Genomic DNA, 144,179 nt, shown 5'->3' on the forward strand with positions numbered 1-144,179 from the left:
ATTGTATAATAAAATTTAAAAAGAAAGAGTTTTGTTAATCATTATGAATTGAACTTTCTTCTTCTGACTGTAGCTAGAGGTAGCTATCTAGCTAGCTAGCTAATGATTCGTTTAAAGGATGACAGCAAAAATAATTTTCCATGATGGCCACAGGCACCAAAAAGTAATTTAGTTAGCTATCTACATCAAACCAAGGAAAAAACGTAAATATAACTTTCAAATCATCCATACCTTCGCAACTCACATTTCTTCTGCTGTATGAAAAGGATGCCACAAACATGGCAATTTAAGCTGATAATTTGGTACTTTAAAATCTTCTTTTTAATGAAGCCATAAATAGAACACGTTTTTGCGCATTATAAACGTTCAAATTAATATAATGTGCCTTCAAAAGGTATATACAAGCTTTCCAAGTCCAAATATTTAGAGAAATAGCATGCCAGCTAAGCCAATTAATATCAAGACTTAGTATAAACTATGTATTTGTGTTAGGTTTGTAAAATACACGATAATTCAAATTAGCCGATAGCCGTTTTCTAATTGCTTGAGTGTACTTCCCAGTCTTTCGCTTCCGGCAAACGGAAAATCGGGAAATAACGGGGAGGGGGGGGGGGGGGGACGAAAGACGGGATATGGGGTACAAGGCCTATTTATTGGCATTTTTAGGTAACATTTATAAGAGCTGCTTGGTCCAAACTTATTTGTTTTATTAGACAAAAAAATAACCTATCTTTTCTTGAAAAAATATTAGTCATATCTCCTTAAGCTGATTTTATATGATTTTTTTTCTATCGAAATTTTGAGAATCTCAATAATTCTATGGGTATACTTTGCGTAGCAAACGTGCTCCACAATTTCGCTTCGCTTGCTTCGCTTGCTTCGCTTGCTTCGCTTGCTTCGCTCGCAAAGCTCAATTGCTTCGCAATAAATGCTAATAGTAGTAATAGTAAATAATCTTGTTTTCACACAAAAAAAATTTAAAATAAATCTGGGTCAGGACCAATACAAAATCGTTGAACTACAATCCCGGTCAAAATATATTGACAGTAAGCTACAAAAAGTGCAGTGTAATCCTTTTCTACCCCCTCTCCCCCATTATCAATGTTTGGAAACGTGTTAGCACAACTTTTGAACATTGGTACTGGGGGAAAGGGGGATTTGTACTTATCTTGCTCTTGCTACACGTGTAAAAGGATTTACTGCCATTATTTTTGACCGGGATTGTAGCTATGTCTATTGATTTGTGCAGCTTACTTTTTTGTTTAAAAAATTTTATTAAGCCTAGCTTAACAAATGAAACCTAAACATGCGATCTTATATATTTTTCTAATTCTTGTATCTTCTTTAGATAAAATTTGTCTCGGTGATTCAATCAATGTGTTCATCTTGTATGAGCATGTTATGTTTTATAACGTGCTAAAGTATATGAAACACAGAAAGCAAGTCTTCCAATTATTGTCGGCGCGATACATGAAGACAATCCTGGAAAATACAACTTCTAGTTCCCCACCAGACAAAGTCATAGCGATTTTGTGTTATACTCAGAATCGACATTTCAATCAAAGCTTCGAAAGCAGGATGGGTATTCCTTAAATAGACCTATGTACTATCATAGACACGACTTGTTATGGCATATTCAAAGTGCAATTAGAGATGACTTAACCGAGGATTATAACTCATTGCCCAAAATCAAAGTATTATTGATCCCGCACCTAAACAAATTACAGAAAAGACCATTATAGTTAATTTTGCTATAAGTTACAGGATGATATGAACCAGGAGAAGTTTATTATAAACAAAACATTGGAAATTTATCAGTATGGTTTTTATCAAGTTAACAAATTTATTCGTTTGCTGAACGAAAAAAGGAAGAAAATTTCTGTGTGCTGAAGTTACAAACAACTAGAGTTATGTCATTAATGTAAGAAATAATGTTAGTTAAATAATGCTGAGACAGCGAATTGTGTAATTATAGCCCTTCTGTTCCCTACCACCTGTAGAGTGTGTGGTCTTGCTTATTATTTTGGAGAAGATATATCTTTAAATCTATTGACTTTTTAGACACTCCAGAAAGTAGATTAAATCTCCTACAAGATGAAAGAGTTGCAGGGTCGCCGACGCACGACCTTCCCGGACAAAACGAGTTAATAACAAGAAAATGTTTGAAGTTGCCTTTTTTCCAGTATGAATTTTACATTTTACAATTTCTTTTAATTATCTTGATGGTTGTAAAAGTGCAGCGACATCACGGCGTACAACATGCGTTGACAAGTATATGTGAAAACATACGATCACGTTAAGTTAAACATGGTGATAAGGAGCGGGACAAGAACTGTAAATTATTTCTTTCCTTTGAAAAATTAAAGGCCATTAGAGTCTGAAAAGCAAGATAAAGGGAGAGAAGAGAAATTCAAGGAATAATGCTGGTTAAATAAAGATTTTGTTTTACAGGATGAAACAGACGTGGTATATGGGTTTGCTTTGTAAGAGAGTCTACAATCACGAACAAAATAGAACGAGACAGCACGGCTAATTTCAAATTTAGCCGGCACTAGTGATCACATTGGTTGTTTCTATAATAGATTCGGGCATTTTAAATTTTTCAAAGTTTAATTGTTAATTTTTACAGCGGACTCAAAACGTTATTTAAGAAAATCAAGCTATTTTATTTCTTACGAATTTTGCGACCTTCGTGGACCGCGATGTAGATTATTTTGAGGGCGTTGTGAGGACGCGCTAAAGAATGCTACTAGCGAATTTCAGACATTTTCTACCTGCCCTACGCGTGCTCAAAAGTAGAGATTTTGAGGTGATGATAAGTTAGATGAAAATTTTTTAACATAGTGTCACCTAACTTTTGTTAGTATCAAGTAAGTAGAAAGCGTCTCGAATGAAAACGTTTGCACATATAATCACAATGCTAGCAACAATTTTTAAAAAATCTTTTTTAAGGTATTCATTACCTTTTCAACACATTAATTAAAAACAAAACAAATAACGCTTGTGTTACTCCCACCTCTAGAGTTACTTTTACTAGTATGCATATAATACTAACCTACAAATTAAATACTGCATATGTGATAATTTCTTTTGCCTTGATCTCTTTTTTTTGTTTTAGTTTGTCTTAGTTGTTAGTCTCTTAGTTTGTTTCGTACTCCCTTTAAGCTGCATTTCTATCAATAATGCACATTTTTGTTGCTCAATATTAAATCGATGGTTGAATCAGAAGTTTCGGGGATGAATTTTTATAAACTTGTTACTTTTAAATGTCTTACTGAGAGCAAACGTATTTAAAAATTTAGCACGCGAAATAGTGCAAAATTGAACATCAAGAAAAGAAAAACACGCATATTTTTATTCACAGTACATTTTGAAATCAAATTTGTCTTACATAAAAAACAGCAATTAAACTATGTCCTATAAAGCAGTGTAAAAAAAGCGTGACCTAAAAAAAAGGGAAACTGTAATCGAAAGTCAATCTAGACCACGGTCGAATCCGTCTGGGAAAATTTCAACTTTTGAAATACAGTCACAGCTTGCAAATTGATGAAAATGTATGATTAAATTTTGGAGTTTTTCTGATTTTTCCCTGATAAATATATATGTCTACTACTTTTAAAATTGTTCTCAATCAAGAGACATAAAACTTGTAAAAATGTAAACAGTGCAAAAAATAATCAAAAATACACTTAAGTCAATTGTATCTCTAAAAAGAATTTTTGTGAATTGCAGTTTACAAAATGATGCAATAATGTTTGTTATTCCTTATTTGTTTTATTTTTCTTTTAGACAAAAAAATCATTCTAATTATCGCTTAAAATAAGTCATGTCCTTCTAAAGATCTTTCTTGTTTAATCTGTATAGCCCTTGTTTACTAATGAGCCACTCTTCCCAGCTGCGCCAATAGATACTTTAGCATTGGCTTCTGAGTTATAAACGACAGACGCTTGAGAATTTGATTTGATATCTACTGATTTTCTGTATTTCTTTCTGTAAATACAGACAGTAACACCAAAAATCGTCAAAATTAATACCACCACACCAATAACAACAGCTATGATAACCATGGAGATCCCGTCACTCGACGAAGAAGATCGGCCAGGCGTTTCTAAAAACAACTTGTGTTTTGATAGCTGAAAGGCTAGGTCTTTGTACTCCTAACCAAGGAGGTATACAGAGAGAAGTAAATTCATCTCAGGAGTTTCTATTGAAACCATCCGTTGCCAATCAGAACGTTTCTGCATTGTTTTCAAAGCCTCGCGCGAAAATTATAAAAGTAGCCGTTGCACATTGTTATTTCTGCATAAATTTAAATTATCTTTCTAGTGTCACACATTCGTTTATTTTGTTTTGTTTACAATCAGTAATTAAAAATAAAAAGCTAAGAAATAAAAGCAAATCGTCACCCAACGAACAACGCATAATAAAAGATAAGAAGAAATAATTAATATCTTCATTTGTTCTATGAAGAAACAATAGGCCACGGATAACCGATTCTTTACCGAAAATTCATTGACTTTAGTGAAAAAATATGTACTAATATGCAACCCCTTCTGCAGTAATATTTTTTCACAACACTGTGCTAGGAGGGAACATACAGAAATGTCTACAAGATACAAAATTATATATCTCCGGGCAACAGTTTACACAATACAAGCTCTAAACAATAGCTGTTTCTTTTTGCAAGTAGAAAAATAAACTTCACCAGCATTATTTTTTTATACCTCAATGGAGCTACGTATTTTCTTTATCTTAGGCATATTTCATATTATGTTTTTTCAAAGTTCTGTTGTCATTATGTAAAAACACAGCAAAAGCGGCGCAACTGTTGGGTTTCAAAGGAGCACGTAAATAACAATTGAAAAATGAATAGAGCTTAAATGATCATCGCTTAAATGTAGCTCTTCTTTTTAAACAATCTCGATATAACGAAATTAGGTTAAAAAATGATCTCAAGCATGCTTTATTTTAACGGTAACGCCCTAAAAAGATAAAAGCAATATTGCGGCGTTAATTGAATGAACTTGATTGACCTCATCTCAGTGGATTTCCTTTCCTTTCGAATCTGGTCTGCATTTTATTGCAACACCAAGGTGGCAACACCTTGAGGATTACTAGTTAGTCCGAATACATACATATATGTGAATTCTTTTGGAGTCAGTTGTTTATAAAAAGCATTATATATTATCCCACTTCCAAAAAAATGCAATACCTTCTCCTTCCCCACGTAAAGGGCAAAATTTTTCAAAGTATTTTTTTCACATATTTTATCTCATGTCCAAAACACATGTCAATAAGATCGTCGACGGTTTATGTCATCCCTTCTCCTCTCCTCCTTTTCTGTGCTGACGGGCTTAATTTTTTATTGCTATCTTACAATATGTGAATCTTAAAAAGTAATGTTTAAGATAAACTTACTTTTAATCTCGCAAAGCTTTCCCTCAACAGCTTCATCACACCTAAAATGTGTCATACGTATATTTAAAATAATATAATATACTTGTTGCTAAGTTGTAACAAATTTCCAGCAAATCCTCACCTTGAATTTTACCTCAAAAAAAAAGATTCAAATATTTTATTAATTAGAAATCCTGGAATCTGACTGCTTCTAGAGTTGACTACTTACTCGACTAGGCGTTAAGTAAAAATAAAGAAACTAATACACACTTTTCCCCTTTACATCCATCAGGACACTTGCAAATACTTTGACTATTCTTCCAGATACATATGCCACCATTCTGTCCTTCACATGCGCATATCTCTACTTTAACAGCGAAGTTTTGTGTGGCGCCTAAACCACATGGATCAATAGCTTTAACTTTAAATTCATATCTTCCAGCTTCAGTAGGATCCCACGTAAGTACACCATGTGAAGAGATTGTCATGCCATGACTGTCACCAACAAGCTCATATCGCAGCGTCTGCTTCTCCGGGTCAGACGCAGAAACCACATAACGCCACTTTTGTAATCTGAACGTCTTTAAGTTGTTCACAGGAGCTTTAATTATTGGCGGTTTGTTTACTAAACCAATACAGATAGTGCTTTAGAGGAAGTTACATTCTCAATATTCATGCCAAAGACAGATACTGTAGATGCTTTTTAGCAATAACATGTCTAATATTACCCTGCATATACTATGTTTATACAGCAAAAGCTCATAAAATAAAGTAGTTTTACGCGGGTATCCTACAGGATCGCTTGAAATAAATGATAGGTTTACACGCGATAACATGGCTGCTTTTTATGTAAAGAATGTTTAGCATGAGCGCCATCTTTTAAAATATAGGGCCTTCGACCATGAACGCTTTAACAAAAACCGTCCTTTAGTTTATTGCATACCTGTTCTTTTAACAAAACCAGATCCGTTTTTCTTTGGATCACAAATTTGACACCAGTTATTTGGATTTGTATCACCTGGTGTAAAACAGTAGTTGTTGACTTTGCAGGTGTTTCTCTACAAAAAGAATTTGTTTTTAGCAAAAATATGTGTTTGGACATTATCAACGCATTCTATGAAGTTTTGATCACCTTCCAAAAGCAACTTTTATAGTCTTTGCTGCAATTCATACACTTTGAATCATAAACCAGAAACAATGTCTTCTTTTTACTAAATTTTTCTCCATCGTTTGAAACTGCTATTAAAAAACCACCAGTCGGTTTGCCGGTTGATTTACTAGGATTTCCATCAATCTCAACGGGAACGTAAGGTAAAAGACAAGTTATTTCACCAAAACTAAGTAACTGACCAACACCATCGGTTTTTTGAGTTGTTTCAACATATGACCTTTCATGAATCTACAACAAAAGCAAGATTAGTCTTATATCAGTGTCTCACAATTGGCCACTATAACTCATAAAAGTTTAAAATAAAAATCTAGTATCAGGAAAGTATATAATGGAGTAGGAGACATACGATCACTTCTGTCATTTGACAAGTCAAGTTCTCTGATTCCATAAAATCCTTTCCCATCACTCTAGTTCGGATGCAGTCTCGTTTTCTAATATCACAAAGACCATGCATAGGAATGCCAATCAAAACAGGAGCTTGCCCTAATTTAATACATTTTAGTAAATACGTCAAATGTTCAAGCCGCACATTTAGCAGCTTTAACATTTTTCAAAATTGAAAAATGACAAACCTTTCTTCAATGAACAATCTGCAGAAACATATTCTGAATCACAAATGCAAGTTGCATTTTGACAGGTTCCATGGCCACTACACTCATTTGGACAAAGACTGTTTCCAATCTCCTCCGGAGGGGCAATTGCACCTGTTGAATCGTTTTTCCAGTATTTTAGATCAGTTAAAGTTTTTTCCTTGCAGTCACTCTTCATTGCATCCAAAGCAGAAGCAATACCTATTTGGTAAACATCGGTTGCCTGCAATGATATAAAAACAAATTTATCCCGAAAAAAATTTGACTGAAATATGAGAAAATTAACCGTGTTAAAAGTACTACATTTCCGTTTTCTTAAACGGAAGACTTCGTCGGTTGTGTGGTTACTGATAATTCTATTAATAGTTGTAAGTCCTGTGACTACGTAGGGTGGGAATTCAAATGTTAGATAAAAACAAACATAACAATAATGTAAACAAAAAGTAAATACGTAATATTTTTGTACCTATTATCAAAAACCATTTTGGTTATTTCAATGAAAAATGAATACTGAATGAACTCATTTAATTTATTTAAAACGTCGAGAAATAAAAAGTACGTAAAAGAATGAGGAATAATAATAGCGATTTTGCGTATAAAGAGGATCCTGCATAATTTCTATTTTTCCCTAAGAATAAAACCTAACTGTTTCCATTACTTCTCCCAACAAATCGTCGAGCTAAAGGCCGGTTCACACTTCACTCGCCGTAGTCGCACGAAAAAGCGACCATGCATCTACACATGCGCAAAATCTATTTTATTATACTACGTAATTTTCGCTCATTCGCTAGCATTTGTCGCACTCGTTGAATCTTGTCAGCTACCACGGCGAATGAGTATTATCGACCAATCAGATGTCGTATTTTTGCTAGTTGCAGCTAAAAATAAAAACACACGGGGACAAAAACCGACCACAGCGAATGACTGTGAACCAGCATTAACGTTTAAAAATATTACTGTGGCCTAGAAAGAAGTACGAGTATAGTTTAGTTTAAGTTTTGCAACGAAAATAAATTACAGGTTTAGATTTTTAAGACTGTGAAGCATTACAGAAGCTTCCCACTGGTTTATGCCGCTCAGATTTGTGCCCAGTCTAAAAATAATATTTCTGAAGCTCTAAAAACACCTTTTGCCTTTTACCGTTCCTCACAACATAAAATTTGTTTCCTAAGGGCAGACCACATCATCGAAGCGCGCTAATATTTTTGACACTAAACAATCTGCTTCATGAAACAATGCAGGAATTGGAGTGTGCTCATTCCAGATAGTACTGGCGTAAAGCAGTAACAAGTCTCCATGGATTTTAATGACAGGAGGAACCCCGTGGATGTTTTTAGGTACTGGCGTGAAGCAGTAACAAATCTCCATGGATTTTAATGACAGGAGGAACCCCTTATATACTTAGATATATAATCCGTAATAATTGTTGGAAGTCTCGGAAAGACAAATATGTGTCATGGGACAGTAGCAAACCAAAAGAAAAGAGGTGATTTGACATCACAAATATAATCCTGGCGTCATTAATTTTATATATGTCCAACGTGACAATGACAAGTACAATAAGATAAGGGGAGAAAATTCGTTACAAATAATCTATATTAAAAAGTGAATAAGAAAAATCTTTTTTTAATTTTTAACTACTTTCTAACTCCTACTAAATGTTGTTTTAGGAATGTAAATAAAACTTTCCACAACTCCTCTCAATTGTGAAAAAATTAAAGTCATAAAATGCAGTTCTTATGATCTAGAACAAATTTATTAAAATTAAACTGATTGGGTGGTAAAATTATCATCCACATCGAATCCCCTCCCCCAAATAAAAAATGGAGAAATTTTTTTAATTCGTTTATATTTATTTATTTACCTTTACCTATCTATATAATTTACAGTCAAAAATGTATAGCTCAACTGGAAGTATATCACGTATCACTAAACAATGTTCCACGGTTACTAGAATGCTCAAAGAAAACTTTTTTTCTAATCTTTATGATCACATGATACTGGACAAGTTTAATCAATAGCATCTTGTTTTCATGAACTAATGAGATCCAACTCTCGAATCGTCCATTTAAATTCTATTTAAACTTCTATTGAAAACGGAGTTCTTTGAAGCTATACGAGATGCAAAGTTCATTGGATATACACTGATTTAAAGCATACTTGCGTTTGTTTATGTTTTTGAAAGTGCATTAAAATACATATTTCCTGAAGGGCCTACGTCGCTTTTGAATTTTATTAGCCAATCATCTTTGGATCACATGTAACCATTAAAAGCACGAGAGAAATATTTGTTGTGAAAACTGCCTTAAACATAAGATATACATGACTTCTTCTAAAAATTATTATCAACCATTGATACTTGCACAGTTTATGGGCTTATTTCTGACATACTCTTAAGCAACATTTTTGTAAAAAACGCGGGCCCGAGCCATTATGATTCTTTTGTTTTTTGTTTTATTTCTGTATGCTAAAGTTTTGCTTATTTGAGATCTCTTATCGCAAGAAAAGGAACACATAAAGTGAAGGACGAAACGTCTTTATAGAATGATGTACTTGTAGAAGAATTCTAGATCTATTACATCTTAATTTTCCAGTCGTTCTCAAAAATGTTTTTATCTGGAATTAAAGAATTTTTGTTTACAAAGTAATTTTTTTTTAAATTTATCTACAAACACCGGCACACAACACTTGGCAATTCTTTGCATGAATTAAATTGATTGACAATTGGTCCGAATTGGCCAACCACAATTCCTTTCTTAAATCACTCTAACTTTCTGCAAATTAAAGACGAGTTCGTTCTCTTTGAATGCAGCACCTTTTTCTGCATCACGCATGATTTCAATAGCTCTAAAGAAGATGTATCTCCTCTTCTTTTATACCTCTATGTTATACATAAGGCTTATTGAGACACATTTCGTTCTTAATAGGACTAACTTTGTATTTAATTTCAACAAATGTAACAACAAGGGTTAAGAGTGAATTCAGCAAAATCTAAAGTCATGATTAGTAACATCGAAGCCAACTGTGACCTTGTAGTTGGAAAGTGGCCTTGTGGAGTTTGTATGAGAAGGGCTGTTCGTAACTGAATTTTATGTCAGACTTGCAAGCATTAGGTGAATAATAATTTAAGTGGTATTGGAGAAAGGTATAGGGCTCACATTTAGCTTGTAAAAGGTGAGATTCTATACTATGAAGGACTTCTTGCTTTGATGTACAACAGTGGTTCGTTAGAGATAGTAGAGAACTTCTATTATTTGGGTGATATTTTGGGTAATGAAGGTTCTGCTCAGAAAAACTTCAGAGAGTTTCTTCCTTTGGCAGAGTCTTATTGATTGAGGTAAAATGTAGGTTTTATGAGGCCTGTATAAGAAGTGTTATGTTGTATGGTAGAGACACATGGTCAGTAAGGCAGGAAGATCTTGACCGTTTGAAAAAAAAAATTTATGAGAATGGTATGGTGGATGTGCCACGCCAGTATGAGAGACAGAAAGAGTTCGAATGAGCTGAGAAGCAAGCTATGTATCTGTAGCATTAACGATGTTATCGATACAAGAAAATTGAGTTGGTTGGGAGACTTGGAAAGAATAGAAGAGGGTTCAGTAAGAAACTGTTGAGATTTGACAGCTCCTGGGGCAAAACCCGGATGTAGACCGACAAAAACTTGTCAGGAGGTAATAAGGGCAGACCTGATGCAGAGGAATTAAGGATTGTGGCTGGGCGCCCGCAGTGCAATTCCGATTTTATGAATAAAATCGACGCCAACGATCTAATACTTGATTAGGCTTTCTGGCTTAAAGCTCGAGTACATTCCTTCAACGACCTCTCTTTAAAGCTTTTCTAATACAGCCTTTTGAAACTATGTCCAATGTTTCTCGGAAATTACTTGTTCAGAAAGATAAACTCGTTTCACCAGTGAACTCTCCTTAAAATTTCTAAAATAAACAATAAACAAAAAAAGTCAGCATCTTATTTCATTATCCTTACTAAATTGTGATAAATAAGTCAGCACTGTTTCCACATCCCGAATAAAATTATGTTTTGGTTGAAAAGTGTTTTTATTAAATATCCCTGTTATAAGAGCTGAAACTCTTGGATTTTGACCAACAGTGACACTATTAACCAAATCATGATATGCAGAGACTACAAATGTGTGCCTTGCAATGGTGTTATACTCTATACCCTGATTAAATGAATCTGCCATTTAATCCAGTACAGAATTTGGGATCAATTATTCTATAGAACAGCCTTTCTCCGTTTCTTATTCTTAAAGAGTTTGGGTACTTGTTCGTCTGGAATTTGAGATAAGGTTTGGAGCTTTGATTGATACCCCTTCTGTTGTCAAACGTTGCCTGAAACTGTCCAGACCACCATTTAAAGTGACCCGTTAAACAAAAGTGGATGTAGCGTCCCTTAAGGACCCTTTAACAAATCTATTTGTTCAGGCAACAGGATAGGACTTTTGTGATTGACAGGCCGAAGTGATCACTGGTACTGTTGCTCTATCGTCATGTACTTTTTGCATAACTTGACCAATCATTATAAACGGTAAAGAGACATTGCTTTCGACACTTGAAAAGCCTCCTATAGCTAACTGTATGGCTACAGTTTTCACGAGCTGCATTAAAGCACCTCATCAGACAGGCTGGAGGAAAATAGATCTATCTCTTAGGCGCCTCTAGATTTGCATATTTTTGGAACACTGCTTAGCTTAGCTTCCATTCACTCTGATATCGTACTGATCCGGATTCGTGTCCCGCCTGATGATTTAACACTCCAGGCAAGTATTCTGCTGTAATCGTGATCCTATGTTTCAACAGGTATTACCTGATCTCTTTGACCAGATCTGACAACACTTTTTTGTACGTATCTCCCATTTTTAATATATAAGAAAGTGACATCATTTTTGTCCATCTGAATATGAACAAATTGGAAATTTGATAGAATGAACAAAAGGTTTTTAGGGCGAATTTATATGCTCTGAGTTCTAGTACTTTGATATGATGTTTCTGCTCTACTGCTGACCATGCCCCCTGTCTTCTGAACACGCAAGCTCCCCCCACCTTAGCCCTGTAGGGATGCATCCGAGCTTATTATCAGCTGGGTGGAATAAAAGACAATAATTTTCTTCATTTATTCGAGATTTTTTATTCACCATTTTAATTCTAAAATTGACTCTTGTTAAAGTTTTACAATTGAATTCCATGTCCCTTTTGTCACTACTTTCCAACTACCCATTGTATGTCCCTTTTGTCACTAGTTTTTTTATTTTATTTTGGTCAATTCCCTTCATGACGCTACATGTTTTTTCAGTAATGATACAAAAAAATAAGGCATATTTTAGGTCTGTAAAATATACGTGTCTAAAATGCCGACTACCGTTTCTTGTTCACGGCATATTCCTCTTTGTGTGTTCAAGTTCGGCGGACGTATAATCCGGACCAAAAGACGGGGGAGGGGTCAAAATCCGGGGGTGGGGGGGGGGGTACGAGACGTACTTATTGCATTTTTTACTAGACTTATACTTTAGCCTCTCGATCCAAACTTATTGTTTTATTAGAAAAAAAAATACCCTAGCTTTATGTGCAAAAATATCAGTCCTACTTCTTCACGCTGATTTTATATGATTTTTTTTCTATCGAAATTATAAGAATCTCAATAATTCTCCTGGTATACCTCGCGTGTAGCAAACGTGCTCCACAATTTCGCTTCGCTCGCAAAGCTCAATTGCTTCGCAAAAATTTGACCTTAGATCTAGCACAGTCTATATCAGGTTGGAAGAGGGTAAATAATATACCCTGTCTAGCCCATGCTAGCATGGAAAACGCTGATAAACTACTGGTGTCGCATAATCAAAGTAGTTTGGATAAAAGTTCACTTCCTTTTTTGCTTTTACTTTACATATTTAAAAGCTATTATTTGTACAAACTCTTGCAAGGTGAGAGGTGATACAACACACAGCCTGCCTTTTGTAATCATGGAAAATACCCCTTTTAATTACAGTGCCGTAAAGCATTGATGACGTAAAATATTTATTTTTAAAAATGTTATTGTATTTGCATATTATACATATAGCACGCTATCCGAAGTTGAAACGAGACCCAGTATTGTCAGTAGACGTAAACAACGAAACCAAGCGTATTCGCTTCAAGTGTGAATTTGATCCACAAGAAACTGGTGCTAATATTTATCATATTGTGGCATGGTATCAAGGTCTACCTGAGGAGAGAATACAGCAAACAAATCGTTTTGTAGATGTAGGCAAGACCGAAGCGTACTTAGAAAACAACAACACGTATGGAATAAATGGAGGAAAGCCTTTGTTCTGTCTTGGTCACAAAGTATGGATGAAATTTTCTCATATACTTTTTGCTTTAGTAAATTACCTTTGAAAGACATTTTTACGCAAGTTTTAACAATACCCATTAACTTTATTCAAAAAACAAGTTTAGAAATAGTACCTTAGAAACTTAACATACTAGAATATGAATCCTTTGGAAAACGAAGCAACTTGTAAACTACCACCAATCTAAAATTAATAAGTAAAAAAAAAGAAAGAAGAGCAGCAGGGATTATCTAAACAGCTATATTTCCGACGTTTTTTAACTTCTAAAAGTCATGTAAGTTTGCTGCATCATCCTACGCAAGAAAATACGTCAATTTGGCAGATTGTTTGCAGTAAGCAATAATCCAGCCTGTAAAATGTAGAAACTTAAGCAACATTAAATCTAAATGGAAATTTTGCTTATAAAAAAGCGTTTATTGCACCTTTGGAATCCTTTTCACAATCATAAGTATTTTCTTACAGATTTCCTGCAAAGTTAGATCCTACTATTCTGACGCTCCTGAGATAAAAAGTTCTGCAAGAAAAAGTAATGAATTCTATGCTGGCTTTGAGGTAAGTACGGTGATTGTTTTCGTTTATAGGGGAAAGGGCTGGTTTCTTGTGCAGTTGTTTAATTGAATTTCCGCGCCAGAAGGCGTAGGAAATTCTTTAAAACCGTCGTTTTTTTCTTTTGGAGCATTTTTTGAGAAAAAATCGACCCTGGGATTACACGTTCCTCCGTCAAAGATGTAAACTTCGTACCCAAGCTCCCTAACTACTGGGAGGTCATCTAAATGACTTTTCAGGACAAAATTGGTATTTGTTTTCGACAAAATTTGGCACAGTTAACAAAAAAAGTATGCTGAACATAATGGTTACATAATAATTTTGATTTTTGTCACCTAAATGTCATTTTAGGCCAAAATTGGTCCAAAAATTAGAACTACTTTTTTTTTAACAAAATATGGCACAGTAAACAAAAAAGTATGCTGAATATGATGGTGGCATCAAAATTTTGGTTTTTTGCCACCTTAAATGTCATTTTAGGACAAAATTGGTCCAAAAATTAAAACTACTTCATTTTCAACAAAAATTGGCAAAGTTAACAAAAAAAGTATGCTGAACATAATGGTGACATCAAAATTTTGATTTTTGTCACCTAAATGCCATTAGGCCAAAATTGATCCAAAAATTAAAACCACTTCATTTTCGGTTAAATCTGGCACAGTTAACAAATAAAGTATGCTGAAAATGATGATGGTACAAAAGTTTGATTTTTTGTCACCTTAATGTCATTTTAGGCCAAAATTTATTCAAAAATTAGAACTACTTTATTTTTAACAAAATTTGGCACAGTAAACAAAAAAGTATGCTGAATATGATGGTGGCATCAAAATTTTGGTTTTTTGCCACCTTAAATGTCATTTTAGGACAAAATTGGTCCAAAAATTAAAACTACTTCATTTTCAACAAAAATTGGCAAAGTTAACAAAAAAAGTATGCTGAACATAATGGTGACATCAAAATTTTGATTTTTGTCACCTAAATGCCATTAGGCCAAAATTGATCCAAAAATTAAAACCACTTCATTTTCGGTTAAATCTGGCACAGTTAACAAATAAAGTATGCTGAAAATGATGATGGTACAAAAGTTTGATTTTTTGTCATCTTAATGTCATTTTAGGCCAAAAATTATTCAAAAATTAGAACTACTTTATTTTTAACAAAATTTGGCACAGTAAACAAAAAAAGTATGCTGAAAATGATGGTCACATCAAAATTTTAATTCTTTGTAAACTAAATGCCGTTTAAGACCATAAACGTTTCAATCGCAAGACTTTCAACCATGAATGATAGGCTGTATTTTTTGTTAGCAATTTCTTTTAAAATGTAAGTTTATTATGACACGTTTCGTTTTGTTTGCGTTTGTTGTAAGATATAATGTCACTTGTGTGCTTTACCTTCAGAGCTTCATGCACCAAACCTCTTCGAATGTTTGGCACAACAACACAAAGAATTAGCAGGTTTTCATCAAAAATTTTGGTAGCGAGCTGAAATTCTTAGAGCCCCCAGGGCTTCTTGTTCCCTTTAAACGCATATTTTTTTGCATTGGTAGAACAATTTAAGCAGCACTACTATTGTATTATCGACTTACCTACATATCTTTGTAAACGATATATTCTTCCTCAAATCTCATATACTAACGTTACCGATTAAAAGTTTTTTCAATGTGACATGCAGATCAGATTTAACCTCCTACAAGAAGTTGTCGTTCTCCCTTCGAATCGGAAAGAACCATCCTAGGGTTGTGTGTAAAATGCCTGCTTAGGTGGGGTTAAAATGTCATCTGAAAATACTACTAATAAAAACACACAGAAAAAGCAAGAGTTATTATTTTTGAAAGCTTGTGTGTGTTTTTAATGACTTTTTGTCTGTTTTTTTTTCTATCTTGCGACTATTTAAAAAAAGTTTTGTAAATGTATGTGCATTCTGAAATATTTAAGCATTTTCAACCGTAGATTAATCCAAAGAAATTAGAGCTGCGAGAAGGTAAAGATCGTAAACATATAATTGTTACAACAACAATACCTGTGGTATGTGAAGGGCATTGTGCTGTAAGGTTGGAATATGGTCAAAACAGTACAGATCTTTCTTCCAGTAATTGCGAATTAAACTTTACGAACGGTGTAGCTGGAAGATCAAAGAATATCACAGTTTTTGCTAAGACTGATTGGCACAATGGTGGAAACAAATACATACATCTCCGATTTAATGTTGCAGAACACGCCAATCCTGTTGATTGGAATTGTTATAAAAGTATATCAAATGTGGTGGTAAGTTGCATTTTTATATTTGCAGGTAGATACATATCCTCAGCCAACAATAACGACTCAAGGTTCAGAAAGCTAATTATTTTTTAACAAAAAGGGTCTTTAAGAAGACGGTGCGTACTCCTGGGTTAATAAGGAGTATTTTATGAGCTGAATTTCATTATCCATTGAAACCAAAAAACTATGGCAGTTTTTAATTGTGCGTTATCCGTAATTTTTCCTGTTGAGGATTTTTATTATGCTATGTAATTCTAACAAAGATGGATAGTTTATCTCCAATATATATACAATAACGTTGGCTTAAAAAACTTGCAATGGATGTAAAACCTCATGCTTGTTTTTTGTTTCTTTTCATTTTATACGAGGTAAAAACAAAAAAAAATAATTACAATGTTTTCATGCTGTGGAACAAGTTGAAATGAAGTTTTTGTTTTAAAACACGTTTTTTAAGGGGATGGTGCAACACTACAAAATTTAAAGTAGTCTGCATGTATTAATGTAAAAAGTATACATCTTTTTTTCTTTGTGATTATAATACAATATAAAGGCACATAAATGTACACTAACAGCATGATGATGTATAAAAATATTGTTATGTATAAAAATATGTTTAGGTTAAAGTAAAAGATGAACCTTCCGGAATTTGCCAAACGTCTGGCGAGCCTCATGTAAATACCTTTGACGGAATGGGATATCATTATAATTATGTTGGAGATCTCGTTCTTACAAACAGTACAGCGCGCTTGTTCCAGGTAAACATGTGAAGCCTTATCGTTCTTGTGCAAAATGTTCGAAATGTCACATTACAAAAAAGCAGATATACTACTTTTTGCATCTCTGGTAGTAGACCCATATATCTTACTTCTGTCGGCTATCTCAAATGCTAAGGAATTAGGATAGGTATTTTTTTCATTTATAAAATAAAAAAATTTGATTTCATGGCGTCATAATTTACGTTTCTTAGTTTTAACGATAAAGGTAAACGATTTGTTCTTCAGAAATTTTGATTTTATGTCATTAAACCGGACGTGTTTAGAACATAGCATTTAAAGATGTTCAAGGTCTGGAAAAAAAATTCAATGACGTCATAAATGACTTAATTCCGCTGGATCGATATTTCTTTTTAATCTGGTCTGTGTTTCATACTTGGGAGCCATATATCTCATTAGCAAGACCTTATCTATATAATAATACGCCAGTTCCGTGTGTCTGTAACAGGCAAAATGAATGTGTTGTTTTTTCTAGAGAAATAACCGCGATAACATGTCACTTTTGCGATAACATGTCACTTTTGCTAAACTTTTTACTAAAATTTTTATTCTGTCTTTTGAGTGCTTTTTGAAATTGATTTAAAACTATTTTTATTTTTAAAAAGTTGCAGGTAATTTATTTCATTGCTCTCATAAAAACCTTTCTGTAATTATGTAAACTTTTTTACACCAAAGTCACGGGTAATTAATTTTTATTATTCCCTTAAGCACGTGTCTATTGTTTACTGTTATATGAAAAACATATTAGTTTTATTTATTCCCGCTTGAATGGAATTAACAACAAAACGTTTTGACAAAAAGAAAAATAAAATTTATGGTTAATTTCGCTATTTCTTTCGCTATTTTTTTATCCGGTATCTTTAGTGGATTTTTCCACGGGCCTAAATACTAGTTATTTAATAATTCTATAATCAATACAGTTATTTAATAATTCTTTAATCAATACAGCAATCGCTTATAACCACTTTTTAAAATTTAGAAAAATTACCACTATCGAAGAATTGCAACTTCCCCTGCAAAATATAATTTTTTATAAAAATAAACTTTTTCACAAGCTTCAATAGAATTTAGAAAAAGGCACAAATGTTTAGCACTAATTACATGCCCAAAACTTATGTCCAGTCAACTCCAGGTGCTAATAGGGTTCAGGTGATGTAAATGATATGTTTAGTAGCAATACAGCAGGATACACGCCTCTTTAACACATAAAGCTTTAAACACGAAGAAAAAGGAAAAGCATTATGAAAAAGGTTCTTGTAATCTTTCTTTAGGTACACGTGAGAACTCATTACTGTAATGCTACTTACCCGTGTAACTGTGCTGTCGCAGCAAGAGAAGGGGATGATGTCGTTGTTATTGATTTGTGCCGTCCTCCATACACTGTGGGTGTTAAGTTTCTCAGTACTGTTCAACCGCGTCTGACAACTGTGGAAAGAAGCAATGACGGAAAAAACACTTGAAGTAAGTATACTTTTCTGCACTTTTTGTTATTCTTAAATCTTGTATACTGGGTTGTTTCCGTCAGGCCTGGTTGGAATTTTGATAGCTGTTTTTGTTTTTACTTATTTCTTCTGTGAGAAAAGGGACATTTTTTCACATCATAAAATATAATTTACACTTTTTATTTTTGTGCATGACACACGGTACTCGTTTTCCTGCCTCTTTTTATCCTTCATTGCTAGATAGCTACTGAGTTTATATGTTAAACCTTCCACCCATTACAACTATGGACAAATAATAAAACGGCTGCAAACCTCCTTTTTTACGAACTCTAATGTTGCTTTCAGTAGTCTAAAAGATGTTACTTTGACTTGAATAATTTTTACTGGGCGATATCAACCTTGGCAAGGAGCAGAGGGCAGGATATCGATCTACATGAGATATGATCGTTTTATTTCTTAAAAAGACATACTAGTTTGCATTTTTTCGCTCAAATAACCATTTTGCATCATAGATCAGTTGCTTAACACAGAGTACGATATACATACTTTTCTTTAGTTATAGAGAAAAGCAAATGGAGTGCAGAAGTCTGACATACGTTGCATTGTGAATTGTTGTACGGCAGAAATGTTTTTCTCATAAACAACTATGTTGGAAATATTTATTCCTAAAGCTGTTGCTATTTGTGGCATCTAAAACAACACTTTCAGTGACCCTAAAAAACATATTGCAATTGGTTTTGTTGTGTATACCGTGACACAAATGATATAGGGATATGACTGAAAGGCTAATCTCAAAGCGTTATAAACGTTTCTTAACACTTCTTAACGACCATTTACTGATCTGAAACAGTTAACATGTGTCCTGAGTTAATTTGGATGTTGTGTGCGTAAAACGTTATTTTTTTGTAACATTAGTTGACTGCATTATATATATAAAAAATCTTCTACAGGTATTGTTAAAACAGGAGTTTTGGATTTCAAAACGTATTTTTATCGATTTAAAATATTAAAACTTTAATTTTATATGAAATGTGACTGTTTTAGCTGGAAAGGGTAACAACGGGCTGCTTCCTGTGTTTTCACATAAATCGAAGTTATGATATAGCTTTTTGGAAAAGGATATTACGCCTATGCGGTTGTGCGGTTATTTCAGGTATACTATATACCTGAAATAACCGCTCAACCGTGTGTTAAAGAAGAGGCGAACAGCCGTGACACGGCTGCTGATTGAAAATTCATGATGCCTGAGATAGTTTAAAAGACCAGATCCGCTGGTCTGGAATATCTCGCAAAATCTTGACAATTGTTTAGTTTTTGTAATATTTAGTTAGCATCAAATCAGGTAAAAAATGATTTTGCTGAAATATTTGCTGTTTTTATATTAAGGGGTAATAATTTAAATTTGCTTCTTTAAAAAAGGTGAATTTGTGGCTTAAAACTTTGCAGCACAACAACACGTTATTATACTCACATTATATCCAGAAAATCTCTTCATTAGAAGTTTATTACAAAATAACAGTTTTTACATTTATCCTTGAATGCTGAATCATTCATTTTATGGTTCGGTATTTTTACACATTTGCCAAACTGGTGATTGTTCAGAACAAATATTAGATTTTTCTCTACATTGATGGCCACGATTCGATGATCACACTGTTTTTTAAAAATAATATTCAAGTTAAAGATCAAAATAGCAAATATGCTATTAATTGAATAACACGACGAAAATATTTTTATTTTTATTACTGAACTTAGTAAACTAATTCACGAATAAAGTTAAAGAAAATAAAGATTTGTAAACAAAGCTTTAACCGCCATATCGCACGTTTGATTTGTTGTTGTAAGTTTCCGGTCTGTGTATTTATCAAATTTGGCGCCATCTCACCACAACAAACTTCATCGTTCGAAGTTGGATGTATGTTGTGAAAAAGCGAACCAAATTACGAAAAAAATATAATTATTGGCTGTGACAGATGTTTATAAAATTTCAAGAAGTATTAACGAAGGCTATAAAATGCTGGTACTACGATTGTATGTAAAATATTTGTGGTTATCTTGAGTTAAAATCTTATTTTTATTGTTTATTGGTAAGTACATCTCAAACTTGATTCTTTTTACCCACACAGACATAAAAAACTTTGTAAAAATGTTGCTAGGAAGGAATATGGATATTTACTTACAAAACATAGTTTTTGTGTGTCGTTATGGTAGGTATTTTATTACATTTTAGGATTTATACGTTCCCTTGCTACCTCCCTTAATTATTATTTTGTGGATGCCACAAAAACGTTTTCCAGATCTAAAATTGGCGGTATAATAAAGTAGCCCTGATAGCACACGTATTTTCTATTCAAAACAAACACAATATCTTCCGACAGCACAAACAATAAATAAATAGACACTAAGTACAAATACTAACAAGGTAGTAAACATCTTTTTCGTATCCAATGTTGTTCTGAGTTTAAGAGTACATTGTGCGACTTCGGGCACGCAACTCTAAATGGGGGAAAACATCACGACATGTGAGAATTATACCAACATGATCAGCGCTTTCGGACAAAAATTTCAACATAATTTCATTTTTACATCCACCTCAGCCAGTTTGCAAGAAACCAACATCATCTGTCGTTTAATCTATCGTAACTTGTACATTTTCAACTTAATGAGCTCAGCTCGCAGAAGTTTTGAACATGATAAAAAAGTGTTACTCCTCCAATTGTTTTATCAAGAGCATCTCCTTGTTCTAAAATGCATTGAAGATTGTTCGATGTCCAATTTTTAAAAACATAACCCCAAAATGACAAACATACGAATACGGAGTACGGAATACTCTTTGTAGCATCAAACTAACCATCACCTTGATGCAGACTGGCTAAAATAGCTTTATGTGCATTTTTCTATTTTTTTTAAAAAAAAAAAAATTGTCTTTTTTCCTGAAGGTGAATTTTCTTATGCGGGCCTGCTGAAAAGTGCGAATAACGCATTTTAAACCCCGTATTTCGCATGCTCATGTTGTATCCTCCGGTCTTCAAACTATTGATACTTGGACACTATCGTCTACATTTGAAAAATAGCGAAAAAGCAGCTGTGGTCTCGAGAAATTTGTCCAAGGTTGTAGGCGATTTTAAATCTTGATAGCTAGCAGGTTAAGCTTTAGTTGTAAAGGGGCTTTTAAAAGTTGTGGAATTTTTAGTACTGAACTGAAAAGTTTAACTCTGCTTAACACTGTTAAACGTTTTCTCAATATAGGTGAAAAATACACTACAATGTGCGACAATAGCATACCCATACAAGCACTTTTGTTTTGATTTCACATACACAACGTACTGAGTCTATGATTTTGATTGTTATGTTTTAATAAATCATATGAAAAATGTTTTAGCATGTTTATCTAATAATGAAGTTAAAATTTCAAACTGCGTCCAGATTAGCTGCCAGCAAATTCATTTATAAATTCGAAATTTCATACTGTGTGCAGATTAGCTGTTAATTTAGTCAATTTAATATTCAATTCAGCAGTGACCGGATTAGTTGCCAGTAGATGTAATAATAAAGTCAGCAGTGGGTGACATGTGAATATCTAAAACCTTTAAACGTCCTGCAATGTAACCTGAGTCATTTGAAAACAGTCTATCAAATAGATTGAAATCTCTCTAATAATAAAACCTCTTTGTAAAAACAACTGTGGTTTGTTCAAAATGACAGACAAACCACAACCTCATGTTAAGGATGCATCATATAGGGAAATATGTACGACAATAAAAGTTGCCAGAATTGCCCTCTAAGTTACTGCTAAATATTCCCGTTTCCTGAATCCGCTTTTTGCAACACATATTTTAATGTTTTCTTACTTTCCCTCAAGAATACAGAAGATTCCTCGTGCTTTCAATGTTAACATATACTTTAAAGTTGATTGGGCTAATGAAAATCTGAAGCAATTTAGACCTCAGCCTTCAGGGATTATGTATTTGAATGTCTTTTGAAAAACGTAAATAAACGCTAGTGTGCTTCATACTTGTCAACATCCAGTGAACTTGTGTCCTTCGAAAGTTATTTTTAAAGGACACCGCTTTTAATAAAATTTTTAATAGAAATTAAGTAACTTTAAAAATATCTCTTCAGTCATTGGACAAGTCACACAACCAATTTAATTATTGAATCGGATTCATTAAAGGGACTACGAAACGGCTGTTGGTATTCGACTTTAGTGACTTACATAAAAGTTGAACTAATGGCGGTGGAAAAGTTTATAGTCACTGAGAACAAAAGCGACATCTTAAATCATCTTGAATATAATATTGGATATCTAAAATTAACTGAAAATGACAGAAAAGTTTGGATATCTATAATTTGCTCGATATAGTTTTTTAATGAAATAAACTTTAGACCTTTTGAACTAGCTAGCTAGCTATATCCTTCAAATTTTTGTATAAAACATACAGATTTATTGCACATAATCAACGCCACAACAATGACTTGAAAATTTTCTTAGAGGTATTAATTACCTTCTTTTAATAAATACAGCTCCTTGTGTTGTGTCTGTTCCCTTGTCAAAACGAACTTTCGATTTACTGATATTTATTATATTTTACAGAGAATACTGAAGGAAATTTTATTTTTTTAGGAATTAAAAATAGAAAAGTTTCAAATTCATCATAAAAAAGTAGTTATTCGTAAACAGGTTGTCTAGACGTCTATGTGGTTCTAAACTGTGTATAATTTCTTCCACCTTGACCCGTTTACACCATGATTCGGAATGTGCAGGGATTGAGCTTATTGAATCGTTTCGTAGCCACTTTAATCAATATATATCTTATGAATTTAAATGATTGTGGTGCATACGTCACTAATGTAATAATGAATCTAAAAATAACTAAACTGTGTCTTCAGTGTCATGAAAGCTGTTATATCTTTCTTAATAAGCAAAATTCAGTAGCTATGTTTTTAAATTGATTTAAACATGGACGTGAATTTTGTGAAGACAATACTACGCTGGAATATTTTATAACGCACACATGAAAACGATGAATTTTTTGAAAACTTTTGCTCTAAAATGACCATAAAAGCGCTGGATAGATTCACTAGAATCGAGAAAAAAATACTTTTTTCTTCTAAATTCCAATTTTGGTTGTTTACTTTCGCGATCTTTACCCTCTTCTAAAACTTCATACATTAACTTAAAAGCATGGAGGTACATCCATGCTTTAGTAAAAAATATATGCTCAGGTATTTTCTTGCTACATGCAAATTCAATAAAAAATTCATATTAATTACATCAGGTCATAAATCTTTTTGATTCATGTGATAAAGTTTAGGTATTTGAAAATTATCGTGCTCATACTACAGATTAATTCATTAAACACTTTAATAGAGTAAACGAGAATAAACAATTAATTCGGTGTGACTTAGGCTATCGTCATTAAATAATACAGCTATTATCATGTCATGAAAAAGCGAGTATTAAACTCGCTTGTCCATGCCATGATATTATCTAAATAAATAATCTTAATAAACAATTTGTGAATCCCCTGTTTTTTTATAACTCTATAAATACGATATTTGTCGCAGCATATTTTAGTTCAGTGAAAGAATTAGGAGGAAAAAGGAAGTCAAGAGATCAAATTAAAATGATGGTATATTTGATTTTCATGTTGTATGCTTTTGGTTGGTCTAAAGCAGATAATATAGGTAAAATACGTTTTCATTTAAGACCTAATAAATGTATACAATCTAACTAGTACAACCCTCCAAAAAATATATTGGCAAAACTTACAAGTTGAGTAGACGGATCCCCCACCCAAATTTATTGTTGCTTATTTTGAAAGCCTACGGGGTGTTTTTGAAGTGACGAAAAGCATCTGGGATGGAGGGCTAGCAGCACTTCATACAACATTGAACAAGAAGGTTTTTTGATGTGTTTTTTAGACGTCTATGTAACGTCAGACATTAACGTATCTTCAACGTTGTAACAACGTCTCGCAACGTGTAATCAACGTCCTTTCCATGTTGTTGAGAAATATTCTCGTAACGATTATTCAACTTCTTTTCAACGGTTAAGCAACAGACTTAAAGATTTTGATAAATCAAAAAAAATACGCTCACGTATACTTTTTCCAGCACGATTCCGACGTCGTTGTTACATTCCTTGTACATGACTATCCTGAATAGAAAACATCAGCAACACAAACAACTTCTCAAATAAAATCATGCTGAATAAAACTTAATGGTACTGTAAAGATTTAGGCACATCTTCAGTATATTCATTATTTCTCTTTTTTTTATAAATATTTTGATTTTGATCTCACACAATATGCCATGGCAAGAACTATCTTATATGAGCACATAAAAGGGCATAATTAAGATAAAATGTAAGAAATTTATAACGTTTGTATAGCAAAAACATGTATTATATTTTTAGAACCATGCGATGCATATGTTCAAGTGATCAACTCTCAAAGAAGCACTGGCTTCAGGATTTCGTTTTCAAGTCATGCTGTCGCGTGTGATCGCAGTTGGACACGAAACTGGTATCGCTTTATGGGCGGAGCTGGAGGAGAAATGCCAACTACCTGCCCGGCACCCTTTTCTTGCGGTAATTAAAGTCGCAAACTTTAAAATATGTTTTGTATAAAGCCATATTTTTTATGTAACGAAAAATAATGATTTGTTTAATTTTATTCAAAGGGACGTTGGGACCAGTTTGGCTAAATGGCACTTACCCAACACGTGTCGGAGAAAATAAAACAATGACGGCATGTTTGCGATTCGGGTCTCATTGTTGTGCAAGGGAGTGGACAGTAAGAGTAAGGAAATGTATCAAAGGTGCAACCGAGTATTACGTTTATGATCTTCCACGGACTCCAGGATGTCCCATGAGATATTGTGCTGGTAAGGAGATATTGCATTGCGTTTACTGTTGGGTGGATGGCAAAAGAAAAGAGGAAACGTGTTACAAGTGCTCTGGAAGGCGTGGTGCTACTAGAGTCGCCTGTGTTTTAATAAATTCTGTGTTTTTTTATATCTGATTTTATCAGGTCCGTTTTTAACTAAAGTTTGATATTTAATTAAACATTTTTTTAATTACCCAAGTCTACTTGCCCTATGTCATGTTGTGCCGATTTTTACATTCTTTCGACATGAAACTAAGTAACTATGGAAAATTTAAGATGTAATGTTGGAAGACGCTGTGTATGCTAGTCCAATATTTTTATCTCATCTAATTATTAGTCTTTTTTTTAAAAAAAGCTTGCATTTATGTCAGCAAATAAATGTGATTAAAAAGGAGTACTTTTTCAGGAAAGGAAGTCCGATGTAAATCAAATGAAGTTTCAACAAATGGATTTACTCCTGGTTGTACAAGTATGTCACAATGATTTAAATGTTATTTTAGCGTAACGCGTTATGTTTTAAAAATGGCCCTAGTCCCTTTTGTAGTGGTTGTGTCAAAAATAATTAAGTCATTCTATGCACAATTATGTCACGAGGTGAAACGATATTTGTTTTTGAAATTTATTATTTATGAAAAACTACAACCCTATATAATATTTGTGGAAAATGTAGTTTTTGGGCTTTTTCTCTAAAATGGCCACCATTACCTGGCCTGTACTCTGCAGTTGGTAGATTGCAAAATTTTATTTTTGTAGCGGTGTGGGTTAGTAAACAACATCCGAAGCGCGCTAATGTTTTTGACACTAAACAATCTGCTTCATGAAACAATGCAGGAATTGGAGTGTGCTCATTCCAGATAGTACTGGCGTGAAGCAGTAACAAATCTCCATGGATTTTAATGACAGGAGGAACCCCGTGGATGTTTTTAGGTAAATTGCTGAACCTAATTAGTTGGACAATTAGATATATAATCCGTAATAATTGTTGGAAGTCTCGGAAAGACAAATATGTGTCATGGGACAGTAGCAAACCAAAAGAAAAGAGGTGATTTGACATCACAAATATAATCCTGGCGTCATTAATTTTATATATGTCCAACGTGACAATGACAAGTACAATAAGATAAGGGGAGAAAATTCGTTACAAATAATCTATATTAAAAAGTGAATAAGAAAAATCTTTTTTTAATTTTTAACTACTTTCTAACTCCTACTAAATGTTGTTTTAGGAATGTAAATAAAACTTTCCACAACTCCTCTCAATTGTGAAAAAATTAAAGTCATAAAATGCAGTTCTTATGATCTAGAACAAATTTATTAAAATTAAACTGATTGGGTGGTAAAATTATCATCCACATCGAACCCCCTCCCCCCAAATAAAAGATGGAGAAATTTATTTATTTCGTTTATAATTACTTATTTCTATACCTATATCTATCTACACAATCTACAGTAAAAAAATTGAATTGATTGGGTGGTAAAATTATCATCCACATCGAACCCCCTCCCCCAAATAAAAAATGGAGAAATTTTTTTAATTCGTTTATATTTATTTATTTACCTATACCTATCTATATAATTTACAGTCAAAAATGTATAGCTCAACTGGAAGTATATCACGTATCACTAAAGCAATGTTCCACGGTTACTAGAATGCTCAAAGAAAACTTTTTTTCTAATCTTTATGATCACATGATACTGGACAAGTTTAATCAATAGCATCTTGTTTTCATCAACTAATGAGATCCAACTCTCGAATCGTCCATTTAAATTCTATTTAAACTTCTATTGAAAACGGCGTCCTTTGAAGCTATACGAGATGCAAAGTTCATTGGATATACACTGATTTAAAGCATACTTGCGTTTGTTTATGTTTTTGAAAGTGCATTAAAATACATATTTCCTGAAGGGCCTACGTCGCTTTTGAATTTTATTAGCCAATCATCTTTGGATCACATGTAACCATTAAAAGCACGAGAGAAATATTTCTTGTGAAAACTGCCTTAAACATATACATGCGTCGTTTTAACACCGTTATAACCATCGCACAATTAATGTTTCAGAAAACTTCTCTAAAAATTATTATCAACCATTGATACTTGCACAGTATCAATGGGCTTATTTCTGACATACTTTTAAGCAACATTTTTGTAAAAAACGCGGGCCCGAGCCATTATGAATGTTCTGATTTGCTGAATGATTCTTTTGTTTTTTGTTTTATTTCTGTATGCTAAAGTTTTGCTTATTTGAGATCTCTTATCGCAAGAAAAGGAACACATAAAGTGAAGGACGAAACGTCTTTATAGAATGATGTACTTGAGATTTTGTAGAAAATTTCTAGACCTATTACATCTTAATTTTCCAGTCGTTCTCAAAAATGTTTTTATCTGGAATTAAAGAATTTTTGTTTACAAAGTAATTTTTTTTAAATTTATTTACAAACACCGGCACACAACACTTGGCAATTCTTTGCATGAATTCAATTGATTGACAATTGGTCCGAATTGGCCAACCACAATTCGTTTCTTAAATCACTCTAACTTTCTGCAAATTAAAGACGAGTTCGTTCTCTTTGAATGCAGCACCTTTTTCTGCATCACGCATGATTTCAATAGCTCTAAAGAAGATGTATCTCCTCTTCTTTTATACCTCTATGTTATACATAAGGCTTATTGAGACACATTTCGTTCTTAATAGGACTAACTTTGTATTTAATTTCAACAAATGTAACAACAAGGGTTAAGAGTGAATTCAGCAAAATCTAAAGTCATGATTAGTAACATTGAAGCCAACTGTGACCTTGTGGTTGGAAAGTGGCCTTGTGGAGTTTGTATGAGAAGGGCTGTTTGTAACTGAATTTTATGTCAGACTTGCAAGCATTAGGTGAATAATAATTTAAGTGGTATTGGAGAAAGGTTAAGGGCTCACATTTAGCTTGTAAAAGGTGAGATTCTATACTATGAAGGATTTCTTACTTTGATGTACAACAGTGGTTCGTTAGAGATAGTAGAGAACTTCTGTTAGTTGGGTGATATTTTGGGTAGTGAAGGTTCTGCTCAGAAAAACTTCAGAGAGTTTCTTCCTTTGGCAGAGTCTTATTGATTGAGGTAAAATGTAGGTTTTATGAGGCCTGTATAAGAAGTGTTATGTTGTATGGTAGAGACACATGGTCAGTAAGGCAGGAAGATCTTGACCGTTTGAAAAAAAATTTTTATGAGAATGGTATGGTGGATGTGCTACGCCAGTGTGAGAGACAGAGAGATTTCGAATGAGCTGAGAAGCAAGCTATGTATCTGTAGCATTAACGATGTTATCGATACAAGAAAATTGAGTTGGTTGGGAGACTTGGAAAGAATAGAAGAGGGTTCAGTAAAAAACTGTAGAGATTTGGCAGCTCCTGGGGCAAAACCCAGATGTAGACCGACAAAAACTTGTCAGGAGGTAATAAGGGCAGACCTGATGCAGAGGAATTAAGGATTGTGGCTGGGCGCCCGCAGTGCAATTCCAATTTTATGAATAAAATCGACGCCAACGATCTAATACTTGATTAGGCTTTCTGGCTTAAAGCTTGAGTACATTCCTTCAACGACCTCTCTTTAAAGCTTTTCTAATACAGCCTTTTGAAACTATGTCCAATGTTTCTCGGAAATTACTTGTTCAGAAAGATAAACTCGTTTCACCAGTGAACTCTCCTTAAAATTTCTAAAATAAACAATAAACAAAAAAAAGTCAGCATCTTATTTCATTATCCTTACTAAATTGTGATAAATAAGTCAGCACTGTTTCCACATCCCGAATAAAATTATGTTTTGGTTGAAAAGTGTTTTTATTAAATATCCCTGTTATAAGAGCTGAAACTCTTGGATTTTGACCAACAGTGACACTATTAACCAAATCATGATATGCAGAGACTACAAATGTGTGCCTTGCAATGGTGTTATACTCTATACCCTGATTAAATAAATCTGCCATTTAATCCAGTACAGAATTTGGGATCAATTATTCTATAGAACAGCCTTTCTCCGTTTCTTATTCTTAAAGACTTTGGGTACTTGTTCGTCTGGAATTTGAGATAAGGTCTGCAGCTTTGATTGATACCCCTTCTGTTGTCAAACGTTGCCTGAAACTGTCCAGACCACCATTTAAAGTGACCCGTTAAACAAAAGTGGATGTAGCGTCCCTTAAGGACCCTTTAACAAATCTATTTGTTCTGGCAACAGGATAGGACTTTTGTGATTGACAGGCCGAAGTGATCACTGGTACTGTTGCTCTATCGTCATGTACTTTTTGCAGAACTTGACCAATCATTATAAACGGTGGAGAGACATTGCTTTCGACACTTGAAAAGCCTCCTATAGCTAACTGTATGGCTACAGTTTTCACGAGCTGCATTAAAGCACCTCATCAGACAGGCTGGAGGAAAATAGATCTATCTCTTAGGCGCCTCTAGATTTGCATATTTTTGGAACACTGCTTATCTTAGCTTCCATTCGCTCTGATATCGTACTGATCCGGATTCGTGTCCCGCCTGATGATTTAACACTCCAGGAAAGTATTCTGCTGTAATCGTGATCCTATGTTTCAACAGGTATTCCCTGATCTCTTTGACCAGATCTGACAACACCTTTTTGTACGTATCTCCCATTTTTAATATATAAGAAAGTGACATCATTTTTGTCTATCTGAATATGAACAAATTGGAAATTTGATAAAATGAACAAAAGGTTTTTAGGGCGAATTTATATGCTCTGAGTTCTAGTACTTTGATATGATGTTTCTGCTCCACTAATGACCATGCCCCCTGTCTTCTGAACACGCAAGCTCCCCCCACCTTAGCCCTGTAGGGATGCATCGAGCTTATTATCAGCCGGGTGGAATAAAAGACAATAATTTTCTTCACTTATTCGAGATTTTTTATTCACCATTTTAATTCTAAAATTGACTCTTGTTAAAGTTTCACAATTGAATTCCATGTCCCTTTTGTCACTACTTTCCAACTACCAATTGTATGTCCCTTTTGTCACTAGTTTTTTTATTTTATTTTGGTCAGTTTCCTTCATGCGCTACATGTTTTTTCAGTAATGATACAAAGAAATAAGGCATATTTTAGGTCTGTAAAATATACGTGTCTAAAATGCCGACTACCGTTTCTTGTTCACAGCATATTCCTCTTTGTGTGGTCAAGTTCGGCGGACGTATAATCCGGACCAAAAGACAGGGGGGTCAAAATCCGGGGGTGGGGGGGGGGGTACAAGACGTACTTATAGCATTTTTTACTAGACTTATACTTTAACCTCTCGATCCAAACTTATTTGTTTTATTAGAAAAAAAAATACCCTAGCTTTATGTGCAAAAATATCAGTCCTACTTCTTCACGCTGATTTTATATGATTTTTTTTCTATCGAAATTTCGAGAATCTCAATAATTCTCCTGGTATACCTCGCGTGTAGCAAACGTGCTCCACAATTTCGCTTCGCTCGCAAAGCTCAATTGCTTCGCAAAAATTTGACCTTAGATCTAGCACAGTCTATATCAGGTTGGAAGAGGGTAAATAATATACCCTGTCTAACCCATGCTAGCATGGAAAACGCTGATAAACTACTAGTGTCGCATAATCAAAGTAATTTGGATAAAAGTTCACTTCCTTTTTTGCTTTTACTTTACATACTTAAAAGCTATTATTTGTACAAACTCTTGCAAGGTGAGAGGTGATACAACACACAGCCTGCCTTTTGTAATCATGGAAAATACCCCTTTTAATTACAGTGCCGTAAAGCATTGATGACGTAAAATATTTATTTTTAAAAATGTTATTGTATTTGCATATTATACATATAGCACGCTATCCGAAGTTGAAACGAGACCCAGTATTGTCAGTAGACATAAACAACGAAACCAAGCGTATTCGCTTCAAGTGTGAATTTGATCCACAAGAAACTGGTGCTAATATTTATCATATTGTGGCATGGTATCAAGGTCTACCTGAGGAGAGAATACAGCAAACAAATCGTTTTGTAGATGTAGGCAAGACCGAAGCGTACTTAGAAAACAACAACACGTATGGAATAAATGGAGGAAAGCCTTTGTTCTGTCTTGGTCACAAAGTATGGATGAAATTTTCTCATATACTTTTTGCTTTAGTAAATTACCTTTGAAAGACATTTTTACGCAAGTTTCAACAATACCCATTAACTTTATTCAAAAAACAAGTTTAGAAATAGTACCTTAGCAACTTAACATACTAGAATATGAATCCTTTGGAAAACGAAGCAACTTGTAAACTACCACCAATCTAAAGTTAATAAGTAAAAAAAAAGAAAGAAGAGCAGCAGGGATTATCAAAACAGCTATATTTCCGACGTTTTTTAACTTCTAAAAGTCATGTAAGTTTGCTGCATCATCCTACGCAAGAAAATACGTCAATTTGGCAGATTGTCTGCAGTAAGCAATAATCCGGCCTGTAAAATGTAGAAACTTAAGCAACATTAAATCTAAATGGAAATTTTGCTTAAAAAAAGCGTTTATTGCACCTTCAGAATCATTCTCACAATCATAACTATTTTTTTACAGATTTCCTGCAAAGTTAGATCCTACTATTCTGACGCTCCTGAGATAAAAAGTTCTGCAAGAAAAAGTAATGAATTCTATGCTGGCTTTGAGGTAAGTACGGTGACTGTTTTCGTTTATAGGGAAAAGGGATGGTTTCTTGTGCAGTTGTTTAATTACCTTTAAACGCATATTTTTTTGCATTGGTAGAACAATTTAAGCAGCACTAGTATTGTATTCTCGACTTACCTGCATATCTTTGTAAACGATATATTCTTCCTTAAATCTCATATACTAACGTTACCGATTAAAAGTTTTTTCAATGTGATATGCAGATCAGATTTAAACCTCCTACAAGAAGTTGTCGTTCTCCCTTCGAATTGAAAAGAACCATCCTAGGGTTGTGTGTAAAATGCCTGCTTAGGTGGGGTTAAAATGTCATCTAAAAATACTACTAATGAAAACACACAGAAAAAACAAGAGTTAGTATTTTTGAAAGCTTGTGTGTGTTTTTAATGACTTTTTTTCAGTTTTTCTTTTCTATCTTGCGACTATTTAAAAAAAAGTTTTGTAAATGTACGTGCATCTTGACGATTTCCTACTTCTATAATTTTAGTGGATAAAGAATTCTGAAATATTTAAGCATTTTCAACCGTAGATTAATCCAAAGAAATTAGAGCTGCGAGAAGGTAAAGATCGTAAACATATTATTGTTACAACAACAATACCTGTGGTATGTGAAGGACATTGTGCTGTAAGGTTGGAATATGGTCAAAACGGTACAGATCTTTCTTCCAGTAATTGCGAATTAAACTTTACGAACGGTGTAGCTGGAAGATCAAAGAATATCACAGTTTTTGCTAAGACTGATTGGGTCAATGGTGGAAACAAATACATACATCTCCGATTTAATGTTGCAGAACACGCCAATCCTGTTGATTGGAATTGTTATAAAAGTATATCAAATGTGGTGGTAAGTTGCATTTTTATATTTGCAGGTAGATACATATCCTCAGCCAACAATAACGACTCAAGGTTCAGAAAGCTAATTATTTTTTAACAAAAAGGGTCTTTAAGAAGACGGTGCGTACTCCTGGGTTAATAAGGAGTATTTTATGAGCTGAATTTCATTATCCATTGAAACCAAAAAACTATGGCAGTTTTTAATTGTGCGTTATCCGTTATTTTTATTATGCTATGTAATTCTAACAAAGATGGATAGTTTATCTCCAATATATATACAATAACGTTGGCTTAAAAAGCTTGCAATGGATGTAAAACCTCATGCTTGTTTTTTGTTTCTTTTCATTTTATACGAGGTAAAAACAAAAAAAAATAATTACAATGTTTTCATGCTGTGGAAGAAGTTGAAATGAAGTTTTTGTTTTAAAACACGTTTTTAAGGGGATGGTGCAACACTACAAATTTTAAAATAGTCTGCATGTATTAATGTAAAAAGTATACATCTTTTTTTCTTTGTGATTATACTACAATATAAAGGCACATAAATGTACACTAACAGCATGATGATGTATAAAAATATTGTTATGTATAAAAATATGTTTAGGTTAAAGTAAAAGATGAACCTTCCGGAAGTTGCCAAACGTCTGGCGAGCCTCATGTAATTACCTTTGACGGAATGCGATATTATTATGATTATGTTGGAGATCTCGTTCTTACAAACAGTACAGCGCGCTTGTTCCAGGTAAACATGTGAAGCCTTATCGTTCTTGTGCAAAATGTTTGAAATGTCACATTACAAAAAAAGCAAATATACTACTTTTTGCATCTCTGGTAGTAGACCCCTATATCTTACTTCTGTCGGCCATCTTAAATGCTAAGGAATTAGGATAGGTATTTTTTTCATTTTTTTAATTGTAATGAATCTTTTCAAACATTTTTGGTAGACTTTTTAACTGAATAAAAAAATTTGATTTCATGGCGTCATAATTTACGTTTCTTAGTTTTAACGATAAAGGTAAACGATTTGTTCTTCAGAAATTTTGATTTTATGTCATTAATTCGGACGTGTTTAGAACATAGCATTTAAAGATGTTCAAGGTCTGGAAAAAAATACAATGACGTCATAAATGACTTAATTCCGCTGGATCGATATTTCTTTTTAATCTGGTCTGTGTTTCATACTTGGGAGCCATATATCTCATTAGCAAGACCTTATCTATATAATAATACGCCAGTTCCGTGTGTCTGTAACAGGCAAAATGGATGTGTTGTTTTTTCTAGAGAAATAACCGCGATAACATGTCACTTTTGCTAAACTTTTATTTTTATTCTGTCTTTTGAGTGCTTTTTGAAATTGATTTAAAACTATTTTTATTTTTAAAAAGTTGCAGGTAATTTATTTCATTGCTCTCATAAAAACCTTTCTGTAATTATGTAAACTTTTTTACATCAAATTCACGGGTAATTAATTTTTATTATTCCCTTAAGCACGTGTCTATTGTCTACTGTTATATGAAAAACATATTAGTTTTATTTATTCCCGCTTGAATGGAATTAACAACAAAACGTTTTGACAAAAAGAAAAATAAATTTTATGGTTAATTTCGCTAACTATTTCGCTATTTTTTTATTCGGTATCTTTAGTGGATTTTTCCACGGCCTAAATACTAGTTATTTAATAATTCTATAATCAATACAGCATCTGCTTATAAACCACTTTTTAAAATTTAGAAAAATTACCACTATCGAAGAATTGCAACTTCCCCTGCAAAATATAATTTTTTATAAAAATAAATTTTTTCACAAGCTTCAATAGAATTTAGAAAAAGGCACAAATGTTTAGCATTAACTACATGCCCAAAACTTATGTCCAGTCAACTCCAGGTGCTAATAGGGTTCAGGTGATGTAAATGATATGTTTAGTAGCAATACAGCAGGATACACGCCTCTTTAACACATAAAGCTATAAACACGAAGAAAAAGGAAAAGCATTATGAAAAAGGTTCTTGTAATCCTTTTTAGGTACACGTGAGAACTCATTACTGTAATGCTACTTACCCGTGTAACTGTGCTGTCGCAGCAAGAGAAGGGGATGATGTCGTTGTTATTGATATGTGCCTTCCTCCATACACTGTGGGTGTTAAGTTTCTCAGTACTGTTCAACCGCGTCTGACAACTGTGGGAAGAAGCAATGACGGAAGAACACTTGAAGTAAGTATACTTTTCTGCACTTTTTGTTATTCTTAAATCTTTTATACTGGGTTGTTTCCGTCAGGCCTGGTTGGATTTTTGATAGCTGTTTTTGTTTTTACTTATTTCTTCTGTGAGAAAAGGGACATTTTTTCACATCATAAAATATAATTTACACTTTTTATTTTTATGCATGACACACGGTACTCGTTTTCCTGCCTCTTTTTATTCTTCATTGCTAGATAGCTACTGAGTTTATATGTTAAACCTTCCACCCATTACAACTATGAACAAATAATAAAACGGCTGCTAACCTCCTTTTTTACGAACTCTAATGTTGCTTTGAGTAGTCTAAAAGATGTTACTTTGACTAATTTTTACTGGGCGATATCAACCTTGGCAAGGAGCAGAGGGCGGGATATCGATCTACATGAGATATGATCGTTTTATTTCTTAAAACGACATACTAGTTTGCATTTTTTCGCTCAAATAACCGTTTTGCATCATAGATCAGTTGCTTAGCACAGAGTACGATGTACATACTTTTCTTTAGTCATAGAGAAAAGCAAATGGAGTGCAGAAGTCTGACATACGTTGCATTGTGAATTGTTGTACGGCAGAAATGTTTTTCTCATAAACAACTATGTTGGAAATTTTCATTCCTAAATCTGTTGCTATTTGTGGCATCTAAAACAACACTTTCAGTGACCCTAAAAAACATATTGCAATTGGTTTTGTTGTGTATACTGTGACACAAATTATATAGGGATATGACTGAAAGGCTAATCTCAAAGCGTTATAAACGTTTCTTAACACTTCTTAACGACCATTTACTGATCTGAAACAGTTAACATGTGTCCTGAGTTAATTTGGATGTTGTGTGCATAAAACGTTATTTTTTTGTAACATTAGTTGACTGCATTATATATATAAAAAATCTTCTACAGGTATTTTTAAGACAGAAGTTTTGGATTTCAAAACGTATTTTTATCGATTTAAAATATTAAAACTTTAATTTTATATGAAATGTGACTGTCTTAGCTGGAAAGGGTAACAACGGGCTGCTTTCTGTGTTTTCACATAAATCGAAGTTATGATATAGCTTTTTGGAAAAGGATATTACGCCTATGCGGATGTGCGGTTATTTCAGGTATACTATATACCTGAAATAACCGCTCAACCGTGTGTTAAAGAAGAGGCGAACAGCCGTGACACGGATGCTGATTGAAAATTCATGATGCCTGAGATAGTTTCAAAGACCAGATCCGCTGGTCTGGAATATCTCGCAAAATCTTGACAATTGTTTAGTTTTTGTAATATTTAGTTAGCATCAAATCAGGTAAAAAATGATTTTGCTGAAATATTTGCTGTTTTTATATTAAGGGGTAATAATTTAAATTTGCTTCTTTAAAAAAAGTGAATTTGTGGTTTAAAACTTTGCAGCGCAGCAACACGTTATTATACTCACATTATATCCAGAAAATCTCTTCATTAGAAGTTTATTACAAAATAACAGTTTTTACTTTTATCCTTGAATGCTGAATCATTCATTTTATGGTTCGGTATTTTTACACATTTGCCAAACTGGTGATTATTCAGAACCAATATTAGATTTTTCTCTACATTGATGGCCACGATTCGATGATCACACTGTTTTTTAAAAATAATATTCAAGCTAAAGATCAAAATAGCAAATATGCTATTAATTGAATAACACGACGAAAATATATTTATTTTTATTACTGAACTTAGTAAACTAATTCATGAGTAAAGATAAAGAAAATAAAGATTTGTAAACAAAGCTGGAACCGCCATATTGCGCGTTCGATTTTTTGTTGAAAGCCCCCGGTCTGTGTATTTATCAAATTTGGCACTATCTCATCACAACAAACTTCATTGTTCAAAGTTGGATGTATGTTGTATAAAAGCGAACCAAATTACGAAAATAATATTATTATTGGCTGTAAAATATGTTTATAAAATTTCAAGAAGTATTACCGAAGTTTATAAAATGGCTGGAACTACGATTGTATGTAAAATATTCTTGGTTATCTTGAGCTAAAGGACTTATTTTTATGTTTATTGGTAAATACATCTCAAACTTGCCTCTTTTTTACCCACACAGCCATAAAAACTTTGTAAAAATGTTGCTTGGAAGGAATATGAATATTTATTTATGAAACATAGTTTTTTTGTGTGTCGTTATAGTAGTTATTTTATTAGATTTTTGGATTAAGACGTTCCTTAATTTTTGCTACCTCGCCTAAAATTTATTTTGTGGCTGCCACAAAAAACGATATTTAACGATAGACTGTTTTTTGTGTTTCTATTAAACCCAAGTTACGATAAATTTTTTTAGGAAAAGGGTGTTACATCTATATGGGTGTGCGACATTGTTTATCTTTACTATGCGCTCAGCCCATACTAAGAATTTTTTTTGAACTTTTACTGGGAACATTTTCCGACAACGTTCTACGCCGTGTCACACAGTAACTTGGGGGTTTTGCACGGCGTCTTGATGCCTATTTAATAGTAGCCGTATTCTAAAATCATAAAAGTTGCGGAATAATTCACATCAGGTGCCAAAAAGTATCGGAAAAAGTGGATTTGGTTGACTATGTTGATTAGGATTTGTTGTTTAAGAATTTAGATTATATTAAATAATGAACATTGACAAGTGAATTTCGACAAGTCCAAAGTGCGTAAATCTAATATAGAAATACATTACAATAAAAATATACAAGTTATAAATAAAAAATGAAACAAAAGTCTCGAAAATTGATTTAAATAGTTGTTTTATATTTTACTAAATTCGGGTCTGCGACATATAGCACTGATTTTTTAACTGAATGATAAGTGTTATCACCTTTATTCCTATGATCAACTAAAATTGTAATAATTTTTGTTTCTAGATAAATTTTCCTTCTGGTGCTTCGGTCGAATTCGTAGTAAGTTTACACAACGCAATAGCTGCTGCAACCATAACGGTTAAAGTACCACCTGATGACAATAATAGAACGACTGGATTATGTGGAAATTTTGACGGAAACGTACACGATGATACACACGTTCCTAAACAATGGATGTAATTGTTCTTTTTTTTACGTTTCATTTACAGGTTTAAATAGCTATGCGCAATGTCGAATATACATTGATTTGCGACACACTTCCGTTTTTACATATTCCGTTTTTACATATTATTTTATACATATTTACATAAAAACATCTAAAATAAACGGGTCTTAGTCCCCGTAGAAAAATAAAATAATAAATGTGAAATGTCTAATATAAACATAGAGTGAATGAAGAAACGTTATTATAGAATGTTGTGCTTGAGATCCTCTAAAGCATTTCTCGAAACAAATACATGAGGCTGCAATGAATATCCAAAATATGTGTATTTATAAACATTTTTTAATTTTTATTTGTTTGTTTAATTTTTTTACAGACTGCGATGGTATTTTTTTCAGCTACTGCACCTTAATCTTCCAGTAGTTCTCACAATCGGTTTTATGTGACATTAAAAAAATTTTGTTCATGATGTCATTTTTTGAAATTTAGCTACAAACATTAGCACAACAATTAGCACCTCTGTGCATGAACTAAATGCATGATTTAAACTTCCTACGAGGAAATTTAAAGATGCATTTTTTTCCTTTAAATACAGCACCTTACAGGAAAGGAATAATGTTAGGATAGAAAATACACAGTAAAATTTAACTTTTAACCAATTGTAGCTAACTTATTGTTTCTTTATCTGAGATTCAACCTTACATAGGGAAAAGCCACTTATTCGTGATTAAATGTTCCCCGACTATTAAATCTTTCCCCACTATTAGTTTTCCTGGACTGGTGATTTTTCCTACTAACGTAATCGCCGGTTTCTAGTTACCAATGAGGTATAAATCTGCTTGATTTTGATTAAATATTTTATTTGTGACATTAAAAAGTGATGTTTTTAAAAATTTCTTTGGTGTTCTTTCTTTTACAGAACAATATTGTATTTGTAGAATACCGGTTGGTGAAAGTTTATTTTCCTACAAAGACGATGGATCTAAAAAATGTCTGCAAACCCGTGCTAGAGAATACTGCATATGTAAAAGAGATGCAGAAAACAAGAAAGAAGTAAGCTGTGCGCAAACGAAACGTAGACCTAGATACCATCAAGACTCCGAAGGTTATAGAAGAGTTATTTCCGCAGGTACATGATTAAATAAAAAAATAGTAGGAGTTGTAACGTTGCTGTCGGAGAAATTAGGAATATAATACATAATATATATCTTCTTTGTAGACCCTAAGAATTGTGGTCGTCGCAAAAAACGAGATATTGTTGATGCCAATGTTATCATATTGCCAGATGACGATGAGGACGAATGGAGATATATTTACGATCCAGTGCAAATCAATGGTACTTTACCGGATTTTCCAACTGAAACTGGAAAGACCAGAGCTAGTGCAAAGTACCACTGTACTAAAGCTCTTAAAGACTCGTTTGCAGGAAGGGCATGCTTTAATATCATAGTTAATTATAACATAAGTGCATTCGTCGAGCAATGCATATTTGATGTCAAGGTAAACTTTTATAAAAGTTGACATTTTTGTTTGAGTAACTTCAAATAATATAACAGCAAATAAGCAAAGACAAAGTAATAACAAAAAAAAACAAAAAAAAACAACATATTCTAGGAAGGTTCAGTCCCTTTGTATTGATGTAGTCTGTCCTTCGAAAAGAAAAGTTTTCAATGGGCATTTTACATAAGATTGTGGGTGGCATTGAAAGATGAAAGTTGTTTTATAGCCTTAGAAATAGTGTGTAGTGGCATAAAGGTGTGAGAAGCTTCCGTAATGTCCCTAACAACGTTTTACCAAAAACCTAAACCTCTAACTTATTTACGTTGCAAAAACTAAACTAAAATATACTCGTATCAGGCGAAATTCTAAGCACACAATAACCCTAAAACTAACCAATGGAGTCTTAGGTTAAAAAACGGAACAGTAGTACTTCTATCAAGGTTAATGTTGTTATTTTTTAAGTATAATTTTTTTTCTTTTATCATTGCAGGCAACTGATGTTTACCAAATAGGTATCGCTTCAGCTTTGGATGCCATGAAGAGTGACTGCAAGGAAAAAACTTTAACTGATCTAAAATACTGGAAAAACGATTCAACAGGTGCAATTGCCCCTCCGGAGGAGATTGGAAACAGTCTTTGTCCAAATGAGTGTAGTGGCCATGGAACCTGTCAAAATGCAACTTGCATTTGTGATTCAGAATATGTTTCTGCAGATTGTTCATTGAAGAAAGGTTTGTCATTTTGTAATTTAAATAAATACTACATAACATGGCATTTTTCCTAGGAAAGTGTTAAAGCTGCTAAATGTGCGGCTTGAACATTTGACGTATTTACTAAATTGTATTAAATTAGGGCAAGCTCCTGTTTTGATTGGCATTCCTACGCATGGTCTTTGTGATGTCAGAAAACGAGACTGCATCCGAACTAGAGTGATAGGAATGGATTTCATGGAATCAGAGAACTTGACTTGTCAAATGACAGAAGTGATCGTATGTATAGTACTCCATGATATACTTTCCTGATACTAGATTTCATTATTAAAAAAAACTTTCATGAGGTATAGTCATCAATTTTGAGGCACAGATATCAGACTACTCTTGCCTTTGTTGTAGATTGGTGAAATGTCATATGTTGAGACAACTCGAAAAACCGATGGCGTTGGCCAGTTGCTTAGTTTTGGTGAAATAACTTGTCTTTTGCCTTACATTCCTGTTGAGATTGATGGAAATCCTAGCAAATCATCCGGCAAACCGACTGGTGGATTTTTAATAGCAGTTTCAAACGATGGAGAAAAATTTAGCAAAAAGAAGACATTGTTTCTGGTTTATGATTCAAAGTGTATGAATTGCAGCAAAGATTTTAAAAGTTGCTTTTGGAAGGTGATCAAAACTTCATAGAATGGCTTGATCATGTTCAAACACATTTTCTTGCTGTAAAATACATTTTATATTTTTATTTTTTGTAGAGAAACACCTGCAAAGTTAAAAACTACTGTTTTGCACCAGGTGATACAAATCCAAATAACTGGTGTCAAATTTGTGATCCAAAGAAAAACGGATCTGGTTTTGTTAAAAGAACAGGTACGCAATAAACGAAAGGACGGTTTTTGTTAAAGCGTTCATGGTCGAAGCCTCTATATTTTGAAAGACGGTACTCATGCTAAACATTTGTTACATAAAAAGCAACCATGTTATCGCGTGTAGGCTTATGATATTTCAAACGCTTCTGTAGGCTAGCCGCGTAGAACTTCACAACATTTGTAGGTCCTTATAAGAAAAAAGGTGAAGTTTTCTAAAGTGCTGTTACTTTTTTCTTTTATATATATTTTGTTATGTTATTTCTATGAACGTTTACTGAAAAAAATAGTATATGTAGGGTAGTTTAACATAAATATGGGCGATATCAGACATATTGCCTGTTTTTTCCATTAATATTCAAAATGTAACTCCCCAAAACATTGTCTGTATTGATTTAGCAAACAAACCGCCAATAATCAAAGCTCCTGTAAACAACTTAAGGACGTTCAGATTACAAAAGTGGCATTATGTGGTTTCTGCGTCTGATCCAGAGAAGCAGACGCTGCGATATGAGGTTGTTGGTGACAATCATGGTATCACAATCTCTTCACATGGTGTACTTACGTGGGATCCTACTAAAGCTGGAATATATGAATTTAAAGTTAAAGCTATTGATCCATGTGGTTTAGGCGCCACACAAAACTTCGTAGTTGAAGTAGAGATATGCGCATGTGAAGAACCGAATGGTGGTATGTGTATCTGGAAGAATGGTCAAAGTACTTGCAAGTGTCCTGATGGATGTAAAGGAGAAAGGTGTGTTTTTTTTTCCTTAAAGCCTAGGTTGCTACTAAAATTGCTAATTTTTTTATTGATGCAGTGGATATTTCTGCTCCCTGTTCACCGTGAAAGCGTAATGAAACTAATGAAGCGATAATTTCTGCAGTACTAACATGGAGTCAATTCTAAAGGCAGTCAGATTTCAGGATTTTAAATTAATGAAAAATATTTATCTAGTTTTTGAGGCGAAATTCAAGTTAAGGATTTGCTAGAAAATTGTTACAACAAGCAACAATTACATGATCTTAAATGTACGAAACATTTTAGGTGTGATGAAGCTGTTGAGGGAAAGCTTTGCGAGATTAAAAGTAAGTTTATCATAAAACATCGCTTTTTAAGATTCACATATTGTAAGATAGCAATGGAAATTTAAGCCCGTCAGCACAGAAAGGAAGGGGAGAGGATGGGAGGACATAAAGAGTCAACGACTATCTTAACATATGATTTTGGATATGTTCTTTAATTCTTGGAGATTACTTGGAAACATTTTGCCCTTCCATGGGCAGAGGGAATGTATTGCATTTTTTGGGAATGGGATAAATTATTATGCACTTTTTGGACAGCTGAATCCAAAAAAATCATGTATTAATTATATACATATTTAATTAATGTATTCGGACTTTTACATACCGAGAGTGGTACGAGTGTTTTAAAGGAGAACTAACGGGAAAAACTACATGTATGTGTTCCGTAATAAAAACATTCTTACATCTCACGAAAACAGCATGGCATAATTTTTTTTATATTTTCGCATTTTGTATGTCCAAATTTCGTCCCCAAACAGCCATAATTACATTAACGGTCGCCGCCATTATCGAACAAAAGCGAGGGTGGTTCGTACATAATTTGTTTATTTGTGACGTCACACGACGTACATAGCTCAGCAGGATTTCTGAGGATGCTCATACTTCTTGGTTATTTACCGCGATGTTCGAACGATAAAGAAGACAAGTTAATCTCCAGTAGATCAACATCATCGTAAAAAAATAATTCTTAACAATTTAAAACATGTGAAAGTAGATAAACGAGGAAAAACTTTGAGACTGTTTTGTTTTGTTTTGCTATCACAAAATTACTTTTTTGCGCATAATCATTGGTAATTTCATTTTCAAGTCCAACAAATTAAATGGAACACTTGATGTCTTTCAAGAGGTTTTGATACAAAAATAACACAAGAAAAACTTCCTAATAATTTAAAATACACGTAACCTATATGTATATTTAGAACGATGAAACATTTTTTTATTCTCATAGAGACAATTATTTCAACATATGATATATAAAATTATTCTTAAACAAACACAGAAGACACAGGTTACCATTCCCTCGATTCGTTTATTCCAAATGCGTTTGTTTACATCCCTGCGCACTTACGTCAAACAAGTTAGTATTTTACCGAAAAGAAATTCCTAACCGACACTGTCATTGCGGTGGCCGTAGGACTACTTTGCCTTAAATTTCTCGAGAACCAAAGCTCACAAATATAAAAAAAAATAAGACAGTTTGTATTTACATTATAATTAAGCACAACTTGTTATCAACCGTTAGCTCTCTTTTAATGTCAAAGCCAAACTTTCAAAAAACACATTAATAACTATGCGGAAGATAAAAAAACACCTAGCTCCGTTGAAGTATAAAAATTATTGCTGGTGAAGTTTATTTTCCTACTTACAAAACGATCCAGCTAGTGTTTACAGTTTGTATTGTGTAAATTGTTGCCCTGAGATATGATATATTTTCATATCTTATATTTCTGTATGTCCCCTCCTAGCGCAGAATTCGTTAGAAGGTTGATGAATTTTTTACACAGTATTGCTGCAGGAGGAGTTGCATATTAGCACATATTTTTTTCTCCAAAGGAAATGGTGGCTATTGTTTTTTTTGATAGAACAAAAGAAAGTATGATTTATTTGATCCTATCTCTAATTTTTTTTGTTCGTTGGGTGATGGTTTACTTTTACTTCTTTGCAATTTTATTTTTTGACATGTTTTGTTTTTCATCTTCATTTTACCATAATATCCCAACAATTTCCCTCAACTTTGCTGAATTTCCTTTTTTTCTTCATATATCAAGAAATGTTTAAAAATTGATTTTGAACTATCAAATTACAAAATAAACGTATGTTTGACGGTAGAAAAATAATCTAAATTTACGCAGAAATAAGCAACGGTTACATTTATAATTTACAAGCGAGACTTTGAAAACAAGGCAGAAACATGCAGATCGGCAACGGATGTTTTAAATAGAAACTCCTGAGATGAACCTAAATTGATTTGCCAAATTCAGGATATCAAAAAAAATCCATCTGATCAGCTCTTAACGTAAATAGATCTGGCATTTCAGCCATCAAAACAAAAGTTGTTTTTAGAAACGCCGGACCGATCTTCTTCCTCGAGTGACGGGATCACCATGGTTATCGTAGCTGTTGTTGCTGGTGTGGTCGTATTAATTTTGGCGATTTTTGGTGTTACTGTCTGGATTTACAGAAAGAAGTACAGACAATCAGTAGATATCAAATCAAATGGTCAAGCGTCTGTCGTTTATAACTCAAAAGTCAATCCTAAAGCATCTATTGGCGAAGTTGGGAAGAGTGGTTCGTTAGTAAACAAGGGCTATGCAAATTAAACAGGTCTTTAGACGGACATGACTCATTTTAATGATCGTTTCTCTGATTGATTATATTATACTGAAATTTCTGATATTTTTCTGATATTTCTTAAAACGTAAAGTGAAGGAAATAAGGATTAACAAACTTTGTTGCAACTTTCTTGAAACAAGAATTCACAAGAATTCATTTTAGGGAAACATATAACTAGATTGTAATTTTAATAATTTTTTTGCACCATTACGGTTCCTTTTTTTTAAAACTATTTTAAAACTAGTAGTGAAATATATTTATCCGGGTAAAAGCAAAAAAATCCTAAATTTAATTCATGCATTTTTAAGAATACCTTTAAGACGTAAGCAACAATGGGGACTTACAATGTGTGACTGTATTTCAAAGGTTGAAATTTTCCCAGACAGATTCGCCGTGATGTCTAGATTGACTATCGATTCCAATGTTGCTTTGCTTTGCATATTTATTTACTCTGGTTTAAAACGGATTGTTTAATTGCTTTATTTTTTTCATGTAAGATAAATTTGTTTCCAATATGTACTGGGAATAAAGATAAACGTGTTTTTCTTTTCTTGCTGTACTATTTTGCAATACATTGGGTGCTAAATCCATTCGTTTGCCCTCAGTCAGTATTTAAAAATAAACAATCTTATAAAAATTCATCCCCAGAAATTTCTCATTCAACCATCGATTTGACAATTAAATTTGAGTTTGCTGCTAATTTTGCAAATAAAATTACGCATTATTAATAGAAATGCGGCTTAAAGGGTTGCGAAACAAACTACGAGATCAAGACAAAAGAAATTAACATATACTACAACTATGCATTTTACTTTCAGTATGACTAATGTGCTACTTTTTTAAAAATAAAAACACCCTTCTGGTACGTAATTTGTTTAGTGGTAAAATAAACTGCAGTCTGTGCAGTACACACATATCAGTAAAAGTGACTTTTGGGTGGGAGTAACATAAGAGTTAATTGTTTTCTTTAACCAATGTGTGGAAAAGGTAATAAATAGCTTGGAAAAGATTTTAAAACCATTGTTGAGAGCATGGTGGTTCTATGTGAAATCCTTTTGTTTGAAGCGCTTAAAATGACACTATGTTAAATAGTTTTTATCTTCTAACATATTATTACCTCAAAATCATCTTGAAAGAAAGAAGTAATTTACAATTTTTGTCCCGCTTCTTTTCACCATGTTTATCTTAACCTGTGTAGGGTTGTGATCATGTGATTGTATATTTTCAATATATATTCGTTGACGCTATTTTACGCCTTAAAGTCGAAAAAGACTGAATATAAAACATGCTTGTCGTAAATTTTAAAACATTTTCTTGCTACTAACTCTTTCTATCCCGAAAAGGAGTGCATTTTTTTTAAAAAGAAAGTAAAAAACTTCGCTGCATGGCCCTGTGCATTTGGATAGGGCGCCCCGCAACTCCTATATCTTGTAGGAGATTCAATCTACTTTCTGGAGGGTCCAAAAAGTCAATAGATTTAGAGATATAACTTTTCTAAAATGATAACTAAGGCCACTCACTCTACAGGTGGTAGGAAGAAAAGGGTTAAAAATCCACAATTTGGTGTCATAGCATAATTTAACTACCCTTTTTTTTTTACATTAGTCATATAACCTTAGTTGTTCGTAACTTCAGCACACGGAAATTCTCTTCCTTTTTTCGTTCAGCAAACGAATAAATTTGTAAACTTGATAGAAACCATACCGATAAACTTCCAATGTTTTGTTCATGATAAACTTATCTTTGTTCATATCATCCGTGTAACTTATAGCAAAATTAACTATAATAATTTTTTCTTTGTAAAACGGCACGATCTTTTCTATGACTTGTCTAGGAATGGGGTTTAAAGTTATGACTAATAACACTTTGATTTTGGACAATGAGTTATAGTCTTCGGTTAAGTCATCTCTGATTGCACTTTGAATACGCCATAACAAGTCGTGTCTATGATAATCCATAGGTCTATTTAAGGAATACCCATCCTGCTTTCGAAGCTCCGATTGAAATATCGATTTTGAGTATAACACAAAATCGCCACGACTTTGTCTGGTGGGAAACTGAAAGTTGTATTTTCCAGGATTGTCTTCATGTATCGCAGACAATAATTGGAAGACTTGCTTTCTGTGTTTTATATACTTTAGCACGTTATAATACATAACATGCTCATACAAGATGGACACATCGATTGAATCACCGAGACAAACTTTATCTAAAAAAGATACAAGAATTAGAAAAACATATAAGATCAAGTGTTTAGGCATCATAGATAGGCTAGGCTTAATAGCATCTTTTAAACAAAAAGTAACCTGCACTAATAGGAATAGTAGACATGTTACAATTTGATATTTCATATTGGTCCTTATCCGGATTTTGGATTTTCTTGTATAAAAACAAATAAGATTATTTGCTATTACTACTATTAGAATTTATTTATTTATTACTAAGGAATACAACTACAGTAGACTCCCGGTTATTCGAAGCCTCAAGGGGGATAAGAATTTACTTCGAATAACCGGGAGTTCGAATAACTGAAAAATTCGTTTTCCCGCCAGATTTTCAACTTAACCTTAATGGGATGGACTTTTCTTAAGTAATTGAGGCATTGTGGTTCAGTTGAGCGTGTAAACACAAAGAATTTTTACTTTTTGAAGAAAGAATAAATTTGAACAAATTGTTAACAGGTTTTAAAATATGAATGGAACCAACAAACGACATAGACAAATATGCAGTGGCGGTCTGCAAAAAAGGAGATATTGTTGGTCATTTGCCTAAAGGAAAAACAGGAAAATTTGCCAAAACGATATTTTACTTTCTGAAGTCAGAGATGTTGTGTACTTGCAAAGTAAAAGTGACAGGGAAAAGAACTAACTTTGGAGATGATAAGGGATTGAGGATCCCCTGTTTGCTTCAATTCTCTGGACCGAAGGAGAATATTGAACTTTTGAAGAAATTGATTGAAGAGTGTAAATAGCCATGAATATTGAAACCTGATTTTTTGAAGAAAAAAAGTGTTTTAATCGCAGAAAATCAAAGTTCTCACTCGACGTTCTCCCAATAAGAAAAATTCGAATAACTGAGGGTGACTTAGCCTATAATTGGCCCCAAGGGGAATAAAAATCACTTCGAATAACCGAATTATTCGAATAACTGAAGTTCGAATAACCGAGAGTGTTTTTGCCTGAATTGGGTAAGCAGATCCAAGGGGAACGCCATCTCACTTCGAATAACCGAATTATTCGAATAAGTGCAGGTTCGAATAACCGGGAGTCTACTGTATATTTAAACTATGAAAACAGCGCATGGTTATTTTATTTAAAGAACGGTTGTTATTATTTGCTTTTAATCGGATACTGACCGGTTTTGATTTTGCATTGTAAAATACATTGCCCTCGGTGAGACATCGCAAAGCTCGGTCTGTACTTTTGACCTCAGGCTTTGTATTTTACAGTATAACATAAAAACCGGTCAGTATCCATTTTAAAAAAAGCAAATAATAAATTTTTGTAATAAGTTTTTTAATCCCCTTTTCTGTGACGTTGTTTGGAGGTTAAAATCTAGTTCAATTTAATTCTAAAACAACTTTTGTTTGGAAATTTAAGCCCGTCAGCACAGAAAGGAAGGGGAGAGGATGGGAGGACATAAAGAGTCAACGACTATCTTAACATATGATTTTGGATATGTTCTTTAATTCTTGGAGATTACTTGGAAACATTTTGCCCTTCCATGGGCAGAGGGAATGTATTGCATTTTTTGGGAATGGGATAAATTATTATGCACTTTTTGGACAGCTGAATCCAAAAAAATCATGTATTAATTATATACATATTTAATTAATGTATTCGGACTTTTACATACCGAGAGTGGTACGAGTGTTTTAAAGGAGAACTAACGGGAAAAACTACATGTATGTGTTCCGTAATAAAAACATTCTTACATCTCACGAAAACAGCATGGCATAATTTTTTTTATATTTTCGCATTTTGTATGTCCAAATTTCGTCCCCAAACAGCCATAATTACATTAACGGTCGCCGCCATTATCGAACAAAAGCGAGGGTGGTTCGTACATAATTTGTTTATTTGTGACGTCACACGACGTACATAGCTCAGCAGGATTTCTGAGGATGCTCATACTTCTTGGTTATTTACCGCGATGTTCGAACGATAAAGAAGACAAGTTAATCTCCAGTAGATCAACATCATCGTAAAAAAATAATTCTTAACAATTTAAAACATGTGAAAGTAGATAAACGAGGAAAAACTTTGAGACTGTTTTGTTTTGTTTTGCTATCACAAAATTACTTTTTTGCGCATAATCATTGGTAATTTCATTTTCAAGTCCAACAAATTAAATGGAACACTTGATGTCTTTCAAGAGGTTTTGATACAAAAATAACACAAGAAAAACTTCCTAATAATTTAAAATACACGTAACCTATATGTATATTTAGAACGATGAAACATTTTTTTATTCTCATAGAGACAATTATTTCAACATATGATATATAAAATTATTCTTAAACAAACACAGAAGACACAGGTTACCATTCCCTCGATTCGTTTATTCCAAATGCGTTTGTTTACATCCCTGCGCACTTACGTCAAACAAGTTAGTATTTTACCGAAAAGAAATTCCTAACCGACACTGTCATTGCGGTGGCCGTAGGACTACTTTGCCTTAAATTTCTCGAGAACCAAAGCTCACAAATATAAAAAAAAATAAGACAGTTTGTATTTACATTATAATTAAGCACAACTTGTTATCAACCGTTAGCTCTCTTTTAATGTCAAAGCCAAACTTTCAAAAAACACATTAATAACTATGCGGAAGATAAAAAAACACCTAGCTCCGTTGAAGTATAAAAATTATTGCTGGTGAAGTTTATTTTCCTACTTACAAAACGATCCAGCTAGTGTTTACAGTTTGTATTGTGTAAATTGTTGCCCTGAGATATGATATATTTTCATATCTTATATTTCTGTATGTCCCCTCCTAGCGCAGAATTCGTTAGAAGGTTGATGAATTTTTTACACAGTATTGCTGCAGGAGGAGTTGCATATTAGCACATATTTTTTTCTCCAAAGGAAATGGTGGCTATTGTTTTTTTTGATAGAACAAAAGAAAGTATGATTTATTTGATCCTATCTCTAATTTTTTTTGTTCGTTGGGTGATGGTTTACTTTTACTTCTTTGCAATTTTATTTTTTGACATGTTTTGTTTTTCATCTTCATTTTACCATAATATCCCAACAATTTCCCTCAACTTTGCTGAATTTCCTTTTTTTCTTCATATATCAAGAAATGTTTAAAAATTGATTTTGAACTATCAAATTACAAAATAAACGTATGTTTGACGGTAGAAAAATAATCTAAATTTACGCAGAAATAAGCAACGGTTACATTTATAATTTACAAGCGAGACTTTGAAAACAAGGCAGAAACATGCAGATCGGCAACGGATGTTTTAAATAGAAACTCCTGAGATGAACCTAAATTGATTTGCCAAATTCAGGATATCAAAAAAAATCCATCTGATCAGCTCTTAACGTAAATAGATCTGGCATTTCAGCCATCAAAACAAAAGTTGTTTTTAGAAACGCCGGACCGATCTTCTTCCTCGAGTGACGGGATCACCATGGTTATCGTAGCTGTTGTTGCTGGTGTGGTCGTATTAATTTTGGCGATTTTTGGTGTTACTGTCTGGATTTACAGAAAGAAGTACAGACAATCAGTAGATATCAAATCAAATGGTCAAGCGTCTGTCGTTTATAACTCAAAAGTCAATCCTAAAGCATCTATTGGCGAAGTTGGGAAGAGTGGTTCGTTAGTAAACAAGGGCTATGCAAATTAAACAGGTCTTTAGACGGACATGACTCATTTTAATGATCGTTTCTCTGATTGATTATATTATACTGAAATTTCTGATATTTTTCTGATATTTCTTAAAACGTAAAGTGAAGGAAATAAGGATTAACAAACTTTGTTGCAACTTTCTTGAAACAAGAATTCACAAGAATTCATTTTAGGGAAACATATAACTAGATTGTAATTTTAATAATTTTTTTGCACCATTACGGTTCCTTTTTTTTAAAACTATTTTAAAACTAGTAGTGAAATATATTTATCCGGGTAAAAGCAAAAAAATCCTAAATTTAATTCATGCATTTTTAAGAATACCTTTAAGACGTAAGCAACAATGGGGACTTACAATGTGTGACTGTATTTCAAAGGTTGAAATTTTCCCAGACAGATTCGCCGTGATGTCTAGATTGACTATCGATTCCAATGTTGCTTTGCTTTGCATATTTATTTACTCTGGTTTAAAACGGATTGTTTAATTGCTTTATTTTTTTCATGTAAGATAAATTTGTTTCCAATATGTACTGGGAATAAAGATAAACGTGTTTTTCTTTTCTTGCTGTACTATTTTGCAATACATTGGGTGCTAAATCCATTCGTTTGCCCTCAGTCAGTATTTAAAAATAAACAATCTTATAAAAATTCATCCCCAGAAATTTCTCATTCAACCATCGATTTGACAATTAAATTTGAGTTTGCTGCTAATTTTGCAAATAAAATTACGCATTATTAATAGAAATGCGGCTTAAAGGGTTGCGAAACAAACTACGAGATCAAGACAAAAGAAATTAACATATACTACAACTATGCATTTTACTTTCAGTATGACTAATGTGCTACTTTTTTAAAAATAAAAACACCCTTCTGGTACGTAATTTGTTTAGTGGTAAAATAAACTGCAGTCTGTGCAGTACACACATATCAGTAAAAGTGACTTTTGGGTGGGAGTAACATAAGAGTTAATTGTTTTCTTTAACCAATGTGTGGAAAAGGTAATAAATAGCTTGGAAAAGATTTTAAAACCATTGTTGAGAGCATGGTGGTTCTATGTGAAATCCTTTTGTTTGAAGCGCTTAAAATGACACTATGTTAAATAGTTTTTATCTTCTAACATATTATTACCTCAAAATCATCTTGAAAGAAAGAAGTAATTTACAATTTTTGTCCCGCTTCTTTTCACCATGTTTATCTTAACCTGTGTAGGGTTGTGATCATGTGATTGTATATTTTCAATATATATTCGTTGACGCTATTTTACGCCTTAAAGTCGAAAAAGACTGAATATAAAACATGCTTGTCGTAAATTTTAAAACATTTTCTTGCTACTAACTCTTTCTATCCCGAAAAGGAGTGCATTTTTTTTAAAAAGAAAGTAAAAAACTTCGCTGCATGGCCCTGTGCATTTGGATAGGGCGCCCCGCAACTCCTATATCTTGTAGGAGATTCAATCTACTTTCTGGAGGGTCCAAAAAGTCAATAGATTTAGAGATATAACTTTTCTAAAATGATAACTAAGGCCACTCACTCTACAGGTGGTAGGAAGAAAAGGGTTAAAAATCCACAATTTGGTGTCATAGCATAATTTAACTACCCTTTTTTTTTTACATTAGTCATATAACCTTAGTTGTTCGTAACTTCAGCACACGGAAATTCTCTTCCTTTTTTCGTTCAGCAAACGAATAAATTTGTAAACTTGATAGAAACCATACCGATAAACTTCCAATGTTTTGTTCATGATAAACTTATCTTTGTTCATATCATCCGTGTAACTTATAGCAAAATTAACTATAATAATTTTTTCTTTGTAAAACGGCACGATCTTTTCTATGACTTGTCTAGGAATGGGGTTTAAAGTTATGACTAATAACACTTTGATTTTGGACAATGAGTTATAGTCTTCGGTTAAGTCATCTCTGATTGCACTTTGAATACGCCATAACAAGTCGTGTCTATGATAATCCATAGGTCTATTTAAGGAATACCCATCCTGCTTTCGAAGCTCCGATTGAAATATCGATTTTGAGTATAACACAAAATCGCCACGACTTTGTCTGGTGGGAAACTGAAAGTTGTATTTTCCAGGATTGTCTTCATGTATCGCAGACAATAATTGGAAGACTTGCTTTCTGTGTTTTATATACTTTAGCACGTTATAATACATAACATGCTCATACAAGATGGACACATCGATTGAATCACCGAGACAAACTTTATCTAAAAAAGATACAAGAATTAGAAAAACATATAAGATCAAGTGTTTAGGCATCATAGATAGGCTAGGCTTAATAGCATCTTTTAAACAAAAAGTAACCTGCACTAATAGGAATAGTAGACATGTTACAATTTGATATTTCATATTGGTCCTTATCCGGATTTTGGATTTTCTTGTATAAAAACAAATAAGATTATTTGCTATTACTACTATTAGAATTTATTTATTTATTACTAAGGAATACAACTACAGTAGACTCCCGGTTATTCGAAGCCTCAAGGGGGATAAGAATTTACTTCGAATAACCGGGAGTTCGAATAACTGAAAAATTCGTTTTCCCGCCAGATTTTCAACTTAACCTTAATGGGATGGACTTTTCTTAAGTAATTGAGGCATTGTGGTTCAGTTGAGCGTGTAAACACAAAGAATTTTTACTTTTTGAAGAAAGAATAAATTTGAACAAATTGTTAACAGGTTTTAAAATATGAATGGAACCAACAAACGACATAGACAAATATGCAGTGGCGGTCTGCAAAAAAGGAGATATTGTTGGTCATTTGCCTAAAGGAAAAACAGGAAAATTTGCCAAAACGATATTTTACTTTCTGAAGTCAGAGATGTTGTGTACTTGCAAAGTAAAAGTGACAGGGAAAAGAACTAACTTTGGAGATGATAAGGGATTGAGGATCCCCTGTTTGCTTCAATTCTCTGGACCGAAGGAGAATATTGAACTTTTGAAGAAATTGATTGAAGAGTGTAAATAGCCATGAATATTGAAACCTGATTTTTTGAAGAAAAAAAGTGTTTTAATCGCAGAAAATCAAAGTTCTCACTCGACGTTCTCCCAATAAGAAAAATTCGAATAACTGAGGGTGACTTAGCCTATAATTGGCCCCAAGGGGAATAAAAATCACTTCGAATAACCGAATTATTCGAATAACTGAAGTTCGAATAACCGAGAGTGTTTTTGCCTGAATTGGGTAAGCAGATCCAAGGGGAACGCCATCTCACTTCGAATAACCGAATTATTCGAATAAGTGCAGGTTCGAATAACCGGGAGTCTACTGTATATTTAAACTATGAAAACAGCGCATGGTTATTTTATTTAAAGAACGGTTGTTATTATTTGCTTTTAATCGGATACTGACCGGTTTTGATTTTGCATTGTAAAATACATTGCCCTCGGTGAGACATCGCAAAGCTCGGTCTGTACTTTTGACCTCAGGCTTTGTATTTTACAGTATAACATAAAAACCGGTCAGTATCCATTTTAAAAAAAGCAAATAATAAATTTTTGTAATAAGTTTTTTAATCCCCTTTTCTGTGACGTTGTTTGGAGGTTAAAATCTAGTTTAATTTAATTCTAAAACAACTTTTGTTATTTTGTTTTTAGTTTTTTTTTTTATTATTATTATTATTTTTATTGATAATACAAACATTCGCGAATATGTATGCATTCTCAAAATGTTTCATTCGCCAAAGTAAAACTACCAAATTCTATTGGCCAATATAGATAAATGTTAAAATTACTACGCACCTATATGGAAGAAGTATAAAAAACAGGTTTTAATCTATCCATTTTATTGGTAAAATTAGTAAACAAGCATTTGAATTATACTAAATAGAAAGAAAAAAAATCAGTGGAAAAGACAATATACAATCATTCGTACCTTTGTTTATTAGTTTATCCAGTACCATTTTACATTTCCTAATTAGAACTGTATTGTTAGATGCAATCAACGCGTATTCTTTCTTAGGATATGACGCAATAACTCTTAGTTCTCTGATGTTATTATTATTCGACATTCCGATTGCAATAACTGAGACATTCATGGCTTGCATCAAAGTAGACACTTTTCGTGCCAAGTAAGACCCACTGTCGTGATATGAACCGTGCAATAATCCACCTGTTATGGCGATTACAATTTTAGTGCTTGAATGTGAAGTTGCCAACATAGCTTTTGCTGCGTTTAACGCATGCGATAAGTATCGCCAATTTCGAGCACGGCCAATTTTCTTCAAACTAACTGGAAATTGATCACGTTGGTCTGTTAAACGATGAAGGATATGTATCCAGCTGTTATAAGCGATAAGCCCAAACTTCACGTCGCTTGTGTTTTTATACACACTATAAATGTGTTGCAAAAAATCAATGGCCTTTCTTTTTTTGTGTCGAATGAAATTGTAAGAGGAATCTACCACAAAAACAATGTCGGTTGCTGAAAAAAAGATGAGAATATAAAGTGTATGTGGACCGTGCAAGAACTCTGCGAGTAAGTCAGCTAATTTGAAAAAGTTGCACAAAAAAAATCGAAATGAAGAAAATATTATCAAAAACAGCAAGTTCTGTAGCTCTGTGGATCTAACGCACACATGTGCGTTGGATCCACAGAACTACAAAAAATTTACATTCCATGCGACTTAAAATTCTGCAAGTATTTATCAACATAACATTTAGAGCAAAAAGATTAATGTCGAACGAGAACATATCAGATTTGATGGGTGTGTCTCTTTTTGGGGAAATTAGTAGCTTAATTTAATTACGCTAAGGGAACTAAAGAGGCGTTAGTGTATGCTTTTTTTATCTAACTCAAAGAGTACTCAAAAATCTGCTTGTGACAAAAGAATGACGTAGGGAGAGAAAACCATTTCCGGGACCAAAATACTTGTTACAAGCTCGTGAGCTTGTATTAAAACGCAAATGTGTCCTACAAGAATGGAAATTTTTGCCTCTCTGAGCACCGACACGGGAGTCGTCGTGTGTTCGAATCTCATCTTGGTAACTATTTTTACTTTTTTTTTTTTTTTTTCTTTTTTAAAAAGATAAGACAAGTGTTCAAAACACTTGTTTAACTAACTAGTAAATAAAGGTGTTTCCACCAAACTTTTTAAAAGTGAATGTAGGCAGAATTAACTGAATTAATGAATTTCGCAAATTTTGGGGTTTGTGGGTTTGTGGTCTTTCTTCTTCCTGTTCGAAATAGAGAGGAGTTCAAAACACAGCATGTTCAAGATATAGAGATTCCACACATAGCAAATCGTAAAATTTTACAGACACTAGAATGTAAATGTTACCTCTTTTATAACAATCTGTTTTCTTGGTCGAACTGGTATCCTTAGTAATTTCACCATTAGCACATTTGATGCAAAAAGCCATCCCAGAATGCGGTTGGAATTCACCACGTGGGCATGGTCGACACAAAGGTCCATAAGTACCAATCGGGCATTGTGCTACAAAAAAAGGGTGAAGAAAAAATTGGGATGTTAGTTATATTTTAGGTGTTTTAGTTAGAAAGCTTTAGTATTGTCTTATAGAATTAATTTCTGTTATGCAGGTTATAAACTAAACAAGCTGCAACTACAGACATCTACATTAAACAAAGTAAAATTTGTTCCTAGAATATCATAGCTCTGGCACACTGACTAGTGTGGTCTATTATGGCGAACTCAATTTTCATTTAATTTCAATAACCCTGAACACTGATAATAAGTTTTTAATTATTATATTTTTGTAGTAAAATTTAAATATTTAATAATATTAAATATTAGATCGCGAAGGTTTGTGCTTTTAAGGTATATTCAAAAACATATTAAAAGAGCAACTTACCACACAAAAAACCATTGTCTTGTAATTGATAACCAGAGGAGCATATATTGAATTTGTATTGATAAGATACGCTATTGTTATCAACTTTCAATACGCTACCATCATCACTTATAAGTGTTTGATTAAGAAATACTTTCGTCACGAAAACTGCGGCAGCATTTGCAATATCTTGACGTGACTTCGAAGTTTGATCTAATAATTCTTCGTAGTTGCCCTCCGATTTCGTCAGTTCAGGGTCGGAGCTAATATTCAGACTGATTTTCCCAGAAAGGGTGTTATATCGCAAGCCAACCTCTAAGTTGGAAGTAGATCTGATTTCCTTGACAAGATTTGAGAATATTATGTTTGATGCCATTGAGCGTGCAGATACTGTTATAACCAGATTTTGCCGAGCAGGAACAGTTTTAAGAATGTCCAGCCTTACTTTTTCACTTTCATCCTTCCCGTACTCATTCTTAGCTCTGCAGTAATAGTGACCAGCATGTTTTTTATCGGAAGATTTCACAATGAGCAATGGTTCGTTTTCACCTTTTAAAATTTCATATTCTTTATCGCGAAAACTTTTAAAGTACCATTCAATGGTTGGTTTTGGAAAGCCTGATGCATTGCATAAAAATATTGGTTCAATACCACCAATAGGAGGAAGAAAATAATTATTATTCTTTGGTTTAGTAATAATTTCAGGTATAGTATAAACACGTAACAGAATTCCATTGCTGACTGCTTCACCAGTCATTGAAGATACGACGCAAGAATAAACAGCACTGTCTTCCTCGAGAGAGCTTTTAAATGTTAATAGACTGCTTGTTTCACCATCAAGGATTTTGCTCTGTTTCATCCACTTGAATCTGATTGGAAGAGCGCTAATGACATCGCAATGCAAGGAAACATAATCGCCAGCCAATACTTTAACGCTGTCAGGAGTAGGTTTTATGAAAGGTTTATCAGCACAGTGTAGAGAAGATGTGTTAATTTGACTAATTATCCCAGAGAGTTCGTCAGTTTTGCTTTGTAGATGTTTAAAATCAGAGAGGTCAGATGATAATGTTTCCTCCAGTAAGATTCCTGATGTATTTATCAAACGGGTAAAAGAATCTTTAGGAGAGCTTATTATGGTCGCCAAATTAACTAAGGTATCAAACGCAAGCTCTGTGCAATCCTTGAAATTGAAACATGTGTTAAAACTTCCTGTAGTAATGTCCATTTTCTTTTCGATTTCTTCCAGTATGCTAAATGAGAATCTTTTTTGAAAGAAACTTTCTACTCTGATTTCAATGGAATTCAATAATTCTTTTTGTGCTAAGCTAACAACGTTATTGGAAAACGATGATTTGGGAATAATCGTTAATCTTTGTGACGGAATACTTTTTCTTTCCTCAATGATGGCCTGTATTGATTTCACCGTTTGGCTTAAGAAATCTAATGTATTTCTCAAAGTCAAGCAAGATTTTTGAACAGCAGAAGCATTTGCGTTGATGTCTGCGTTCCAAGAAGTGAATGGTAAATCAAGAACTCGACCAGGTTTAATTACTCCCACATCTCTTCTTTTTCTGCTTTTTCTTACGTTGATTTTTTTGCAAAGAGACTCAACTAAGATCTTTCTTCCGATAGATTCCACTGACAATCTTTCATTGTTTAGATCAAATATAGACTGTATTATTAATGCTGCATTTGATTTTATATTTATCACTTTTAAACGGAGTTCAACAATTGCATCTTTTGGCGAGCCGACGTCAAAATTCATTTCCTTAATCTTTAATACATCTTGTAATCTTTTATTATTTTTGTATTGATTTGATAAACATAAGTCTGTTCTTAAAATGTCTTTTATGTTTAGTAACGTCTCGTTTGCAAATTTAGAACGTTGCATTAAATTTGCGAGTTGATAGGAGGTAATGTTTATTTTATGCTCGTAGAACAATTTGTCCACTCTTTGTTTCTCTGCTTCTATCTGTGCCAATTCCAGCTTATTTTGCAACTCTTGAATGGAGGAAAATAAGTCTGTGTAGAACTTAGGGATATGGATGGAACTTGATAGAAAAAGTTTGCGTTTTTTCTCACAATTAAGATTAAAAGTAACGCAGGAAGGTTTTGTAATTTTAGCAGCACATTCATTTATTTTACAATTGCATTCCCTGGGGACACTAAAACCTGTTTGGACACTTTTAGTCACATAGAAGCAATCCGACACTGGTCTTTTTATTGTTTTGATTTCCATTTTTGTAAGGGTGCAAGGTTCCTGGACAACATAACGCCTCGTAACAACTTCATATGATTTATCGCAAGAAGAAAATAATCCTCCTATTAAGCCAATAATTCCACCCACAACAGCACCAAGTGGTCCAGCAATCATTGCACCTACCGAAGTCCCAACAGCTACCAAACTTGTCTCAAGTTGTTGCCTTTGCTGTGCCTGTACAGCAGGATCTGGAGGACATGTCCCGGTGTATACCGGTATGAAAGCATACCGTGTTAGGCTACAACTACTTTCAAACGATACCAACCTACTGGTCTTGATTTCTTGTTTTCTTTGTTTGCATTTTAATGTGTTGATGTTTTGTTGAATTGTGTCCTGACAGATGTCGCATTGTGGCATCATTATACAAACATTTTGACATTTTTTCCACCTACAGACCTTTTCAACGTTCTTTTCTATAAATTGATTAAGTTCCGGATGATTTGTTAGGTAAGATCCTATTAAAGTTTGGTTTTTGTGTAACTCTAATTGAATTTGAGAAAGTACCTTTTGAGCAAGTCTAAATGATCTGGAAGACACATGCAGGTTATTTCTAATAATTTCTTCATCTTTTTTTTCTTTGAGAAGTTTGTAAGATAACTTATCGGCATGCACTTTTAACTTTTCCATTCGACTAAATGTTTTGGTTGCAATGCTTTCAAGATACTTTTCTGTGATTGACGTCATGCCTGAAGTCTTATAGCTTGACCCATGCATGCTGGCGAACAAATTCTTCCATGTTGCTTTCTCAATGGATACCATCCCTGTAATACTGAAAGAATCGAGTGACCCCACACTAACGTTCTTAATTTCATACTTCACTGCAGAATTATCAATTTGAAATTTCAGATCGTAATTGTTCCCAAATAACTTGACAGATGCTTTTAATGTTCCAGAAAAGTTATTGCTGTTTTGATCAATTTCTAGGATCATCTCATCATTTCTTTGCATTGCCAACGTACTTGAAATCTGTTCATTGGATCTGAGTTTCACTTGAATGTACAATTTACGACTTTTTAGAAATCTATGATTGCATTTGTGGCAGTTGGAAGAAATGTAATTAAATATAGTTATGTCGGCTTTTTTTAAACATAACTTGTGAACACAAAACTTTCCAAAGTAACTTAACCTCGATCCTTGATCAACAGTGTTAATATTTGACGTCAACACTTTTAATTTAATGTTCTCAATTTGACTTATTCGAAGCAACAAGTTCTTCACATACCTTTTGACTGGTTTACCTTGTGGAATTCTCTTTTGTAGAGAATTCAAGGCAGCTTTAAGATCTACTACACTGTCTTTTAAAACTTTTAGTTCGCTAACTGCATTCTGGTAAATAACATTCCTTTTCTTTAATAAACCATGCAGATCTTTAAGTTTTTTATTAAGTGAGGAAAAGTAATAATTTAAAATATCTTCATCCTTAGGAAGTAGCGATGCAATTTGGCTTTTGATACCAGCTACCATACTGGGTAAAGTCACTGTAAGCAGTCGAAGCTGTAAATTAACTTGCCGCTTATTGCTAATACCCATAACTAGTCCGCCATTTACATTATAGGGTAAGTAGATGAGGAACTTTTCGTCATCTGGTAAAAACCGGAACGTTGCATCTTCATACTTGAAACTACTCGATGTACCCTTAACATAAGCAAACAAGCCTTTATTTTTACATAATGGACATGACTCGGTACCACCAACATCACCAAATATTTCCCCTCCTGTTGTAACGCCTGATAAAATAAGATTACTGTTGAGCAACGGGAAGTTCATTTCATACGTGAGATTTCCTTGAAATGCATAACGTATTTGGTCATCAAATTTTGTGACAATTATCTAGAAGAACAAAATGTTTTAGTATTTTTACTAACAAAAGAATGGTATTGCCTTTTGAGAACATGTACCCAGCTAATAATTACTAGATTTTGAGTTAATCATTCCATCATTTTATCCCAAATGAATGAATTGGATATATTCAAAATGTAAAAAAAAATACATATTTAAATATTTGACTGTTTAAGTTCGAAAAATCAGACGTTTGATTATGCACATTACCTTGTCGAAGTTACCATGCTCAATGTAAAAATTTCCAATCATTCTTAACTTCGCCGAGACTGTTGTTATACCACCTTTCATTCTCAATGTGATACCACTCTTTACGCAATTATTTCTTGACATAGGTATTAAGTTAAATTCCAAACATTTCTCTGGCTTAAGAATTGAAAAACCCTTTACTGTTAGTCTTATGTTTTGCAGACTGACATCCGCAAGATTGTCAGTAAAATCGAGCGAGGCGCTATTTGGTAAATTTACATGAACTACCTTTCGACATAGATCTACTGCAATACAATATTCTTTTCCTGTTTGACCTAACTGCTTATATATAGTTGATATTTGAAAGATTAACGGCATTGTTGGTTGGTAGACAATGTAAGCATTTCTGGCAAGTAATGGTAGGCCAACGCAAGAAGGCAATTCCTTGATCTTGGAGCCGAGACCAAAAGTTGATTTGAGATTCTCAACAGATATGAATTGACCGACGCCAGGCTTAATGTCTAACCATAACGGCATATATTTTGATAAAGTTTGTAGAAAAATGATCTGAAAATAATTATTGTCAACTAAATAATCCATATTGTTTTCATTTTGTTCAATCCCATTGCAGGTATTGCAAGATTCTTTAATACTTCTTGATTTTAAAAATTTTAACATTTCTGTCTTTGGATCAGCCCAGCGTTGTTTGTATAGATTGTTGAAGGTCCCTTCGTGCAAGCCAACAAAGGATAAGGGAAAATCTGCATGACTTCCTGCAACAGTAACAAACCCGTGTGTTCCTCTAAACCAGGAACATGTTGATTTAAAGTAGATAGCTTTATACCTCTTACAAGCTGTGATAGGGTTAACAATTTGACAGCTTTCATGTAAGAAATTTTTAGTGATTTTAACTACCTTTCCTGGTACTTGTGGTGGCGTTACAAAGACTTTGCTTGGTTGGAGTTCTCGAAATGACTTTGCGTTTTTACCGAATATTTTATACTGTACCAACAACTGTCCAAGTCTTTTTGGAGTAATAGTAAAGCTAGCTTGAGTTGACGGAGAGTAAATGTATAAATCTTCTGGTGCGAATGTCACATCATTAGGATTTGCAGTAAATGGATGGATGGAGATATAATCATCAGGTTTTGCTGTTACAATTATTTCCATTGACGATTGGTTTACAGTTAAATAGGAATACGCTAATATTTTTATTATTCCCTCATCGCATTTTTTCCCAGCATACCCAGTTTTTTTGCAATCACAAATGAAGGATGTCTTTTCTTTGATGCACTTTCCTCTGTGCTGACAAGGATTAGGGACACAAGGAGTGAAAGCTAAAAAAAATAATAAAGAATTAAACACTGACATTACGACAAATGCTTGAGTTGACCAAATATGAATTTCCAAAAAATAAACATCCTCTTAACACCATTTTTGCTTGTCTGCTGCACAAGTCTATTAGTGGTCAGTAGATGACACCAAATGGACTGACAACACTAAATTTAAAGTATCCTGGAGTGGGGACTCGAACCTAAAACCTTATGGCTATAAGCCCAATGCGCTACCATTGCACCACATACCCCACATAGAAATGCACTTACAGTCACTTTACAGTTACATGTAGTCTCCCATTTTTTGAAATTTATTTTTAGATGCTACAGACACAGATATTGCTTCTTGGAAAAGAAATAATTTTATAGAATTTTCCTTTGGTAGAGATACGCCTCGCAAACTTTCAAGGCACTGGACAAAAAAGATTGAGATAAAACAATTTTTAAGAGGGTAGAAATACGAAAGAAAGATGTTTGAACGGCATAAGTTAGAACAAAGATGCTAAGATAAAACCTCTAACACGAATAAAGCAGGATACAAGAACATCGAACCAACAAACACAAAGAATATACAAGTGTCAAAATGATAATTTTTCTTTTAAAAACTAATTATTAGAACTTCCAAAAATAAGTATAAAAATATACATTAAAACATGCGAAAAAAAAAAATCGAAAATTTAAAAAAGCGTTTGAACACACAAGATATAGATTTCATTGGTATGGTTTCTAAGAGCTAAATTTTAAGATTTTAAGAAGTTCGAGTCAATTGCATAATAAACTAGTGCGAATACCCGTGCTGCACACTGCGCTAAGTGCTTAACCATATCATACATCAAGGCAAAGAGCTTGCAATAGTGCACCCCTTTCAGCATAACTTAATTTTCTAAAACAACTTTTTTGCAACTTCAATTTGAATAAAATTACAGGATATAACAAGTGTTTATCTAGCAACACTCAAACATTAAACATGTCTGTCTGACTCCTTACTTTTTATCTGGGTAGGCAAGCATAGGCTAAGCTGGAACTTCCTTTAAAATTACACTTGTGGTGTAGATGTTAAGGGAAATAATAAGGTTTGCAATGATAAGATGCACTTGTACCTAATTAAGTGATAAAGAAAGATCAAAACAGCATAAGTAACTAGTTACTAAGCTAACTCAATCCCAACATTTATTAGGTAGCTTGTCATGTAATGTAAAAAAACCTACCTATACAGCTTGCATTATTCGGTGACCAGGATGTTTTTCCATTCTCTACAACACAAGAATTGAGTGAACTCCCTTTCATGTAATAACCTTTAGAACATTTTGTCAAGCAGGTTGATCCAAAGCGTTCCAAACAGGGCATAATCACTGCGCCATGAGTAGGTCCATTGAAAGATGGGCACATTTTAGCTACAATAGAAGTGGATTAAATTCGTTGAAATTGATACAAAGATGTACGCTTAGCTATATATTTATACAATTTTTCTCTCAAAAATAAAACCCTAACGTACTTAATATACCTAAAGTTCTCTAACTCTATTTTATCATTATTCGAGTTATTTTTATTTTTTCCGAGAGTTTGAATTACATATATGTAAACAGCTGAAGCAGTTGAAATATACCTTATTAGTAAATAGCAGAATAACGGCTGAGTGACTAATGTTTTGTATAGCAAACAATTTTTTTTACTGATTTTGTTTAACTGACGATTTATTTTTACCAACTAACTTTTTGTCTATTTCCTCTTTTCCCTACCTTTTTGGGGCATTAGAAATCAAATGAACCAAAAATAAGAGTATATTCGTTGAATATTTTCATTTTAACATTCTTAGTTGGGGATTAGTATACAAAAAAAGAATTTATAACAAGATATTTTGTACATACTTTAAGTTTAATAAGCTTAAAAAGTATTTCGAAAAAAAAGCGACAAAATGTTTGAAAACTCAGTGCGTAAAAGTTGACTAAAATTATCGACGACTTTTCTTACCAATAAAGTGTTTAACAAAAATAAAAAATATATTTTCGTTACCTGAACAGGTGGTATCCCCATTAGACCAGGTGCCAGAAGATTGACACGTTCGATTAGATGAACCAATCAGATTGAACCCATCGTTGCAGGTGAAATTGCACGACTTATCAGTGACGTAACCGTCGCAGGATAGTTTGCCGTTAATAGGTGCGGTTATTGTTTTACATGGAAGGGCTAAATATAGAAAATTTGTTAGAAGGTTAAGTTAGAATGGACAGTGGAATCCCGTTAAGACGGACACCTTTTAAAACGGACATCCCGTCTAAACGGACTGTAATGCTTGGAATAAATTGATTTTGAGTTAAAGTCTCATAAAGAAAAAACGGACACTTATTAAGGCAGGCAGTCATTTTTGCACTATACAAAAATTTCTAGTGTAAACTTTTCATACATTCGTTAGAATGTTTGTTTGATTATTTTGAGAAGAAAAGCGAATCGCGTATTGTATGTGTGTTAGGAGCGCGAATTCCGTTCATGTTTAAAGTCCCATCATGCAGTTCCTCCAAACTTGCCTTCACATGTTTTATACCAGTATAGTATGTGCGAGAAAATGAGCTAGCCAATGTACATTTATGTCGTTATGACGAATAAATATAACTTTAACTTTCGTTTTCGACTTCTCTGTTTACATATTTTAATGCTCTGATTGGCTGTCGCAATTTTACAATAAAAAGTAGGATTTGTTTCTACCTTTTTTTTAAAAGCGCGCGCGATGAATCATGCAGTAACTTTATTTGCTCAATGCATGCTTAATTAGTTTCTCTGACGTAAAAATACGCGCGTGTGTGACTTTTCTGAGTTTAGCAAAATGCTTTTTAACCTCGTTTCCAAAACCTTTCCGGTTTAGTAACCTAATTCGGTTGGTACCAAGGAGGCTGTCATAGTTACCTCTGCAACTGAATCCGTCTTTCTCTAACTGGTAACCGGGTTTGCATGAACACGTGAACGAACCAATCGCGTTGTGACAATTTTGTTGACAGTTATCCAACTTTTCTCTGCATTCATCAATATCTAGTATACAAATAACGTTGAATGCTCGTATTGAATATAACATGTCACCATTTACAATTTTTGATTTATAATTTTTTATAAACAACAAGATAAGAATTAATAGTTGCATAATAACCATTGCATTTTCTTTGACCAACATCCAATCTGTAGCCTACTTCGCAACTGCATGTGTATGATCCAATAGCGTTGTGGCATTTCTGTTGACAGCCGTTGTTTTTTTTGCTCGAGCATTCGTTGATATCTTTAATAAAAGTAATAATGCTCAATTAAAAACGACATGAATACTGAAATATAAATTTCAAATATAAGATAAGATACTGCACATACGCAAAAATTGTCCTCTCAAAAAATAGCTTTCAAGCAGTCCGTATATTAAGATCCCTCGCAAAGAAGCACCCTTTTTAACACAGGTTTTGAAAAGGCACTGCGTCGATTAATCAACCTCCTGAAAGAGAGGCTACATTTAATTGAGATTTTAAACAAGGTCTTTCATTATTGCTATCATTGTATCAAAAGTTGATGCTGGGATTTTTTAAGGGGATGATTGAATGATTAATATTATTAAGCTACAATTGAATACAACTATTGAATACAAAAATAACATTTCTATTTTTATGGAGTCAAGAGTTAAAAACTAAAAAAAAAAATCTTATTTTCCCCACATTTAGTAGAGTATTTAGTATTTGGAACAGACAACTTTCGTCATATATGTTCGACTAAAAGGTTGACTTACTTTGTATTATATGCAACTATGTTCAAGGTTTGTTTTCAGCTTTGTGTGGGCCTTTATTTTTCGTCCGTGCTAAACCTCAGCATAGCTTAGCATACGCAGCCTAACCTCACAGTGAAAGTGTGAAAAAATATAACCTCACATTACAATTATTTCTTAAAACAAACACAAAAACAAGTGGTCTGTAAAGACACCATGTACTTTTAAATCTGAGCGATGTAGAAGAATCCGGGTCCGGATATTTCTGTTCAAACGAATTCCCTTTCGAGCTTACGCTTACATCATCATTAAAATCGAAAGCCGTTTATAGTTTCTCGGCAAGTTTTGACTACGCCCGGACGCCCTGAGGGCTCACGTCAATTCTATTTACGCACAGGTTTGACGATACTGCTATCCATTATAACGCAAACGCATTTTGTACACAACTGTCGTGTTAGGTTTGTGATATGTAGGAGAGATGCAGGTTTTAGGGTGTTACTGGCTAGGTTCAAATCTGATGCAAAACATTAATAGCAACTTTGGCAGTTTCAGTTTTTAGTAATCAAATTTACAAGTGCATTTAAAAAAAATATAAATTTCATTTTCAAGTTATCTTGATGAAACGAATGATAAAAATCGCTTACCTCGGCATGTTGTCTTGTCAGGTAGCAAGTAAAACCCACTTTTACAAGAACATTTGTAGCTACCGAAGCTGTTTGTACACACTCCGTTGTTATTATCACATGGCCTCTTTTCAGAACATTCATTAATATCAAGGCATGTCTTTTCGTTGCTTGTTAAACGGAAGCCGCGACGGCAAGCGCAATTATAAGAACCTATCATATTTCTGCAAAGCTGATTGCATCCACCATTCAGGGTTGCGCATTCGTCGATATCTATTTATAGAAAGGAATCTAAGCAATTTTTATGGAGAATGCCTTGTAGGCAGCCCACTGTCCAATAGTTCGCATTCAATACTGCGACCAATCACTACTCCACAAATTTTTACCAGTATTGACAAAAATATGTGTTTATTTGAAAGAAGGTTGTTATATTGCATCAAACCGAACAAAGAAAAACTGAACACTAACAAACCATTTAATGCGTCTCCTTTTGAGGTATCTGTGCACTTTTTTGCAGCACTCTCCAATTTCGCGCCTTTTTGTAGTTTCGCGCTATTTTGTATATTAAAAGAAACAGCATGCATTGCGCGAACAAGAAATATAGGTGCTTACTTACTTACTTTTGATACCTACTAAATCACTTAAGAAGTGTCCTCCCTGATTTCCTGCCGTGTTGCGTCAACCCTATTTAATCTTTTTTTTTTTTAAATTCTGAATTGGAGTAGGGTAAAAAAAGACTCACTATTTTCCACAATCGTATTACAATAAAATTATCTTACAAGCGATTTACTTGTGTGTGTTCATTTTTAAACGCATAAAAAAGAAAGACTTTGGAATTAGTAGTAAGGATATACGCTTTTTTGTAGTAATTTGCTTTTTAAGAATATCAGGCTGTGGTTTAAGATTAAAAACAATTGGTCTATTGTTTAGAACAATAGAGAAATAAGAATAATGACCAGTTTGATTTGAATTTTGATATTCTCATAAATAAAAGCGTTTATTTGAAGGTCGAAGAGGTATAAATGTATATTTTATTGAGTCAAAATCAAATTTCTGTGTTACCTTTGCAAGAATGTCCATCAAGGTCCAACTCATAACCAGCCCGACAAGCACACGTATATTCACCCGGTTTGTTTAAGCATATCTGTTGACATTGATTTGAAGTTGAGGAACTGCATTCATTTATATCTACAAAAGAAATTTACACTTATGGAAGCAGTAAAATTGATTTTGCAGGCTAAACGCCATAGAAGATCTTAAGCTCAACCTTTTATTAAAAGCCAAAGTACTGTATATCAGGAAATAGGCTGTTACGTAGTGGATCTATTCTTGGACTCACATTATATGTGATGCATTGCGTTTAGTTGTATTGTTTCAGGAAAAAAACGATATATAATCACCTTCGCAAACTTTACCACCAAGCAATTTAAACCCAAATGAACAGGAGCAGGAAAAACTACCAATATTATTATTACAGGTTGCGCGACAACTTGGAGTCTTTAGTGAACATGTGCATGGTCTGGTGGAACATTCATTCACATCTAAATTTAACGTTTAAAGCGGTAAAAATTGATAACGACATTAAAAACTGTAAATCCTTGTGGTATGTAGGTGATTCAGACGCTGTTGAGTCCTTAACAATTTAGTTAAGAAAGTCTAGAAATAACAGAGTAATAACAGAAAATCTGCACAATAGTAATTGGCTTTAAAAGTTGGATCATACTTTTGTGACATTTGCAAACATGGTTATTTTACATAAAGAGCTTCTACAGGTCCCTAAGGATTTCAAAACAGTACTTTAACCGTCATACCGGTCAAACTTTAAGCAAAGGGCGAAGACTTTGGTCATTATTCACCTTTACATCGTGGATCCTGTGGTGTTGAGACAAATTTTCGGAAGCCAATCTTGCACGTGCAAGCGTATGTTCCTGGCAAATTTACGCACTGTTGTTGGCACGGAGAGGATGTGCACTCGTTTCTATCTGAATGAAAATAAATTATAAATGTCACATTTCTTGATTTATCAATTCATGAATTTATCGATTAATCAATTTATGAATTTATCGATTGATTAATTTATCGGTTTATAAATTCATCGATTCATCAATTTATCGGTTTATCAATTATTCGATTTATCAATTTATCGATTGATCATTCTATCGATTTCTCGATTTCTCGATTCATCAATTTATCGACTTATTGATTTATCAATTGTTAAAAAAAAGTAAAAAATCTCACAAATCTTTTTGCTTTTATTGATAAAAAAATTTATTTAACAAAGAAACTATAAATAGCATCGGGAAAACACTAACCCAAAATGATTGTATATTCAATGCTGTAAAAATATTAAACAAATACAGATTAATAGTTATGTTTAAGGCGTGTTGTATATGCTTGGGTAAATAAACCGATATAGCTCTTAGCGAAAGCATTGTTTTATTGTCAATAGAATATGATCCGGTACTTACCAGTTTGACATCGATTCCCAATAAAGCCTGATTTACATTTACAAACATTTGGGCGAATGCATATGCCTTTATCACATCCTGGGTTGCAAATTGCTAGAAAATGAAATGACGACGTAAAATACTTGGTAGCGTTAAGTAACCCAATTCATCCTATTTCTAAAACATGCAGAGCGCTTTTTATGACAACCTGGTTCTCAGGAGTTATAAACGTCCTACACTGGAGCCGTTTCTGCTCGACGTTAGACCGAATATTTTGGTCCCAAGATTTACAGAAAAAGGTTTGTAGAAAAAAGCATGACTTCACCCATTGCTTTATTACAAAAGGGTACAAAAGTAAAAACAATACCAAAATGTTTCAGTGGCATGTAAGAATGTAACAATATTTTTATCAAGGAAACTTAGATGTAGGGTTTTTCGCTAGTATTTTTTTAACAATTTGAGTCTTCTATTGCTTATGAAATTTCGCTGATTAGAACATGTGTTTTTTATTTGGATAAGGTGCACGCTACTTTAAAAAGAGACAAAAAATGTGCAGTCGTACTTTAGATGCCCCCAAAAGGTTTTTATTAGGTAAAAATCCGCTATTATTGTATTATCATTAAACATGGAAGAGCAAAAAGTTGTATGACATAATTAAAAATAAGAATAAATACTAACGGAGAGGACATTCGGAACCAGACCTTGCCCACCCTTGACAACAATAATGATCTTGTCTGTATCGAACAATCAGGTAATTTTGATAATATGGCACGGTGTACGTCCTGCAAGATATAATTAACATGCATACAAAACATGATCATAAAAGATCAGCAGAACCAGTCAATTCCAAATTTTTACAAAGAAAAATAGTCCTTACAACCGAAGAAAATTAAAAACGGTGTTCAGTGCTGCAGGGAGCAAATTTGTTTTAATGGGGCTTAAATTTAAAATCTATATGAGGGACAGAGCCTCTAGATTACTGATAAATGCAATGAAATATAATAGAATCGACGCAATGGATCGGTTTTTAGGGGGGAGTAGGGTAAAGTGGTTATTTTGCCACCCGTTTCATTTTATTTCACTTATCTTGGATAAGTTTTATCAATAGTTTTTGTTTTTTTTATTAGAAGATGTTGAAAGTTTAATTAAGCAAAAATTGTATTTTTGTACTAGAGGTCACAATTGATAATGCCCAAAATTATTCAACTCGACTAAGTTCTATCTAGAAGGTAGTTGTTTTTTTCAAATCCTGATAAATTGTAAGTGCAAGTAGCTGTCTGAAAGTATTGTTTGGAAGAAATTCTAGGTAAATTTTCGCGCAGAGTAATATTCATCTGGCATTAACGCATTTTTCCTTATATTATATTAGCATACATACAGGTAGCTCCCCGTAACTCGAATACCGGATAACTCGAACATTCATTATATCCAATCGTTTTCTTGGGTCCCTTAAACACTTGTTAATACTTTTTTATAAAAATACCCGGGTAACTCGAACCTCAGATGACTCTAACATTCTTTAACTCGACCCATTTCTTGTCCCCTTTCAGGCTAAATTCTTCGGATAACTCGAACTTCTTACTCGAGAAACGGGAATCAAAGACCAGATAAATGTCAGATTTTATTTTTTTTAGTTTTTATTAACTCCTGATGTAATATAGATAGATAATGTCTTCTGTCAAGAAAAATTCAATTCACAAGAGACTGGCATACCTTTTTCCTCGCTAAGATTGCACCTTTCCCCCGGTAACTTTTGCCCTAACCTCTTGAAAAAATCTCTTTAATACGCATTTTAGACTAAATTCGACTTAAAGGGAGCTTCGTTTAACTCGAACATTCATTAAGTTCCTCAGTCCTTTGGATGTTTTAGTTACTAGGAGTTAACTGTAATAAAAAAGTAATCTAATACATAACAAACGTCACTCTTGCTAAACAAGAATAGCAGCAAATCAGTTTGTATTTTTTATGTTCTTCGTCAGCACGTATTGTTTTACATGACAGAATATGACGTATACTGTTTAATCTCTCATGAAACACTATGTAAGATTTAAATGTCTAAGCAGCGACAAAAATGACGAATGTTTAAGGTGTGACAAGAATTTTTTGCCAACGAGTAAATAAATCTGACGACAATCGACGAATTATGATTAGGTTACCAACATTGATGATTTAAATTTGTTATAAGTTTTTCTACATTCATATAGGTGACTGAAAATGGCAAACATTACTTTTTTTAAATGTTTTTGTTGGATAAAGTATTTAAGCGCATTTATAGTATTTGCTGCTCGCACTTAATGATGAGGAATTACTCCAAAACTAAGCTACTCTTAACATAATCATGATTAAGCATTATATATTGACACATTCGCAAAAACAGCCGTGCCTATATGTGTTTCTAGTACTATTTCCTTTTAATAGCAGAATACTTTAATAATCATTCTTTCGGCATTATTTAACATACCTGTATCGTGTGCACCTGCTTGTACAGATTCCCAAAAAGCGTTTGCAGCACTTTCTATAACTTCTGTAACCAACTCTGGTTAGACGCCTTGGTTCATAGCCATTATAAGATACAGTTTTCGAGCAGACGTTTTTTCTAGAACAGAGAAATGTTATTTACTGTCACTATAAATCGCAAAGGAAGTAACCTGGCTGAAATTGAAATATTTTAGACGCTGATCTAGGCTCACTATATGACGGCCCAACCGGGTGTTGAAGAATTTTTTAGATTTTTAAACTCCTTACAGGTTAAGAATAAAGCATCCCATTTCCTCGTACCTATTCTTGAAATTATGAATCCTGATAATCCGAGACATCATAAATGATATTTACAAGTTTTTTACCTATACAACTGACATAACATTTATCTGTCATGTTGTGTTATTTACGTATATAACGGATACTTCAAAAAGAAAATTAAATCAAATTGACCTCTACAAAAAACCTGTTTCTTCGCATTAAAAAAGGGGTTAAACAGGCACTTAGCAAATGCGATATATTTTTCATCGACATGGCTGCGACAGGAGAGTTTAACCGGATTTTTCCACCTGGTACGTGCTCGCAATCCGTCTGTGTGTGAACCAGGATGGTAGCTGCGACAAAAAAGGGAGACTGCAGAGTCCATTAAAGAAGTTCGGACAAACGAAATCCTGTACACAAGCTTAATTGTCAAGGTGTATTCCATTGTTAGCCCTCGCCAAAATAAAATATTTCCACTGTTTTCAGAACTGCTTGCGCATCACTAAAAACTTCATTTAACAAAAAAATCTAACGTTAAGACAAATACAAATTCTATTCCTGAAGACCAAATGTCATTTAATTGCTGTGTGCGACATAATTAAAAAACGGGTGAAGAGTTAATATAATAAAACTTACCCTCCCGGCCTTAATTGAGCGTCGATTATTTCCGGTAAGTATATTATACACGCACATAGTACGGTAAGAAAAACTGCTTTTTCCATTTTTTTGCAGCAGAAAGAATCATGAAACCCTAAAGTATTATCTATAATAAACAATTTCTTTAGTGTAATATTCAACTTGAGTATTTTAATATAAGAAATTATGACATTAAGAGCACTGTTTAAATACACTTTCCTTGGTCAATGACGTCACATCATTTCATCGGAAGTAAATTGAGAAGTGATTCATACGCTGACACGAAACATCAGTTTGTTGATCATACTATGAATCGCTGGTAAAATAAACATTTGTTTATCTTTTAGAAATATAACGGGAATGTAAAGAAATAAACTTGTATGTTTACAAAAAAAAATGTCGATAAGAATACCCGAAATTTTGCGATAAAAACAATGAACGTTTGGTAAGCCTCCTCAGACTATGCTCAGAGCATGTGCACAATATTTTCGTACAATACATTTCGTTCAATATTTTAGTAACTTTAATTAATTAAAACGAGATGTCACTTGAATTTTATTCTTGAAATGTGAGGTATAAATAGAGAGCATTCAACGCCCATTGACTTTAGTAACAAGTCATGGAGTTACAAATCATCCGATAATTCTTCTGCGGCATGTTTGGATTAAAGCTGGACGCACTGCCAGAAACAAATAATTGTCGGTCCGGGGAGAATTCACGGAAATTTGCACGTCGTAGTAAAGTCGACAAAAATATATCGTATTTTTTCATTTTAGCTTAAAGATTTCGTGCGTGGTTTAACATGACCCGGTTCTTGCCGACAGACAGACAACGGTTATTATTATTATAGAGAATAACGGCTGAGATCGCTTAAGTGCTAGAATCTACACTTTATTTAACACATTCTCTTTTCAAAAACAGAATTAATAGCGCATCTACGAAAATACATCCGTTTCAGATTTTATCTTCCGTTTGTCAAATCAAAAACAGTGCATTTAATTCCCTTGTTTCGGTTCTTAACTAGATTGAAATTAGACACTCTTTCTTAATATCTGCGTTTGACCTGGATCTGTTGGTAAATAACTTTCTTTTTTTTTAACTTTGTAAGTTTCCCTTTAGTTAGAGAGAGGCAGGCACTTCTTCGGTCGCAGCTTGATTAGTTCTCTCTTTGTTTTGTGTTGCAAAACAAAAACAACGACAAGACTCGATCTTTACACGGGATTTCGTAAACAACATTGCATTGTTCTTTCAGGTTTATTTTGTCTTTTGGTTTGTTTACGAAATCCCGTGTAAAGATTGTGATGCAGTGTACATAGGCGAAACAAAAAGAAAGTTTAAGCAACGAGTACAAGAACATATGCGCGCAGTGAGAAACGGAGACGTGAAGAAAAACGAAATTGCGGACCACAGCTGGAGCAGCAGTCATCAGTTTAATTGGGATGAGAAGAAAATTATTCACAGAGAATCCAGAACAACGGCCAGGAAGATTAAAGAAACCATCAAAAGTGTAGAACGTAACAAACACATAAACAGCATCTCGTATCAACTTCCTGAGATTTGGTTACCAGCCCTGCAGAAGAAGTAGTTACCTACATCTAGGTCCGAAAATGTTAATTACCGTAATTAACTGTAATTATCGTTTCTGATTGGTTAATTTTTATGAATTTCGACCCTCTGTAATTATCTAAATACATGCTCAACATCATTTTACTTTGCCCGATGATGGGAGAAGGATCTCCCGAAACGTCGCCTACTAAATTATCATGTTCAAGGAATGATAAACTTTCCAGAGTAACAAAATTTAAACTCACGAATTTCAAGATTTTAACCACGAACTATAGCTATCCTAATTACGCCGTTTGGTACGACAGCTTTTTATCTTAGCCATCATTATGTCTATTTGTGTTATGTTCATCTGATTTTTACTAGGCTACAGCTGTTGGCTATCTAGCTACCTCTCAAAATGCCTCTGGCTAAAGAGTAAAAATAGCTAAATAACAGTTGGCTACAACAAAAATTTTAGAATGTTCTTATTGGTGAATTGGTGGCTACACCTTTTGTTACTGTCATGAAAACTGAATCCGCAGAATAAAATTATTGACTAACTTTTTTTAGCAAGACAGGTAACAACTGGCTGTTTCTTGTGTTTTTGTTTAAACCAAGGTTGCGATAAAGTTTTGTGGAGAAGGTATTACGCTCTTTCTGCAGCTTGGAATGAGGGATAAAATGGGTAAAGTTGTTTTAATCGATGCAGCTATACGACATTACGTATATTTCCTAGATAATTTAGGAGAAGAACCTTTTGCGGCTTTGCCATGTTTTGACGTCTTCAGAAAAAGTTTCAATTATCAGTGATTCTCAAAAGTTCACTTTAGCGACATTTTTCAGGTAATCATTTACCAAGACCTTATCAACGATCCCTTCTAGTTCAGAGTGTTATGAAGTTCCAGTACGTGTATCAACATACAAAAATGTTAGGCGGATCCTTAGAAGAAATATATTTTATGCTCTTTTTTAAATATCACACAAGAGAAAGGATCTCAAGAACTAGGAGAGACGGCAAGGAAAGAAAACATCACGAATTGAAAAGAAGTTAAAACTGTTAACCTTTGAAGCTTTTTTGTTGTACTTTTGCTTCCCCTTTATTTCTCGCTTACTGTTACCCAGCTCTCCACTGGCACCTAGATTTTTCTTAAAATATAAAGATAAGAAGTTTGTTTTTAAACGTCTGCTACCTGAATGAAGTTATGTCAAATCAGCCTTCGGATACTTTTATGACAGATATGCATCGTAAGGTAGTTGGTTCCGCCACAACAAACATTGGTTCGAATCCCACTTTGTTTGAAAATATAGTTATTTTTTCAGAAGTTGGCATACATCGATAAAAACACGATCTGATTCTTACATTTGTTGTTATTAAATAGCGTTGTTATTTTTGAGTGTATGCGTTCTAATTAACAGTATGGGATGATCCGCATTGTTGATTCTGTTCCAAACGATCTTGGGCATCCACCCCGTCGTGGGCAAAATGCGCAAGGTATCCCGTATTTGGCAATTCATACAATTTAAGACATGTTTTGGAAAGTGTGCACACAAAGGTTCTACTCTACGAAATAGTCGATACACCACCAAAATTCTACACCCAATTTAATCTCATCTTGAGTGTAACCTTTTTGCCAAGCTTGCCCATTACATTTTTAAGGTTTGCCCACGACGGGGTGGCATAAAAACCACACCCCATCTTGGGCGAAGTTTTTTTAACAGGCTTGCCCATCACGGGGTGGCAAAAAAAGACATCTTCTCTTGGGCGAAGTCTTGTTAACAAGTTTGCCCACGACGGGGTGGCATAAAAACCACACCCCATCTTGGGCGAAATGTTTTTTTTCCCTCCAGGTACACAAGACACTGTCCTGTTCCCGACCACTGATCATTACTCGAATGGTATTGTTTCTCTGCTCCACAAGACCTTGTGATTGTGAGTGGCCAGGTGAGGCATGAATAAACTTTGCTTCTCCTGACCATAACACAGCAACAGCAGCCATTAACAAATTCTTTTCCATTATCTGAATGATTATTTTAGCCAAGCGAAATACTTCCAGAAGCCTATCAATAAACCTCTCAGCAGTCTCCTTTGCTTGGAGAATTTCGAAAAGTGATCCACAATATGTCCAATCCATTTGAAATCGCCCTCAGGTTTTGCGTACATGTCAATTAAATCAATCTATGCAAAAAATCAACCTGGTAAACATTTAGGTTGACATTCTTCTTTTAATCTTTTTGTTATTTATCATTGCAAGAATTAGGAATTAAAAATTAAATAAAAAAACCCTAAAAATTCACAACTTCAACACAAACCATTTGCTTACAAAAAAATACAATGGTGTACCCTGTATACGTTGAAGAAATCCAGTCAGAATAATTGGGCTTAATCGAGCTTTTTTCATTTGAGCGGTTTTTAATGCGCAAGTTACACAATTTCGAATATAGAACTCCACAGCCGTTCTTGGTATGTTGTCATATGTTCGAGATATCTATAATTAATTCCAAGCATAATTAAGACAAAATAGAAGAAAATATGATAAAGACACAATAAATGCGTTATTCTATTCAAAAACTAAAATACATGCTGAACCTTTTCATAGGTTTTGCAACGCCAGAATGGACAGCCTGTTTATGTGCTTTTTCAACAATGTCAAATATTTATGTGCCAACAACTACACGCTTGTAGTCTCCAAGAATTGATAATTCGTTATTCTAAAAGCACATACATGTTGATATATCTTGTTTTTATTTGTTTTAAATGAAATACATATTAAATTTTTTTTTACATTATTTAAGTGATTCAGGTGGGAGTTGAACCCACTGCCACTTTTGCAAGTGGTTCTTCCATTTAGAATCTGAATCGAACAAAATGCATGAAATAAGCATGCCAATTATAATAAGTTATGTTAAATTATATTTATATATATTATAATATAGATTTACTTAACATAAACTTTTGCTAGCTAGAAAGGTATTAAAAAAATTATACATATTTATAATGTACATTATATTTAGCTAGCTATACTTTAAGTATGGACAAACAACTTTATACAAAGATAAAACTTATGTAAAACTTACCTATATATGTAATGCCTAGTGAAAGAGAGCGTCTGAGCTGTGTATTTTTACAGTAAACAGTCTGTTTAAACCCTTTCCTGACGTATTTTCATACATTAGTGTATATGTCAATCACTATCTGTTTTACCTGCAGCCTACCACCCACTCACTCGTATAGATGTAAAAATAACTAATATATGTCAAATATTGGTAAACAAACCTTTTTTTTGGTTGGAACAGGATATTGTGTAAATTTAATGCAGGATAACTTAAGACCTCATCCAACCATGCTTCAAACTTCAGTCTAATGTCGACCATTTTGTATAACGTGCAACTCTAAACAATATAATATAAAAGAATATAAATGTAGCAACTGCTAGCTACATAGATAGCTTGGTGTCAATGTAACCATCAGGACAACGAAATTAAAAAAAAACTATGTTTAAAAACAAGAACTGTAGCTACCTCTTGACTTCCACAAAGATTTCCCGCTTCCTTGCATTTATAGAGCTGCGCAATGTCTGACTAGCACAGTGCCAAGTTAGGTAATTTACAGAACGCGAAAAATATTGCCCAAGATGGTGTAGAGGACAACACGGGCTGGAACAATTCCAATATACATTATTATACGGTAATGATGACGTTCAAAAATTAACCCGAGAAATGCTTACGTTTTAAAAAAAACTTCATATTGTTCAGATAAAAATTAATTAAAAATCATCTCTGCAATGGAGAGTGTAATGTGGTGTGTATAAAAAAGAAAAGTTCTTTAAAACAACGTTAACATTGACACAAAAAGTTTATTAACAGTAAGTTGATTATGTTATACTTAGAAAGTTTTTAAAATTGTTTGTTATGTGTTTAACTTACTATCATTCCTACTTCATTATTGATCGAAATAATGGCATCCATTTTTAATTTATTGTTTTTTTTTTAAGCCGCCATTTCCTTTACGATTTTCTTGATCACTCACTCATGAAGTGGGCGGTTGCAAAATAATTGCGTAAAGTGGAAAGTAAGCAGGCCTTGCTAAATAAGCACTGAGGCGAAGTTCGATAAAACAGCTGTTATGAAATCATAGAAGACAAGATAACAAAAAGAAATCGAAGACAAATCCACTCCTATGTGTGTTTATCATATGTGAAAATCAGTTTTTTTCAACACTATTTTTATTTAATCGGTATTATACATAATGTATAGCATCTTTGATAACGGGGGAGAGTGCTTATAGTAACAGCTTGAGACAGTTAAAAACTAAGGAGATAGGTAGTTTTAGATCATAGAAAAGATCTTATACTTTCACCATAAGGAAGCGATTAACAGTTTGAACAAGAGACATCATGGAAAAGTAAGGCATTATGATTATTATGATTTACCCAGGATAACCTCTTCAGTCCTAATAGTACTGTTATCAAAGAGGGTCCTGCGGAGGAGGTGCTAGTGCATTAAAAGCTCCCATTTGTGTTACGGAAGGCGTGCAACACAACAGACACTTACTAGACAAACGCCTAAGATATCAATCCTATTCTCATGCTGAACGTTAACCAGAAAGCGTCGATTCACACTTTTATAGTCTTTGGCATGACTCGGGGTTTGAATCTGGACTGGAGGGGAACACTATACCACGAGGCCCCCAGTCGACGAAGTAAGGTTGCTGATTTGAGCAAGTTACAACGTTTAATTCACAAAGAATAACACCAAAACTTTAATTGTGTATGTTTATAAAAACTTACGTTGAAAACACAACAAAGGCAGTGTGAAAAAAAGTTGGGAAAGAAAACTGTTTTTGTTATTTATGTTGCTAGTGTAACATGGTGTTCCAGTTATAGACAAGTAAAATGGAATACAAGAACAAAGGCGCCTAAACGAGATTGCTTTTCTTCATCCTATTGCTATGGGGTGCAACATGTTTTGGAAGGTCTAGATGGATAAAACCAGATAAAATAAAGGTAATGCCAAAAATAATAGAATGTCAGGAAAGAGTGTGCTCACTTCTAAAAAAATGTAAATTTAAATTGTTAGAACTTCTTACCCTGTTTTTGTGAACAAATACTTTCTGTGATGGTTTGTACAGCTGGTTGATATAGTTAGATTTGTGTTTTCTTTTTGATGTACACAGTGCCATCACTTTCAACCCAATTAATAACACTTAATATCACCTTCTCTGAAAAACCCTCTCGTGTGAGCTAGTACTCCTTTTTCTAGGCGCCTTCCACATTGTCCTCTTCAACACTAGGCGAAATACTTCATGTTTCTAACCTTGTTTGACCAATATCCTTCCCTTTTGATGTTAACAGCGATGCCTTGTTTCCTCTTTTTAACTAGTTGTTAATGACGATAAGGTATATTAACAAGTAGTGTTCTTTTACACAGGTCTCCTCATTAGTTGATCTTTTTTTCTTTCTTTCCGGGGCTCTAATCATTCTTTAGCTGGAAATTTAAACCTTTAAAAATATCTCTCATTCTCGCTGTACCTCAAGATTTCTATTTCGTTATTACCGGTTTTAAGCATCCATGCATCAATGCAACCAGGTGATGGTAACCATCTCTCATTTTGAATCGACCACATTCGTCCACTCCAGCCTTGACAGAGTTGCATTTTGTAAACCTCTATTGTTTTATTCGACTGTTTCATTCCAGTTTGTAAATCGAATTAAAAAAGGCTCCCTCCATGGGACTCACAATCAAAGATGTGATGAAATTTTATTTCTGTATACAAAACGCCACCTCTTTTGACCTCTTCTAGGATGGCCTTGCATTCATCGCAAAAACATGGTACCTACGCATTCCTGTAAGAGACTAAAAGTGTTAAACTGAAATTAATCGCTCTTTAAGAAAATTTATGACTTGCAAACAGCACCGCATGCTGTCTATTGTTATGAGCGCAGGGAACGTGTGACAACTCTATTCATTGAAAAAAAGGTGCTGCTTGGTTGTTGCCTTCTTCATTCAACTTCAAATGATTGTAAGGTAGCAAGTCGGCTAACATAACATATAGTAGAAGGCTGTATTTAATCGGAAGTGCTCTGCTTGTAAACATTGTAAGACTATCCTCGATGGCCTAAGCATCAGTAAAAGAAAAATCAGATCTCAGGCAATTTGTGGCGTTTCTTCGTGCGAAGTATTTAATATCGAAAAGTATGTTACAAATTTTCTGTATGGCTTTAGATCTTCAAAAATGTTAAATTTCGTTCCAGAACTGAAGTAATTATATGTTAAGTAGATAGTGGTATTTTGGAGAAATTTCAAGCTTCCGTCCTTTTGTCCTTTTTATGATGCAATGTGAGTATGCCATATTCAATTTGGAATCCGTCTCCATATACGGACACCGTAATCAACCACCTCTTCTACCTCCCTATAGGATTCAGCTTCTCTTTAGAATCATATGTAACAGTACCTTTGTAACCTTTGACGTGTGGAATGATTCATTTTAAACCCCTTCCCTAAAAGCAAGACTTGTTACTCACTTCCACACAGTACAGCCATTGGCTATATTACGTTTACAGTAGGAATCTGATAAAAATTTAAATAAAATTGAGAAAAAGTCAAAATGAACATCCTAAAAACACGCAGCACTTGTCTCATACTTTAATGCGTTTCACAATGTCCACAGCTTGTTAGATTTTAGATTGATGTTCTAATGAGATCAAATTATATTTGCTTGCTCCTGTAAATCAAAAATATGTCTGCGTTGGTAATGCACAGTAAATTTAGCCAAAGTATACTCTGTGAAATGGACATGTAAATGCGTGAATAAATAATCCAGTTGAATGCTCGTCCCTAATACAACGACAGATTCATTTGCCATTCCTTCAGCGTTCAATTTTGCAGGCATAAATTTCGGAATAGCTCACTAGTACTTATTACTATCTCAAATGCGAGGATAGTATTGGTTTCCAACTCTTAACTGACTAACTTTGGCCCAAATGATCGATTACAACGTCATCAACGAGCATTCATGCGTAAAGTTTTATTTTAGAAAAATTTCCCCTGGGAAGACTCGAACCAGCACCACAGCAGAACATTGCATCTAAGTGCAACGCGCTAACCAACTGGGCTATCGTAAGTAACCTTTACCTTTTCGATTTTTTCTCTTTTGAGATGGTGTGTTAATCAAACAAAACATTATTTTTTACCACTGTTATATTTATTTGAGTAAAATACAATGGGAAAAGCTTAAAAGATACGCTGTTTGATCAAGTTAATGGAGGGAATGGGTTGGAGTGGATTAAGGGAATTTTATTTCTTTATAAGCAAAGCAAAGCAATTTCTTCATAACAAATAGGCGATTGAAAAGCATTCTAAGTTACTGTCCGATTGCGTATTCGCCATCTTAGCATTTTTAAAATGCAATAAAATTGTGTGCAAATTAAAAAAGGAATGGCAAAAACAACAATTTGTAAAGAGAATTTGAAAGAGAATTAATTTAACGTGCAGAACTTATTTTAAAACGTGTCAATTTAATACATGTTATTGCTTGTGTTCGTGAATATATTACAAGCTTCTGAAAGTCTACATTAGCATTGCTTTGGTTTTGCAAAAGGTATTTTTACCTAATTGCAAAAACAATATGCCACAACGACATGGATTTATGTTCGCGTCGTTTGGTAATGATGGCGGTGTCTAACATCGGAAAATTCTTTCGCATGTGTATTCACACTTCTCGAGCGCAAAGTGGTAATTTTTCTTCAAAATACTGCACACAACGTCCAGGGCATTGACCAGGTGCATTAAAGTCTTAAATTTCCCAGCTTCCTTCCTTTATATCAGCCAACATGAGGCATAGACGAAGTAAATCAACTCACCGTTTATATTTAATTTGAAATCTATTACATGCTTTATGTATAAGAATATTAATATTGGAACCAGGCTGGTCACTATTCTTATTTCTCTGTTGTTTAAACAATGGACCAATTGTTTTTAAATTTCCAGCCTGGTATTTTTGTAAAGCATGTCTTATAAAAGAAAAGCATGTAATTGTACACTATTATCACTTTATTTAAATTTTTCCTACAACCGTTTTCCTCGTTTTGCCTTTTTTAACAACCCTTAACACTCGTCCGCATAACCACCCTTGCCCCCCTTTCTTGTACAGTTTGGTTATAATGCATCACGCTTTTATTAGAATTTCGTTTGTTTGCTTGTATTTCAGGTTAAAAAATTGACCTATTGTTTAGAAGATAGATGACTAGAAAAACAATAGAGAAATAAAATAATGATCAGACCTGGCATGAATTTTGATATTCTTATAAAAAAACATGTGACCATTAACTATCACTGAAATTATTTCTTGAAAAATATCGCTGGTCGCCCCATTTAGCTGCTTTAAATTTGCGCAAACTTAGTGACTACATCTAGACGTCTTAACTTTTTACTGTGTCCAAAATGTTCTTTTAGCAACTTACCAGAGTCCTTTAAGAGGCTTTAAGACCTAGTAGCAGGGTTTGTGTCATAGGCCAAGTAGGATAACTATCACTTTGGTTTTCCCATATGCAATTAAACAACATCATTAGGAGTGTCACTAGTGTGAATGTAGTTGCACCTTCTTAATAACGAGATAGTTTAATGCAGCTTATGCATCTTGTTGAATTTCACTAAGAACTTTAAATATCATTAAATTTTGTTTCTGTAACAGTATCTAGTGTAAGGGAATCACGAAGGAAGATCTTAGTTTGTTTCAAATTATTTCTGTCTGTCACGAAGCATTTATGTTACACTTTGCACGAAAGTTATAACTGTATAATAAAATGTTATATAAAAGGAAGATTTGACATAAATTAATTGTTCATTGTCATTATATATCTTTTTCCTCACTTGCTTGCTTGCACCAATTGCACGAATTACAATTGCAACTTCTTTTTCAAAGGTTTTAGGCTTTGCCTTTGTAGGTTTTTTGATTTATATATAGTTCTTTCTTTGAATTCTTCTCTTCAACTTTTTTGTGTTATTTTAGGAGCTTCCTGCATTGAAAATAATATTTTGTGGAGAATAAAACATTGGTTATCAATCCCTTCGAAGTCTTCTTTCGTTCTCAAGTTATTTACGATTTTGAATATTAAAATTAAAATCTTATGATGTTATATGTAAGTTTTAAAAAATGCTGACATTACATTTCTACTTGCAAGCATATTATCAATACAATACGTCCACACCGCTTAACTGATTTGACACTATGTAAGCTTGTAAGGTATTTCAAATGTTAATTTATGCTCAGCGCCTTAAAACATCGTCAATGATGATGTAATAAGGTCCACTGAAAATTTTTGAAGATTAAGTACAACAAAGGGTTTTGAAAAAATTTCGGAAGATTTGATAAACAACTTTTTATCCCCTACAACAAAAATATCATTTTAAATGCAGAGATATATATAAGATAATTTTATTTAACCTCGAACATATATTTGCACATGATGAAATTGTAACAATAGTAATTCAGTTATCAAAAAGCAGATAAATTATTCAAAAGTAAATCCTTTAATTTAGATGAAGGGAAATGTTTTCCAAAAGTGAATATCTGAAGTTGTTAATGATTGGTGATCGTGATGCAGGAAGAGTAGATTTAAGACACCTCTACATATACAACGAATGTCCTGATATGTATGGCATAAGTGACTTCCTGTTCACAAACGTTACGATCAATGGAGATCAAGTCCAACTTCAGGTAGGTCCCTTTATTATAAACATTGTCCATGTGAGCAAGTACAAGGTGAACTCAATAACATATCAGCACTTACTCTTTTCTAACTTTGAAAAGAAATTAGTATTATTCATATAACGGGTACTATCTACCCGGTAATGCTCATCTTGTGGGCATCAATGAGACGCTGCCGGGCAAAAATATCCTTCATCGTCTGCTTGACTTCTCTGATTGAATCTTAAACTTCTTTTAAATGGAATAAGAAAAAGAGCAACGAATTGTTTGGGATATTCGTCAATGAACTAATACAAAAACTGGTGTCATTTATAGCAAATACAGAACTGTTACTAAAGATGTATAGCTTTTCCTTTCCTTCTGCTTTCTCAAAAGGATTCTGATGATTACAACGCACGGAAGCATCTGCTTTAAATTACAGTTTTTTTATATTTCAATTCAGTCTATTTAAAATTTAATGCACTTATCTATTTTCCTCATAACGTAGCCTTAAGGCTACGTTATGAGGCGCGTTTCCATTTGAAACTTGGATAATATTTTTGTCACTGTTCGTACGCACCAAAAAATGAGACTTTTACTCTTTTAATTATTCTCTTTTAATTGTCTTTCAGGTAATATGTTCTTTTTTTCAGATTTGGGATAATGTTCATGGACGTCACCGATTGGTATATACCCCTTGTGCAAGAGGTGCTTTAGGTGTCCTCTTAGTTTACAACATATCAAGTCGTGAAAGTTTTGATCATCTCACCGATTGGCTTTCTGCACTTGAAAGGGTACCTAAAGAGGATGTAGTTATCACTTTGGTTGCAAATGAAGTTGATTCAGAACAACCTAGAGTTGTGACAACAGAAGAAGGAAGAAAATTTGCAAAAGAACGCAACTTGTTATTTATAGAAACGTCTGTCAGAAGGAGAGTAAATATAAATGAGATGTTTGATTTGACTATTAACAACGTCATAGAGACTTGCAAAATAAAGGGAATAGATCCTCTTGCTTTTGGTAGAAGTAAAATGATGCAACACAATGCTTCTTATAGTAAACAAAGCAAATGTAACATTTAGGTTTAATAATGGCCGTATTTTCCTGTAATAACCAGCATGTTCATTCTTTTTTAGCTGTTAATAAATAAACTAACAACTTTTAAAAAGGAATCAGCTGAAAAAAACTAACAGTGAATGATAAATATATACACAAAAAAGCAAAATAACTCCTCAAAATGTTTTATTGGCAATATCGTTTACCCTTTTTATAATAATTAAATTATATTCATTTTTAATAATTGTCAAAGTGGAAGGAAATATATCTTTTTACTTTACTGTTAGTGAGGAACAAGAAGTAAAGCAGGTTAATTAAAAAAAGGAAAAATTGGCAACGTGTTTGAGCTTTAACTAATGAAATTAACAGCATATTTTTTGCTGAAAAGGATATGATATTTTTCAAGGGGCATGTCCTTCGAAAACGCCCTCCTCTTGTAGGCCTTCTTACACTTCTGGACTACTCTCAGACAACCTCCCACCCCCAACCCCTTCAGAACACACTCACCTTTTGTACACCCCCTGTGGATGGTTTTTCTTGTAAGAGTCCTGTATAAATTAGCACCGAATTAGTGATATTTTTGAAGGTTTCACTGTTCGGTTCCCTTAGGCAGAGAAGAGATACACATGTACTTATGCATTGCATAATTTTTTTTACCATGGAGAACTAACAATTGATAACAATCCAAGCTTATTTAGTCTGTGACTATTAACTCTATTAACTTTGAGAGAAGTTTTATATCAATATTATCCCGCTTAAAATGGATATAATAGCTGATATCAGCTTTCTTATGTTTTCCTTAACTAATCAATCCGTTTATTGCAAAAAAGAAAGATGGCGTATTGAGTTCTGCAAGCCATTTACTTCCTAACTTGAACGAGCCATATACTGCCCTTCCTTTGCAGATGGCGACTTAAGGACCATAAAAAGAAGTATTGTGAAGTTACCCACCCAGATCTAGTTTAGCTATAGCCAGTTTGCTTAAATTTAAAAGCTTGGAGAGAAGAAGAAAGGGAAAAAAGGAATAGCTGGTATTTTACTAGCTATAAGCCAGCTATAAACTAATAACGAATATCACTGATAGGTGTTTTATAACTCCGCAGAGAAGAATACCAGACGATGCTTTATAGCACAATCTTTATATAACCATGTGTAGATTTTTGTGTTACTGATATTATAGTCTAATTTTTAGCTAAACACAGACAGTTTTCTTTGTTGTTTCAACAACTGACGTCTCTTCGTGTGGCATGCAATAATATGATAGCTAAAATAAAAATTTTCTAGTAGATTTCTTCTGACAAAATCATCATAGAACACACATATATGCTAGAACCACTGAAAATGTAAGCACAGAAATCTACCTATAACTAGCTAGGGGCGGGCAATACAATAGGTTTGTGACGCTTAGTGGATTTTTTCAGCAAAAGATGGAGTGGTTAGGGTTGAGATAAATTTGCTAAAGATGTATCATGATGAAAATCTGTTCTAATATGAGTCATGGGTTTTTTGTGTGTTGTAGCTGTGTAGCTAGTTAAAACACAAAAGCAGAAGGTATGGGATAAAGTTTCTTGGTTATTTGAACAATGGCAAACATCACCCATGACAGGTTCATTTTATAGTATCAAATTCCGCTCTCTCCAAGTTTGTTACAAGGGTTTGTTCTGTCGATCAGAAGTTCAATGTGTATATAGTTGATTTTTGGTTGTATTATCTGGGGTTAGGAATAAAGTATCCGTTAAGGGGGTGGGTGGGTGTGTGGGGATTTTAATACACAAAATCTGCTAGGCGTAACAAACCTTGTTTGTCTCAGGTCCGTTATGGTTTTTGTTTTGACCACCCTCAAAATATGCCTGATTTAGGCCTATCGATAATCGAATTTTATTTTGACAAAATTTTATTTTTTTTAAATTCGAAAATTGCGTTAGACCTTTTAACAGTGCAATGAACTCAAGCCAAAGAAATTTACAGGAGCTGTATTAGAATTAGGTGCTGTAGGAAAATTATGTTTTAGTGACACACCAATTGTAAATATTTTAGTATGAAGATTGTATATATTAATATATTCTTTGTAACATGCTATTTGTTTGTTTGTTGTTTGCTATTTGTTGTGGTGTGGTATGTCAAAAGTTAATTTTTCCTGAAATTTATTGTTTTCAAATGTATCAAACTTAAAATTCCTAAAGTACTCTTATCCCTATTAATATATTAAAAGTCTTTAAGACTAAATTTCTATATTGCCTGCATTATTATGCCTACATTGCCGTACGTGTTGTGGTTGTTTTGTAAACACAAAAAACAGCACCATTTTCATCTTATACAAGGGAGCGTTTAAGTTTATAATTTCTTTCTGCAATAATCATATTGTAAGCATTACTCTAAGTCTGCTTGTGTTTGGATAAGCATAGCTCAGCGTGATTTTGAATTTTCGCTTGCCCATAAGGCATGTAATGCGCTCTTTTTTTATGGGGAAATATTTTTATTTTACGAGTTACTCAAAAAAATAATAAAAATTACATTGTAGTAGGGCTGAACCTTGAAAGTTATGCCGGAGTTTAGGATTAATGTTAGGGCAGGATTATTTTAAATTTCCCACGTTGTTTCTCGTGGTGACCCGCCGCTTAACTCGCCATTCTCAATGTTACGAAGAGCGTAAGTAGTATTTACGCTATAGATACAAAAAACGGTGTTAAGGTTATTCGGCGGAGCATTTTTTAATCAACAATGCAAAAATTTAGTTGCATTCCCTGGGAATCGTTGAAGAAATTTTCCTTTATCCTTCCCTCTCCTATATTATCAAAGCTCATTAGTTATCATATGAAAAGAAGTCTGTTGGCTCAAAGTAAGCGCAAAATTTAATCACTTTTTAGCGGGTTTTTTTTTCAATAAGATAATCACGAGTGTGGAATTACTGAACAGGCGAAAATATTTTCCAATCCATACCAAAAAGGCGAAATTATTAGAGTCGGGGTATTATTATGTCGTAACTAAAATATAAGAAAACGGTGGAGTGAAGTGAAGCAAACAATTATGATCAAATTATATTTCTGCTTTGAAAAATCACTTCTATTTGGACGTGTTTCAATATCGCCTCCGTCAATTTCTTTTCTGCAATGGGCCTATAAGCGGAGTACATAGTGAATTTTAGTGATGAAATACTTAATTGGCTTAAGGGAGGCGCTTATACTCGAGTTGGGCATATGTTCGGAGGTTTAAACGATAAATGCTTACAAAATGAAAAATTCAAACTATGATATAAATTTAAACAATTAAACAAAGCGTATTTGTCATTATTTTCTTCTACCAGCTTTCAGCTGTATACTGCAGCCATAATCAAGTATTCAGAAAATTAAAATTCTGTTCTGTCTATATAAACAAGTTCCAAGATCATTAAGAAAAAATATGTCAAAACACGTTTGTATTTAATTAAGCAATGTTATGGGCGATAAGTGAAAAAATCAATGAATGCTCAATGCCTTTTGTCTCCATATGCGCTGCTTTCTGGTCTTGAAATTGTGTTGCGTAGTTATATTATGGTTAGTATGTTCGGCCAATTTAGTTCTTGTTACTTCAAAGAAATCCGACAAATTCTGTATTTTTTCTTAAAAAAAAAAGTTTCCTAATTTTTAAAATCGATGTTGGGTCTTTTAAAGAAATATCAAACTGACGTAAAAAATTTCTTCTATCACTTTTGTGTTCTGGGACCGAGGTTGCTTTCTTTTTTAAAAAAATAATTTGAATGATAATTCGAATCTAAAATGTCAAAAACAAAACTGTTGTTGTAGAGCGGCTTTTGTTATCAAGCGAGTATAAAATTATTGTTTGTTATAAAAAAGAAAAACGTACAATGATATAACGTCAAAAAGAAAACTGATTGGAAATGTGTCAGACAATTGTAGCTATCTATACATTTTCAATTTGTTTTCTTTGGAATGAAGCAAAGTTTAGTAATCGAAGTAAAAAATTGATTGAACTTTTATCCAGAGAACGCTAGCTAGCAGCCTATTGAGAAAGCAAAAGAAACCAGGTGTGTTGTTTAGATTATCTGGTAGAGAAATGAATTTAGTTGAATAACGATATTTAAGCCGTTTACACTTTCAAAGCTATACTTTCCTTTAAATATGAAGTGAAATATGTCTTGCGCCTGAACATATTCTTTTTTGTAAGAATATACCCAGGGTCAGTTAAGAATATCTTAAGAATATGTCCAACCTCGATTGTTTGTTCTAAATATAAAAATAATTTGCCAATAGTAGCAAGTTTCATTTTATTAAGGCATTATATATTCTCAGGACATGGACAAGCTAAGAATATATTCAGAATAATGAGGATAATGATTCAAGTTTTTATATTTCTCTTTTATGTGTTTTAACTATTAATTTCTTATATTGTGAATTCTGGAATGGCAAAACAAGTATATAGTTTTAGCGCATTTCGCTTTTTATGAACGGTTGTTAGACACCTTTGATTTTGTTGGACATTTTCCATTTTTATTTTACAATTTTATTTATTTATTATTTGTTGTTGTTGCACATGCGTATATTTTTAGACGTTTTGTTTCAGCAGTTATACACATAGAATAATGCAGATTGTGAGCAACCTCGATCCCAATGCATTTTTTTATCTTTCTGCCATCCCGTTATAAAAGAGACAAAGAGCGCTAGTCGAGGTTGAAATGTGAGTTTTGAAAATTCAAATAACTCTGTTGTATGTTTTTGTTTGGTATCCCTTACATCAGTTTAATGAGAGACTCAATGGATTTTTCCACGGGAATTCAGATAACTGTTAATTTCTTATATTTTGTGTAAAACTTTGACAGGTTGCTGTATGCAATAGACTGATTATCTGATTTTGGTATGACCTGTTACAAATTGTACAGTGTGAAAATTTAGGTAAATAGCATTTTTAAGCCGTTGACACGCTTCCAGCTAAACTTTTCCTTAAATATGAAGTTTGTCTTCAGCCTGAACATATTTTTTTTTAAGAATATACCCAGGGTCAGTTAAGGGTATCTCAATAATATGTCCAACCTCGATTGTTTGGCCTAAATAAATATAAAAAGAATTTGCCAAAAGCTATAGCAACTTATAGCAAGCTTTATTTTATAAAGTCATTATATTTTTTTCAGGACATAGACATGCTAAGAATATAATTAAGAATAACGAGGATGGTATTTGTCAAGAAAGTTAAAAACTTTTTTGTAATAATATATGTACTTTAAACAATGTGTCAGAAGTTCAGAATATTCTAAGAATATGTCTAACCTCGATTTTTTGTTCTAAATTTAAAAAAATTACCAATAGCTTTAGCAATATATAGCAAGCTTTATTTTATTAAGGCATTATATATTTTTAGGCCAGGAGGATAATATTTGTCAAGAAAGTTAAGAACTTTTTTTTGTAAGAATATACTCTAAACAATGGGTCAGAATATGTCTAAACTTGAATCTTTGTTCTAATATAAAAATTTGTATAATTTTATTAGAAGTTTAATTTCTTATTGCGTATCTCACAAACTCAGCCTTTTCTGTTCAATGCAATGGGGCATTACATGTAGCAGAAATTGCCATTAGCTATAACAACTTATAGCAAGCTTTATTTTATTAATTTAGCCCTGCTAAAAATATATTAGGAAAATAGTATTTGTCAAGAATGTTAAAAACATTAAGGCTGAAACGGAATAACACAATTCCTATAAAATACACGGTGTATATCCTACATAAGAATTTTATAAACTATAAAACGTAATTTTTTCTGTTGTTAGTGGTTTTAACTCTAAGACGTTGGTTATGTCGTTATAATAAACCTTAACCCTATTCGGTCCGGGGTTCTTCGAACATACTATGACCGGGGAGGGCCCCCCCCTCAATAACGTTTTATAGGGTTGTTTAAATTGAATCAAACTTGGCACGCTTACAGTACGTCATAAAAGGAACAAAATGGCAGCAAAAAATTTTTGCTTGAGTCAGCAAATTTTCTGTGACATCATCAGAAACTAGAAATTTGTTAAAAATGCCACTATCTGCTTAAAATTTAATTACTTTTGTTCCAGAGAGAATTTTTGCATTCTGTTGGAAGTTTCTGAAAGCTAAATAAAAGTTATGTAACATATTTCCCAGTTTTTACGTGGATCGCATTAAAAATTGCCAAAAATTGCCCGAAAAACCGGTTTTTCCGATTTTCCGGTAAAATCCGACAAAATCGGGAAATCGGAATAATCACGTGTCCAAATTATGCACAATGATTCTTCTTAATAAAAAAAGTTGTGTTGCAAGTTTCAAGTTCTAAGGATAATCCTAACAGAAATTATTAAATTTCCCCCATTATAAGGATTTCATAGAAATTTATAGGGGTAGTTTCGAGTAATGGCCAATATCAAAGCCTTTGAAAGGTATGGGACCTAAAAATTTGGCATGCAGGTGTCTAATAGATAAGCATTAAAACTCAGTAAGTTTCATAGCCATATAACGTAGTAATAAGGATTTATTAAAAAAACCGTCAGGGGAGGGGGGGGGGGGGCGAAATCCGCCCCCGGACCGAATAGGGTTAATGTAAACAAAGTTAAATCAATGTTTACATCTGTTATGTTACCGTTTAAAATATTATTCGATTCTTAAATTCGAAAACACTGCATTGTTATCATGTAAGGCACGTTTGTGCATTGGGAGGGTTGCAATAGACTAAATATCTAATTTGGTATGATGCATTATTAGAAACTGTACGGTGTGGCAATTTTGCAATAACCCTTTTTTTGTGTGACTTAACGGTTTTTCTAATGTCTGGTATACCATTTTCCCTGGTCTATTTTTGGCATAAAGCAAGTATATAATTTTAGCACATTTAGATTTTTACATAACTGTTGTTAGCCACCTTCGATTTTATTAGACCTGTTGCATTTATATTTGTTGTTTGACCTGCTTATATTTTTGAGCGTTCTGTTTCAGCGGGTATAAATATAAGGCACATTGTGAGCAACCTCAATCCCAGGGCTCTTTTTCTCTTAAATTATTTTTTTTTTTTTGCTGCACATGCTTATTTTTTGGACGTTTTGTTTCAGTGGTTATAGATATAGAATAATGCAAATTGTGACTTTTAAAAATTCAAATTACTGTGTTCTATGTTTTATTTAGCATCCATCAAATGAACCTGATGAGAGATTCAGTGGATTCTTCCACGGTACTTCGGCTAGTATATGTTTAATGACATAATACGCTATATTTAGCACATAAGACTGCTGCAGTTTTGAAGACTACTCCCCCTCTTCGTGTTGGTGGGGTTTGTTTTGCAGTTCCTGAAAATCTCTTCAAACAGCCTCGTATCCATAACTAAAACCTCATTGTGCTATTATTGGGACGCTGCCAGTTCTCGTTTCAAATTCAATATTATATCCATTTTCTCTAGAAATGAATATTATATCCATTCTAATATCTCCGTACATATGGATATAATATCGATTTTGCATTATCCATTTTTTTCGAATGAGTATGTTGTATATAGTCATAAGAGTCAGGGAGTCTGGTTACTATGACCGTTATTATTGTTTTTTGCTGCGATGCTAGAGAAGCTATGATGAAACGAATATCAAGGCTTAAATTGCATTTTGTATATATCATTCCCACTACGAGAAATTACCAACGAAAAGGTAAAGATTATTTGAGAGGGTCAAGAATTGTATGGTGTTGTGTTTGAATAAACAAATTTCCAGCATTATTTTGATAACTAGCCTATGCTACATGGGTATTTGTATTTCTTTTCCAATTATAGGTATGGCTAGCCAGTTACAGCTTACATAGAGATTCTGACTTAGCTCCATTTTACAAAATCACCAGTCAGTCTGCATTAAATAAGGACAATTAATATTTAAAAACTCAGTGGACATTTCGCTAAAATCTTTAAGTGAAACATCTAATATCTCTCTCCTTGGCAAGGCTATGAATACAGAAGAATTAAACTCCCTGGTTACTGTAGGTGCCTTGATAAAATCTTTACTATATACAGTTCTAAATTTTTCGAAACGAACATGAATGTTACGCTCCGTTGTGATATATACTATCATGAACAAAATATGTTGAAACAAGACTTATAGTTTCGAAAATCGTCACCACAAGAAATTGCGCAGGCTGTTTCTATATTGGATCCACACATTTTAAACTTGTGAAAGTTCAGTTGTCATTATCCAGTCGTAAATATGCAGCTGGCAATTTTCAAAGACGTCTTAGGACTTACGCTATTTGGTAACGTCCAAATTCTTAAAATGTGCTAATTGTTGCTGACGTCAATAAGGACATTATTCACGAATTTTAGAGTATTCGTTTTTCCGGACGTGAATTATTTCGGTGTTTTGAGCATGTTGAAGAATGTGATTATCAATTTTTCAACGCTGTCTGCCTGGCCTACATGTGTGCAAAAGTATCAAATTTGCAGCCTTCCAGCTGCAGAGTATTGACTGTTTGACAGTTTTTTCCATATTTGGATAATAAGATAAAAACTGCTTTCGTGTCAATATTTTTTTGCACTATTGTAGTTTCCCTTTAAAAATAGTAATTTTGCATCAAGATATAAAAAGCGGTCGAACTGCAACGTTATCTAGTCCAAAATCACGTTATCATATATTTCTAAAAACGAAAATAGGCTAAAGCGTTGTAAAAAACCTTAAAAATGAAAAAAACCCGTTTAGATGTTTGAATTTACTTGATAGAAGAATAAAAAGGTTAAAATATAAAACATAAAGTATAAAAAATGACCTGTTAATCGATGACTTACCATGATAACATACGTGGAGTCAAACCAAAATTTTTATAACTATCCTGACTAAAAATAGTGAAAAAATCACTAAATTTTAACACCTTGTGGTAGGCTTCGGAATTGGTTACAAAAGGATTTGAGGGGAATAAGTTGGGGGTAACAATAGTCCCCATTCCGGGCTTAAGTAGAGTTTCAATCTGTCTAATGTGATTTTAACTAAATAAAAAAAGAACTGACTCTACACAAACATGTCAATGGATTTACTAAACATTGTCATTGACTGATGCAAAAAATAGGGCATGCCGATGTACTTGCAGCTAGCTACCATTTTAATCGGATAAGACGTGTTGCTAATTACAACAAAGCATGGGCGGTCGTGTTTAATGAGATACCAACATTCTTTTAAATCTATACAAAAGCACATTTGTAGAGATTGAAGTTTTTCATTGCTATAAAGACCACACGTTTGGCACATATATACGATCACTGTTATTGAACGTTAAATATTTCAATAACATGGGTTACCAACTCCAATCAAGATAAACGTGTTTTAGAATTTAAAAATGAGATTGTCTGTAACAGGAAGACTGTCTGTTGTACACTTCCATCCGAAAACTCTGTTTGTTTTTTAGGAGTATCTAGAAAAATTTAGAAAATCAAAATATCTTAGTACGAATAAAAAAGGCACGTAGAACCATGTTTTTAACAGCACTAGTGGATAAATCCACGAGGTTGCCCGTCCTTTATATGTGCATTTCGAGATTCCATAGCACAACGTTTTTCCTGCAAACAGACAGATAGAATACTGCTTTTATTATTATAGTGAATGTCTATCCACTATCCAGGAAGCCATATTCTTGATTTAACAAAAAATACTTGATGGATTGAATACAATGGAGGCTAAACTTATTTATCAGAAATAAAATCCAAGTCTTCTGTGATTAAAAAACAAAGGATTATTGTCATAAATTTATCAAAGACAAAAATAAAAAGTGCGTCACCACAGTCTCATTTTTTCAAAGATTTAACAAAATTTTAGAAACTTTTAAAAACTAGAAACTCAAAATTCCGAAACTATATTAATACGAAAGTTCCCTTGTAACCAACTTCTATTTTGTCCTGGATTACATAAAACATTCCTGCATTAATTTGGTTGTATGATTTTAATCTCTGTACGTGGGCAATAAACAATGCTGATACAATATCCGCATTTTTTGATAAAGTATATGTATTCTTTTCGGCGTTTTTTTATGTTCCACCTATGCTTGTAGCATCAAATGTATTTTTGCAGCATGGGACAAAACCTGACAATTCTGCCACACACTATAATTCCTTCACGACTATACGTAAAGTCTAATTGGTGATAGACGTTTCCACACTGAATTAAACTTGGCACACTTATTAGAAACAATAAAACAGTATTAATTTTTACTTAGCTATGTCAGCACTTTCACTAAAATACAATTACTTTAGTGTTAGAACGAATTTTAACATTGTGTTTAGAGTTCTTAGATTTTTACATAATATGCAAAGTCAAAACTTGCCAATTCTCTTGAATCTATCAAAAGTAATATATTTTCCCAATTTCAAAAAGATACAAAGGGTGGTTTCAAGTAATAGCCAATATTTAAGGTTTAGAGCAGTTTGGGACTAAGAATTTGGCATGCATGTGTCTAATAGATAATTAAAAAACTCAGTAAGTATAATAACTATGTAGCGTGGTAAGAAATATTAAAAAAATAGCAGGGGTGAGGGTGGTGGCGGAATCCGGCTTTTTCCGGACCGAAAAGAAGCGACCGGTTAATATTATCATCCAAAGAAATCGAAACCTCAAAATTTCTGTACTTGTTCGCGATATACTATGATTTTATACCTTATGTTACGATTGGCGCTTCAAGTTCTTCACATTATTCGATAAATAATAGGAAACGACTCAGCGAGAGCAGATAAAGAATTAGCAGATGAAATGACTTTTTTTCTTCTTGGTACCGCCAAACTCCACACACGCTTTTTTTTATGGTTCCGTCGTGCGTGTGTTGCTTTTTCAAAGCAGAATATGTACATTATTATTGGCAATTGCTAAGTGAATTTTTATTTGAAAAATGAGAGAGAAAAAAATTACATAACCTTGTTCTAGGCAACTTATTAACCGTTAAATGTCCACAACTACGAATGCAGATTGATGACCCATGGTTAAACGTAAGTTTAATAAGTCGGTTATCACCCAGGAAATAAAAATTAAATAACTCGAAGAAAAATTTGTGGATTGTAGAAACATAGCTTTTGTTAATACAGTGTTATACGGAAATTTTAAAACGACTTCATGATGTATAGATAAAACATAATGATGCATGTACAAACAAAGGTGTACCATATAGACGAGCCAGTAAAGTTGGTATACACAGGCGCGTCAAAACTGTTTATATACTGCGGGAGGGATATGATAAAAGCACTGGCCATTATTTCTAACGTATTATTTACTAGTTAAAAAATAAGTGAAAGGAGCGGGAGGCTATAGCGGATTATAATATCTGTACCTTTAACAATTAAAGCATTTGTAAACGTACGAATTACCAACGAATGGCAAAAGGATAGAAGGAATGTTGAATATAGAACTTTTTAACTTATAAACATGCTTTTTTATCCACTTTTCGATCAGAGTGAGACTTTCCATTCTGGATTATGTTACTTCACTATGTTTTTCGTTTGTTTTCAGTTTCATTTCTTTGCGGTTTTTTGTTGTCTTTCTGTTTTGTCTTTAAGTCAATTTAAAACGGCGCCATGTACACCGATTATGTGATTTAAAGTAACCACATTTTTGACGGCGTTTATATAAACGTAAGCAATCGAATATATTCTTCACCGCAGCATAATAAAATGCAACCCTTATTAAAAATCATTTATCAATAATTTATTCTCCAACGACACCACCAGCTTAAATACACAAGCACAACCTCTTTTACAGGAAAGAGTCCAGGAACTTTGCTTACTCCAGAATGCTTTTTATAGATAGATAAAATAGAAAGATAAACTGAAAACGTTTATTGGCCTTTGTAGTGCAATTAGTGATGATACTACTCCACTATAGAAATTTATTCTCATTAAGTAATATAATGGAAAAAGTAGTCTCCATGCTTTGCCGTGAGCCACTTGCCGGCACGTCACAACTGTCTACATTTTGCTGCAAGTAGATTTGCAACACATCTGTGTTCGTGATTTCCATGTTGATTGTAATTGCTTGGTGTCAATCAAATTAATTGATAAAGGGTTAGCTGACATAACCCTTTGGTCTTAATCATTCTTCTTAATTGCATTATTTCACTAAGCCATCAACCGAAAGAAAATATAAGTATCGTGTTAGAATCAACGTAAAGCGCATCGTTATGCATTGGAGCTGGTCGCATATCTGATTGCACGCAAACATGCTAGCACGGTTAATTTTTTTGTTGACTTCGGTTCAGGTAAGGATACATATTCCCAAGAGTTTCCTTTTGTCCACATTCACTAAAATACCGTGCCTCAATATCGGTGTGGTATTTGTAGAGTGTTTGACTTGTTAAAATACGATGTAGCTGCTTGTTTTAGCCATGGTGTATGGAAAAAACATGTGCCTTCTATTATTTTTTCTTATTACTATTATTTTGACAGATTTGTCATGGAAAAGTATCAAACATGTCAAGGACGGTGACTGACAAGTACCAAATAAGAGTGACAATCCAATCTGAAGATGACCTTGATCTATCTAACCATATCTCGAAATTGATTGAAGGTATTACTGATTGCTTATCAGATAAACGCTCGATATGCCAAATAAAAGACGTTCTTGACACTAAGTTCAACTCTAAAGTTATTTTAAACATTGAGCAAGTCAAAAACAGAATGGTAATTGCTGGTATCGGATTTTCCCAGAGAAGAATCAATATGCGAAGAAGAGAGAGAAGGAGTCCCAAGGTTGGAAACCTACGTGTTAAAATACGAGTACGAAGATCTGGTGTCGTTCTGATGCGGAAAAGTAAACAGAATGCAACGATTACCAGCAACAGCACAGGCGGTAGGCAGATTAAGGCGCTTTTTGCATCATTTTTTTTAATCGCTTAATTAGACAGAACCTGAAGGGGGCGATTTATTTGAGGGTTTGAGTTAAAATAGGTATTTGGACTAAAGTGAATTTGGCAAATTTTAAATTCAGGTAAATTTAGCGTGAGGTTAATAGCCAAACAATTAGATTGTGTGGTGAATTTTATTAAGCAAATTCTGGCTAAATTTCTTTATTTTAAATAATAAATACTGCTTTTTGTTTGAAATCTTTGTTCAGGTAACGTATTGAATTTCCTTGAAAGCATACTTTTTAAATTTCGTTTAGATGGTAGGAACACTTCAGGGAATAGAATGATAAAAAAGTGCTTAATAGATGGAAAATGGATGAAATGTCTTGGACCGTGGACACCTCGACCAACTACAACATGTATAAAAGGTTTCCGTTGCATTGCTAGCGTCACTGCTGTGAAAAAATCCAGAATTCTTCCTCCCACGGTGTTAATCGGAAAGAAAAAAGGAGCGCCGGGCAAAAGAACAAGACGAACAATCAGGATTATCAACGTTAATGCGAAACGATTTTCTCATTTCACAGTCAAGAAGTCGTTAAAGCACATAACGACTCAACTAAAGTCAGTGATTATGGCAAATTAAGTTATATTTATGTAAATACTATTCTGAAAAAAAACACTCCAAGAGTTTATATGCACCACTTATCTTTATCGAGGAATAAAAGCAATTAACTTCCACTCTGAATGTTAGACCTCATTGTAAAATTTCTATTAGGGTTGTCTTGGCAAAGTCATTTGCCACGTAGGCAAGTCATAACATGTGGCGCCGTAATAATTTAATAAACCCTACAAAAACTAGTTGAATTTAAAACATGCTGACGAAAAAAGTAGAGTTTTAAAGTTTATTTTGTTATCTTTAAAAAAGCTTAAGATGTCAATGCTATGACTTGTCAACGTTCAATTAATGTTTCCCGGGGATAAAAAAGGTAAGAGTTGATTTGATCTAAAATTTAAGCTGAAACGCTTATAATTAGTTAAAAGAAATCAGTAACTTGTAAAAAGTGTAAACAGATAGATAAGTCTAACCAACAATAAACCTTGAGCTGATCCTGAATTGTTAAATATATCATAGCTTAATGGAACAAAAGCTGTTTACCAAGCCGAACCTGAACAAAACATGTTACTTTATATTCATCTACTACTGCGCTGGCATAGGTTTCTTGGCCTGTTGATAAATTTAGACGTCTTTTTCAAAGTTATTGGAAACTATAAATAGAATCCGCCTAAAGAAAGACCGAGTTCAAGTTTAATTATCTTGTATAATCCCTATGGGTAAAAGAACAATCCACTCAAAATAGGTTCTGCGAGAAAATTGTTAATATTAAGGATTTCTCCTCAACTCATTTTCTGTTCAAATGACTCAATTTCCCAACGACTGAACGACGCAATATTTCACCATAAGATAAAATGTTCGGTAAAACGTTAAGAACTAGTTAAATACCCTGTGGAAATAACCATTTGTTTATTGAGGCCAACACATAGTGAGGTCACCAATGAGCTGCCTGTATGTATATATGACGTCAACAATGGGAACCGTGAAGAAAATATTATTTTTGAAGGATTTTTGATTGCTTCAACACTTGGGAGTTGGCCCCTTGTTCGCTCCCAGGCAGCACAAAGTGCCTCGAACTTAAAGCAACAATGAAATAGCCTCACTATTCACATTCAATGTATTGTCGTCAGTCTAAAATATTGGCAAATGAGATGTAAGTTTTTCCTCTACATCAAATAAACACATCCACCATGCTCGTTAGAGATTAGGTGTATTATTATCTTATGGTAATTTCTATGGATGATTCCGAAAAGCATTTAATGTACATTTAAGCAATTGCTTTTATTTATCTACCTAACAGGGTGCATAAACAACCTTGATCAAAACAATTTCTATGAGTTGATTTCATGACAATTTATTATGTGCTGTCACTCGCTTTCACTTAGTGACAATCAAGTCGCAATAATCACTTAACAACAGGATGCTATGGTTCCAAGCTAAGCACAATCAGTATAACTCGTAAAATATCAAATTTTTGCAATCATAGCTGGCTCATATAAGCTTACTTTTAAAAAATCCTTTAGAGAGAACTAGCTAAGTCACAAAATTTCTGTAATAGTGGCACTCCCTATTCATTTTCCTGTTTCTATCTTTTGACATTATTCAGTTGACATTTTGTGACTATTATTGCGTTTATATCTGCGATTATTTAGATAGTATTTTGGCACTTGGCACCAGATCAGATTAAAAGATAATTGCTCCAAATTACCTTGACAATTTTTATAAAAAAACCTTTTAAATCAAAAACACTATAAATCCGGATTACTTAAAGATATTTCAGCGAACTTATCAGATATTTGTTATACTAGTAATCGATATTCTAATATTAATTTACTCTTTTTAGACTACTTTTTAGACTAGAATACTAGCAAGTTTCATTATTCTAGCTTTACCCAGTTAAGATTGAGCGTTAGAGTTTGAAGAAATAAAAAACGTAATAATATTTCATGGCAGTCACAAAATAAACTGAAAACGAAAGAAAAAAAATAGATATTTAAACCCTAAAATCTGCTAATGTAACTACTATAACAATAATTACCAAATAAATGATATTAAAAAAAAATGATTGATAACTAAATATCTATGATGAACTCCCGAGGCACCAAGAAATATAGTTAGACTTCACGAATGTTCGAGTAAATGAGATTATAGTTCGAGTTAAGCGATTATTTTTAAAGGCGGGGCAACAGTTACTCGAAAAAGGTGCAATCTTGCCAATGAAGAAGTCATGCAAATCCCTTTCAAATTGACTTTTCCTTAAGAGACAACATTATCTATCTATATTACATCAGGAGTCTATAAAAACTAAAAAAAAATAAAACCTGTTATTCATCTAGTCTTTGATTTGTCATTTTCCCTAGTAAAATATTCGGGTTATCCGAAGAATTTAGCCTAAAGGGGTCGATAAATAGATCGATTTAACGAATGTTTGAGTTATCTGAGGTTCGAGTTAACCGGAGTTTTTTAATAAGAGTGAATTACTAAAAGTTCAAGGCACCCAAGAAAATGGTTTAAGGTAATAAACGTTGGAGTTATCCAGTGTTTGAGTTAATGGAAGGTTACTGCATACTCATTCTTAGTAACATATTTCACAGAACTTTTATAACTGTATTAAGAAAAGATAAGTAAGTTTCAGATAAACCTAAAGGAGAAGTAACGATTGATAACCAGTTGGACTTCAATTGCAAGAATATGAACTGTGTAAAGTTTTTACATTTACGAGCCTTGTTTTTCGAGATATTTATGGTCGAAGTGGTACTATTGTCGCCACCATGACATTGCAATGAGGACGTTCTGTTCGGTAAATTACTAAATGGCGTGACGTCATTGCGCGGAGAAGTAAACAAATTTATTTTAAATGAACAGAGCGAGGGAATGCTGAAGAAAAAAATGAACTATGAAACTTTTCTTTCTTTTTTTCTTAGCTTTTATGTACAAAAGCATCTTTTAAGACAAAGGGAGATTTGCCAGAATTTGTGCGTTATAAACTTGTAAAATGTCAAATGATTATACACAATAAAGTGCGCCAATTCATAAAATTTGTTTAAAGTTTTTTTGTGTTTTGGAAGTAGAAGCATTCCTTGGCTTATTTTTGATGATTTTGAAATTCAAAATGATTTTGTCAATTTAAACCGCAGATAAATACAAAAGACGAATATAAAAGTCAGATTTTAGTTGTCAAAATATAAATATCGTTTATATTTTCACGGATGTTGTTGTATGTTATAATGAAATCTACAACTGATTAACATTATGTGTGAACATTTTGTAGAGTGTTTTGTAGGAAAACTAACTAAAAACATTATATATATATGTTTCTATGTAATAAAGACATCTTACATGTCACGAAAGCAAAATGGCTTAAAGCAACAATGAAATAGCCTCACTAGTTACATTCAATGTATTGTCGTCAGTCTAAGATATTGGAAATTGAGATGTAAGTTTTTCCTCTACATCAAATAAACACATCCACCATGCTCGTTAGAGACTAGGTGTATTATTATCTTATGGTAATTTCTATGGATGATTCCGAAAAGCATTTAATGTACATTTAAGCAATTGCTTTTATTTATCTACCTAACAGGGTGCATAAACAACCTTGATCAAAACAATTTCTATGAGTTGATTTCATGACAATTTATTATGCGCTGTCACTCGCTGCTATGGTGCCAAGCTAAGCACAATCAGTATAACTCGTAAAATATCAAATTTTTGCAAGCATAACCGGGTCATAAAAAGCTTACTTTTAAAAAATCCTTTAGAGAGAATTAGCTAAGTCACAAAAGTTCTGTAATAGTGGCACTCTCTGTTCGTTTTCATGTTTCTATCTTTTGACATTATTCAGTTCACATTCTGTGACTATTATTGCGATTATATCTGGGCTTATTTAGATAGTATTTTGGCACTTGGCACCAGACCAGATTAAAAGATAATTGCTTCAAATTACCTTGACAGTTTTATAAAAAATTTTAATTTAAAAACACTATAAATCCTGATAAATCCTGACATAATTTGTGCGTTATAAACTTGTAAAATGTCAAATGGTTATACACAATAAAGTGCGCCAATTCATAAAATTTGTCTAAAGTTTTTTATGTTTTGGAAGTAGAAGCATTCCTTGGCTTATTTTTGATGCGACGTTGAAGGATATACGTTAGGGTTTTTAAATAGAATGGAAAAAAAATTCGTGTTGGGATGTACAAACAATTTACCAAGCAAGTTTTCAAATTCCTTGCAGCATTTTTCCATATAAAGAGCCTAAATAAAAAACTCTGTGCTAGGGGAATTGTAGAAAATCCCATGCTTTTTTTCTGTTGTCCATTAAAGTATTGAACACACACACAAAAAAGGAATTTCCTCTGCACCAATACAAATTTTTAGGTCTGTAATGCAGACAGTCGTTTTTCTTCTAAATGAAAGAACCTTAAAAGTTACAGCGCAATTAAAAATTCAGATATATCCAGTAAAAATAAATATACGACCATGAATTTTGATGCTATTTTAAGAAAACCATGATTAAAGGTGCGCCAAAAAGTTTGATTTCTGATTTAGTACTGATCAAATTCCTTCATACGATGTGCGATGGGGTAGACATGAATTTGATTTGGTCAAAAGTTAGGTGCAAAAAAATTGTTCCCATGTCACAAAATTTGACATTAAAGGTATTTGAACACACTTTGATAACTTTTTTCAACCAAATAAATTGGTAGAACCATGGGGCCTTAAAAATAAATCCAAACATTAACAAGCGGTGATGGGGGTCTATCTTTCGGTACTCTGGGGGGTGGGGGGGGGGGGGGGGGTACTCACTAGTAAAAGTACTAAGCAAAAGAAAAAATAAGTTGCTGCTAAGTATCTTCTATTTTACCAGGGGCTTTTATTTATTATTTTTTGTTCTAAAACAATGCAATGAATTTTGTTGGACAAGACACAACTTTACTCGTTGTTTTGATAATAATTGCTCATATTTATTAACCGTTAAAGGTCAAATTCCATTTATTTGCGGGTCAAGACAGTCCAAACATATTTATGCTATCTATAATACTAATCTATAACACTTAACCACTTCAATGAGTATCAAAAACCATACCCAAGAGATATAAACTGCTTTTCCAAGGCACCCTACGTCATCTATTACAATGCTATTAGTGGTTACGAAGGTAAACTTACTACTACGGTAGTATCACTGAGTTTACATTTCATTGTTTTTTACCCAGCTTTTCCATACATTCTAAAGCACCACAACAATAATTTTCGGTATGATTTTTTTCATTTTGGTCATGTGATGTTGTTTAAAATAGTTACATATGCTTCAGTTGAATCACCACGTACGGTCCCATACCTATATGATGATAAAAAGGGGCGTGGTTCAAGGTACCAAGGGAGAGGGCGGGGTGCATGGTATGACTTACGTTTATAAAATTGTCACATGAGATTAACATTTTTGATGGACACATAATTTGAGGCATAATTTGAGAAGACACGAACCAATTTTCTAATTAAAACGGACATCCCACTAATCAGATGAGAAAGTTTAATCACTTTCAGCTTTTTTTGAATACAGTTGTAAAGCCACGTCATCGATGGAAAAATTGCATCACTAGTATGAAAGAGAAACAAGATGCCTCATTGGCCCAAACTTTGTAATTCCTAGATGACAAAATTATGTTGAAATGGTAGGGCAAATCAAGCCGAGATATTATAATCGACGAATTATCAACAGACGATATAAGACCTCTAAATGTACCAGAAAACTCTTGGTTTTTTTCGTGTAGCCATTACACAATGTGGGAACAACATAGTTTCTCACCGTTACTGGAAATTAAGTCTCATGATATACGAAAGAAAGCGCACGCTTTAGCGAGAAAGAAAAGTTTACGAATTTTTTAATGTCATTTTAGCGAGTAAATTGATGCAAAAAAATGTCCTGGCATATATTTCCGCAAGTGGGAAACCCCCAAATAGTTCTTACCGGGACCAGAGTAGAAGTTTCACTCAGAAAAAAATGTTAAATATTCTGCGAGAGTAATTGATTTTGCAAAGCGTATTGTGCAAAATGATTTTGTCAATTTAAACCGCAGATAAATACAAAAGACGAATATAAAAGTCAGATTTTAGTTGTCAAAATATAAATATCGTTTATATTTTCACGGATGTTGTTGTATGTTATAATCAAATCTACAACTGATTAACATTATGTGTGAACATTTTGTAGAGTGTTTTGTAGGAAAACTAACTAAAATCATTATATATATGTTTCTATGTAATAAAGACATCTTACATGTCACGAAAGCAAAATGGCTTAAAAAATTTTCTCCTTTTATATGCGCAATTTTTAGTTTTCACAAAGGGATAATTACATCAACAGCCGCTATTATCGATCAACAACCAACTTGATTCGTACATATTATTTTGATTTGTGATGTCTCACGGCGTACATAGCTCAACAAGATTCGTAAGATGACGGATAGAGTTTTCCTCAGAATAAGTAAAGACTCCACAGCTTCTTAGTTCACAGAAATATGCTAAAGGGAATTTTAAGAAAGTGATAAGGCAAACCAGTACATTCAAGTTTTTCCTGTTGCGACCGTATTACCAGTTTTATATAAAAATTTGCACATTTGTCATGGACCCAGTTATTGATACAATAATGGACAATTTAAGTCCAACTTGTTTATCAATCGTTAGTTCTCCTTGTAGCAACGGGTGAAATTTTGTGAATTGTTCGACGGGTAAATTATGCATTTTTTACGGAGTCGGGTGTAGTGTCTTTCATTTTCTGACTGTATTATATTAGCGCATGCTCAAAGAGTACAAAATTGATTGATTTTGTAATATGGCGCTGTCTTGTACGAAAGGTGTGAGATAAGATAGTAGTGAGAAAGAGAATGAAAAACGATATAACAAAACCTCTAACGTTAATACTGAAAATCATTTCTCATTTACTGACAAGAAGTTGTGAGATTTCCAAAGTTGAAAAATTTTTACCCAGGAGCAAACAAAAGCAAACAAGCAAGAGCGAACGTACGTGTCTTAGGTCCAACAAATGTAACTTGTCCTGAAAAATGTAATTTCTGGTTCGAATTAAAAAACCTAGCCTACAACCACCCACCAAACAATCCAGGCAATGGCAGTTTTAACTATTTTACAAAGTTTAAAAAAAGCATCAACTCGCGAATATTCCGCCGTTCGTAGCCCGTCACCCCCATGATCGTCTGCTTTATGGAATCTTCACATCACGGCTCACGAAGGCAGCAAAGCGTAAGAAAAATTGCGAGTCTAGCGTTAGTAGCATTTAGCCCTTTCTAAGTGTTTGGATCTAATCAACTAACTTAAAGTCTATGTTTACAGTAAACAATAAGAAGTAAACTTTGAAAAGTTTAATTCGCGCGTATAGTAATGGGTTTTATAATTATATGTGGGAACGTACTTCAATATTTATGACCTTGTGTTAGTATATGTTTTGCATTTCTTAGCCTAAAAATTATAGTTAACCGTATATAGGATGTCACTTTATCAGTATGCTCGTGTACTACATATATCTATATTTCCATTTAGCTGAATAGCCATATGTTACCATCATATATAGATTTTTATTCTTACGGTAAATATACTGGCTCAAATATTCACACACTATAGGAAGTCTTAAAAAATGTAATTTGAATAAGTAACGGAGTTTTGTTTGAATGTGGTTGATTTTTGTGAGTTTTTTTTTGTAGATAGCTGTTCTTTCAACACTTTTCCACTAATTCCATCGAACTAAATCTTTACAAAATCATTTGAAGAGGAGCATGGTTATAAAAATTTTTAAGTTCTATTTCTGTTAAGCAGAATTCACCAGGCTTGTGAGAAAAATAGGAAAGATGCCATACTGTGTTGGCCGTTGGATGTTGCAGGGACTTGCCTGGTGACGTGCGGACCCTAATTGAGTGTGCGTAGCTTAAGTAAGCATTAAATGCTCCACAACTCCCCATCTACGGCATGACACCTACTGGTAATAATAAACAAGATATATGCCTTGATATCTGTGAGGCTAGCCATGTAAAATAAACACATTTATTCAACTAGTATATGAGCACACATTACCAATCAACTAGAAAGTCATTTTTTCTACTTTATATAGCTGTAACTAGATACTATATAACAAGCTTAGCCTGCAGTTCACATTAAGCTGGCCGGCTATTAGCTGCCATTACTAGCTAATTTTAGCTTTATGTTTCTCCACTATACCGGGCTAACCTGTAAGCCATGTTATTTCTCTTATTTAGCTATATGTAGCTAGCTATAGCTATTTAAAAGTCTTTGCTAGTAATATTAGTCTATATTGTTGGACTTAAGCATTCAGCGTGAATCATTGTAGATGTAACAAGCCATAAAACTCTTCAAGGACGGACTATATACGACTAGAATGTTTGGTTAGTTTTAACACACTTTCTTCCCAAAATAGTACAATTCTATGGTTATGATATTTACTGAGTTTTCATGTTTATCTATTAGACACCTGAATGCGAAGTTTTTGGTCACATACCTCTCTGAGCCTTAAATATTAACCAAAAATAAATCCCTTAAATTTCTATAAATCTTAATAATCGAGAACTTCACAACTTTACTTCATCAATGCAAATCATTCTGTAACATTTGCACACGTGATTAAATAATTTTATTTGGCTGTATAGAAAGTTAAGCAGAATTTAAAATTCGTTCTAGAACTAAAATAGTGGTACTTTTGACAAATCTTAAGGCTCCGAAGATGTCACAGAAAAAGCGCTAACATAGCAAAAAAAATATTACTGCCTATCAAGAAATCGCCGACCTCTCCACCCCCTTATCCGTTTATAATATGTTCTAAAAACCCTGGAACGTATAGTGTTAACATGTGGACAGGTTGTGGTAGCTGTTGTTTCTTTCTTTGAAATATCGTGTAAGCTTTCGTGACATGGAAACAAATGGATACTTTATTATCAGAAACATTCGCAAAATAAATTTGTTGACACAAAATTTTATTTTGTGGAAATGTAAAAAGTTTCAACGGCAAAGTAAATTCCTCAATATTCTTTGATGCTAGTTTTATTTTCGGAAAATACTACTGATCCTATTAACCCGAAATAATAATAAGTCTTCAAATTTTTAAGATGAGAAATTCTAACTCTAAAATTGCACAAGATTTAAATTCCCACAAAATTAATTGAACGTTATCAACCATAAAAGATATAGTCCACGAAAATGCAAAAAAATTCACGATTTTATTTTTGACTTGTTTAATCTGCTTTCTACAAAAAATTATGAATATAAAGTACAGAAGTCGCTTTTTTCTCCCCAAATATAAATTAATAAGTTGCAAACTTTTGATATTTTGTGTAAAATATTGTGAATAAATACAATATGCAACACACCGGAAATTGAAATAGCAGAATTTAGTTGATTTAAATTTTATGCTTTTCAAAACATTTCGTAAAACAAGTGGTAAAGTATGAAGTTAAATTCAAGCTATTCTCAGAAGAAAAGAATCTCATCTAAAATTTACTTTGTGGCAAGCGTTGCTTCTAAACGTGGGCTATTGTTCACTGCAAGAAGGCACTGGTCATGTTTTTTTTCCCTTCTGACAAATTGAGCCCTGCTTTTTTCCCGCACATATGGAGAACTAGTCTGTTGAGAAATGTGTTGGAAGAAAGTAATAAATCTTTCTAAAGTGAATCTGAAACCATTTTTGGGTGGAAGGAGTTGTTATTTAAAAAAGACGTTAATTTACCAGGCGCCTCTGAAAAAAAGTGGTGCATAAATGTATGTGTATGTTTTCTCCGTCATCTCCATCAATTTATACAGACCTATTCGAACAGATAAATAAATATGTTATGATATATATAGATATAGATATATAATGAATGAAAAAAAAACTGTTTCCCAACGAGGAGCGGTGCACAAAGACGGCGAAGAAAAGCACAATTTGAAAGTGAGCTAATTTTATTTCAATGAAAATATTAGTTGCATACATGTGGAAAAATACAGAAAACATGAAAACAAGATCAGTTATGAGCGGATTTTTTGATACTATGATCATGAACAAAATTATTAAAACAAAGACAGATTTTTTCGTCATTTCTTTTAAACACGGACAAAAATGGTGAAATAGTCACGGCTCTTCACCTGACAGCGTTTTTTTTTATTATTGTTATAGAATCTTCTTTTTATTTAAGTTTTTTCTTGCACCAAGTAATCCAAATAATACATGTTTACTTTTAGATTCCCTAACAATCTCCACGTTCTAAAAAAAAGTTTTTACATTTTATCTGAAATGTCCTATGTCGGATTTCGTAAAGAACACGGTTTAGTAGTTGCGTTCGTTCTCGACTCGTCCCTTGTGACGTCCTAAATGTTAATTTTTAATGTCTAAAAAAGTGTTCTCAATTTCGTTGTATTGTGCATCTGTTAACTTGGGTCCCGGTTACTCGAATACCGGATAACTCGAATTTTCATTATATCGAGCTATCTTCTTCGATCCCTTGGACTTTCGGTAATACTTTCTTATAAAGAAACTTTGGTTAATTCGAACCTCTGATAAATCGAACATTCGTTAACTCGGCACATTTTCGTCCGCCCTTAGGGTAATTTTTCCGGATAACTCGAACTTTTTACTCGAGAAAAAAAGATTTAAGACTAGATAAATGTTAGCCTGGGTAACTGCGCTTTCTTCGAAGATATCAAATTTAGTTTTACTCAAACAAAAGCTTCGATGCAAACAAATGCCAAAGTAAATCCCTAAAATTTAAATCTGCCTCAAAGGAAACCTGGAATTACAATCAACCAACGAGCACAAAGTTATTTAAGAGAGTAAGATGTGACTACGTGAGTCACATCTTACTCTCTTAAATAACACAAGAATTAATTATATTTTTTTGGGTGAATGAGGCCATTCACGCTCAAAACAAAGGATTGACTATGTGAGCAAAGAACAATAAAATTAAACAATCAAAAAGCGCGGTTAGTATTTTGACCGGAGAAAAATCGTTTGAGACCAAGCAGTGATAAACAAACGACTTTTTTTTAGTTTAGTGTTTGCCATATATATATACCACTAGTCCATATTATCACCAAATTTGAGGAATAAGAGTGTATGAGAAACTGATTTTTCTAGTAGTGCAGGTAAACAAACCATTTCCGGACAACTTATCATTTATAAGTAACTTTCTAAGCAGCTAATCTTGTTTTCACGTTACTCTGCGTTTTTACATGTGTAATTCATTGAACAAAGATGGATAGGGAACTAGTCTTGTTAACAACCTGTCCTAGACTGTTCCGACTTTAAAAACAAAAAATATATATAGTTCTTGAAGCAGAGTCAGGTGCAAATAGTGTCTTACAAGAAAGGTTAGCCCATCGACACTATTATATTTCATCTATCTATTTTTATTTCTGTGAACACCTTCCATACGGCTTGGTATTTCCTTAAAATTATACAGAAGTTTGAGGCTGCATGTGCGTATTACCTAGACTACGTCATTTTATTAAACAAAAACAGTTCTCCATGTCATTGAGGTATGGGTTTCCTGCCGTGATAACTTTTGCACTGTCCTGGTTTTCTTGTGTATTGAAATCATTGACGCTTTTGGGCAAAGTTCCTAAAATGGTCCACAAAACGGTTCAAGTAAGATCTCTGCCATCTGAAAATTTTGAATGGCAACGTGTAATAAATAAACCAAAATCTATATCGACAACCTGTTCATAAATAATTACTTTTTATCATAAGTTTACTACTTTTCTAAATAAGGAACCGTTGTCTTTTAGTATTCTTTTGACGGTAAATTGAGCTACGAAAATTGTTGTTGCTATTTTTTGAGCTATATTTGGTGCCTAATATGATACTTATAATGTTTTAAGATGTTGTATTTGTCCCCAGTAATAAAAAAAATCACTCCCATTACCTTGACTTTCGTGTAAGTCAATAAAGTTGAAAAAGAACAGCGGTTTTTTGGTCGCTTTACGTGATTTAATTTTAGTTAATTAATTATTGCAAGTTTTAGAAAAAATATAACTTATACGAAGTTAGTAGGTTCAAATACTTCGCGTAGATTATTAGAAAAAAAACTCAATAATAATTTATGCTCTCACCTTATACTGCTTCTCAAGGGCTTTTGTGTAGGAGACATAAAAAACCTGCATTTTATAGGAAGAAAACTAGAAGAAAAATATGTAACCTATTCCTCAAAAGGTTGAAAAAAATTTTCTTTGGAAATATGTACCCTATCATTGATGTTAAATTGTCTTTTCATGAGTTCCATTTGAAGTATTTTCTCCACAAAATGTAGATGTCTGACTGTCAGTTCAATTAAGCTTTTATTGCCTGGTGTGGCTTTTAAAAAGTTTAGATGAGAGGTGTAGAGGTGTTGCGCAGCGACGTCATTTTTTGTCCAATTTTTGCACGGTGTTGTCTGTTTTTGTGCAATTTTTGCACAGTGTTGTCTGTTTTTGTGCAACTTTCACACAGTACCGGCATTTTTTCTACAATTTGTACACACTGTTGTCATTCTTGTACGACTTTGACACACTGACGTCATTTTTGTACGACTTTGACACACTGACGTCATTTTTGTACGACTTTGACACACTGACGTCATTTTTGTACAAGTTTGACACAGTGACGTTATTTTTTGTGCAATTTTTATACAATCATTTTTGTACAAGTTTGACACACTGACGTCATTTTTTGTGCAATTTTCATACAATCATTTTTTGTACAAGTTTGACACAGTGACGTTATTTTTTGTGCAATTTTTATACAATCATTTTTTGTACAAGTTTGACACACTGACGTCATTTTTTGTGCAATTTTTATACAATCATTTTTTGTACAATTTTGACACAGTGACGTTATTTTTTGTGCAATTTTTATACAATCATTTTTGTACAAGTTTGACACACTGACGTCATTTTTTGTGCAATTTTCATACAATCATTTTTTGTACGACTTTGACACACTGACGTCATTTTTTGTGCAATTTTTATACAATCATTTTTTGTACAATTTTGACACAGTGACGTTATTTTTTGTGCAATTTTTATACAATCATTTTTTGTACAATTTTGACACAGTGACGTCATTTTTTGTGCAATTTTTATACAATCATTTTTTGTACAAGTTTGACACAGTGACGTCATTTTTTGTGCAATTTTTATACAATCATTTTTTGTACAAGTTTGACACACTGACGTCATTTTTTGTGCAATTTTTATACAATCATTTTTTGTACAATTTTGACACAGTGACGTTATTTTTATTACGTTATTTGATGAGGTTATTTTTTCCAAACAAATACAAACAATTATCTTTTTTTCGAAACCTTTTGTATTCAAGTAAATCTGTTGCGACAAGATAAGTTTGAGTAAAAACTAAACAACAGACAAACAAGCAGGCAAGAACCGTCAAGATGGTCAAACAACACAACATAAAACTAAATATCCAAAACAATACTTCGTTTACCATGACGTATCACAGCGATTATTTTGAATCGGGACGACTTGCAGACAGCTTTTCTTGGCCGAAAGTGATTAACACAAGCGGACAAGATACTGTCCTTTGTTATGAGAGGGACTGGTCGTTCGCGGGTTGCTCAGGATTTGTCCAATTTAACATGAATGGAAGCGTGGTTACCATAGCGTTTTCAAACCCGTTGGTTGGTTGCAATAAACTTAATGTTGGAGCCGGTTATAATGGAATCGCGGTAAGTGAAACTGGACTTTTTTTCTCATTAAACTAACTTCAATAAGGAAAAAACCGTTAGCAGTATCCATAACTTTTTCACTAATTTTTAAGACTGCTTTCTATGATGATATTCTATCTCCAGGAGTAGCCAGAAGTAACTGACCATGCTGATTTTGAAAATCTTTAACTTTTTACACAGAGAAAAATCGAAAACATTGCTTGCTTTTTTTGCTAGAACAAACCCACCCAATGAATCATTTTTCAAAAGAACTAGAAAACTGAAAAAAAGATAGGTGCATTTTTCAGTAAAAATCTTCAAAAACATCTAAAGAAGCAAAATTATTCATATTAACACAAAAATAGCCTTACTTTCTGTAAAAGATTTAGGATAAAATGAGCAAAGTATTTGAAGTCTTCTTGCCTATCTAACTAATATCGGCCACCATCTCCCTATTTGAGAGTTTACATTAGTTCAAAAATCACCATTCAACATCGCCCCTTAATAAACCCATAAGCAATTACCTAAACAGAAGTCATTGCCCGTCTGTAACAGCAGTACCTACCGAAACGTAGCCTAGAATAAACTCGCTTGTTCCTGACATGGCAATCTCTATATTATTCAATGACAATGCCTTAGCACACTAGTGGTAATATTTTTAAAGTAAACAGAAATACTTTTCAAATGTTCTGCTCAAGAAAGGAACTACAACCTTTCAACACCGCGTTTAAATTTACCGCCAAAAAATGGCGGTTGTGAGACCAAGAAATTATTCCAAAGATAGAATATAATATCAATGTGTGCACTATGAACTAGTTTGTTATACTTTATTTGTTTGTGTGCTTGTTTGTTTCAGGTCTGGGAAGAAATGAGCAATCATGACTATCAAGAATTTAAAATCAACTTAAAAGTTGGAGAAGTCCCTATAACAGCGACTTGTAAATGTTCCTTTGATACTACCAACAACGCAAGTGTAATTTTTCATTGATTCGCTATTTGTGCTGTAATCATAATAATGTAGCAAACACAATTATATTTGGTAAATAAGTATAAAAACATGAAACTTTTCTGTACAATTTAAGAAAATATATGTCTCGACAATTTTCGTAATTGCGGAGATATAATGTTTTATTTAGTATGTGATATCGTTACTACTTCCAGCTCCATTCCTAAAATCAAAAATAGAAAAAAACATACAGAGGAAATTGCGGAACCTCTTTCTAATAAGCATGAAAACAATGCAGTAAACATTTTTATGATCCAACTTGTTAATTTCTTAAGGTAAAACTTTTTAAAAATTAGTTTTCGTTTTATTTCTGCATTGAGTTTTAAAATAATTTTCAACGAATTCCAATATAAATTAGAACTCAAATTTAAAGACGGACTTTTTACATATAACGTGTAAAGATTCCTTCAATGAAATTTCGGTTGTTGATTCGTGGAAAAAAAATGTAAACTTCATATCTCATATCTTCATATCTATGTAAACTTTCATATCCTTATGACGTTCCAGAGGACATCGCTGGTGAATAAGAACTGGGGTGTGCAATAACAGAACGCCTTTTAACCAGTGAGACCTCTGCATCTGATTATTATCATTTATTTGAAGCAATCTTAACTGCTACCTGCTCAATGCTTAGCATTGATGGGACCAAAACATTTCTACATCGATGCTTGAAGTAGAAAGACTAAAGCAATTATCTACTTTGGAATTATATTTTTGCTAAAAATAAAGGAAGAAATGCAGGAATTTAGTGAAGCACCAATTGTTACCCACGTAAAGTTTCTTTAATTTGGATGGATATGGCAATTAATGCGTAGGTTGATATATCTATTGTGATGAATATGAGTTTCTAGGACCTAGGAGGATAAAAGAAAGAAGGAAACGAAACTCAAATTAAAAATGCTCTGAATCTATTGAATACTGAGTGCGAGGTGCTCGGCCTAAGTTTGTTCGCGCAAAATTAATGAGATCCCACTTTCTCTTAACTAACGACAAGAAAATATCATTCTTGTTTCATTTCAATACAACACGTTTTACAGCTATTTAACCCTATTTGGTTCGGGAGTCTGCCCCCCTTAATACCTTTTCATAGGGCTGTTCAAATTGAATTAAACTTGGCACACTTATAGTACGTCATAAAAGGAACAAAATGGCAGCAATAAAATTTTGCTTGCGTCAGCACATTTTCTGTGACGTCATCAGAAGTTTGAAATTTGTTAAAAATGACACTATCTGCTTAAAATTTAATTACTTTTGTTCCAGATCGAATTTTTGGATTCTCTTTGAAGTTTCTGAAAGCTAAATGAAAGTCACTTAACATAGTTTCTGGTTTTTACGTAGATCACATAAAAAATTGTCAAAAATTGCTCGATTATCCGGTTTTTTCCGATTTTCGGGTAAAATCCGACAAAATCGGAGAATCGGAGTTCAAATTATGCAAAATGATTCTTCTTATTAAAACAAAGTTGTGATGCAGTTTTTAAGTTCTAAGGATAATCCTAACAGGAGTTATTAAATTTTACCCATTATAAGGATTTCATAGAGATATTATTGTGATATTGTGATAGCGTAAAAAAAACCAATAAAAAGTACACCTGTTCGTGGCGTAATTTTATATATTCTTATATTAGTCAACGTCATGTGTATTAAAACTCAGCTTATATAAGTTTTAAGACAAGTCACAAAGTTTTAAAACCTAGCTCAGTATGCTTTAAAAGTTAATATCGTTGAGATATTGTCAACAAGCAAATCTACAAGGATTTTGAAGGACTCCCTTCCACTAATGAATTGTTAGAATGGCGTGGCGTGGTTGCTGGCTACAAATTACTTTTAAAAGAAATTGTTACATAACCGTCGTCGCAAAGTTCGCCACCACAGGTATAGTCTATTTCCATATTATATTCACATATTTTACACTTGCTAAAGTTTAATTGTCAATGTTCAGAGTGGTCTTAGGACTTAGGCTATTTGACTAAGTTCAAACCTCTTAAAAAACGCTAAATGTTGCTGACGTCTGCATGACCATTATTCACGGATTTCGGAGCTTTCGTAGAAGCCGAAGGGGATTATTTCGGTGTGCGAGCATGCTAGAAAATGTAACTAGCAACTTTTCAACGCTGTCTGCCTGGCCTACGTGTGAGCAAAAGTAGCAACTTCGCAGCCTGCCATTGGCTGTTTGAGACTCTTCTCTATACTATTTTCTATATTTGAAAAATGAGGAAAAGACTGCCATCGTCTCAATATTCTTATCCAAGATTGTGAGCTTCGTGGTTGCTTGCTACAAATTACTATTAAGACATAATTGTTGCAAAATCTTACCGATTTTGTTAGTTATAGCGTATGACCATCATTGATCACTTCATGAATATCTGCTGTGCAGCCTTTGGTAAGAAACTTTCAGAATGACTTAAGCTTAATACACATTAAATATTGTAGTTTTAAGGCGTTTCTGAACATTTTGAGTGTTAAAGGGCAGACCAACTGTTACAGCGTGGAAAAAAATTTGGCTTTTTTCTTTTTAGACATTTTTAGAAGTTAGAAGAATCAAAATAATTTCAGCTACGCATGCGTATTTTATTCTTTTAAAGGGAAACTCTAAAACAACCTCGGCGATTTAGCATTATAAGCATTTTACCTAAAAAACAAAAGAAGTTTAAAAATTGAAGTTGAAAACATTTTTTCCAAACTTTAATTACATAATTACAAAATGTTAGTAAGCACGTTTAAGCGGTGCCTGTAGAGGAAAATACAACGTGACATTCCTCATTACTTGTCGACATTCCTCATTACTTGTCGCGACTTTCAGCATGATATTAATAAAAAAATTCATCTAATATGATTACTAGCCTAATAAAAAGTGATATAATAATTTTCACGTCATAGGGGCTGCGAAGTTGCCCATGTTGTAAAAAATACATGCAGAGCAGGTTGTTGTGTAGATGAAAACAATAACAAAAGATACAATAGCTTTTTTCGAGGTAGATACACGTCACAGGGGGTGTGAAGTTGTTCATGTTGTAAAAAATATATACAGAGCAATTTCTTGTATAAATAAAAAGAAGAAAAGAAGAAAAACAAACCAACTAGGTGTTTTCACTTTTGTGGGTGGTAGTGTTTAAAAACTACATAAAATGCAAGAGTGTACCATTTACAAAGTTGAACACTGAGAGAGTTTTTCACATTTACAAATTATCAGTCCATGTTAAAACAGCTTCATGCAGTCGTTTATCACAGAAGGATAACCAAACCTTGGACATTTTTTCATTCCTTGGTTTTCGAGACGGCGCAATATTTTCAAGAGTATGGGTAGTGAGAGAGAAAAGTATTTAACGGTATATATTCAACATACGTGGGATAAATTAACTACGTAATACTTAAAGTAGCTAAATAACTTTTAGTGTGTGTCCCTTGTCTTTTCATTTATTTGTAGGTCATGCATTAACAGTTTGTCCTTTTTCCTTTTTTTTTTGCCCGGAAAAAAAACAAACAAAAATATCAGAACTCAAAAAATATATGCCATGCTGTTTTCTGTATCGTGCGATAATCAGTCATTATGGACAACTTTAGTGACTTACACAAAAGTCAAGCTAATAACGGTGGAAAAGTCTATGATCACTGAGATCCAAAACAACAACTTATCTTAAATATCATATTAGGCATCGAAATATAACTGAGGATGATAAAAAAGTTTCCGGCATATAATGGATATCCATGATTTATTTCATACTTACCTTGCTTTTAATTCAAAATTTCTAATATAAAAACTTTAAACCTTTTAAACTAACTAGCTAACTAGCTAGCTATATCCTTCAAAATTTTGCATAGATAAATGTACGTTTATTGTACATAAAGCCAGCCTAGGCAACAACAATGACTGTAAGGTATTAATTACCTTCTTATTTTTTTAACTAATACAACTCCTTGTGTTTGTCTCTGTTACCTCATCAAAATATGCTTTCGATTTACTGATATTTAATATATTTTACAGACCGTAACGTATTTTACCGGCAAAAATAATACTAAAGAAGAAAAAATTAGCTAATTCATCATAAAAATTAATTATTCATCTTCAGAAATGGCGGGAATTGAGTTTTATTAAATCGTTTCGTAGCCCTTTCAATTGTAAATATTTTTAAAGGAGTTACTCAACAATTTATAGATATCTTCGTTATGCAGAAAGAAACTTTATCAAATCTACTGTTTTTTTCTAACTTTTTATGCTTAGCTACATCGTAAACGTTAGATTATATATTTTTTTGAATAGTTTAGTTTTCCGAAAATCATCATGTTTCCGAAAATCCTCAAGCGTAGTATACGACCATGATAACAAACCTTTAAAAAATGCAACAAAAACATCGATAAGAAGAAATACTGAAAGGTAAAAGAACAGCAAAAAATAAAAATAAAATCACGCCAAGGTAGTACTGACAAGGATAAAAGCTTTTTTTATTTTGTTGCAAAAGGTTGACTGCTTTTCTAAACATCACGACAAAAACAAATATCACCAACAGAATAACTTTTTTATTTTCATAATACACGTTGCATTAATTGCATATTCAATATCACATTCAGCTTCATTGAATTTTGTTTTGGTGGTGGCGATGTTACGGTCAAAGTCTTTTTAATTTTTGAATTGTGGTAAAGCCTCGGTTTCAAGCAAAGTTAAAAACACTATTTTTACAGGTTGTTTTTTTGCTGTATAAATCTAAAGGTTTCGAGATTTCACATTTTAGCAAGTTTCAGGTGAGGAAAAAAGTTAAGAAATAGGAGACATCAAGAAATGTAATTCAGGAAAGGTGTATTTATTCTCTTCGCTAGAAAAGTAGCCAATCTCCTCAATGCTTTTAATCACATATTAACAACAACAACAACACGCGATTAAACATGATTATAAGAATTCTCTGGAAAATATAGACAGGATATGTCGATCAAAATTAGTAAAATCAAGAACAAAAAATGTCATTTGCTGCTACTGGGCAACAAAATTTTTTTCCATCATTAAATTTAATTTCTAACACAAAATCTCATAGCTTGGTACAAAGATTTGTAACAAGCCTCGATTTCACCAATTAGTGTTTGGACTTCAAACCCTTTCAATTTTATTTCATATTTTCGATCAAATCGCATTGTTTACATGCAAATATAATGTACTTTATAACAAAAAGCACATGAATTCGGACTTATTTTGGATGGCAAACAAGCATACATTAAAAGTGGTTTATAGGCAGATTGAAAACAATGCGGAAATATGGTAAAAATCAGGATTAAAGATTCAGATGGCTGTCCTATTTAAAAAAAGCGGAATATATGGATGCTTTGCAAACAAAAATTCTGCATTTTTTGTGTAATAACCTTTTGAACAATCTCTTATCCACATGTTAAATTCTTTAGTAATCCGGATTATATTTGGGTGCGAAAAAAAGTCTTAATACCATTTCAATGTTTGGAATTTTGGAATTTTGACGAAAAAATGTTGTGACGTGTTTGAATCTTTAAAAAAAAGAACAGAGAACAGTAGAAAACCCTTTTAAATAAGATTTTCTTGCTCGAAATTTTGATAACCTAGTGGGACATGCTCAAGGTTATCCTTATTAGCGCCTATATGTGAATAAAAGATTTTCCAAAAGATTACTACAGGAAGTAAAGCAGAAGTTTTGTTTGCAAAGCATCCATATTTTTCCGCTTCTTTTACATTAGGACAGCCATCTGAATTTTTTCTGAATCTTTAAAACGCATTATCACCATGCTTCAGCCTTGTTTATAATCTCGCAATTAACTCAATTTAAAGTTCATCGACTAAAGTTGCCTATTTGTAGCTAATATTTTAAGTGTTCAGTAACAACAAGGGTGTTCTAGTTTGCTATACTTTTTCATTTTATAACTCACTCAAGTTTTTTTTCAGTTTTTATTTTGATTCTCTCCATTCGTAACCCTATATGTTACAATTTAAATCTAGCACTCGAATCAACAATTTCAATGTCCAGTGGAATTATGTTTTTATAAATCTTTTCTCCTCCATTTATTTCAGTTATTAATATATTTTTTTATCTGCAACTTTTTCTGGTGATAATGTCTTAGCATGATTTGAATATTTTTTTGTTGTTGCTTGTTTTCACTTTTAAAAGGTTTTCAAAAAAAATTGCAGACACTCGTTTATGATGATGATTTTTAAAAGTAAGATTAACAAAAGGTAAACAGTCCAGTGTTTAAAGAGACGTAGCTAAACATAACTTAAATTTTATTTTAAAAAAATCTAGTAAACACCCACGCCCAAGGAAAACATCTCCTGATTATTAAGTAATTACAATTATTCACAATAAAATAAATATGGTCTATTAAAATTGGTAAGGATAAAAATAAATTTATTATTTTACTGGGAAAAATTTGGCACAGTAAAGGTAAGGTGGATTTTTATCACGCTTGCCAAACCACTGTAATATAAAATAACAAGTCGCTAATATCCACGTCATTTTAAAATAGTTGACAAATTATTTTTTAAGGAAAATGATCTTCATGTTAAGGACATATAATTGGATTTTTCCTGTAAAAACATTGGAAGTACTAATTTGGCTAGCTAGTTTATCAAAGTTTCCATGAAAAATGCACGCTACCAGAAAGAATGCAGCTTGCCATTTAGATTATAAGCAATACAATAAGTGCAATTGAACGGTAGATTGAAACCCTCTAGTTGAAGAGCTAGCTTTTCTAAATTTTGAAATAGTAAGGGTTAAGTGTTGCAATTTGGGACCTTTTGCAACAAAAAAATTTAGGTTTACATTGGCTCAAACAAGTTGAAATTTTTTTCTCTGCAATTATTACTTAGGTATTATATTTTTCGCGTCACTCCTATGTTACTTTTCATCATACCGTGTAGATAAACGATGGCGTCTTAAACAAGCGATGTCAAGCAATTTTACTGTCCGATAGTACATTCTGACATTTTTGGCCTCTGTAATAGTTCGTGAATATTCATCAAGAACATATTTAATTAGATATGATCTTTATTACATTTAATCAATAACACGCTTTTGCTAATCAGCGATTCATTGAAATGTATTTACTGACTTGGCGCCTGAAATGTATTTTCATATAGGATGCCAAAACGCTTTAATAGCCGTTTATTAAGGCACGAAGTGATGTCAAGCAAATACCAAATCTATTAAACCTATTATGATGCAAATTTTAATGAACGTGCACAAACACAAGAAAAGGCTGTATTTTGTACATAGGACTAAATGACGTAGTCAATTTGTAAAAATGATATTATGTACTTAACGTACGAATTAGCTGTTGGAAGTGCCTGCGACGTTATTCTTTTTCAGACAAATAATAAGACAGTACAACCAACAAAATAGCCTACGTCGCCCTCATTTGCTTAAGTGTATTTTCCACTGCTGGAATATACTGTACGCGTTATGGTAAATGTTATTGTAGTAACTAGTGTACAATTCTGTACAATTATATACAAGAAGTTTACATGTTTGTTTTTTTATAATGCGAAAAATAATTTAATTTTTTGAAATTCAAACTGCCGGCGTTGGTACATCTGCGCATTATATTGCACAAGAATAAAAAATTGTGCACAATTAATTGTGTACAATATGTTGTAGCTGTGGAGCCTGCCTGTTAAGCGTAGTTTCAACTGCTGGAAATTATTGTAGCAAATATTGTAGAAATAATTGTATTCTGTACAATTATATATTAGAATATAAATAATTCACACGTTTTTTTCGAGAATGCTTAAATGCGCAAAAAATAAAAGAAATATCCAATTTATTTGCAATTGACTCAATAAGGACCTGTTACCTGTTACTTTAAATTGAACTTATTTGATTTAGAAAAAAACTTATAAGCTTTGAAGTCGCAATATATGCTACGTTGTGGTTACAACTGTAAAATATCTTCTAAACATAATATACAATTATGTACAATACATTGTAGCAGCAGAAACTATCCTTGAGGGTTGGTCGTCTTTCGTTAACCCTATTCGGTCCAGGGGGGTGGTGGTTACCCCCCTCCATCTGACGGGTTTTTTCAATAATTCCTTAATGGTATATTGAATGGCTACAATAATTACTGAGTTTCAATATTTATCTATTAGACACCTGCATGTATAATGTTTAGTTCCCATACAGAGGCTTTGATATTGGCTATTACTCAAAACTACCCCTAAGAATCTCTATAAAACCCTTATAAGAAGGAAAAATATAATAACTCTTGTTAGGATTATGTCTGGAACTTGAAACTTACACCACAACTTTGTTTCATCACGAAGAATCTTTTTGCATGTTTTACTTGCGTGATTAATCCGATTATCCACGTTTTTTTAGGATTTTACCCGAAAATCGAAAAAAAAAACGGATTTTCGGACAATATTTGGCAATTTTGCATACGATCTATGTAAAAACCGGAATATATGTTAAATAACCTTTATTTAGAATAGGAACTTAAAACAGAATGTAAAAATTCGCTCTAGAACTAAAGGAATTGAATTTTAAGCAGATATTGCTATTTTAAAGAAATTTCAAACTTTGAATAAGGTCAAAGAAAATATGCTGACCCAAGCAAAAATTTATTGCTGCTGTTTTGTTCATTTTGTCACGTAGTATAAGTTTGATTCAATTTGGGCAAGCCTTTAAAAAGTTATTAAGGCGAAGCGGATCCCCCCCCTCCCCGGTCATAATATGTTTGAAAAACCGGACCGAATAGGGTTAAGTCTGTTTTATGTGGGTTTAAAGTCTACTTTTATACCGTAATAGGACCAGGCATAACAACTGAATGATTTTTGATCCACAAGGTTAAATGTATTTGTCGTTTAAAATGTTTAGCCACTTTTAACATGTGGTTAAAAATAAAGAATACATCTTGTTCACATGATTTCAATGCGTGCTCCAGTCTAAACTTAAGATAAATACAAAATGGCGTGAAAACGAGCACCAACCTTTATTGTTCCCACACATCGTTTTGCTTCTTTTTTAATTATCAATGAGGGTCCTGCGAAGGGGGCCCTAGTGCATTAATGCAAACTGTAAAAAACATGAATTTAAGTTTAAATATGTTACTGATTTATATGACTATATTTTATAAGATCTGCACAATCAATAACATTTTTAGATATGTGCTTGGTAAGATACAACTAAAGATAATTTAGTCAATGACGTGTGTAGAAAAAGGAACTAACAGGAATAAGTATAATAGCTTGGCCATTGACGTATTTGGAAAAGGGAACTAGCTAGAAAAGTCAATTTTTAAAATTAGGAGAAAACGTAGTAGAGAATAACTGAAAGAATAACATGAAACTTAGGAAGCCCTAATGAATTGCATTGATCAGGTAATTGTTAACTTTACCTGTGCGTAGGCCTAGTTGCTATTGTATCAACGTCCGCTTGTTTACTGAATGAAGTTTGACAAGATTCAATTACAATAAGTTTTCTTAATTATCTGACCTATGATGCATGATAGTAAATTTGCGCGAAAATGTTTTGGCAGTCATGTCAGTGGATTGTTGTTTACTTGATATTTGTTGGTTAGATACAACTAATAGGTAATTTAGTTGATGATGTGTCTAGAAAAAGGGACTATCGACCAATATGGACAAAATTAATGAGACAAAGGCAGTTTTTTGATCATTTTTCAAACACGGCATTCTCTAGTGCGCCATTAGAACCAAAGAATCCTCGTTGCGGGCCTCGAAAGTTGCAAAATTCGGGAGAGATCGTCGTGCGATGTTTAGCATGCTTCAATAGTATGAGTTTAACTAAACAACCTAAAATACCAAGTCCGTTGTAAACATTGACAAGCAAACATTGGCCTCTTCAAAATGCACGACTTCATTGTGACAACCAATCATAATTGTGACGGCTAAAATTAGTGACGACTAAAATGATCTGCACTGTTACAGTTTCTTTTGTGTCCACGATTGTAGTCCAAATAATTTTCACAAGGAAGATTTAACATAGGGAGTGTATAAATGAGATTATCTCGATGCTGTTGTATTGTTTACGCCGATGATTGGCAATCATAATTTATTTTCTCGTTTACTAAACTTAGGAGCAATTGAAATCATTTAGTTAATGACATGCCTACCTATGAAGCTATGAAACCGAGATGACGCAGTTTCACTAGTTATATCATTATAAATTTGACATGAGCAGAAGTATTTGGCAATAGTGTTTATTGTCGTGCGTGCTTTAAGTGCCCGACAATATTAATATTATTTAGGCTCACGAGTAAATTCCAGCTAAGAATTTTCGAAAAAAATAAACATCAGCTAAGAAAAAAGACAACAGGAAACCCTTTTTTCTTTTTTTTTTTTTTAAAAACATTGTTCCATATGGAAATGCATAATAATATTCTGTGACAACCACTAAACGAACGATGACGCTTTTGTGCATAATTAAGGAATGACGAAAAACTGTCGTTATTGTAGTAAATTCTTTATGATTTTAAATGAAATAAGGGCATGTAAGTAACTCGCAGAGTTCTATATTTTTCACAAGTACCCTCATATAGGCTAATAAGTTATTTCTCGCACCATTGAATACCTACTAAAGCGAATAATGCACAGTGGAACCGCACTAACACGGGTACTTGTGGGACAAGCATTATTGTCAGATTTAGGGAAGTGTCCCGTAAACAAAATCAAACTGGAAATCTCTTTTGTCGTTTTCGCGGGAATGGCACAAGAAAAGGGCATTGAGTGAAGCAATACGATAATACAAGATACACTTGTGGTACAAAAATATTTATTAAAGAATTACACCCATAAATAATGCGATTATTTATGGGCGTAAAGCCGAAAAATGTAACAGGTTTATGCAGATGTAATACTGTCAGAGTTCCTTCAAAACTTATCTAGGACATATCCTGTTTTGACGGTTTTGAAGACTGTTTGTTTTAACGTGGCTTCACTCTCAGTATATTACAGCGAAGCATTGAAAGCCAAGTCACTCTCCTTATGTAGCTGAGTGTTTGCTGATTTTTTTCAAACATACAATATGATAGTTGAGAACAAAATAAAGTGAAAAAAAATCGTGTCATTGTTAGAATAATAAGGATTTTAATTTTTAATAAAATGACGTGCACTAAATAGCTAACGATGCAAAATAGGTATGGATGCTAATGAATTTCAGAACTGGAAGATTTAAGATTGTTTAGCTGGCTATGTATACCAAGTTTATCTTACAAGAATTCGTACCCACTGACGTGTTACGCAATTAAAACAAAAGGGGGTGTTTAAAGGGTGTGTTTTTAGCTATTTGGAGTTCTTTAATTCAAGTCAGTACGGCGCCAGACAGGCTGATTACGTAATTAAATTTACTAAAAATAATTTTTTGAAATTGTTATGGAACAAACGTAAGCATTCTCCTGGAAAAGATAATATTTGTCGAAATAGACTAATAGCATAGTTGATATTCTGCAGTCAGAAGACTTTTTATATAGACACACAAGTAACTTAACACAAAACGAGCAAATTTTTAAAACTAACCAGCCTGTTTTGCCAAGGTTTAACATATGGTTTAAAAAAAACTGGAAAATTTAAATATATATCATAATTTATTTTTTTTGTAAACACTACCTACCTAGTTTGCTAGCTACATTTTAGAAACGTAAAGAATCCTAATACAGGAATGAAAAAAATCTGTTTTACTCATGTTCTTGACGAAATGTAAAAAAACACTTTTGAATATTTGTCCACAATCCTTCCTTTCCTACTCTCAATATGTGGTACATATTATTTCAACTAAAGTGACAATTTTCGGCCAACATTAAAGTGACGCAAAAATTAATTCGGACAGACGTTTTATTACATTTTGTCTGTTTGTAAGTGTGACAAAGATTTGAAACAAAAAAAAACCGCAGGTAAAATATATCGCACATCCACAGCGTCTATGTTGTGTTATCAAAGCTTTCTCCGTACTTTAAGTAGCTAGACCTACAAAATTATTGTTTTTTGACTTTTAGGTGAGAAAAAGCAAGGGAAAGAATGAAACTATTCTCTTTATCGTATTAGTTAATTGCTACTAAAAAATATCAGTAATAATTTTTCTTTTTTTTTTTTTTCTTAAAACTAATGACTAGAGTTAAAATAAAATTAAAATGTCTATTAAAGTGTCAAGCCACAAAATTGAATGTTACGCTCAACAACTTCTTAACAAATTTGAGGATAAGGTCAAACTTTTACCAAATAAGAAGTAAAATGTCAATTAAAGGTGAAAAAAAATGTTAGTTGAATAGTTCACTGCAAAGAGCATAAAAATTATGTGCAGTATCCATCAAAAATTTGCAATTGGTGTGCTTACAGTGACCAGTCAATGTCCCACGCCCTTCACATTAATTTGGCAAAAATCAAAAGTACAAAAAATTAAGTAAAAACAAAATTTATTTTCTTAAAACTTATTTAAATATGTTTTTACACCATTCTAATAAAATTGACATAAATATGATTTCAGATCACCTAGAGTTTAAATTAATTCAAAAGATGATGAGATTTTTATAAAGAAAATAATCTTGCAATTTTTAACAACACATTCTTTGGCAACAGCTTCCTCTTTAGGACTATGTACTTGACAAGAGAATTACGGACCGATTAGAACTGTTATGATATGTTTAATAATTTGTATCAAGGACACTTTTATTTAAATTTTTGATTCAGTGTAAGTAGAGTTATTACTACGGTAGTGAGGTATGCAACTACACTACTGTAACTGAAGCTATTGTGAATAGTGTTCACTCCTTCCTAATAACTATACAGCTTTAACCCAGTCCAGATTGTAGACAGTACACTACCCATTGCTTACGTGTGTAAGTTCTGTTCTGTAACATGAACTTGCACCACTAGCATTGTGCTAATTTAAAGTATGTTAGCTATAGGTAGCTAAAAGAAATAACTCGATTAGCTATACTTAAAGTTCGTATTTAGCCAAAACTGGAATAAAAGCCATTAAGTTGTAAAAAAAGGAGAGATGCTAAACCTAACATAACAGCAAAGCATCGTGAAGATTCCTGACCTACATGCAAAATCAAATTTCAATGCCCCATGGATGTTACCATATATGTCAGCTTTACATTTATAAGGGTCGACTACACTTCTCTTACTGCTACGTTTCGTGTAAAGTTCTTAAATGAGCCTATATCGTTCTGTTTGAATACTAATCTGTTTGAAATTTTTCACGCATTTACTTCCTTTGTGGTGTATATCATATAAGAATAACAAAATTAATACTTAATCATATTTTTTTATTAGTTTCGGAAAGTAACTTTTCAAGTATACAGGATCATAATTGCCAGTTTAGCAAGGTTTAGAGAATAGAATACCATTTAACGACATCTGCGTTTGATGTAAAAAAGCACTTAGAGCACTTTAGCAAAATAGGTTAGGTGAATTATTCTTACATAAGACTAGCTGAAATACCAACGAAACGTCGAATAGGTATTAGTATGTTAAACAATTATATCCTCAATGCTTACAAAATATATATATATAGTGCTTTTCAAACGTCTTTTTGTAAAAGACGGTAGAAGTAACTTAATAAATAATTCTTACGTAAAAGTTAATATGCTCATGTTGACTCACGAGCGATTTAAAAGTTAACAGAAAAGTATTATGATATTTTTTCCCCATGGAATGTACTATGGAATGTACTATTTACATGACTGTAAATTAGAAAGCAGTGGTATGTCCTTTTGTTTATTGTTTTAAATACAGATTAGCCGTTATTTACAGCAAGTGTTTGAATTACTTAACCTTTCACATCTCCTGTCGAGTAGACACGTGGAGGGGGGTCCTGACCTTTTTTTTAAAAAAGAAGACGAGTTTTGCTTTAAGATGACTTTGCCAAATGTGAGTAATTGATAACACTCGTGTTTTTACAGTGGGAAAATCCACGGCAGTTTGCTTGTCGCAACTAATAGCTACCATTTTTGGCTCACAGACGGAATGTCGAGTATTACTATTACGACTTAAATTGCGTTTTAATTTATTATGCTGAAGAGCTGCAAGTGGGTTGATTTAGCATGTTTAATGTTTCTTTAATTTAAACGGAATTTAAACAACATCAAAAATAACAAAGCGGGACAAAAAACTTAAATTATTTTTTGTTTTTATACTTTTTTTATTCCCGTTTCTGTGCACAAGAAAAGTTTTAAATGATTTATACTTTCAGTTTGAATCGAAACGGAAAAGTTCAGCATTTCGGAAATTGTCTGTTCCGTTCCTTTCCGATCCGTTCTGATCTGTTCCATTTCTTTTTTTAAAGATATTTTATTTTTATGTAGCATTTGAATCATATCTTTTATGCACAAGTTGCATTTTTTATTATAATTTTTTACATCTGTGAAATTTAAAACATTTATAGTAAATATGTTTTTTAAAAACATCCAGATTCTTTTATGGTCATTGCCAATAAGTGAATAATATAAAAATATATTTTCCATGGGACTGACAGCTAGTGTGTTTATAAATCCAATCAGTCAATTAGAACAAGTAATTAACACACTGGTATAAATAATCATCAAAGAATGGAGTAGTTTTGCCGCACATGTATAATTCTTACAAGTAAGTTATGCAACATAACTTCTACTATGACATTGCTGCTATAAATAAAAATAATTTCTTTTTTCACAATTAGTTTTTACAGATCAGGACTTTTGGTGAATGTGGACAACGCGATTTTTTCTTTTTTAAAATGACTGCTTTATTTTTTTCTGATCTTTCTAAATACAATTATAAGCGCCTGTATTATCAGAAAGATTTGTGTCACCATTGGGTAGACTTTAAAATGTCAACATTTAATTGAGGACATCTTGACATTTTTTTCTCTCTTCTTGATCATTTTAATATATATCATGCTGACATGCGCAGGTTTAAAGATATTATGCGCATCTTAAAATATCTCCACTTCTCCAATTCCAGTGGAATAGCTTTGATCGTATGAATGAGGGTAAAGACTATGATTATGTCCTCATGTGAGTTGATGTCAATGCAGCCCTCTACAACTACACGTAAACCATAAATATAATCGTCAGATGATCAGTCGTTATTCGACAAATATAAAACTAACTACCTTACTTCTTAGATGACAAATCCTGTTGATTTACGGAGGAAAATCCCCCAACGTTGAACCGCAATATTTTTGACAGTTTCGGTTTTATGAAATGCTTTCCGCATACTTTAGAAAGCGGATAAATTTGGCTACGCAATGGAAACAAACATGGTTTTTTGATTACCCCGGCGATTGTGAATTCAACATCGGAAAGTTGATGGCCAAATATAAATAAAAGCTCCCACATAGACTTTAAAAAAGCTTAAAACAATGCCAAATTTTTTTAGCTAGGGCAAGTTTAAAAATGTTTGTTTAAAAAGGCATAAAAAACCATGAAGTACAATTAAACACACGATTTAACAATTGTATTTCCGCAGCGTGTTATTAAAATCTTAAAAAAAACCAACACATTAAAGCAGTCAAAAGTAATACCCATTGAGATAAAAGCTTAATATAATCTTCTGTACATTTAGCACATGATCGGCTTATGAACATCTGTTGTCACAAATATGGATTTGTATTCGTACATTTACATTTTTTTGCAAATCAATTCATTAGGTTCGTCAATGTATTTATCTTTTCTTTTATTGAACAGAAGCTTTTAAACTATCGTTAAGTCTTAATGCGTGTGTTACATTATTTTAATTTCCACACCTTTAGCCTTAAAATAAATCAGTCAGGAATAGTGTAGTATGCCTTTCTCCACATCTTATTGATTGATTTGAAAAAAGAAAAGCAGTTCTTTGCCAAATAATCTTTTAGTTAACAAAATAGGCTTGCACAATTTTTAATTGGTGTTATATTTTCTTTCTATTGCTTAGTTTCAAATTATATCGTTAAGCAAATTCCGTTGTAAATATATTTCTGCAATTCGGGGTGTATACTACGATCTGCTAAATGTTATTTAACATTTTCCGGTTTTTACAATATTGACTTGTAAATAATGTTAAAAATTCTTATTGTTCCTGAATTTTCGAGTAAAATCTGCGAAAAATAGGAACTTTACAGTCTGATTCACCTTTGTAAAATAAAGTCGTGTTGTATGTTTTAAGTTCCAAGAATAATCTCAACATAACTTATTATAATTTCCTGCAATGCAGAAACTCAAAAACTGAAGAAAAAAAATGAGGGCCACGATAGGGAAAAAATTAAAAATTCTCAGGTGAGCAGTCATACACGTCTAGCATGTACATTTTATCAACGAAAGAACAACAAAGATACAAATTCTACTAGTTATTTGTGGTTGCCAAATTAGAAACAGTAATTTCTTGTTGCATCACGGGTATTTACTGCTCCGTTTAGAAAAAAATTGGCACACAAAATTATTTACAATATTTTCATAAAAATTTGTGTTTAAAAAACGGTCATTTTGGAAAATGACCTAAGAACTTGGAGAATGCTGCTTGGCTGACGTCAACACAAATTTGTACTTATTAAATAGTTTTAACCCAAATATGGTAGATGTGGTACCGGAAAAAAATTACTTTTTCTACTAACCTGTACTGTCCGAATTTGCAATACTAAGAATGGACTATGTAGGAACCCTTTATCGCACAACAACCACCTTTAAACCAATACAATCGAATAATAATGTTCTTTGGACAAAACACGTATTCTCAGAAAAATAATCATATCAGGAAAATGTTTATTGATACTGAACTTTCTTTATGATATACCAGCTATATTTTTGCCAAGTATCATGACCTTAGCCTAAATCATTTAAAAGTTAAAGTAGTTCAAATCTACCGCACCCCCAGTTTATTTAAAAACAAAATGGCAAGTATAAAGTATAGTAGACAAATTGATGAATGTAGATACGCTTTTTAAAAATTTTACCTTTATTTAAAATATAAGACTAGTCGTAGGCCTGTGAAAAATTCAGGTTCATTTACCTGTCGCTACTTTTTGGCTCACAGACAGCAATGTGTGTAATAATGTAAGCTCTATAGATAAAGATTCTACCGGTCAAAATTCCTTATCCTTTTCTTTGGATGGATTACGGCTTATTTTACCAAGGCTCAAAGTGAAATTTTACTAGCTGGTATGTGAAGCCATTATAAAATGGTACCGCAAAACGTGAAAAAGTAAACAAATCAGGTGATTTTAGAACGCACAAGACTGGATCAACTAAAACATTTTTTTAGTTCACATAATAATTTAGATTTGATTTGTGAAGTTACTAAAGTTAAGATCTCAAATTGTAAAAATATAAAATTCGAACATGCCTTTTTTTACAGCTTACTTAAGCGGTACAAAAACGGCTTGGATTATATTATTTAAAGAAAAGAAATTCACCTTTAAGGATCTGATAAAGGTAGGTAATAAAACGGATACTGACCTGTTTTGATGTTGTATTGAAATATATATCTAAAGTCCTTGAATAAGGGTAACTTTGACCTTGGACTTTTTGTTTTGCTCTACGAAATTAAAACTGCATCTGCATGTTGCACAACAGAATAATCTACATCAGGGTCCCGCGAAAATCGAAAATTCGGAAAAACAGTGGTGTTGTATTAGCAGCAAATACTATCTTTCATATATATGGATATAAAGAAAATGCTTGAAAAATTTATGACAAAAACTTCTAAATCCCAAAATGTAATAACATAACTAGCTACTTTAAAGATACACAAATAACTATGTTTCATAACTAAATATCCATATTCCTTCCCTCCAACATTTTCATGGCCGTGGGGCAAAAGAAGCATGTTTGAGATTTACTTACCAAAAAACATCAAAAATAAGATCTGTGCTCATTAATTGACTGTAATTCAAGGTTTGCCATGAGGCAGATTTGAATTACAGGGATTTTCTTTAATATTTGTTTGTGTTTGAGAGAAATTGAATTTGATATCTTCGAAGAAAGCTCCGTTAACTAGCCTAATGTTCTGGGTATAATGTGCGTATAACGTGTTGTTACGCAAAAACTCAATTTTTTTTAAAAAAGCGGCTTTAATTACCCCCTTAATATAAAAGCATTATTGTTCAAAGCTATTTTTTAGTTCATCTGATGCTAGCCAAGTATTACAAAAACGAAACAATCGTCAAGGGACATTTCAGACCAGCAGATGTGATATTGTGTCATGATCAAGACTGCTCAATCAGCTGCCATTCTTACTAAATAACCTAGTACTTGAAGTTCTAAAATTCGCGAATCTAATGTAAAAAAAAGCAATATACTATTCCTATTAGCCGTCCTGTTTTAGTGTACTTTGTTTTTCATTGTAGCTTACCAAATATTTCGTAATACACTTGTGTTTATTTAAAAAAAACTAACGCCTTATTGTCTTAATTGTCCAGAAAGTCTTTTATTTCTTTATCGCTGATGTTAATAGAAGCAATTTAGATATACATCTTGCGCTGGTTAATTGCGATCGAGAAAACGGAAAATTTGATCAGGAGTAGTGCAGTGTTTAATGTTTAGATGACGTGTGTAATCTTAAGCTTCCCACTTGTCTATTGATGACGATCCGCGCGTAATGTATCGCGTCATACACGAAAAAACGTTTGTTCCAGCACGGGCGCTTGTTCCAGCTCCTTTTACTGGCATTCTTTCAAGCTGCGGGGGTGTTCATCTTAGTCTGATTGCTATGTTTAACGATTTAAGGAAATTTATTAACATTACAGGTATTTACAACTATGTTCAGAGAAAGTTGGCATCGACATTTATTTACGATGTGCTCATCAATTAAATGTAATTGCATGTAATTTGTGCGGACACTAAAGAAGGTACAAGTCCACATCAGTTTATCATAAATTTCATGATTGACATTCTTGCGTAATTGGCCTTAATGCTCTACGTCATGGAGCATTACCTATAAATAATGCGCGCATTAGAAAATATTCAGAGATTACAAACAGATGTGGTTAGTACAGAAAAGCAAGAAAATGACAAGATTCGTAGTGTTTTATATGATATCCCAGGTAAAATACAATATTGCCTAAAGCTGTAAAGCACTTTAGGAGCTTAAGAAGCGTTGAGTGTAATGATACCTCGGCTAGATGCAATTATTTTTTTACAGTTATAAACAATCGCTCAAGATAAAAACAACATCGTTTGCGAACGATACATTGAGCTTGCTAATCTTTCTCTGTCTTAGGTGTTCATTGGTCAATACATTGTAAATTCGGTTCTCCTAAACGGAAAAGAAGAGATTCGCATCAGAGATGTATTAAAAGTCAGTGTTCGTTCTCCCAAGCACGAAGATGGCACTGACTATAGAGCACCGTCAAGTATTTTGGCTGCAGTGAAGAGCTGTTATTTGCAAGATGATTCGATCTGTCAAATAGATGACAACGTGGACAATAGGTTTCGTTCTACCATTACGATAGACGTCGAATACACAAACAACAGAATGCAGATGACAGGAATTGGCTTTTCCCAAAAAACAATCCCCAGTCAAGATAGAATCCGACGCAGTCTAACGGAAAGGCCCATTCGCATCAAAGTTAGAGTTCGCAGATCAGGACAAGTTGTAATCCATAAAAAGAAAGTAAATAAAACTTCAAAAATAGAACTGTTAGAAACTCATAATTTAAAGAAAACAAATGGCACGAGTAAGTATGTGTTTTCGTGGTGCTTTTATGAGAATATTGAATTAGGATTTTGTGTTGACTTAAAGAGATGTGATTGCAAACTTTAATATTTTTATTGAATTAATGATTTTCTTTAATGCCCTTGAATTCATATGTTTTTTAAATTTTCAATATCTTTCTTTAGATGGAAAAAATACGTCTGGGAACAGATATGTGAAATTGTGTAAAGTGGGCGGCGTATGGGTGACCTGTTTAGGAATATACACACCCCGACCAACGACAACCTGTCGTAAAGGATTTATATGCCTTGGTAACTTCACTGCAGCAAAGTTCAAAATACCCGACAGGAACACTGTTAAGAAATCTTCAAATCGAAGGAGAAGACATACAGATAAATTTAATATTTATTTTGAGAGGACTTCTCAACTGACAGTTAAAAAATGTTTGAAGTATTTCATAGCTGGATTAGAATCGACAACGTCGTAGCCTATTGTTTGTATTATTTTAAGTCTCTTGTAAATACATAAATTAATTCCAAAGTGTTCATTCTTTTTGCATTATAATTTCCGTTTGGCAATGGCTGCGATAAAGGTTTATAGATGAAAACCATGTGTGCTTTCTACTAGACATACTGTCCGCTGTATGATATGAGTAAAACATTTTTTCCGCGTATTATCAAACGGTGTTTACAGAAATATATAAAAAAAGTTATCAAATTAGCTACAGTACATCAGGGTGGCCACAGGAATTTTGTAATAAACTTCATTCCAATGACTTTTTTGGTGATTTTAAGACCACTAGACGCAATTTTTGTTGATTTCAAATTGATAAACGTGATTGGAAGAAAACAGATTTGAATCATTCGACAAGGTATAGAATGTATTCTTATAATAGAAATAAGCGGTGTTTAAAAAAGCTCATTATGTTAAAAAATATATTGCGGAGTTGGTGTCGTGGTAGAGCATTCAGCTTGTAATCATATGGTTTCAGGTTCTAATTCTCACTCCGACGCACGTTTAATGTCGTGTTTTCAGCCTACTTGGTGCCATCTACTGTCCTTTAACTGGCTTGTGTGGCAGGCAAGCAAGTTAAGTAGATACTATAAGTATGTTTGGCGGTAATTTAACATAACAGTCAAAGGGAAGGAAGAGCCAGCCATTAGTATGGAATCCCCAAGGACATTAAAACTTCTGGCTACTTACTTACTATATAAATTATTCATATAGCAAAAGAGCATGGTTGATTACTTATCCATGACATTCTGCTCAGCAATACAATTAGACACGCAGACTTAATTTTCTACTGGTAAACAACTTTGTTGAAAGCTCCACGTTTATTTCCGTCTGATTTGTTAATAAAGCTTTTTGGTTAATAAATGTAATGTAATAAGACATTAAGAAGGAGAAAATGCTTGACATATCTTATAAAGAAAAATTAATGAAATAAGCTTTTATTGTTTCTCAGTCTGGCATGATTTGTCTGCACTGCGCTACGTTTTAAATAAGGAAGTGAAGAATTGGGTGAGTAACTTTGAGCAATATATGACGAGACATTGCACAGATTAACCAAGAAGCCATAGAGGTGAGAAAAGCTGCTAACTGTTGTAAATTGCAAATGGAAGCCTCGTGGCAAATAAAGAAGTATTTAAAGAGGTATTTAAAACAATTTGCGAGATGGCTACGACCTGTTCCACACCTTTCACCCCACCTGCTACTCCTGATAATATTTGCAAGAGCATTGTTTATTATAGAAAATAATATTATAAAATAACTTTCATGTTAGATAAACAGTAAATATAAAGAACGCCTAAAATTTTTATTTCTTGTGAATTTTTTTTCACGATACCGTGTGCTCCTAGATTTTGATCACCTTACTCTACGAAAAAGATTTTATCATTTGTCTCTAATTAACTGCTTTCTCGAACAAATGCCGTCGATGTTCGGGAGTTAATTAACAGTGAGAGATCATTGAGCTATGATGCAAAAAAATCATAGCTAATTGTTTAGTTACCATAATAGCTCGTTACTATAGGTCCCAATAACAACGTCACAGATCATTCCCTATTTTGATTAGTAACTAGGCAGTAGCCCATCAGCTTATCACAAATTGCAACATGATGTACGATCAAAAAAAGACAAAGTTAATTCGTGTAATTATTGAATTTTGCCTGCTGTTTTTTTCATTAGGATGCAATAATTCAGACAAGAAGCCAGGCCTGGTGGTGATGCCATTGGATTAAAAACACAAATGTTCATGTTGGCTAGTTAACTAGCTCATTTATAAATTCAAGATTGGAAATATTTGATAACAACCAATCTTTATCATGTTTTTATACTCTGCAATTTAAGGAACTGAGCAAGGAACTGAACAAGAAACTAAGCTTCTTAAAAGCTTTGGAGCGTTTTGGAATTTTCCATTGAAAAACGTTTTACAACGTTCTGATAAGCCATAACATGAATAATCATGGGCAATGGGCAATTACTGTTTTTTTTTTATATCATTGTTTTAGGTGTTTGTTTTAGGTGTTTTCTTAAAACCTTATGTCCACTGAAAATGATTAGAACTAATCGCTTTATTGTATCGCTATAATTTTAGAGCCTGCTTTAATGGACACCCTGAAGACTGACCTTCTCATAGGGTTAGCATTATAGAGGAGGAGCATAAAAACATTATCTAAATAAAACATCAATTTTATGACGTCACAGGGATTAGATCTGACGTCACACCTACCTACAAAATATGCTATTCTCCATATTTTGTAGTATATTTAATCGCTCTGGTGTTAGTAGTGCTCTGATTTTGATTTTTGGTAGTCTTGTGGATTGAATTCAAGAAAATTGATGTTATTTTAAGTGACTTTATTGACTCGTGTTTGATCAAAAATGATAAAAGTTTTTAATATAATAGAATGATGTGATTTTGGGGTGTGTCCATCCATCACCAACTTCCTTTTTTATCATAACTCCAAGTACTGCTCCAAAAAGCTAAATGTTGGTGATTTTAAGTACGTTTCAATTTAAAAAATGTTCACGAAAAAGTTATAGAAATTCCATTTTTGGTAGTCCCATGCCAGGGCAACCAAAAGCTGAATTATGATCCCATAAAAACCTTGTTTCTTGCATTCTGTATCGCCTTCTGATAATATTTTAAATTCAATGTACTTTTAATGGTTAGCAATCTTTTTTGAGTGCAGGATTGCGTAAAGTACGCACGGGTCAAATACATGTAGTGAATTATTTTTCAACAGATCTTAAAGGGAAGCCTACAAAATAAGAATTATTCTCAATGTGAGCAAAGAACAGATAGCTGCTGCTGCATTAAAGTCTCCGTACTATAAGTATCGAAAGACACGCTAGAAAACGATGTCACGCAGATACGTACCACCATATCGCATCAATATTATTTCCATGTGGACAATTTGCATTATTACCCGGGTAAAAGGGCGGTATTGTTTTTTTTAAAAGTCACGCAATGTGATTGGCTAAGAATTAAGTCATAGCGGGTAATGTTCCACGATATTCCCCGCTACCATAGCAACCGTGTTTAAAGCTTATATATGGTAGCATTAAATGAACAAAATGCGGACAAAATTTACTTTGTCTGTAAACCTGTAATGTTTACACGATATTCGATTTTAAAAAATATATATTCGTAGTTCGAATGTATGGGAATAGTTCTATAAAGACGTGGTTTCTATATCTTGCTTATAATGTTATATTTTTGTCGTAAACTGCAGTACCCAGATAATAATCCATGTAATAACTGTTTATTTCAGGCAATTCTGGAGAGTATTGACCGATGTCAAAGTATTGCCAGGGCTTGCGAAGGCAATACGTGACAGGGCAATATTTTTTCATATATCTAGGCCGAATAAGGGCCGTTAAAAATACTTGAACCTTCTAGTATGCCCAGCTTATGTCTCTCAAACATCTCAACTTGCAATATTGTGCAGAATTTGTAAGAAATTTTGAGCCCGCCCCCTCTGTCGTTTTTATTCATCAGTGGACAGGTATTAAACTTTGGTTCCCACTTTATCGATCCAGTAAATGTGGAGTAAAAATGGTAGGCAGTCAAAATTCAATCCTGGAAACACCCTATATGGCATCATAATCCTGCTGCCTTTTTCACAAATTTGTGAGCCGAAAACAGATTTCGTGTATGTTGCACGAAGCCTAAACAAATATTCAAATTTCGGCATTAATAAATTGAAAGTTAAAATAAAACCATCTTCCTAATACATAACTTTATAGATTAACAGGACTTTTTTTTATAATCAACTTATAATTTTGGTCACATCAAATTGCTTGTGTTTCAGCAATTATCTAGATTTAAAGTTGCTCAATGGTTGCGTAATTGCGAAAAACGAAAAGAAGTCACTGTTTTGTAGCCAAGAAGCAACGGATTGATATGTTTCTATCATCACTGTCTTCATCTCCATGTGATTTGGCTATTCATTATTTTTTCTGCGAGTTTTAGTTATTTCTGTTTTTATTTTATTTTTATTTAAACAGTTGCTTGTACTCACAACTGCACACAGATAAAGTTGCCTTTTCATATCAACTTGCTTATAGACGAGTTGTTTAAAAAAAATCGTGTATGGGACAATTAAAAAGATTTAAAATTAAAAAAGATCTCAATTGACTCTATTTGCAAACGGTAATAATGAATGTTTGAATGTTGGAATGCTCGTTTCAATTCGTCTAAATCTTCACGTAGAATGCCAAAGATGACTTCACTCACTAAATTTTATTTCTCAAATAGCGTCCTAAGTTTTGAAGAGATTACTACATAGACAAGGCTCTTATCTTCGGTTGAACAAAGTGAATAAGAAAATAATAGCATTTGAATGCTGGAATGCTCGTTTCAATTTGTCTAAATCTTTAGGTATAGCTTAGAAGCTATTTGTTAGGTATGCGCACTTTGACAAAATCTCTATGCGTTTTAGACAAAATATTGATGCATTTCTTTTTAGGAAATTGTAACAATAAATTTAGGCGTGCATTACTTCCCGCGCAAAAGAATATGTGCGTAATTTCGCGCAATAACAAACCTTTTTACGCAAGAATTAGTAAAAATAAGGTACTGCTATTGGTAAACCTATGTCGAACGTTACTTTCTATAAGTACGAAAACCATTTTTTGTGGTTTAATTTACAGAGGCTATATACAACAGAAATTTTTGTTTCATGTCCCAATCCACGTACATATAAAAGGCCTTATGACTCTAAAGCCATCCCTCGTTCTCGCTTATTTGTTCACTTGTTTTTTTTTTGTTTAGAAGATTCACGGCTTCGTCAATCGTACATGTTTTTTCTATGCCCGCGTCGGACAATCGGGCACTTTAAGCGAAAAGCATTGATTTGGCTGCCATACTGAACAGAATACGGCCATTAAATTAAGCAATATAATGTTGTCAAGACATCTACTTATTTACAGCGATTATTTGCATGCGTCATTGAGGTTTGTCGTTTTTAATTTGTTTTAATTGGTTGATTTTATATTTAGTGCTTTCGATAAGCGCTGTGTAAAGTGTTCCAGCAAACCATGACGAAAAAAGGAACAAAAAAAAGCTGTTGATCTGCGTTTTACCAATTGTGCAAAAAATATCGCGCAAGTAAAACTTCTCGTAGTATAAAAATGTCTCCAAATAATTGAGGATTCAGTCCTTAACACTGCCAACCTCATTGTTAAACTTGATTAGATCACGTAAGTAAAATGTACTTAAAAAAAATGGTGGACAGAATAAAATGCCACCTGTTGAAAAAAGTAGAATTCTATTTTGGAAGCATTATATAGTGTTGATTCATTTAATAGACGCATTTGTTTATTTAGTTAACAGTTGGCGATAAAATTCCTTTTAAAGAAAACTAAGGACCAAACTGTATAATTTTACTTGAAGGTTTTAGCTCGAATTTTCATGTTTTTATGGTTGCTACAGTTAGCTAGTTAGTTAGCCAGCTATAGCTAGTGAGCTAGCCAGCCAGCTATAGCTAGTGAGCTAGCCAGCCAGTTATAGCTAGTAAGCTAGCCAGCTTTAGCTAGTAAGCTATCCAGCTATAGCTAGTAAGCTAGCCAGCTATAGCTAGTAAGCTAGCCAGCTATAGCTAGTTAGCTAGTCAGCTATAGCTTGAGAGTTACAAGATGAGCTATTGACTGATTGTCTCACCACGTTTTATTTAGAAGATTTTAAATTGGATTGCTTGCTAACCTGCGGTGAGGCTTCTTTGTGAAAAATGTGTTTTGTTTTGACTAGCTACGAAAAGTAGCCCTTATATCTATACTTATCTGCTTGAAAGATATAGCTACTAACAGAAAAGCCAGCAAGATTGGTCACAATCAAAACATAGTTGGGACAAAAAAGTTTCCAATCAATGACTTCTTTATCTTTCCCTTTGCAGTTAAAATGGAAATAGTGCTTAGCACCTTAGGTAATTGTAGTAATTATACTTTCCTTTTTAAAAAATGTTGAAGAAAAATCAATTTTTCTTAATAATGTATTTTGAAATGAATTTGATGAAGTCAAAAAACGTCATAAAAACAGTTATTTTTATAGCTACAAAATTACAACTTTGCGTGACAGAGAGATGCGGGTACTAGGATATAGACATTATTATGGCCCTTCTTATGAGGAGTCTGTTGCAAGCTCGTAGGTAATCAATGATTTTATGGAACTAGCGAAAAGACTTTGTGCACAACTTTAGTAAAGGGTGATGCAAAGCAGGTATTAAGAAAAGTTCATTAGTATTTAATTTGAAGCATGTATTCAAAGGTTACTTTCTGTGAAAATAAAGCACTCTCATTAACAAAAAGCTTAAAGTTGTCTGCGTATTTTTTTGTCTTAAAAATTTTGATTGCTTCTTTAGGATTTTAGACTTATTACGGTTCAACTAATATTGCGTCACATCATGAACTAACTCTAAGTGTGACGCTGTATAGTTTATCCACTGCATGTAGGGTTATGTTATGTCTTTTATGGATTCCAAAATTTTGCAGTTAGCAAATTTTTTGTGGCATGACTTTGCTACCATTTCGCAAATATACCTTTCAAAAAATAACAGCTGGTGTCACATTCACCACATAACATATCGAAAACTTTCAAAACTAATTTGCAAAAAAGTGCCTTGTCTCGATTCAATTAAAACACAGGCTGTCCAGCACATAGTAATAAGAACAATACCTGTCATGGCCAAAACTGTTGTAAAATTATTTTTCATCAAATAAAGAGGATTGGTGAATTACCAAATTTCTTGAAATTTTACTAGTAAGACTAGTAAGATGATGTTTAAGGAACGTACTTTAAAATTGCTTTGTCAGACGGAGAGAATACGAAAAATACAAATCTAGCATCAAATTTGGGTCCTAAGACTAAGCCAGACCCCCACAAAGTGGTTATCAAAATAGTGTTTCTTTCATCGCATAAGCCTTGGAAGTGAGTAGTACTAAAGCCTACGAACACAAAAACAAAAAAAGCCCAACATCCAATTTGGGTTCCAAGTCCAAGTCAGTCCAATGGATGGTAAGAAAATATTTATGCTTTTAAAGAGGCTTTTCATGAATTTTAGTTTTCTGGTTGTATGATAAATATTTTTTAATCTTGAATCAGGTAACCCTGCTGATGCAACTAAGCAAGTTAGTGATAAACGAAATCTTTGTAATCCTTTGTTGGAATTCACTTTATTAGTCTATTAGAAAAATGTTTAAAGTGTTTCTACATTTTACTGTTCTACATTTTTTTCTGCGTCATTTTTTGCAACAACTATAATTATGTGTATTTTAAGTTTATAAATCACAAAATAAAATGACTTTATTTTTAGAGATTACTGTAGTTATAAGAATGTATTGCGAATGTATGAGAATATATAATACTAGCTGAATACCCGTGGGAGAATCCACTGAATCTCTCATTAAACCGATGTAAGGGATACTAAACAAAAACATACAGCATATGGTAATTTGAATTTTTAAAACTTAAAACCCAACCTCGGCTCTTTGTCTCTTTTAATAACGGGACAGAAAAGAGAGAGAAAAAGCCCTGGGATCGAGGTTGCTCACAGTCTGCATTACTTTATATTTATACCCGTTGAAACCAAAGCGTTGAAAATATAAGCAGGTACAACAGAAAAAAATGCGAAATGTCTAACAAAATCAAAGACGTCTAACAACCGTTACGTAAAAAGCGAAATCTGCTAAAATTTATACTTGCTTTGCCATGCCGAAAGTACACCAGGGAAAAAAGTATATCAGACATTAAAAAAATCCAACATATTTTGCCAAGTTATACAAAAAAAGCTATTATAAAATTCCACACTGTACAGTTTAAAACACGTCATAACAAAATCAGATATTCAGTCTATTGCATGCAACAATCTTTTCAAAGTTTTACACAAAATATAAGAAATTAACAGTTATCTAGTTAGTCTATTGCAAACTGCAAACCTTCCAAAGTTATACTCCAAATATAAGATATTAATAGTTGAAAACACATAAAAGAGAAATATAAATTGACTATCTACCGAAATATTTCAATCCAAAATATTAAAAGAACAGGCCCAAACGAATTTAAGAATCGAATATATTTCAAACAGCAACGTAAGAGATGTAAACATTGATTTAAGTTTAGGTTTTAGGTTTAGGTTTTTTATAACGACATCAACACTGAATCACACAGTCTGTAGTCATAAAAACAGTAACCACGTAAAGATTACTTTTTACAGTTTATGTAAATTCTTTTCTAGGATATACACGCTGTTTTTATAAGAATAGTGTGCTTTAGTTTCTGCCTCAATGTTCTGAACTTCTTTGGCAAATGCGATCCTCATTTTTCTCCATATGTTCTTAACATGACTATGGCCTGGAAACATATAAGTATACTATAAGTTACTATAGCTAGCTAATGTCAATTCTACTACATGTAACGGCCCATGGCTTGGACAAGAAAAAGTTTAGTTCGCTTGATATAAAATAAAAAAAATAAACTTCTAATCAATTTTGTGCGTCATACAAATGTTTATATTTAAAATAAACAATCAAGCTTAGACATATTCTTAGGATGCTCTAAACTTCCGGCTCATTTTTCAGAGTATATTCTTACAAAATAATTGCTTAAAGAAAATATCTTTCAGCACAAGACACAAAAAGAAAGTTAATATTTAAGAAAACATTTAGCTCTGAAAGAAACGGCTAAAAAACCGTTATACAACCAAATTCATTTCTCTACCAAATAATCTAAACAACACACCTGCTTTTAGCGTTAGCGTTCTCTCAATTAAACTCCAATCAATTTTTTACTCCGAATGCTAAACTTTGCTTCATCCCAAAGAGAACGAATTGAAAATGTATAGCTAAAATTGCCTAATACATTCCCAATCTATTCTTTTTGTGATGTTAAATCATCCTTCGTTAGAATTATTTCTAACTAACAACACCAACTTCGTTCGACAACAACAGTTTGTTTTTTTTATTCATTAGAATTCGATATATTTTCTATAAAAGGAAGCAACCTCGGTCCCAGAACACAAAAATGAGCTTTAAGCTAACCTTATGATGAGTAAGCATTGACATGCCTTGTTTGAAATAACTTTTTTCAGGATTACTTTAAAAAAGAGACAACCTTCTTCGCTTCGGTTTCCTTTTTGAGTTGATAAGCAAATTGTTTCCGTGAGATACGGCGCGCACATGGTAAACTGGGGGTAAAATTGAAATATTCTATCTATCACGACCAACGGAGCTTTTAAAACAAAAAAACAAATAAAAACAATTAGAAATAAAATAAAAATTTGCTTTAATAAGATAAATAAAAATAGTTTTATTTTTTAAGGTAATAAGAAAAGAGAATTAAATATTTAAATAGTAACCCCCTGATTTGCGTTTTTTTTAACTTGGTAAATTTAGCGTAACGCCACGTCGTGAGAAAGTGACCCGTACTTTGCGTGTCGTGGACTCACATGGTTACTCACACAAGCGTATTATTATATGGATTGTGAATCACTTTACACGATATTAGATACGATATTAGAGGTTTCCATATTGCATGTTATCGCCGATTTACAGCATCAAAAAGTATTTGAACAAGAAACTACTGGTCTTTTACCAAAATTATGCATATGTTGTTCGATGAAAGAAAAAAACATAACAATACGAAACAAAAGTTAGTGTCAGTTGAAACAAAATATGCTATACTATTAGATGACACGAAGAGGCTCGCGAAATTAGGAGATGTAAACTGTGTTTAGAAAGAAATTCAATATAATGCTATATGTCAAACAAGGTATGAAACTAAAGCTCAACAATCAAAACCTGGGAAGAGACAGAGTGCAGAATCTTCAGAATGGCATCGTTCAAGATTTATACATGCTGATTCATTCCAGTCAATTTGTGATATGATAGAAATCCATGTTTTAACAGAAAACGAAGTCTATCTGATGAATGATTAGAATAATTACTACATTGCTTTGTTATCTGAGAACATAAAGGAAAATTACCCACACACTACATCAACAACTCAAGGTTTGGAAGTAAAGCTGTTGCAACATTTTAAAGATAAAACGAGGAGAGGAAATCTGTTTTTCAGCACAAACCCAGATGCTAAAGAAGCTCTAAGAAAAGAGCATATACTAAAATCAGAACTGGGCACAAACCTCAGAGATGTTGCACTCACCATTCGGAGCACAATCAATGGTCCTGACAGTCGAAAAAGTCAGTCCCTGAGTAAGCAGAGAAGAGTAAGATCTATAAGTGAAGATCTTGTGTTTTCAACTACATCTGGAAGAAAGAAACCATCAAAGCATCGAAATCTGAAGAATCTCGTATAAGTAACAAAATTGGAACAGTCAGCAACTGAAATGTCATTAAGTGTTTAAAGAAACGACGACGCATGTCAAGGCAACTGGGTTAGATATTGAGCCGCATCACAATTTTGCGTGACAGAGAGATGCAGGTACTAGGATATAGACATTATTATGGCCCTTCTTATGAGGAGTCTGTTGCAAGCTCGTAGGTAATCAATGATTTTATGGAACTAGCGAAAAGACTTTGTGCACAACTTTAGTAAAGGGTGATGCAAAGCAGGTATTAATAAAAGTTCATTAGTATTTAATTTGAAGCATGTATTCAAAGGTTACTTTCTGTGAAAATAAAGCACTCTCATTAACAAAAAGCTTAAAGTTGTCTGCGTATTTTTTTGTCTTAAAAATTTTGATTGCTTCTTTAGGATTTTAGACTTATTACGGTTCAACTAATATTGCGTCACATCATGAACTAACTCTAAGTGTGACGCTGTATAGTTTATCCACTGCATGTAGGGTTATGTTATGTCTTTTATGGATTCCAAAATTTTACAGTTAGCAAATTTTCTGTGGCATGACTTTGCTACCATTTCGCAAATATACCTTTCAAAAAATAACAGCTGGTGTCACATCCACCACATAACATATCGAAAACTTTCAAAACTAATTTGCAAAAAAGTGCCTTGTCTCGATTCAATTAAAACACAGGCTGTCCAGCACATAGTAATAAGAACAATACCTGTCATGGCCAAAACTGTTGTAAAATTATTTTTCATCAAATAAAGAGGATCGGTAAATTACCAAATTTCTTGAAATTTACTAGTAAGACTAGTAAGATCATGTTTAAGGAACGTATTTTAAAATTGCTTTGTCAGACGGAATTTTTAGGGTTCCTCTAGATTCCAGGAACAAAAATATATCATATTGGGTTCCTAAGTCATGTCAGAGGACTAAGAAAGCACCATAAAAAAGGGCTGTTTTCATGTCATCAGCGTCATGGCATAGCAAGTAGTACTTACACCCACGAATACAAAAAATACAAATCTAGCATCAAATTTGGGTCCTAAGACTAAGCCAGACCCTCACAAAGTGGTTATCAAAATAGTGTTTTTTTCATCGCATAAGCCTTGGAAGTGAGTAGTACTAAAGCCTACGAACACAAAAACAAAAAAAGCCTAACATCCAATTTGGGTTCCAAGTCCAAGTCAGTCCAATGGATGGTAAGAAAATATTTATGCTTTTAAAGTGGCTTTTAATGAATTTCAGTTTTCTGGTTGTATGATAAATCTTTTTTAATCTTG

At 33.1% G+C, this 144,179-nt stretch overlaps 8 protein-coding genes across 11 annotated transcripts; 6 read left to right on the top strand and 2 right to left on the bottom strand.

Annotated features, from left to right (window-relative positions):
* Positions 1 to 6,788: 6,788 nt before the first annotated feature.
* On the bottom strand, positions 6,789 to 7,336 carry LOC130648057 (von Willebrand factor D and EGF domain-containing protein-like). Its single transcript, XM_057454076.1, has 3 exons — positions 7,141 to 7,336; positions 6,911 to 7,051; positions 6,789 to 6,796 (listed from the first exon to the last, which is right to left on the bottom strand). The coding sequence occupies exons 1-3, from the start codon at positions 7,334 to 7,336 to the stop codon at positions 6,789 to 6,791; spliced, it is 345 nt and encodes a 114-aa protein (XP_057310059.1).
* A 5,636-nt stretch (positions 7,337 to 12,972) lies between these two features.
* LOC130648058 (von Willebrand factor D and EGF domain-containing protein-like) lies at positions 12,973 to 18,541 on the top strand. Its single transcript, XM_057454077.1, has 6 exons — positions 12,973 to 13,093; positions 13,231 to 13,496; positions 13,964 to 14,053; positions 16,000 to 16,314; positions 16,926 to 17,063; positions 18,353 to 18,541. The coding sequence occupies exons 1-6, from the start codon at positions 12,973 to 12,975 to the stop codon at positions 18,539 to 18,541; spliced, it is 1,119 nt and encodes a 372-aa protein (XP_057310060.1).
* A 5,495-nt stretch (positions 18,542 to 24,036) lies between these two features.
* LOC130647082 (von Willebrand factor D and EGF domain-containing protein-like) lies at positions 24,037 to 45,217 on the top strand. Its single transcript, XM_057452810.1, has 19 exons — positions 24,037 to 24,211; positions 24,942 to 25,115; positions 25,208 to 25,411; positions 25,820 to 25,882; positions 31,250 to 31,515; positions 31,982 to 32,071; positions 32,616 to 32,930; positions 33,525 to 33,662; positions 34,943 to 35,131; positions 38,023 to 38,195; positions 39,121 to 39,311; positions 39,402 to 39,682; positions 40,173 to 40,413; positions 40,535 to 40,671; positions 40,795 to 41,061; positions 41,148 to 41,262; positions 41,658 to 42,012; positions 42,304 to 42,344; positions 44,406 to 45,217. Exons 1-19 carry the CDS (start codon positions 24,151 to 24,153, stop codon positions 44,660 to 44,662), a joined length of 3,558 nt encoding a protein of 1,185 aa, XP_057308793.1. The 5' UTR covers positions 24,037 to 24,150; the 3' UTR covers positions 44,663 to 45,217.
* A 6,798-nt stretch (positions 45,218 to 52,015) lies between these two features.
* On the bottom strand, positions 52,016 to 72,329 carry LOC130647080 (uncharacterized). The gene is made up of 17 exons (XM_057452808.1): positions 72,133 to 72,329; positions 71,219 to 71,353; positions 69,436 to 69,539; positions 68,779 to 68,871; positions 68,167 to 68,292; positions 67,711 to 67,851; positions 67,373 to 67,498; positions 66,332 to 66,583; positions 65,094 to 65,219; positions 64,856 to 64,978; positions 63,968 to 64,141; positions 63,163 to 63,348; positions 60,642 to 61,957; positions 56,354 to 60,422; positions 55,822 to 55,977; positions 54,417 to 54,965; positions 52,016 to 52,748 (listed from the first exon to the last, which is right to left on the bottom strand). The coding sequence occupies exons 1-17, from the start codon at positions 72,216 to 72,218 to the stop codon at positions 52,171 to 52,173; spliced, it is 8,340 nt and encodes a 2,779-aa protein (XP_057308791.1). The 5' UTR covers positions 72,219 to 72,329; the 3' UTR covers positions 52,016 to 52,170.
* Positions 72,330 to 77,467: 5,138 nt separating this feature from the next.
* Positions 77,468 to 84,590, top strand: LOC130647448 (ras-related protein Rab-14-like). 3 transcript variants are annotated; one of them, XM_057453307.1, is made up of 5 exons: positions 77,473 to 77,540; positions 80,711 to 80,793; positions 82,685 to 82,814; positions 83,215 to 83,392; positions 84,016 to 84,590. In XM_057453307.1, the coding sequence occupies exons 4-5, from the start codon at positions 83,225 to 83,227 to the stop codon at positions 84,442 to 84,444; spliced, it is 597 nt and encodes a 198-aa protein (XP_057309290.1). In that variant the 5' UTR covers positions 77,473 to 77,540; positions 80,711 to 80,793; positions 82,685 to 82,814; positions 83,215 to 83,224; the 3' UTR covers positions 84,445 to 84,590. The 3 variants fall into 3 exon arrangements, with proteins under 3 accessions (XP_057309289.1, XP_057309290.1, XP_057309291.1); XM_057453306.1 differs by lacking the exon at positions 82,685 to 82,814 and having other exon boundaries at positions 77,468 to 77,540; XM_057453308.1 differs by lacking the exons at positions 77,473 to 77,540; positions 82,685 to 82,814 and adding an exon at positions 77,730 to 77,856.
* Positions 84,591 to 88,320: 3,730 nt separating this feature from the next.
* Positions 88,321 to 97,897, top strand: LOC130647084 (uncharacterized). 2 transcript variants are annotated; one of them, XM_057452812.1, is made up of 4 exons: positions 88,376 to 88,442; positions 91,545 to 91,590; positions 96,808 to 97,210; positions 97,523 to 97,897. In XM_057452812.1, exons 2-4 carry the CDS (start codon positions 91,555 to 91,557, stop codon positions 97,846 to 97,848), a joined length of 765 nt encoding a protein of 254 aa, XP_057308795.1. In that variant the 5' UTR covers positions 88,376 to 88,442; positions 91,545 to 91,554; the 3' UTR covers positions 97,849 to 97,897. The 2 variants fall into 2 exon arrangements, with proteins under 2 accessions (XP_057308796.1, XP_057308795.1); XM_057452813.1 differs by lacking the exon at positions 91,545 to 91,590 and having other exon boundaries at positions 88,321 to 88,442.
* A 13,105-nt stretch (positions 97,898 to 111,002) lies between these two features.
* LOC130647085 (uncharacterized) lies at positions 111,003 to 112,641 on the top strand. The gene is made up of 2 exons (XM_057452814.1): positions 111,003 to 111,533; positions 112,369 to 112,641. The coding sequence occupies exons 1-2, from the start codon at positions 111,240 to 111,242 to the stop codon at positions 112,498 to 112,500; spliced, it is 426 nt and encodes a 141-aa protein (XP_057308797.1). The 5' UTR covers positions 111,003 to 111,239; the 3' UTR covers positions 112,501 to 112,641.
* A 17,856-nt stretch (positions 112,642 to 130,497) lies between these two features.
* LOC130647083 (uncharacterized) lies at positions 130,498 to 132,643 on the top strand. Its single transcript, XM_057452811.1, has 3 exons — positions 130,498 to 131,483; positions 131,660 to 132,116; positions 132,280 to 132,643. The coding sequence occupies exons 1-3, from the start codon at positions 131,421 to 131,423 to the stop codon at positions 132,579 to 132,581; spliced, it is 822 nt and encodes a 273-aa protein (XP_057308794.1). The 5' UTR covers positions 130,498 to 131,420; the 3' UTR covers positions 132,582 to 132,643.
* Positions 132,644 to 144,179: the final 11,536 nt, after the last annotated feature.

The sequence above is a fragment of the Hydractinia symbiolongicarpus genome, chromosome 6 (assembly GCF_029227915.1).
Source record: "Hydractinia symbiolongicarpus strain clone_291-10 chromosome 6, HSymV2.1, whole genome shotgun sequence".
NCBI lineage: Eukaryota > Metazoa > Cnidaria > Hydrozoa > Anthoathecata > Hydractiniidae > Hydractinia > Hydractinia symbiolongicarpus.

Excerpts from the sequence above, each read along its gene's own strand:
- LOC130648057 (XM_057454076.1), bottom strand. The coding sequence starts at position 7,336 with ATGAAGAGTGACTGCAAGGAAAAAACTTTAACTGATCTAAAATACTGG. Across the intron at positions 7,052-7,140 it reads AGATTGTTCATTGAAGAAAG|GGCAAGCTCCTGTTTTGATT; the intron begins GTTTGTCATTTT and ends GTATTAAATTAG.
- LOC130648058 (XM_057454077.1), top strand. The coding sequence starts at position 12,973 with ATGGAAAACGCTGATAAACTACTGGTGTCGCATAATCAAAGTAGTTTG. Across the intron at positions 13,094-13,230 it reads TTTGTACAAACTCTTGCAAG|CACGCTATCCGAAGTTGAAA; the intron begins GTGAGAGGTGAT and ends TTATACATATAG. Across the intron at positions 14,054-15,999 it reads AATTCTATGCTGGCTTTGAG|ATTAATCCAAAGAAATTAGA; the intron begins GTAAGTACGGTG and ends TTTCAACCGTAG.
- LOC130647082 (XM_057452810.1), top strand. The coding sequence starts at position 24,151 with ATGATGGTATATTTGATTTTCATGTTGTATGCTTTTGGTTGGTCTAAA. Across the intron at positions 40,414-40,534 it reads AGATTGTTCATTGAAGAAAG|GGCAAGCTCCTGTTTTGATT; the intron begins GTTTGTCATTTT and ends GTATTAAATTAG. Across the intron at positions 41,263-41,657 it reads TGGTTTTGTTAAAAGAACAG|CAAACAAACCGCCAATAATC; the intron begins GTACGCAATAAA and ends GTATTGATTTAG.
- LOC130647080 (XM_057452808.1), bottom strand. The coding sequence starts at position 72,218 with ATGGAAAAAGCAGTTTTTCTTACCGTACTATGTGCGTGTATAATATAC. Across the intron at positions 71,354-72,132 it reads GCTCAATTAAGGCCGGGAGG|AAAAAACGTCTGCTCGAAAA; the intron begins GTAAGTTTTATT and ends TCTCTGTTCTAG. Across the intron at positions 61,958-63,162 it reads GAATAATGCAAGCTGTATAG|CTTTCACTCCTTGTGTCCCT; the intron begins GTAGGTTTTTTT and ends TATTTTTTTTAG.
- LOC130647448 (XM_057453306.1), top strand. The coding sequence starts at position 83,225 with ATGTTTTCCAAAAGTGAATATCTGAAGTTGTTAATGATTGGTGATCGT. Across the intron at positions 83,393-84,015 it reads GAGATCAAGTCCAACTTCAG|ATTTGGGATAATGTTCATGG; the intron begins GTAGGTCCCTTT and ends TCTTTTTTTCAG.
- LOC130647084 (XM_057452812.1), top strand. The coding sequence starts at position 91,555 with ATGAACCTGATGAGAGATTCAGTGGATTCTTCCACG. Across the intron at positions 91,591-96,807 it reads ATTCAGTGGATTCTTCCACG|ATTTGTCATGGAAAAGTATC; the intron begins GTACTTCGGCTA and ends TTATTTTGACAG. Across the intron at positions 97,211-97,522 it reads TACCAGCAACAGCACAGGCG|ATGGTAGGAACACTTCAGGG; the intron begins GTAGGCAGATTA and ends AATTTCGTTTAG.
- LOC130647085 (XM_057452814.1), top strand. The coding sequence starts at position 111,240 with ATGGTCAAACAACACAACATAAAACTAAATATCCAAAACAATACTTCG. Across the intron at positions 111,534-112,368 it reads CCGGTTATAATGGAATCGCG|GTCTGGGAAGAAATGAGCAA; the intron begins GTAAGTGAAACT and ends TGTTTGTTTCAG.
- LOC130647083 (XM_057452811.1), top strand. The coding sequence starts at position 131,421 with ATGTGGTTAGTACAGAAAAGCAAGAAAATGACAAGATTCGTAGTGTTT. Across the intron at positions 131,484-131,659 it reads TGTTTTATATGATATCCCAG|GTGTTCATTGGTCAATACAT; the intron begins GTAAAATACAAT and ends TCTCTGTCTTAG. Across the intron at positions 132,117-132,279 it reads AAAGAAAACAAATGGCACGA|ATGGAAAAAATACGTCTGGG; the intron begins GTAAGTATGTGT and ends ATCTTTCTTTAG.